The following is a 125476-nucleotide window of genomic DNA, read 5'->3' as shown; positions in this document are numbered from 1 at the left end:
AAAAAATTTACAAACTATGTTATTATTGATTCACATTTGGTTGGTATATTCTACAAATTTTCAATATACCGCATTTCAGTCGGGAGCAAGTGAGGGGGCTAACTTTGACAATGAATGTTGCACAGTACATGAGTTACAACAGTGATGGATTTTAATGTATTCATTGGGACTTGGGGGTTTACAACAAGGAAAAAAGTATTATAGATGATTTTACTATTATTATTGGAATTATACAGTTTATGAAAGTTTTGTAAAGGTGACTGTTCTATTAAGAATGGTGACTGCTTTATTGCAGTACTATTTTATCGATCTTTTCGTGCAAAGAAAGTGGGTTCACCATGACTCCCCCATTCCACTGCCTGTATATGACTTCACTTACAGTATGCCTTATTTAAAAGGAATGGCTACTTTGGTTTCAGCAATCATTATTGTCAGTTGGGCAGTGATGCAATTACATTTATTGTCTGGCACCTTTACCCTTTACTGCAGTGTGCACTAGTCATAAATTATATTATTTAAAAGTAAACAAATAAGTGTAAGGAAATTAATTATATTTGAGTAGTGATATCAATCAAAGAACTAAAATTAAGCACTGATTGTGTATTCCTGCAGCTATACTAATTAGTACTGCAGTCATCGTTAAAATAGGCTGCGTATGACTGATGTAGGAATTTGATGTCCACTAGTAGCTATAGCCGTAGGGGTATAAATATAGATGATCTCTTGATATTCTGGGAAAAGCCTATTTGTTATAAGTTTAAAGCAAATTGCAAATGTTATAATTGAGTAGGGATCACAGAAACAAAAAGCAATGAAGCAGAATTAGAAAGTTGGGATTGGACCTAAGCTGTTAACATGCCTTGAGTCAAACCTATAATTATAATATAGCACTTCAGAAATCCATTAAAGTTTAATTATGACATTGTACTTCATTCTACAGCTACTATACTATTAGCTGCAGCTATTAGCCAGTAGAATACAATATTAATTTATAGCCTTTCTCAGGAATAATCTTTGTCATTCAGAACATGGTGGTGCAAAGTGCTGTACATATTATGTAGAAATCAGACAAAGGGCTTGATTATAAGTCATGAGTATAATATAGCGTTGTTGAGAGGATGGCAAGTGGATATAATAGTTTAAGGAGAATCACAAACTAGTGAATGTCATGGATTACTTACATGTACATACACAACCCATAGTAGCTTCCCTTTCTTGGTCACCATCTCTAAACAATAGTAACAATATGATCTAGTTGATGTTCATGGCTATTATTGCTAGAGAGATACTGTCATAACGTGTTCTATGTTGTGCAATATTGTTCGTTTAAAAATGAATGATATTATGTATAAAATTCTTTGATCTAATGAGGTCTTTAAAATCTCTACTAAAAGACCTACTACTTTATAGCAAGTTCTTAATGAGTAAAAATGTTAACCTGCTAGCAGAAAGACCATATGCATTGCAATCTTACTTTCAATCATTGATTAGCTATGCTCTCCCCAACAGACTAATAACCTGCAGTTGGTTAAATCATCCAAGCCAACATGAGTAATTAAGCATGAGTTTAACCACTTCATTGATATTGTGAGCAATTTGATTATGTACTGTACTGTTTAACACTGCAGCTATAGCATATTTATCTCAGGATGAATGGAGAAATCCAGAAACATGACAAATTATGTTAAATGCTAATTATATCTTTCTTGAAAGCATGTTTCATCTTCATCTAAACTGTAGATTGATTTTACCAAAGACCTAGATGGGTAAGTTTCCTTAGAATGGTTATTTTGAGTTATTTGTAATGTGTGTGTGGTTTATATGTCAAACCATACCTGATCTTTAGCTATAGTGCTGTTGTGCCATAAATTCATCACAAGCCATCACATGTACACTTGTGAGCATTATTTGGAGATTATACCATGTGAAGTAATTATACCATAATAATGTTTATGACTTTGCAGGCCCTGCCCCATTTTCTGTGTTTTACTTATGGACGCTGACCATCCAGTCTAGGTTTGGGGGCTCAGCTGAATTTAAAGACTCCTATATTTATGTGACTGGATTAGCGAAATGGGTCTTCCACACAAATCAAATTCCATGAACTTTGATGACCATAACTTAAAAAACATATACACCTGAAATTTTTCCATCAATTAAGTTGTGTTGGTGCTCGCTACCATATCAAGTCAATGGCTATTCCAATCTGAAGTTATGAGTCATCATAGTTTGTAAATTGTATGTATGTGTAAGACCGCTTTTTGCAAATCCGGTCACACAATATACCTGGAATTTCCTATTGAATGGTTTCCACCCTGTCATTCCTCAGCATCTGATACTCTTCCCACACTTGTCAGTTTATTTACAGCATGGTCAATTCAGTGTGACGAAAAACATTCACTTTGTGAATCAAAGTACATCATGTGTTTTAAGCAGCTGTCCTGCTACTTATTTACACCTTCAAGGTCTCTAAACTTGTTGAGGCTTTTGCTGATGTTACATTTGTTAAGTGTTTGTTGGTTTACCAAATTTCCATGCTGATAATGCCTCTCAGTTGGCAATTACAAAAAGTCTACTAATCTCATTCGCATCACTTTGTTGGAATAGCTGAACTCCATGCAAAATATTCAGTCTTGCTGAACAAGGAAACTGAGCAAACCGATTGGCTGAATTTGGCCACCTTGGTGTTGCTAATTACTATATAAAATCAAAATAGTAGTACTAGGTCACTGCCAAATCCCTTCTGTATCAAGAATTTTTATTCTTTCCACCCAGAGTTAAGGATATCAAAGTCTGTTATTAGATCATGCTGCTTCTGTGTTTCGCTATTATAGATTCTGAAATATGGCAAGAAACTGTAAAGGGTGCTTCACAAACTATGTAGATAGTTGATTAATATTTTTTTTTGTCGTGTGATTCCCTTTTTTGATTATGATGTTGTCCATTTTGTACCTTGTCATGGCTACAGTGGTTCTGTACATGTTCCAATTTATGATGACATGTTTTGTAAGGTTTTACATGCCTTTATCATTATTATCACTCTGTAATGTCTATACAGTATAATATTTCCTAACTAATGTTGGTTTTCCCTCATAGGGATTATTCCTACAAAATTAATTACAACTATAGTATAGAAGTCATTTCAACATACTGCAAGTGATATATAGTCATGCGATGTACAGGTATGGAATTTGGTTGTGGTCACACTAGAGTGAGGTCCCATCTTGAAAATAACATATGTAACATTAACTGCTTTGTGTATCTGGGAATTTTTCTTCCCTTGACATCTTCTGTATCTGCCTTGATAATTAACTGCTTTGTACCACAAATCACAATAGAATGCAGACTGAATCTTCTGCAGCATGATATGTATAGTAAATATTACTGAAGTGTTTAGCACACATGCACTTGTTACTAGAAATATTAATTTTGTTAAAAGAAATGATGCTTATGTATAATATATATAGATACATATCAGAGCTGGTACAATATCAAAGGTGTGAAGTACCCATACTACAATATAATCACACTGCCCTTATTTCTACATCAACAGTGAAACAATAATAGCATGTTTTTGTATGTCATATTATTATATCAAAGAAAATAAAAAAATAGTATATCATTCTGATTCATCCGCTTCATGGTTAATTTCACTTATTTAATGTAATGTACTTACAATTACCTATGTGTGTTTATCAAGTTTTAGCAACATTTTTTTTTTGCATGTAAATATGTGACCGGGCCTGCAAAAATAGGGCATGTGGGCACGTGATTTTTGCCTGCTTTTTTACTCTTTCATCACTCATAACTTTTTGTACCATTATACTATGACATTGAAATTTTCAGCTCTTAGTAAGCATGTAATTGGCATCATGATTCAAGTTACAGAATAGAAATATACTTTTCCAGTAATGAGATATCACCTGTAGAGTGATGGGGTGTAGTTTGTGCCAACATGTCCTGTTTTCGCAGGCCCAGTCACATATTGAGGATCATTGGTTGTTATTCACAGTTATTGAAATGTTAGTTATGTGCTTGAGTAAGAAACTTTACTTAATTACTTCAGTCCATGTAGTTGTCTAAAGGAACAAAAAAAAACAATACAGTGGTGCTACCATAATTCACTTTATTATCATGCAAAATAAAAATTCATGATAAAATTTTTTGTGTAAAAATATTTTTGTATGATTTATGGGAATGGCTGCTCTATTAGAATTTTTGTGTAAGAACTAAGAAGTTTTTGCATACGAAAATTATTTTACATTGAAAAAAGCAAATTACAGTAGTAGCAAAAGCTATAACATTAAAAATTTATATACAATTATATATACATACATGTAGGAAACTTTTCTACTGCACTGTTAAAATTTGTAACGTTAGGAGATCTGTCTGGGAACAGCAAGGTTAAGAAAATGTTCTCTAAGAACTAGCTGCAAACAGTGCAAAGTAGAAATTAACCTCAATGAAATGCACTCGCAATATGCCTAGAAAAAAGCTATGTAGCTATAGAGCCTCTTACTTGGATCCACATTTAGAACAGTATAGCTATTACCACTATATATGTGTAGGAATATGCCATACTATTAGTTACTACTGTAAATTGATAGTACCTAACACATAGCTATTATTATGTGTCGTGATGTGTTTCAATGTCTTGACCATGTTTTGACACACCACTGTGTAGCTAGCTAGATAGCTATACTATGGTCATCTGATAGGTATAGGCCTTAGTCAAATACCTTCAAAATTTTGCCTTGAATGCAAATAAGGGGTTTCTCAATTTTTTACCTATTATACTTTTCAGATTCATTGATTCATTTGTCTTACGGTTTAAGACAAATGTACAAGAAACAAATAAGGGCAGGGGGTATACCAAGAAACTTTAAAGTAGCCCTGGAAAGGCAAACATACATACAAGAGAAACACAAACACACATTCAACAAAAAATCATACAGTAAGATAGTACTGTATATATAGTAGGGATCACAGAGAAGTAGGCGTGCCCCATGGGATAACATCACCCAAAAACCAGCCCTCGATGATGATGAGGCAGCATCGGTTAGGTAAAACTAAGCCCAAACAAGTTTTCAGATCAACCCGAAATGTTTTCAACAAGTTGCTGCAGAATTTAAAAAAAACAACTTATTTAATGGAATTTTCTACTGACTGACTGAGTAACTGACTGATGCCTTCAAACAAACGCAACTCAATAACAGCTAAGGCTATGGGATTGATCTTTTCACTGTTTGACATCACTTCAGACCGACAGGTGCCTTTAGGCATACTGCAGTACATATAATGAATTCTTCATGGACTTACCAGTGTCCTCCTTTGTGTCCCATTTATCTTCGCTGACAGCAAAATGTGTCGATTTGGTAGTAGCACATGATGGCTTCCCTTTGCAACAGAAGTAATCCATATTTTTCATAATATATATAGCTATTTTGATAGCAGAGGTGGTTTTCAAATAGTTCTTGATTTGTACTGCTGTGTAATGGGTTGAACATAGCCGACAAAGAAGCATAATGAGTCTTCACTTTTCAGACAATAATTGATATAACTGGGGTACATAGCACCATTTCTTTCTTTCGGTATGCGTGGATTGCAGAGGTGCTTTTCAAACAGTTCTTGATTCGAAATGCTGCTTAACAAGTTGAACATAGCTGACAACGAAGCATAATGAATCCTTCACTTTTCAGATGATAATTGGAGCATGTGGCACCATTTCAGATGCAGTATCTGCGTGGGTTTACCAGTCACAATAATTATTTATAGTACTTAAAAAGTTAACAAACAAGTACACAGAAAATTTTCAACTAGAATAGAGACCATAGCAGATCGATAACAAGTACTGAAACAAGCTGGAGTAGCTTATACTGTGCAATACTAAATCACAGTAAAACATTAAGAAGTGTTATATCCCTACTGTGCTCAAGATAGCTACCATAATATAAATGCACAGTAGGAATATAACACTTCTTATTATTTTACTTTGGTTTAATATCTTGCACTACTCCAGCTTGTTTCTGGTTATTGATGTGCTATGGTCCCTACTCTATTTGAAAATTCCTAATTTTTCTTTGTACATATTAGTTTAAAAGATCTGTCAGACCCCAGAGCGAACATTAAAATTCTGTTTGAGCAGGATATTGCAATTCTGTCAGCTTGAGCAAACAATGGCTAAATAGCTCTGGATGGTAACTTGCATGCACAAGATATGTTGGTCAGTATCGCAGGTGTAAAGTGGCCTAAGCAACCAATCTCAATTGTAGCAAGCTGAGCATACAGGCCAGTACATTGAAGGTACAATAATAATGGGCTTTAGGCTATAGTGATCTAGTTTTCTGCTGTTAGCAGCTGACAGATGGTGTTTAGTATTGGTAATTACAACTGACAGTTCAAACAAAATATTGACATCATTAGAAACCAATATCAAATCTGGTCTACTGAGAGATGAAGATAATATAGGTTAGGTGGAATAGTACTTCATGGGTAACACTTACATGATAGCCGGGGAGATCAGCATAAAACTTGCAGATCTGTCTTAAACCTGTTAACAAAGACCTAAAGAACAAAGTCGTGGTGCTATGTGTATCTCCATTGAGCATTGGAGCAACCAGTTAGAATGTGATCAGATGTAGGCTGGGACAAATGGCAAAGACCACATTTCAGACTAACAATGATATTCCATCTTGCCAGATTTATTGCATGGAGTTGGCAAAGTGTCACAACTAGCATGCAATAGAAAAAACAATTGTTTCTCAGGAAGTCCATACATCAGCTTCCTCCATATTGGACAATCTTGCTCCAGGGCAAGCATTTGTTTTGAACAGACAGAGATTCAAGTTTAACGTTCCAGTAATTAGTGTGAGAGGAATGCAAATTGCTATGAGTATTATTTTAGATGTGGCAGAGTAGTTTTGCATTAGCTATGTTCTTAGGTTTAATGTCAACATTTCTTGTATTTGATTTTATCCACTATACAAAGTGACTGTTCTATTAAAGAGTATCAATCTGGAGCTACGAATGCATTCAACTGCTCTATAGCAATTTGCAGTTTTCAGGCACTGACTACTCTTTAGAGAATATTGATCTATTACTATGGAATTAAGCCTCATAGTTTGAAATTACCACCCATTACGGATACTATTAGGGCTAGCGTTATCCTGGCATAGCGGGCTACTCCAGTCTATCATGCTGGCATATTTGACACAGACCTAGGTAGGTCCAGCCATAGATAGTACAGAAGGTTCATTATACTTGTTAACAATTGTGATTACAGCTTTTTCTCAAGAACACTTCATAATTGGAATGGCTTTTTCTAGTGACTTGATACTGAGAAAGTAACAATCTACCCCTGTTCAAATCCAAGCTGCAGCAGTAATTAACTCGACTCATTCTTGATCCCGGTCGTGATTGACAACATTTTCTATGGCAAAGAGAGATGAACCATCATTATTGAATAAATCCAGTCCAGTCCAATTGTCCAGTAAATTAAGTATCTGATTGCCACAAATCACGTGATAACTTGACGTCACATGATACCTAATGGGGTGTGTATCGTCATAGAGATCGGTGACTGTGCGTGTCTTCTCGTCTGTCTGTTATCTAGTCTCTTTTGCAGTACTTTTGTGCGTGTAAAAGATCAATTTGAACCAGAAATTGTTTACGTCCATCGCTCGGTATATCGTATATCCGTGGATTACACCGTTAGCGCTTCAGCCTGAGTGACGCCCCTTGAAGTGTATTTTCAGAGCAGGAAACGTTCTTGACTCAAGATCACATCCGGCTTAGCCGGGTAGGTATGTCAGTATAAGTGTGTAATTGTATCTAATAGTTGATAACGTAATCGCACATTGGAAATACTGGGTGGGTTTGCCGGTACTTGGGCCAAGTCTTACTGCTGCAGACATAGAGGCAGACATATTATGCTGAGTGGAAACTGTGACTAGTTTTAGCAGTTTATACCCACAGTAACAAAAATTGAGCAATGAACTGCAACTTAGAATTAACCTTGCATTTGCTTTTTAGACTATTTCTCAGCCATGGTTGTTGAAGGGGTGTTACTTAAATAGAGATATGCAGGCACTGCTATTTACATGACAAATGTCTGGTCTGATGGTGCACTTCACTAATAATGGTGACAACCATATTGAATAACTTTGCAGGTAGCAAATATTGAATTATTTATTTGCCACTAGCTACACCACCACACACATAGTTGTGCTGCTTAGCTATTAGGTAGAGGAATCTGTTAGCTATCACTCTGGAAGACACTCACATAACTGGTCTAATGTGTAACTAGCCAATTCCAAACATAACACTGATATCAAAGTATTGTTTTAATGGCTTGACATCAGCTAGTCTGATTGGTTATCAATAGTTCTAGTAGCCGATGCTTTAACATGTACAGTGTATTTGGTTAAAAGTGGAAGTTTAATGTAGTCATGCCAATACATAGAGATGTCCATGCGTACACAGTTCCAATTTAGTTGTAAGCCTTACCAGTGATAAGTACTTGTACTGTAGCCAGTTACAAGCCTGTAGGAGTTGTGTATAACTGTATATAGCAGTGTACTGGAAGGGATTGTTAATCAACAGTATTATGGTTGTACTCATCCAGCATTTGTTTCTTTGGACGTAATATGCAGTACATTGAATAACAAATTGTTATAGAGCCATTGTGATTGTAAAAAGCAGTAAAACAAGGGAGGTTGTATAAACTACTGTTGACATCAATTTGATAAGTCACAATAACAAGTTTCATTATAAGTTTACGCCTTGTTCTACAAATCAAACTATTGTAATCACCATACAAGACCTTGTATTAAGGTAGTGCCCCCCTGACATTTATTTAGGACTGGTGTCTTATAGTCCAGCATTACTATGGATAAATACAGTACTTATAGGGCTGCAAGTGGCGAATGATCTGATTTTTTAAGTAGCATGATTCTTTGTAATTAGATAAAGTGTGTGCATTTTATAAGCTTATTTATATCTCTGATAGCGTTCTGTGCTACATACGTAACATTCACCTTATAGGATGAATCAAGCATCCTTATCCTAAAAGTTTTTGGATTTTCTAGGTAAGTTTTGTGTACGTAGATATAGTGCACTTTGTAGTCAAGTGTCATGTATCCTCATACTTGATTGTACTGCAATAGAATTAGTTTTAAGAGCTAAATGTACTTATTTGTGACCAGATCTGTGAAAACTGGCATAATGGTGCATTTTTCAAATTGGATATTTATAATCTACTTAGCCGAGTGTATACTCTGGCCAAGTTTCAGCCTTGTATGCCAACAACTTTTGGAGTTGCAGCCCTACAAAGTAGCAACAACTGAAAGATCGACAATTTGTACAGCAAGCATTGGGAAAATAAATTACAGGCACTTACAAAAATGGCTTAACTGATAAATGTAATGAAGTACAGAGTTGCAACTAGAACCTTCATTTTATTCCATTTTTTCCGTCCATAACTGTGTAAGTTTTTCCTCTATCACCTTTCTTTACTACATAGAGAGACGAAATCAGTGAAGAAAGATCAGCTGTGTATGATCACTTCAATGTGACGTAAACAAACACCCATAACTCACGTATCCTTTAGTGTACTGCAACGAACCAAAACGTTTCAAACTTCCCTTGAGTAGGCAAATAATTGATATCCAGGTTTTTATCATTATACCCTTTCTTCACAAACAATAAAGTGTTTATAAAGTTTTACGAATTCTTTTTTCAATGACTCAAATGTTTTGATTATTTAGGCTTGTGCCGTTATGCCAGGTTTTTGCAGGTCCGCTCATATATAAAGCAAACTGCATTGAGCATTGTTCAATTACGGTACGTATTAAAGTCAAGGTAGACTATTCTGTAGATAGTGTATACATTACTCTTTCTGATTTTACAGTGTAATGTGTACATTTATGGTCATCGATATAAATTATAAACTTTCCTTTATAGTTTGTGATATTTATTTTCTTACCATTTGTTTAAAGTATGTACATACATAATGTATACATGTACAGTATCTGTGATTGTACAGGGCAGAGGTCCTACTCACCTAACCACTGGGTGGATTTGTTATCATTCCTCTAATAACCACAAGTGGGTGGATGTGTGCACTTGTAATAACATACCATAGCATTCAGCCTAATGCTCATTGTCTAGATTTTTTACATACCTATGCAAATTTACACTTTGTATGTCTGTACATATTCCAGTGCTAGTAATACAATATGTAGGGGGCAGAAATTTGTTACACAATTTACAAGTTGGAAAGTTTTATACAGAAATTTTCTGTATTACCATTAAAAAGTGAAATGAAATTTTAGTCAGCTAATTGCTGAATGGGTCAGAAAATGACAAATAGTCAACTTTTCTTAGTATACATGTACAGTGTTTGCATAAGAGAATGTCACCAGCTGAGTAAAAACCACCATATTCCTCAATTCCATTTTATTGATCTGTAGGAATGGACTGTCAAAGTTTCAAAGTTTTGTGATAAACATACGGTACTAGCAGTAGCTCTTGACATTTATACTGGCAAGGAATTTGATTTGCGTAGCAACAATATGGCAAATAAATTATAATTTTTTAAATAGTCAAACGTAGCTGACAACTGTAAGCCACAAAGATGGGACCTGGCTCAGTCTTTTTATCTTGAAGTGATAAAACCAGTGCTTGCCTAATGTTCCTTCATGTGAACAAAGAACTATGGCATTTCAACAAAGGTGTGATGATGTTAAACTCTATTGTTACCACATTGTAAAATAAGTTCCTGATACTCATGTGCCTTTTGTCGTATGAACACAATGGAAATATTTTCTTACTGTGAACAGGCAAATCCAATGAAATTATCAAAGCAATTAAAATGTGCATAGATTTTCATGTTGGATGTGCATTATATTTCAAAACTCTTTTTATCACAAAACAGAATTTTGTGAAAATGACAACCAGTTTTCACTAAGCTGGTCAGATATAAATAGTTAATTGTGTCTTTTGTAAAGTACCAAAAGTGCTATATGGAAAATAAAGGAAGGTTATAATAGTCGATAGTAGTACACCTAGATAGATATATGAAATATATATTTGGTGCAGTGAACTGGAATTACACTGAAATTAAATGAGATAAGTAACTGACAGCAGTCTCAGAGTGGTAAAGAGTTTGGGAATAGGCTGCAGAAAGGGGTGGGGCTAGGGGCTTAGCTCCTCCTCAGAATGATATCACACCAAAATTATCTTTCTTGGAGTAGGGCTGAAAAGCGTGAAAAAGATCAAGATACTCTAATAGAGCAGTCACTAAGGATTTTTATATAGTTTATCAGCTATAAATGCATAGCTGGTGAAGTGGGCAGCTATTGTTAGCTGGCTGTTACCTTTTTTTGGTTTCACCTTACCAAACCAGAGACATGCAATATAGTGCCTCAGTTCATTTCTGCTCCTGGTCAGCCCCCCTCATATCAACATCAACTGCTTCCTCCGCCACTGGGTTTGGGTGTATAGGTGTGGAGGTCCCTGGTTCAAACCTGAACAACAACAGTTGACATTTTTCGTACACATTTTACTTCTCAGTGATTGTCTAGGAGAGTATCTTGAATGCAATTGACTTTAATGGAATCATGAGTTGTCAGATATCACGAATTACATTAAAGTATATTACTGGCTACATGTTAAGGGTTTGATCACCAAACTTTTCATTGCTGTGAACAGATTTTTTACTTTTAGCATGCAAGAGCTGTCTAGATTTTCTTGCCATTTTATATTGGTGGTATAGTTGTACAGAAATGTGACTGGATTTGTGAAAAAGGGTCTTGTACACACATCCAATTCCATGAACTTGGGAGACCATAATTAGTATTCAGTTAACATAATTATACGTAAACTTGAAATTTTCTTCATCCGTAACACCGTTAAGTTATGTTGGTACTCACTACTAACCAAATTTCAAGTCAATAGCTCTTTCCAATCTTTAGTTAGTAAATGTCAAAGTTGGTAAATTGAATGTTTGTGGAAGGCCCCTTTTCGCAAATATGGTCACAAATACTCTCAAAGGAGTGGGAATGCAATTAGCAGCACTCATTAAGGAAGCGCAACACTGAGAAAGGTAAGAAGTCCAAAATCAACCTCCCAGGAGCAGCTGATGGTTGAAAACACTTCATGCACATGTTATCTAATATCAAAGATAAGGTGAATTCATCTGCTTGTTTTGGTCTTAAGGCTTGGACGTATTATACTTCAGACTGCCATTAACATGCATGTTTGATAGCTTGATGCAGAAGAAGCTTTTGGAATGCAAACAAAGCTAGAGCAGCAGGGATAATTTAAAAGCTAATACTGATGAATGTACATAGCTTGTTTGCAGTTGCAAGGCTTGTGCTTAGGAATCATAATGATATTGTATGTTGTAATTTTTTTATCAATGAAAAATTGTTGTAAAGATGGGTCATTTTGGGTGCGTGAAACCAACTGATTAAATTGAAGTGATCTTACATAGCTTAGAGCATTATTGCATAATCAAACGGTACGGTCGTACCATTTAAGTAGGAATCCATGTGAAATTTTCATGCGCCACCCAAAAATCACACCTTAAAAAATCATCCTAGAGATACCTTAGGAGACAAAAATCACCTTTATGGAATAGTACTAGTCCATATAATACATAAAACAGCATTAAATACAACAAAACTCTTACAGGTGACCAGATACAGAATTTTAAAAATCGCCAAAACTTTGAATTTTAGACTGACTGCCTGACTGCCTGATCACAGTCGCAAGCCTAGAGGCCAAGTGAAGCAGTGCACAGCCACCATTTTACGCAACAATAGCAAACTCACCAGTGGGATGTGCCTTTTGTGGTTCCGATGAGTGTGTTCCCTCTGCGCCTTGTTTTTTCTTTTATATTCAATCAGGCTGCTTGTCTTCTTCTTCATCCAACGAAACCATATAGAGACATAAATTTTCCGTATCAACACTCTCTTTAAGCAGCATAATAGATGCCACAAGATTATTTAAGGCACATAGACTACGCTACTGTACAGAGGAATAGATTATATACCTTACTGATATAATCTATGATGGAGGGTACTGTACGGAGGTACTGGTACTACGGAGGTACTGGTACTGGTACTAGGTAGCTTCACGATAGGTCACAAGATCACACCCATTCTTCATTGTACGCATTATCAATCTATCGTTTGAAACCACAACGACACACCCCTTTTGCACTAGCTGTATTTCAGTGACCACACACCTTCAATTTGGAAGGCTGATTCGACATACTCTATAATTGATCAAAACCACCCCCCTTTTTGGGCAAGCACACTGCCTCGAGATACTCTAACACAGCAGTCACCCTAATAGAACAGTCACATGTTTATAGCTAGCTGTATGCCTTAACAAATAAAACTAAACAAACTAGTATATTTAAAATTATAAATTTAAAAATAAAGTAGGAATCCAAGCGATAAAAAGTAGTGAAACAAGAGAAGAACGATGAGCATAGCTCGGTGGGAAATTCCTACTTTGGCATTGTACTAGTATTAATACGATTATATGAAAGGTAAAAGCCTATAAGCCCTGATCTTTAAAGCTCATCAATACTACTAACTATACAGTTCAGTATAAATATAAGTTATCTTTGTTGTGCTTGTCAAGGGTTACTTAATTTAAACTCATTAGTTGATGTTGCCCCCCACTACACTGAAAGGAAGTGCATTCCAGTCATTTATATTTCATTGAGAGTGGAAATGTTGTCTAACTATATTGGTGAAAAAAGGTTTAAATAATTTGTAAGGATGTCCTCTTGCGTTTGTCCAATTTCTTGTAAAGAACAAGGATTGATCAAGATATAAATTGCCATGTATGATATTGTATGTTGTAGACATATCACCACTATATTGTCTATACTTTAAGGATGGTAGATTGAGATGCCTGAGCCAATGTGACCGGATTTACGAAAAAAGGTCTTCCACACAAATTTAATTCTATGACCTTGCATGGGAGACCATAATGCAGTATTCAGCCAGCATATAAACCTGAAATTTTCTCCATCAATTAAGCTATGTTGGTACACACTATTGACCAAGTTTCAAGTCAATAGCGTTTTCCAATCTTAAGTTATTAACTGCAAAGTTGTTAAACTGGATGTGTGTGGAAGTCCACTTTCGTAAATCCGGTCACTTATGAAAGATGACTAACAGATGTATCCAGCCTGGTTGCTTTTCTTTGAAATTGTTCAACTAGATTCTAATATTTCCATATGGTCTTACAATAGCCTAAGGAAGTGTTTGAACATTCAAGTTAATGAATGACTTTCTTATGAGCCCAAGGAGTCTCCTAGCTTTGCTTGTTATGGCAGATACATGGCTATGAAACTTCAGCTGATTGTCTATCATAACACCAAAATCCTTTTCTTCACTAGTTTGTTCAATACATTTGCCACTCATAGGATAAATATGATACGATAAATATGCAGTGCAAACTAGGGCTGAGCAATATTATCGTTTTATCAATATAATTTATCGCGATATTTTGAAAGTATTGATATTGCGATATTTTGTTATTAACTATCGTGATGCCATGCCTGTACATTATTGTCATTAAAAATCCATTTGTTATGCAGTACTAGGCTAAGAATCCTTGTAGTCATATCATGCAGAGAGGTGTGAACACCATAACATAACCTCAAAGAATGTGTTACAATTACTGTAAACAAGGATGATAATGGCTAGTTTGATGCTACCTTTAATGACTTCCTGCAGGAATACTGATCAATACATTATGTAGCACCAGCTATGATTGACTTATTTGTAAATATCGTGAACTATTCAGTATCGTGAATAGGGGCTTTAGTATCAATCGTGATACTAAAACGGCAGTATCGCTCAGCCCTAGTGCAAACCATTTCTTGCTACTGTAAAAGTGTAAATAAGTCCTACAATTCCTATGTATACCCACACAACCACTGGGTGGATTTGTTATCATTCCTCTAATAACCACAAATGGGTGGATGTGTACACTTGTGATAACTATAATAATGTATCCTATACTTTTATACCTACTGTATTTAAAAGTATGTACAGGTTGATGTATTGTGTATTATGGATGAGAGAAATAAAATGTGAGAGTATTAGTGATTGTAGAGCCTGTAGATCTTGTTTTGTATATGTAAACACAGCACTTTAGAGCCTTGGTACTACCGTATCAAATTCAAATCAGCATGAAGAAACTAGTACCTACATATCTGAAATCGTAGTTAATACCGCAATCATTTTTTCACATGCAAAGTGACAGTCATCTCTCAGAGTACTTTCAAGCACCTTGTAAACATTATTCATGCAAAAACAGCCAAGCTGTATAAAAAGAGTGTTGCCTTCAAAAATTCTGCGTGAACAAACTTGTGAAAGGCCATGAAAAGAAGCTATGAAATCAAAATTGCATCCATGTGTGGCCGCCACCTTTGATTTCACATCTTTTCACTCAGTCTTTTGAAGGCTGCACCATTTTTATAGAGCTTTTGGTTGTTTTGCATGAATTTCACTTCATTTTTGATTTTAAATACTCCAAAACCAGCCATAAACCAGCTTTAAGGTTTGTTTTTACAAAAATCATTGTTCTTATCATCTACAGATACAATGATGATGATACAGCTAAGAGCTTATTGATTACTTTAATAATGCTCTATTAGAGTGTACATGTTTTATCGAGATTCTAAATAGATTGTCCTTGACTTTTTTTACTACGAGTATAGATTTATTATTTTATAAAGTAGAAATTAAGGGATGTGAATAACTGTGTTAGCAGCGGCTAAGGATTTGGGTGTTCAACATGGGGTTCTCTGGTTCAAATGCTGGTAAGATTTTTTGACATTTGTTATACCATGTTCACTGTTCTAAGAGTATCTTGTCCCCGTGATTTACAGTTGTTTGGTTTTTACTATGTAACTCTGTAGCTATCACTGCGATAAACCACAAAAGGTTTGAGTTATGATGGTTAACCTACATATGCGCATACCAAATTTTCAATTTAATTTAGTAGTTTACATTGTAGTGTGACAACAAGTTGATCTTTTTAATGCAAATAATTGTCTGTAGCTCTATAAATATTTCTCAGATTGCACCAAACATTGTGTGTGATTTTGCCGCAATTCGTTGTTACAGTTCACCAAAGTTCAAGAAAATCGAACTATGCATTTTTGCACATTTTTGTAAGGTGTACAAAAAGAATAATATAAGCCCCTGAAGTCCCTAAAATTAATAAACAAACAAAAAATGAGAAATAAGTTGAACTTTAAGGCCTTGTATTTCACGATTATGTTAGGGTAAATTTGGTATAGGGATGTTGAGGGCATTTGCAGTACAATAACGATTTCAATTTGAGAAGGAGCAATGTATGAATATTGTATTTTCTTTCTTGCTGTAAATATACTCAAGGTGTGGTGTACCAGCTTTCTTGACCACACAACACACTACCATATGTCTTGGGTTTCAAGTGGTATTATTGCACCTGTGGCTTCACATTCTTTCTGCTTTACAGATTAGAAGTTGAGCCAAGCTCTATTCTTGTGTACAGTATACTTGCTGTAGCCTCAATAGTGCTAGTGTTTCACAACTTTTATTGGCCAAGATTCACTGATCATAATTGCTAGATTTCAAGTTCTGTATTATACTGTGTTTATGTAGTATTTAACTCAGTTACATGTTCTTATTGTGTATTAATATTGTGACAGATACTGCCGAGATAAGTGATGACTTCCTCAGAAGTGTTTAAACAATTTTATATGAAACTAGTTACTTCCTTACCTATGAAAGATGTTGTGTTCCTTGCTGCACTATACACAAAAGATCTTTGCTCTGGTGGACTTAAAGATAAGGTGAAGGCTATGCCTACTGCAACAGAGGCAGCTGATTTTTTCTTAGATAACAAAATTGAGAAAGATTTGATAAATGACAACACTGACTCTTTTCTAAAACTATTATCAGTAATGGAGGAGTATAATGAATCATTAAAAGTGTTGGCTATGGAGATTAAGGGAAAATTAAAGGTTGAAATTCTACCTGTTTCAAGTAATCATGAGCAGCCCACAAATGTAACAGGTTAGTATGTAGGCAGTGAGTGATATGTTATTCTATTAAACTTTGTTCTATTTTAATGTGAACCATTGAAATTTGTTTTATGGTTTCTTATTCCTGTCTAAATTTTTCTTATCTTGTTGTAAACGCAAAAAAACTAATTTGTTGTTGTTTTATGAAATACGTATGTAAGAAAATAGTAGCAATAAACCATGTATACTGTCTTGCAATTGAATCATTAAATGTGACTGTCTCTGGGAAAACCGGTCTTATCGCCCATTTTAATTAACCCTTTAAGGACCAAGAATTGTGTGCATAGTCTACCCTGAAAGCCCACACGTTTTATGATTATTGCGCATTTAGTGTTTTAAAAATATATAATAAGTTTATAGCATTGACATAGCCCCTACAAGTGCTCAATTGTATAACAAATTATACTAAAAGACTCGCCTGACAATAATAAACAACATTATCTAACTTACTAAAATGTAGAACCAATGTCTTAAAGCACTGAGGTGAGTTTCAAACACCTACATGCGATCGATTTCTTTGTGACACAATCAATAAAAACAGTCCGCCATTTTAGGTTTTTAAAACCGCATCACATGATCTTATATATCAAATTATTCGCCTCTAAATAGTGAGCACTCTGAGCTTTATTTGAAGTTAATACGATGAACACAGCCAAAGTTATATGTAATTTATTGTTCACAATAAATTTAAGTTAACATGCAGGGATCAGTGTCAAGGGATTTATTGCGCTACAGCTAGTATAAGTCACATGCGCTAAATACCAGATTGCGCACTACAATAAACCGGTTACAAAAACCAGTCAAGCAAGTTTCCAGCCACGTTTTGCTCACCTGTCAATAGTGTGAAGAAACGGCAGCGGGATACTAGCAATACAATTATAGAAACAGCAGCAGAATACTGGGAATACATTTATCAGGATCCGAAACTGTGCGTTATAATTGTCAAGTATTGTGTGTCTTTCATGTATTTGTGTTGATTTAGCCCGGTTACTCGTCATGCCAAAGCGAAGAAAAAGTGGTACTACCCAACCACCCACCAAGCGCCGTTCACCTCGCGCCTCAAACTCCAATACAGAACAAGCCTCACCAGAGCAAATAGCCTCGGGACGAAGTTCACCTGAGACCCAATCCCAGGCGTTAGGCGCAACTCAGCAACAGACTGGGGAGCAAGCGTCAGGCATAACTCAGCAACAGACTGAGGAGCAAGCGGCGAACGGCAGGTGGTCGCAATGCCAGCAGACCGACGAAGAAGCAACGACCATCACTGGGACGCCACAGCAGGCACCCCTCACGCAAATTGCGTCTAAGCTAGATGACATGATAAAACTCTTGACCACCTCACTCAACAGCCATCAGGCCAGCAACCCACCAACCAATGTTTCAACCACCGCTCCTACGCCAATTGACACCACCCAACTTCAAGGTACCTCATCAAGTGACGAGTCAGGGGAAGCACTATCTGTTGTCTCTGAACACCCACCTGTTCATTCCCCACCAGCGGCGAGAATCATGGCAACTGGTAACTCCCATAGGAGCACCTTTGACACATCACTCACTAGAACTCAGACCCCAGCAATGTCATTACCACCAGTGACAGCAAAACTAAGGGAAAAGATAATTAGTGGTGAGTTCGTTGATTTTAATCTATTACTGCCCAAAGCCATGTTCTCGGGTAGCCAACCCCCAGAACCACAAAAATCATTTACCGTGCAGTTAACTTCTGGGAATGACGACTTTGTAGTTAGGCCCACACAAACTTCAAAAAAGATTTCTTCATTCCAATCATGGATGGAAGCATGGAACATCTATTTAGCCATCATAGTTGACCATGCCCCTTCCCGTGCACCATCCCTGATTGCATACCAACATATCATCACATCAGTTAGTAATCATCACCCACCCTTGGCTTGGCTAAATTATGATGTGCGGTCCGCACCCTAGCAGCATCAGACCCCCTCCTGCGGTGGGATGTGCGTGAAAATGAATTGTGGCTGGAATTATTTTCAGGGACCTCTTCCTCAACTAAGTGGCCTTGTGGTTATTGCGGTGCAACAACTCATTACCCAGAAAATTGTCTTTTTCGTCCCCAACCTGTTTCAGCACCAAATAGAGACCAACACCCAACAACCAACCCTGTTATTAGCTTCCACGGAACGGAGCACCCCAGTGAGGGCGGATCAAACAAACAGTCAAGCCGCCAACAGCCAAGGCGAACCTGTCACGCCTTCAATCGTTCAACCTGCCGACGTATCCCGTGTAACTTCCTACACACCTGCGAAATATGTGGTGCCAGCCACAGTGCACGGTTCTGCCCCAACAGGGGTAGCGCCGCTTATTAAACCAAAACCTTGGACTCCTTTACGACCGTTTGTTCTCAAACGGGAATTAAGTAATCACCCCAACAAAGCTTTCGTTGAGCAGCTTATTAATGACCTATACCATGGCTGTTCTATTGGCTACAAAGGACCACAATTTTCTTATCATGCAAATAATTTAGTCTCCGCATATCAACAGCCCACTGTTATTGACACCACCCTCAGAAAGGAGTGCCAGTTAGGACGAATTTTAGGACCTTTTCAAACTCCTCCCCTACCAAATTTTCGGACATCGGGACTGGGCTTAGTCCCTAAGCATGACGGTGGATGGAGAATAATTTATCATTTATCTGCACCACCATATATAAGCATTAACCATTTTATTGATCCTGATGATTACTCCCTATCATACTGTACTATAGATGATGCATACGATTTTATTAACCAGATGGGTCACGGTACATTGCTAAGTAAAATAGACCTAAAGGACGCTTTCAGGCTTATCCCAGTACACCCATCCCAATGGAACCTTCTGGGAATATGCTGGAAAACACGCTTCTACATTGACACCTGTTTACCCTTTGGGTTGAGGTCTGCGCTATATCTATTTAACCGTTTATCTGAGGCAATACATTGGATTCTGATGAATAACTATGGTGTCCATCACTTATTACATTATCTCGATGATTTTTTAACTGCGGGCCCACCCCAATCTCCGATTTGTAATCGTAATCTTAATTCCATGTTGCAACTCTGCGAACAGATTCAGGCCCCTATAAAACCTTCCAAGATTGAAAGTCCATCCATTTCCATTACTTTCCTTGGAATACATCTTGACACTGTAGCTATGGTAGCTAGCATCACACAAGAACGCAAGGATTCTTTACTAGCGGAGCTTAACCAGCTTTACTGGCGCCGTCAGTGCACTAAACGTGAACTTTTATCTTTAACCCTTAAACGCGCAAAGGCCATTATAATGGCCCTATTATTTATTACACCGAAAACGCACGAAAGTTTACGCTTACTTTCGCGAAAATAATCGCGCGTCTTTACAAGGCTGTATCTCTGAACATCCTCGACGTATCAACTTGAAACTTGGTACACAGATGGTGGATACCCTGGGGTTTACCCATCGTGACTATCAATTGTTTATCATTAATGCTTTTCTATTTATCCGAAGTAATATGCGCATAACTTGGAAATAACCGTCATGGTAGGTGGCTCCGTTGGCGATTCGCCTCAATACTTGGTGTCGAGAAAGAGTTGTACCCTTGATACAAGGTGGTGAAATTCCATTGACATAGCTGCAACTCTCAGGTATTTATGAACTTTAGAAAAAACTTGTGGTATTCACACAATTGTGCGAAGTAACTGCACGTCTTTACACGACTGTAACTGTGAAAATCCTTGATGTATCAGCTTGTAACTTGGTACACAGACGGTGGATAACCTGGGGTTTATCCAATATTATTATTATGTTTTTATCAATAATACTTCTCCATTTATCCACAGCAATACGCGCTTCATTTGGAAATAATCATCATGGTAGGCAGCTCCTCTGTCCATTCGCCTCAAAACTTGGTGTTTAGAAAGGGTGGTACCCTTGATACAAGGTGGTGAAATCCAGTGACATAGCTACAACTCTCAGGTAGTTGTGAATTGAAAAAAAAGTCGTATTCTCATAATTATTTTTACCCTGTAGGCATGTAACAAAGAACTCCAACACAATCACTGTGGCATTTCAATGTGCTGCCATGACGTATTCTGGTGACTGGTCAATCAAATACCAACAGCAATCCATTTTATGATGCACTGTTCATCAAACATAAAGTATTATTATTAGCATTAGAATTTGAAAAACTTTTCAAACATAAAATGTACATGAAATATATACACTAAAGAGCTGGGATCTTTACTCAGTAAAGGGTTTACCTCATTTAGAAACCACCGATCCAAGTGATTTCAGAGAAAAAAACCACAATCGTCGAATTTCAAACAGCTCTGTACATAACTAAACAGATAATACTGTCAACACATCTAAACTATATACATCGGCTGAACCTGTAAAAAGTCTAAGACACAGTAAATAGCATACACCCCTTATTTATTTATAGTTTTCCTAGGTGTGGTATATCTTAAAACAATTTTCAAGGCACAAATGAACCATTCCACAATTTATGCAGCCATACTTAGTACGTTTTCTATGTGTCTTCCAGTCAGAACACACTGCACAGTCACCGTCAGTCCCAAGGTTCTCTATGAAATGGCGTTCCTCAAGCCTCGCAGGCGATTGAGGTGGAAGAGCCTGTGATTGACGTCCTCCATGCTGGCGTGAGCTATGTCGACATAAAAGTTTAGTAGCCAGTTGCTCCCTAAAGCTTTTGATGGTCTACGATCATTCACAGGTGTGAAACAGCACTCTAGAGTATAAGCATTATCAATAGCCAAATCCCTACCCCTACCCCTACTGGTACCTCTACCCCTACCAGTACCTTTCCTCCTAGGCACAAGATCCATTGGAGACACAGTTCTCCTACCCCTTCCTCTACCTCTCCCTCTATTTCTACCAGACAAAGGATCAGATGGAGATGGTGAGTAGTCCCTGCCTCTATCACTAGGTGAAAATGGGGCATGTGGAGAAGAACGAGAGCGCAGGGAAGAACTAACAGGAGAGCCATGGTAAGCCACAGGAGAACCACTACAGGGGTATTCAGTTTCCAGGCTACCCATCCCACCGTCACTCACTCCACTATGTAGCCCAGATGGTCCAGGATGGCTTGACTCATCATGACCTTCACAATACCTCACATCAGCTATTAGAAGAAGCAGGACTCAAGTTATAAAACATGTGAAAAGCATTATACCTTCATAATCATCGTTTGTTTCTTCCTCGATGTCTTCTTCGTCCTTGCTGAACTCTTCCTCACGATCATTTTCTTCCTCATCGCCATAATCATCTATAATGGCAGGCGAAGTGATAGGACCGATTCATCTGTCCGCCATTTTACCGTCTTGTTCCCTGGTAAGCCTATCAAGGACAAAAGAGTCTTCTCCATGGACAAAAGAGTCCTCTTCGTCCGAGTTGTTCCAGTCCTCGTCGGTGTCGCTATAGAAAAGTTGATCACAACAGTATTTTCATCCATATCTTGCTTATCTTTAATCACAGCACAAAGTTCTTGAGCTCGAATTAAAGCCCAGAAACGTGGCTTTCCGTTGCACTAAACCGTTTCATGATCACGTAATCCTAGCGCGCGCACCTCTGTGCCAAATATGGAGGGCCACTTAAATGGCCCTTGCGATTTTAGTGCAATATTTTGTAAATTCGCGTGCGCGTTTAAGGGTTAATAGGCAAACTCTCCTTTGCCTGTAAGGTCATTCCATCTGGTAGGATCTTCTTGCGAAGGCTAATTGACAGCACAACTGTTGAAAAACTACACTATCACCTTCCTCTGTCTCAGGAGGCTAAACTAGATTTGAAGTGGTGGCTAGAAGTCTTGCCACAATGGTCAGGCAGGAGTTTAATACTTGAGTCTCACTGGACATCAAGCAGCACAATGGAACTATTTACAGATGCCTCTGGTAATGAGGGATGGGGTGCATACTGGGCAGGGAGATGGATCTCAGCCCATTGGTCCACACCACAAACCACAATGAGTATTGCATGGAAAGAACTTTATGCCATTGTGTTGTCAGCCCATTCATGGGGCTCACTATGGCAGCGCAGAAAAATCCGTGTTCACTGTGATAACCAGACTGTAGTTGACATATGGGAGTCTGGTACCAACAAGTCTCCCGAGATCATGGCTCTGGTACGCATGCTGTTTTTCTGTGCTGCCCACAATAACTTTAATGTGTGTGTCCAACACATACCTGGTGTTAATAATGTAATCACGGATGCTCTTTCTCGTTTCCAGCAAGATCGCTTCAGGAAACTAGCTCCAAAGGCCAACCTGCACCCAGACAACATCCCTGCTTGGCCTCAGCAAGCCTTCATTGCCGCCTCCTGCAGTGCAGACATAATGGTGTCGCTCAGTCAACCCGACGCACCTATCAGTCAGGCTTGAATGTATATTTCTCATTGTGCTCCCGTTTTAATATTACGCCTACACCAGCTTCATCTCTCACCTTACAATATTTTTGTGTAGACAAAAGTCAATCAGTGTCATATAAAATAATAAAAGTGTACTTAGCCGCCATTCGCCTATTCCTCTTTGACAACCACCTGTCCAGTACAAGCTCTAAACAAGTACGCTAATTTGATCACTGCAAAGCAACCACACCACTTAGTATTCTGTGCGGGCACCTACTCACCCCTGTCCCGTCCTCAGCTTACCGCTGAGGTGCGTCAGCTATTATCCTGCACTGGTATGAGCCCATCTGATTACGCATCACACAGCTTCAGGATTGGGACAGCAACTACAGCAGCAGCAGTGGGGCTACCTCCATACTTGATAAAAAACACTTGGAAGATGGAATAGCAATGCCTATATGTGCTACACTCGCTGCCCCCAAAGTGTCATTGCCGCAACTTCACAACAACTATCAGCAGCTTCAGTACCAGTTAACACTACCTGGAACCCTGATTTACATTAGCACTAACTGGGATTAATGATGTACACTTGCACATACATAGTAACTCACATATCATGGTACAATAGATTTTATAGTAGAAACTCATTTAGCATCATGTGTACAGAAACCTATTTCATGTATACACTTTATATTATGTATATTCAAATGCAGCAATGCTTTTCAAAGGTTGTAAAACGGAGTAAGTTTTCTTCTTGACATGTCACTACACTTCTGTTCACATCTGGCACAATGGGCAGCTGGGGAGAGGCACTGAGCCAGTGACTAAAAAACAAATAGATAACAAAATAAAGAAATGTCATTACGAAAATACAGCAAACATATCACAAAAAAAATTAATTTGGCGGTAAATTGGGTGCTGAAGCTTGCAAATCCATTATTAAAATACAAAGTAGATAAACTCCATCTAGTACGTGTGTACTGATGTGTCCTTACCAGCACGTGTGTGTGTGCTGATATGTTCCTTCCTGGCACGTGTATGTGCTTATATGTCCCTTCCCAGCACGTGTGTGTGTGCTGATAAGTCCCTTCCTGGCACGTGTGTGTGCTGAGATGTCCCCTCCCAGCACGTATGTGTGCTGATATTCCCCTTCCTGGCATGTGTGTGTGCTGATATGTCCCTTGCCGGCACGTGTGTGTGCTGACATGTCCTATCCGGCACGTGTGTGTGCTGATATGTCCTATCCGGCACGTGTGTGTGCTGAGGTGTCCTGTTCGGCACGTGTGTGTGCTGATGTGTCCTTTTTTCCCGGCACGTGTGTGTGCTGATGTAATGTTTCCTACCCGGCACGTGTGTGTGCTGATGTGTTCTTTCCGGCACGTGTGTGCTGATGTGTTAGATCCGTCAAAGTGCCCATATTTCCCTCCTCGGTTGGCCCATTGGTAACCCAAAAAAACTTACATGCGGTATCTTCTGAGTCACGGTGTGGTGGTTGGGTGGTTGAGGCCTCACATAGTGAGGACACGATACGCAAGTGTATATAATCTGCAGGGAGAAGACCCAGATTATGTGATGTTGGTGTAGGGTTTGCTGTTTGTCTACAGGGTATAAGTGGAAGTATGCCATGTTAAGGAGCGATTTCTACAAGGTTAGTTTTATTGTTCTGTAAATATTAAATGTTTGTACTTTGTTAGGAATTTTACACAGGCTTAGTTTTGCGTGATAAGTTGGCCTTATATATCAAAAGAATCGCTTATGAATGGCAAATACAATGGCCCCTGTTTCGATCTAATAGCTTCATTTGTTGCGGAGTTATAGCTCTTTGTTTACTGCCAATAATCTTGGACGTAATATTATGGCGCTGGTCTTTCGAGCAATACCTACTTTGGACGTAATATTACGGCAGCGGTCCTTAAAGGGTTAAAAGTATCGAGAAACGTTTGTTTTAAATATTCAGTGTGCTGTAGCTCGCCAATGGTGGTAGCTACGCATACGAAATTTTCACACGTTTTGCAACAATTTCTTACCTTCCTGATCATCCACTGAAGAAGTAGTCAACAGCTAAGTTTCCCGCCATTTTAGATAGTTTTAAACCGAAGTTGTCTGTATCAGGCGAGCTCCAGAAGGGTGGGAGGCGGGGGCCCTGGAAGGCGGGCAAGATGGTGTTAAAAAATTGAAAAGAAACGTGCTGGGATGAATTAGGCCAAGTTATAAGCCATTCAGGGCTCAGAACGGGCTAAAATGAAAGGAAATTTACAGCACAGGTCATTGTCCAACACCACGGAGCTGTACAGCCACACACAGCCATCTCCTGGTTGGCCAGGGCTGCATCAAGAACCCAGACCACTCGTATGGCTCGCCACTGTGCTCTAAAAACGTAGCCAGCAAAAGCAGACCACTTTATTCTGGTCGACTGTGGCAGTGAAACTTGATAGTGCATTCATTACGCTTTGTGTTTTTTGTAAAAAAATCAAACTTCCTGTCCTGGGCGATAAGAACGGTTTTCGTAGATCCAGTCACAAATCTTTTCATAGCTGAAATTTAGGCCCCGAATGATTATACCAGCGTAATTAGGTAATCAAAAGCATCAAGCATTGTGCCAGCATAGTAAAAGTGATTTTCAAAAATTGTGCAATCTGTGCGCCAAACACACAATTAACATGTTGGTTATTATTATTATTTTTTTATTATTAGCACTTTACAGTGACCAGCACTGAAGGTCTGACAGCAACATGTGCTGCAGCCTTAGGATTACCTAACCTAATTTCAGGGACTTAGACCTAATGACTTGACTTACTGACTGACTGAAAAGGTGTAACAGAAAAGGGGCCAAAGTAAGGAAAAAAAATCCCTTCAACCCCAGGATTCGAACTGCAGGTCACCCAATGTCTAGTCGGGGCCACACTTAGTCTTCCTCCAGGAGGTATTGGGGGCCACCCCTGGGAATAGTGGCAGCCGCCATCATTTATAGAGGATTAAATTACACATATGTGCTCATATATATAATACATTTATTAACCTAGCTATCCATCCTTCCACCGCACCAAGCTCTACATTGCCTACTCTTTTTCCTAATGCTAATCACATAACATTTTTCCACAAAGCCAATAGTGTACGTGACAACACACAAGTTCAACAATCATGCAACAAGAATACAATGATACCATAATAGCAAGTAAGATTATATCTACATGAGATCATGCATGACATGACAATATATATCTATATATAGATCATTATAATATGTGATATAGAAAGGATGAATTTGGATGAATAACGGGAAACTGAGGAAATCATAGGTCGGGCAGTAAGTTCTTCCATAAATAGGGTAGATGAATAAACATAGCATTTGCAAGCGATGATAGCAAACTACTAAGACATGTAAAATTGCAGCAATTGATCACTAGCAACCAAAATGACAGACCAAGCTATGTCATGAACATTAACATTGGCATCAATTGATAACGCATTACAGCTACATAACTAGCATCTAATTCACCCAAATTCCTACAAATTTCCCCAATTGCCCGAACTTGCTGTACCCCACATATAAAATTACAATAGTACTTAGACAGTAATATTATTGTAGTTATAATAACCACACATAGCACAAGTATGCATGAAGTATATGACACATTCCGATGATATATAGAAAAATTATAACAATACCAAATGAGAATACAAGTGAGCCTGTATGTGTACCAATAGCGGTAAACATCTTACTAAGCAGAGTTTTGCAAGACCAGCAGGGACTAATGCCTGAGAACCTGTGAGTACCAAGGAGTGTGCAGGTATGGCATAAGTATAAAGGAGTGTGTACATATGATATGAATGCAATGTACACAGTAGGCCTGCCAATTGATTGTAGGCGAGTGTCAACTACCTGTATGCAGCAACATTTGTATGCACATATTAGTGAGCATTAAGTGACTTCGCAAATACTGATACGCATTTTTCCAAGCATGTAAGCAGAACATAAATGTAAATGCCCATAAGCAGCAGCAACAGTTGTATTCCAAGTCTGAATACAGCCAAGTACTATACATACAGACATTGATAAGCACAAGTAAACTTGCAATTAGAGCTAAAGAGGTTACTTATGTAGTATAAAGCCTGCAATGATTTTAGACATGCAGCAGTTTCTATTGAATGTAGATACTTTCAAGTTTAAAGTTCAAGAGTACTCTTGTGCACGCAGACACTATGTACTGACGAAGGAAAGTACAACTAAGAATTGGAGGTATGTACCCCCAAAAACAAGCTGGTAAATGTTGATATATGCACCCAGCCTCCTACCTGCATGCAGCCACCAATGAACATGCGTACGCCCAAGTATGGAGCATGCCTGCGAAAGCAAAAGCTATTGAGCTATATAGGTATGCAACAGTTGGTGTATACTGGAGGTATTACAAGTTACATTGGCAACCGAACGAAATATTTAATTGCATAAGAAGGTAGATAGGTTGCAGAGGTATGGAAAAGCTTGTAAAGGGTCCCTAGACAATGATACCTATCCTACTGTTAAACCAAGGAAAGGAAACCCTATAGTAAAGTGTTATTACATACATGGAGAAGGGACGTGCAACCTTGGTGTAGATATGCACACCTCCTAACTGCCTGTAGCCACCAATGGACCTGCATATGCATGGACATGGAGCACGCCTGCAGAGAGTAACACAGCTGAAGTGCAGTGGTCACATATGCATGTTCAATGACAGAAAGTTACTGCAATGTAACTAACTGGTGGCAATTTCACGTACGCAAAGGTGGAAATGGAATAACCCAAGTACATCTAAGAGCTGCCATGCTTAAGGAGATAATAGTATTACTAAAGAAAAAAACACTTTTGACCGTAGGGATGTATACAAATACCCACTAGGTACATAATTAATAGCATAGAGTGGGGGAGGAGGGGGGTTGGTGTAAAAGGGATTGGAGAGTGGTTACACATTAGTGGTAGGTCAATCGTGGAAATATAATGATGTCAGTGGCATGATTATGCATGAGCTAGTAAGATTAGAGTGGGATTAGGCAACTGAGGTGGTCACTAAATAGTGTAGCAGTCACATAAGCATGGTATTACATGAAAGCAACAGTTAGGACATGCTTGTCTGCAGAAGCAGTGATAACTCGCATGGCTATAGTGAAGAGCATGCATGCTGTGGCAGCAATACTAGCAATGAAACAGTAGAAGTAAATTACTTGCGGCAGAGTTGTAGTTCAATAATAGTGGCAACAGTAATAGCAGACATGCAGGAGCTATAAAATTCGTGCAGTAGTGCTTTGGTATATCATTAGGTTGCATATCGTGCAGCAGCAAGAGCATCACACAGTATTCCGCTAGTCTCCGCACTCCCGGCAGATCATGCAATAGTGGCACCCCTAAGCTCACAGCAGTGATTACATTTACATGGCCGCACTAATGTTTCGTTAAGTGGCGATAATTTATTTATTTTTTTATTTATTATTTTAAAATTTATTTTTAATTAATGAATTAATTTTTTTGTGCTGGGGCCATGATATACATGCAGCGATAGTAACGTTCATGCAGCAGCCACAAATGGAATCGGGCAACTGAGGGGATCAGGTTGGGATCACTACATGACGTAGTAGCCATACTTGGGCAGTATTGCATATCGACCAATTGATGTCTGGAATACGTACGCTTTAACGGAAGCAGTAATAATCAGAGCAATAGCAGTAGCAGCAATAATATTCATGCAGCAGCAGCAGTAATAGCATTCTTGCAGCAACGATAACATTCACGCAGCAGCAATAGCAATATTCATGCAGCAGCACCCTCAGTGAGATAGCAGCAACAATAGCAATACTCATGCAGCACATGCAGCACCCTCAGTGCAATAGCAGCAGCAGCAATACTGCACTTACTTGATTAAACACCGCCCTTTAGTAGCCGCAGCATTTGAGTGGTCCCACAATCGATTGTGAAAATAATGGCTTTAATACCATACCTGTTTCACTGCCCATACAAAAGTCTCAATAGTAGCAGTGAAATTTATCCCGTATTTCACTGACAGCAGTGAAAAAGTTGTAATTGCTATTTCATTGGCTAGAATTTATGTTAACAATGTAGCGCCAATTAGTGTCGACGCGTGTTTAGTACATAGTGATAAATTGCGTACATGGCAACGCTAATGCACAGCATACGTATATGCAGCGAGTATGGTATTAACTGGGAATAGCATGGGTAGCAGTGAAATTTGGGATAAATACCACTCTTGTTGTATTGGAAATGGTAAATTTCACTCGGCTTCGCCTCGTGAAATTTATCCCCATTTCCAATACAACACTCGTGATATTTATCCCAAATTTCACTGCTACCCATGCTATTACTAGTACAAATATCGTTCACGATAAGCGAGTGATAGTCGAGTTTGAATAGTCGCCGCATTGATTTTTGGAACTAAGGTAATAAACGCCGTTGCATTTAATCAAGTAAATACAGTATTGATGCAGGAGCACCCTCAGTGCAGCACCCTCACTGCATTGGCAGCAACAATAGCAATATTCATACAGCAGCACCCTCAGTGCAATCGTAGTAGCAATAATATTTGTGCAGCAGTACTCTCTTAAGTGAATCATGCAACATACTTTGCATAGCGTAAAAGTACAATAGCCTCATATACTTGCAACAGCTCGCGAGCGACCAGCCATCAAACATACAAAGTTGTGAGCCTTGCATATAGCATGCTACCGGAGAAAGCTTGTCCAGTAAATACTTGCCCATTGGTTGTGGTCCCATCCTTATCCCTCAGCTGCCACCAAACTATATAGAGGAGTGTTCAAACGTTATAATTAGAACACGTAAGTTTTTTTTTCCGGCGCTACATTTATACAGCAGTATTCTCAGCCAATTATGCAACAGCAGCACTCTCATTATGCAACAGCTCTCTCAGCCAAACATGTAACAGCAGCATATCATGCAATGCAGCATTCTCAATCATGCAATGGCAGCATATCATGCAGCAGCATTCTCAATGCAACCATTATGAGTTTTTGATTTTGCTTTTGCCAGCGATATAAGCTTGATAACACCATCTGCGACCCTTAGCTGTAACCTAGCCAGTGCCTATATGTATCCAGCATAAGTAGTGCCTAGTGTCAGTGACCTAATAGAAGCTGAACAGTAGGAGCACTTACAGCTGACAAATCATTGATGTAACACATTATTATTAAAGCACAATAACATTCATGCGGCATCATCATGCAGCAGTGACTTATGCGATAGCAGCATGCAGCACTAGCACTTAACTAAGGCATAAGCAACAGTAGTGGCATACATAGCATAGAAAATAAACACAGCAAGACCTCATGCAAATCAAGGCACATGTTAGCTGTGCATATATAAACATGCTAATGGTGAAAGCTTATTACACCCTGATAACAATTAAACAACTCAAACAAACAAGCGTAACAGCTGACAACACTTTAACAGAGGTTTATGACAAACTTGAACAGACAAGCCCGGAAGCTAACGACACAATGTTAAAAAGGACAAGCTTGAAAGCTAAAGACAAGACTAAGCCAGTACAGCAATTCACTGCAGCGTCACTTTAATTATGCTAAACTTCTTATAGAACATGCGTGAGAACTCGGCTAGTATCTCTCGATAGCCATTCGTCTTATTGTAAAGGTGCGATCAGTTTTGTTCAATTTAGTGCGCCGCATGCAAGATGTGTCACACAAGGAACAAGCTCACCGGTTATAATGAATTTCCAGCGATGACAACCTTATTTCTTGTTTACCATCTCGATCGATTCCGTAGGCTGGAAGGACTGCTACGAAGAACCTCTGGCACACAACTCGTGCGAGTGGCACATTTTTTGTTCACCAACCACTGTCCCCGGTACACAATGCGACACTAGCGGTCTTGTTTCACCTACTAGAGCTTTTCTTTAACTATGCCATTCACCTTTCAAGAACGTGGCATGTCACGTGACCGCAAACCTGTTAAACCAGTTTGTTGATTACACAATACTTGAAACCATCTCAACATTACTTCACGTGCTTAGATCATAGCGCACCCTTACGCTATAGCATACGGAAATTATGTGCAAGTTCTTATAGTGCTATATCGCAATATCTGCAGCATGCATGTTAACTTCAATTTATTGTGATACAATAAATTACATTAACCAAACTTTATGCTTAATTCACATGCAGTATTATAATTAAATAGCCTGTTTCTTGGTTGGTTATTAACACTTTGCAGAATTAACATTAATAGGTCAGTCACTTACTCTAACAGCACAGTTAGGACACACTGATGTACTGTATTTAATAAGACAGTCAGCTTTCTAGCATAATGTTGAGTTTGAAAGCATAACTTTGAATAATAAGTTTGATTTTTGAGCACTGTTTAACAGCATATTAGGTAGAATCAAGGGCGTGTGATGGGGAGAGGAGAATGTCGAACTGCATTATACATTATGATGTCTTATGGCATTGTTCAAACGACTTGGTGATTTGTGTTGATTGGTGACTACATAGTTATAAGTGCAGAGTATACTTGTGTGAATATATGTGAATAGACTGAAGCTACTGAATAGACTGAAGCTACTGAGTAAAAGAACAGTGTACTTAATTAAGAAAAGTGTAGCACATTCACACATATAGAGGAAATAGGAAGAAAGAGAAAGGCACAGGCAGCTACTGTAACCTGGAAAACAAACAACAGCAGGAACATTGATGGTACCCTGGACTAATCCAGTTCCCAAGTGCGCTATACTTTGGGTTGTCATGAATATCAACCTCGCATGTGTTGTCTTCAGTTCATTGGAAATTTCATCAAGGTTGCTATCCCTCACCTGGACAGTTTTGCTAATGCAATTAACACATCGTGATGGAGTACAACCATTAATCCATGTAGATGACCCGTGCTGAACTAGTAATGTATTGAATGTGGGAATCAACTGTGGTCAGTAAAATGAAGGTATGCAGGTTGCTCTACAGGCTCTTTTATCACAGCATAATATAGTGCAGTTTGACACCCTCCTATCAAGACACATGGTAGTGTGTCGTGCGGCCCAAGAAGTCGGCGCGCCACACCGTGAGTATAGGCCACACCAAGTCAAACCTTAGTTTCTGGTCACCCGCCCGCATGGTAAACCTGGAACCCTAGTTTATGAGGACTATTATTAATATTACAGGTGCTTAAGTGCATGTGACCCAGCAAGACACTTATTTTTTACTGCAAAACATCGAGATACTCTAATAGAGCAGTCACACTACTCTTAACTCTAATATTAGGTATATATGCGACACTAATAAAATGTTTCTAACTATAGCTAGTTTTGTCCTTGATTATATAGCTGTTCAGATTATAACTGTTACTAATACTTTTGTAACCAAAGTAATTTCAGTAGCATTAACTACTAGCCCATCATGTGCAGATGGGCCATAGCTTTAACTTTATAATTCAAATGTAGTCCTCTAATGATTAGTCTAGTAACTTCAAATTCCTTATCGCTGAACACTGCAGGGGTATGGAAAGCCGGCAACATTCGGTGAGCTTAAACTTAAACTTTTCCATAACTAAAATTAGATTGGCAAGTAGAAACCCTTATAGTTTAAACATTCCCAGATGATCACTAAAAAACACTAGTCTGGAGCACTCAATGACTCAAAACTTTGACAGTTACTTTTCGCAAAGTTACTGAATAGAAGGCTGGAAACACATAGCTAGTGGGCTAAGACTTCACATTTGAATGAAGAATTTCTGATGTGAAAATAGAAGTTAAATTTCATTTTGGATCATGATCATTTGAACAACTTAGCTATAAGTCATAGTAATACTTTCCTGACATAGCTAATGAGACATTTATTTCACTTGGAAAGCATAAGTAGCTGCGTGAGCATAACATTTCCTATAGTATATTCTAAATAAATAAATAAATAAATATACTTAAATGCTATACATCAGTGTATAGCTAGCCATGATCCATCAACAACTTCCCTAGTGCATTTTTTGTTGAAGCACAACTACTTATGTTGTTGGTTAAGTTTGACTAAAAACAAAATCAACATGAATTTGCTAAATTGAGCAAATAATAATATCATACAGTATATTGTCACAGTAGAGTCTATAGTCCTGAAGTCCTGATCATCCGCCCGCCCGCATCCATTTGTAGGCTTGGGAGTGACCAGAAACTAAGGTATGACTTGGAGTGGCCATATTAACAGGAAGAAAGAAAACGTAATTTTCACACCTATGTAGCTCTGTGATCCCTTATCCGATTGGAACCAAATTTATTGGAGACATGCCGCCCAATTAGGGGAGTCTACATACCAAATTTGAAGAAAATCGCTCCAGCCATTTCCGAGATACGAGTGAACAAAATTTCGTTTTAATTTCTTGGTTTTTTCTTCATCTTCATTTCGCACACTTCGCAAAATTCGCCATAAAACACGAATGCATGCTCAGATTGGGATGAAATTTGGCACACTTAAAGGGCTCATTAAGGCGGATCTCCGTACCATCTTTGGTAGGAATCCGATGAACATTCACGGAGTTATGACCGATTATTTGCGTAAAATAAGGTCGAAGGTCTGTCACGCCTACAGGGTAAATCCCTTTGAGGAATCAGTTGAAAATTGATATGTAGATGGAGCAACCATCGTAGGAGTGCCTTTTTGTGGTTTGAAAGGAATCGGGATAGAGACCATGGAGATATGACACAAAACCCAACCTGTGTCAAAATTACGCGATCGATTTTTATGAATAAAAAAACTATTAGTTTTCGTGTCTACCGAGCTGAAAATCAGTATGTAGCTGGAATAGTCATCATAGAAAGTCCTTGCAGTAGTACAGAAGAATCGGATTACAAATCACTGAGATATGATTCGAAAGGCAACTACGTGTAGCAAATGCGAGATCGAGATACTCTAATAGAACAGTCACCCTAATAAAGCATTCAGCTGCACTTCTAATTTATTCGGTTATTATATTACATTGCAAGTTATTGTGTAGGGAATTCAGCTACAAACAAGTCACCCTGTAGTCAGATCAGGTACCTAATAGAGAGTTCAGCTACAAAGAAGCCATCATGTAGAGAGTTCAGCTCAAATAAATCACCCTGTATAGAATTCAGCTACAAACAAATTGCCCTGTAGAAAGATCAGCTAGAAGAAGTTACATTGTAGAGAGTTCAGCTACAAAGAAACTACCATGTAGAGAGTTCAGCTGCAAACAAATCACCCTGTAGAGAATTCAGCAACAAGCAAATCACCCTGTAGAAAGATCAGCTAGAAGAAGTTACCTTGTAGAGAGTTCAGCTACATACAAATCACTCTGTAGAGAGTTCAGCTAGAAACAAGTCACCCTGTAGAGAGATCAGCTAGAAACAAGTCACCCTGTAGAGAGTTCAGCTAGAAGAAGTTACATTGTAGAGAGTTCAGCAGTTTAGTTGCAAACAAATCGCCCTGTACAGAATTCAGCTACTAACAAATCACCCTGTAGAAAGATCAGCTAGAAGAAGTTACCTTGTAGAGATTTCAGCTACCAACAAATCACCCTGTAGAGGGTTCAGCTACAAAGAAACTACCATGTAGAGAGTTCAGCTGCAAACAAATCGCCCTGTAGAGAATTCAGCTACAAACAAATCATTCTGTAGAAAGATCAGCTAGAAGAAGTTACCTTGTAGAGAGTTCAACTACAAACAAATCACCCTGTAGAGTGTTCAGCTACAAACAAGTCACCCTGTAGAGAGTTCAGCTAGAAGAAGTTACATTGTAGAGAGTTCAGCTACAAAGAAACTACCATGTAGAGAGTTCAGCTGCAAACAAATTACCCTGTAGAGAATTCAGCTACAAACAAATCACCCTGTAGAAAGATAAGCTAGAAGAAGTTACCTTATAAAGAATTCAGCTACAAACAAATCACCCTGTAGAGGGTTCAGCTACAAACAAGTCACCCTGTAGAGAGTTCAGCTAGAAGAAGTTACATTGTAGAGAGTTCAGCTACAAAGAAACTACCATGTAGAGAGTTCAGCTGCAAACAAAGCACCCTATAAAGAATTCAGCTACAAACAAATCACCCTGTAGAAAGATCAGCTAGAAGAAGTTACCTTGTAGAGAGTTCAGCTACAAACAAATCACTCTGTAGAGAGTTCAGCTAGAAACAAGTCACCCTGTAGAGAGATCAGCTAGAAACAAGCCACCCGTAGAGAGTTCAGCTAGAAGAAGTTACATTGTAGAGAGTTCAGCAGTTTAGCTGCAAACAAATCGCCCTGTAGAAAATTCAGCTACAAACAAATCACCCTGTAGAGAGTACAGCTACAAACAAGTCATCTGGTAGAGAGATCAGCTAGAAGGATCACCTTGCAGTGAGGTCAGCTACAAAGAAATCACCCTGCTTCATGTTTTCTTCTTCCTGTAGTAAAGAAAAAAATGACAGGTTAAAAAGCCCTAAAGCCGTCCATAGGCCGGCTTTGGGGTATAAAAATACAAAAAGAAGTGAAATCTAATCCAAAACAGCCAAGCTGTAAAAAAAGAGTGCGGCCCTGAGAAAGGCTATGGTGAAAAAAGATGTGAAATCCAAGGTGGTGGCCAAGAATTGGCTGTGATGGTAGGTTAATGGTAAAAATTTTAATAACGACAATTCAGGTGAATTTTGTGCCAAGACCAAGCGGCACCAAATTCACCTGATTTGTTGTTATTAAAATTTTTACCATTAACCTACCATCACAGCCATTTCTTGGCCGCCACCTTGAATTTCACATCTTTTTTCACCATAGCCTTTCTCAGGGCCGCACTTTTTTTACAGCTTGGCTGTTTTGGATTAGATAATATTATATTCTTGGTAAAAATTTGAGCATAATAGGCTGAAGCCTGCTAAACTTTTTGGCTAGCACATCATACAAACCTTATGAACTATTTAGTAACTGCATACATATGTTGTTCATTTTTAACCCATTAATGGCCACTGCCGCCATATGGCAGCATGACATAACTCACTCATAAAATAAAGTTTATCCTTGCTCTAATTTGTAAAACGCATTTCATAGCAAGAAACACTAGTATTGAATCCGACACGCCCATAGAGGTCCCGTTTCTAGGATAACCAGATCCTTCCCGGACTAGTGCACATTTGTTATGTAATAGCGCAAGGTGTAACTTTTTATAATAGACAAATTAAATCGTTCTTTGAATTGAAAACTAGTAGCTGATAGCAAAGAAAGTGTAATATATTGATGAAGACAGATGCAGTCGACAGTCGGCTGCTTTATCCCAGACATGGCATGGTGGTCATGAGTGCAGATACATACACATGTGCAACAGTAGAAATGGGACAAATCACTAAGAAACCAGCTGTGGAATGGATCACACTGTAAGTAAACTGTATAGAATAGTTATTTGGAGTGTAATCCAACTTTGTAAGTAGTTACAGTAACTGGAATTGTTTGGGCTGGTTTAGACTTTGTTGTTTGATAACTTTGTTGCGGTTACTGCTATGTAAAATACCAACACAGTTGACCTCCTTACTTTATAGCAAGTATTTAGATGCATAATATTATAATGGTTACTACATGTAAATAGTTCTGTGTATTGGACAGCTAGTATGATGTGATTTGGCAGTTCAGCCAGTGGTCCCAGAGAATTTGGTCATGAATGTGTTAAGCCTCAGGGAAATTTTCATCATTATTCTATTTCACACATCTCCAAATTCCTTTTATAAAATTTACTGATTTCCTTTGGTGTTTGAGGTTACTAAATCCAATAGAAACCTGTGGCAGTTAGTTAGTATCCTATGGTATCACTGGTGATTGTTTACTACATTCATCATACAAAAATTGACAAAGTCGAAAACTTTCTCATCAAGACAGGAATCATTGGCATTGAGATAGTCTAGGCATTCAGGACATTAATGTCTGGTACAGTGTGCATGGCACTGACACAATCAACTTGAAGGACAAATCTTGATGCTAGCACACACAGGTTGCTTTTAATAGCGTATTGTCTGGACAAAACCAGCATCATTCTAGTCTTACATAGTATTGTCATGTAATGTTGTGAATGTCACTACTGCAGTGATACTGAACACGATCAACTTGATTATGGATAAATCCCAATGCTAGTATGCCACTTTCTTAAGTACCACTACTGTTACTGTAATATGTCCAAACCAAGCATTACTTGAAAGCTCATTGTCGTAATATTACGTCCAAGAGTATTGGCAGTAAACAAAGGGCTACAACTCCACAACAAATGAAGCTATGAGATCAAAACAAGGACTATGTAGGCAATTCTATTAATGTATAAAGCCAACTCATCACGCAAAACTAAGCTAGTGTAAAATTTCCAACAAAGTATAAACATTTTATATTTACACAACAATAAAACTAACCTTGTAGAAGTTGCTCCATAACTTTGATTGTGTTCGTCATGTTTACTTCAATAAAGCTCAGAGTCCTCACCAGTTAGAGATGAACAATGTGATATACAAGATCACATGATGCGGTTCATTAATACAAAATTGCGGACAGTATATATTGAGTGTGTCTCTGAAGAAATCAATTGCATGCAGGTGTTTGAAACTCACCTTACTGCTCGTAAAACATTGGGTCTACACCTTGGTACGTTAGATAATGTATTGTCAGGTACGTTTTTTAGTATAAGGTGTTATAGCATTGAACACTTCTAGGGGTTGCCAACACTTTAAGCTTTTTTTTTCTAAAGGACATAATGCATAGTAATCATAAAGTAGGTTTTCAAGGTAGACTACACACACAATTCTTTGGTACTCAAAGGGTTAATTAACCTACAATACCACCAAGAAGTAACGTTACAATACCTCGCGAGTGCTGAAATCCAGGCCACAACTCAACATGATGCACAACTGTAGTACATCTCATGCAAAGGCACGCGGTTACTGGAGCAGCCACCCGAGAGAGCTCTCATATCGTGGCTACATGTGGTGAGTTATTTATCACACACATGCCAAAGCAATTGCAGATTGAAAATTGTCTACATGAGTGTCAACTGTTCGCGAGTGTAACATTAGCTCTGGGTTGTACTGTAGGAAATTTTAACTTAGAATGAGTAGGTATTGGTTTCTATGCCATTTAAATAGAGCCCATCAGACAATGTGAGCTTGGCTATCTAAGTTTGTGGGCTAGCCTTGCCCACATCATCCTAGGGTCGTGAAATAGCACTGAACCCTAGTCGACCTGTTGTAACTAATGGACCACAGTAACATAGAGTGGAAAATTCGCCTAACATTAACAAACAGCACTGTCTAACTTAAAAGTGTGTAGAAAGTACCATTTCGAGTAACAGGTTGATTTTTCATGAATGGTGACGTTCTTTCTTCTTCATAATGCAGTTGTTTTAAAATTGCTCGTCCATCTCTATATAAAGTGCCCCCCATCATGTGATCTTGTATACCAAAATATTCAACTCTAATTAAGGAACACTATGAAAGTTGAATTATTATTTAAAATCGGTTCACCAGAGAGGAGGATACAAGGCAATTTCTACAAAGTTAGTTTTGCTGTTGTGTAAATACAATTTTGTCTTTATTACAAGGCTGTTTCTAACTAACTTAGTTTCATGTAACATTTTATCTTTGTATATCAACAGAATCGCTCACTAATGTTGAATAAAATGGTTTTTGTTTAAAGCCTGTAACTTCTAATAATGCGAAGATATAGCTCTATGTTTACTGCCTGTTCATTTGGACGTACATTTATGACGGTGGGCTTTCGCATAAGGCTATATTTGGTCATACATGTACGACACTGTCCCTGAAGGGTTAATTAATTATTCCTAAAATGTGCTCATTATTTTAAAAATATTTAATTTGCTATTAAAAAATGAGTAACTTTCATCATGTATAATGTTCGACAAAATTTTAGGAGCTATAATTAGACTAGTATTTTTTTAAATGTTAATTTAAAAGTGAAGTAAGAATCTAGGCAATAAAAGGTGTTGAAACAAGAGATGAATGATGGTATTATAGCATATGCTTGGTGAGAAGTCCCTACTTTGGCATAGAAAAAAATAATTGTTATAGCCAATGTGCCAAAATAGGGACCTATGCCACCGAACTATGCTGCAATACCATCATTCATCTCTTGTTTCACTACTTTCTATTCCATAGATGTCTACTTCAGTTTTGATTATTATAGTTATTAGGTTGTTTTTGTTGTAGCACAGAGCAACAGTGTAACTTGTGACTGACTATTAGAATTTCATACATGACTGTTGTATTAGAGTGACTGTTGTATTAGAACATCTTGAGTCAGCCAAGGGGTGTGCAGCTAGCTAGACCAATAAGTGGTGAGGTCATCTTGTTTACTGTGTTAAGTAAATAGCTAGATTGTTGAGAGGTTTCGTCTTCGTACTCTATCACTATTAGTCCACCTAGATATTATTTGATGGGTGTGGTCGCAAACCTATTGCAAACAGGACCCCAATTGTGAAGTTGCAGATATCCAGCTAGTATACCTCTGATAGTAGCACCAGGACTGAAGTGCTTCTGAAATCCAGCTCCGAAATAATTCTGTGGCATCTAAATATGCTGGTGAAAGAAAATATTGATACAGAAAATTAAGTTTTGGTATGGTTTCGTTCGATGAAGAAGTAGACAAGTAGAAGATATGAGAAAAGACACGGTGCAGAGGGTCTACAGTTGTCAGAACCCCAAAAGGCACACCACACTAGTGAGTTTGTTATTGTGGCAAAAAATGGTGGTCGTGCGCTGCTTTGTTTGGCCTCTATCCTTGCAACTGAGATCAGGGTGTGAGGCGGGGAGACCAAAACTCAAGTTTTAGTGATCATTTTAAGTTCTATATCCGGTCACCTCTAAGCGTATTGTTATATTTAATGCTGTATTATATATTATCTGGACAAGTACTGTTCCGTAAAAGTGATTTTCGTTGTGTAAGATGTCCCTAGGATGATTTTCAACAGCAGAATTTTGGGCAAAGTGCAAAATTTTTGAGGCAATCCTTACTTGAATTTTACTGCTGTACTGTTTGATAAGGAAGCTAGTTGTATTGTAAGAGTTGTCTCTCTGACTGACCTATTAGAGTATGTGATTGCTGTACCTAGACACACGATAGTGTGTAATACAGCCAGTGTAAGCTCGTGACAGACAAGTACGTATTTTACAAGAACCAAGAAAATGTCATTTTCACACATCCATAGCTTGATAATGACTGGACAGAAATTAACCATTTTTGCTGTGGAAACTCCCTCATGGTGGGGCACCTCCCATTTCAATTTGAGCTTAATCCCCCAACTAGTTTATTGTTTTAAAGGAGTTCTTTGTTGTTGTGAAGAAGAAACTAATGGACTTTTAACTTTTATCTCTTTTTGTTAGAGTTATAATGATAGACAGTAAGAAGAACAATACAGTTGATTTTTACAGTGACTATACAGAAATTAATTTACCTCACTCACTTTATATACACAGAAAAATCATTCATTCTTCCTTCTTTAGTACTACACAGGTTGCCCACAACTATTGACCATTTGTGGTTGGTGTACAAGAGCTCCGTCTGCCTGGGAGTATTCTAATAATCAAATTTACTGTTGATCGTTAATCATACCAGCTAGAGATGCACAAATAATTGGCTCGCTGATCGATCAGTAGCCGATATGGCATTTCCACCATATTGGCAATTGCCACAAATGCTCTACGAACCAAGATTACTACCGATAGTTTGTATGGCAAAAATACCATTATTTGCACTTCACTACTAATTAAAAGCCTTCTTGTTCAGTATACAAACAAGTAGAAATCCTATGTATCACTAAGCTACAAGAAGCCACATGAGTATGCATGTAAGCATGGTTTTTATTAGTAATAGTCTTACCCAGATCTTTTGAATACAGTATAGCTGTTACACTAAGAATAAAGAACTGCACCACAGGATGAACAATCTACTGTATAGCCAGCTAGCCATTTTGATAACTAATCAAAATACGGAGTAATCTAGGCAAGTCTTTGTGGAAAGTTTGTGTGGTGCCTAATTGTCTGGGGAGGCCACTCCACCATAGGTACCCAGGTATACTTTTAGTGGTGTGTGATATAGGATACTTTCCTATCATGATTATTGCACACAACATATCACACTATGGTATATACCACTTTAGCGTGGGCGTCCAAAGGCGTCGCTCGGTGTTTAACTCGCATATTGCCCAGGCAATATCAAGATATTGTCCGGGAAATAATATTATCATGGGAAAGCAGTTTGCCAATGACTTTGATACCCAGCCAGTTCAAAGAATCGATGCGCTTTGACTTGCTGGTTATATTGAGCAACATAGAGCTTTGTATTGTGGGACTCATTTTTGTAGTAGTTGCTAAGCTTAGTTCATAGTGTTTGTACTAATCAACACTACATTACTTGCTTACAAGCAGCTGTCGAAACACAACAACAGCAACAATGAGTTTTGTCCAGTCGCTCGAATCCAGTACTTCGACACATAGAACATGCCTGTAACATTGGCAACACATGAGCATTTAAATGGGTAGCAACAGCCACGTTGAGGTCCCACCATGTAGAGGTCTTGTTTCCAGTACTTAGCCATACATTTCTCGTTTACAAGCAGCTGTCAGCTCATAGTACAATAACTAGTTGTAGTCTAAATAAGTTAGACGTCAACAACCACTGGGTTCTACAGGATTTAGAAAACGCTCAGGCCCTTAGTAGCGCCCGAGCACAGCGAGGGTGCTACAGTCCAGGGCCTTCGAGTCTTCTAAATCCCGTAGAACCAGTGGTTCTTGACATCTAACTATTATGTAAGGAGGACCTATTTTGTTGTAAATTATGGACAAATATCTACTATAAGTGAAGACCTTACATTGTCACATTTTGCTTTAAAGCAGGATGGAGATGCTAACTGAATAATCAGTTGACAGCATTGGTAGGCTCCCACCAGTAGAACATACAATTGACACCGTTGTTTTAAAGTGTTTTAAACCAGGATACCTCAAGCATACTATTGAATTACCTGATGCATGGGTGGATCCAGAATGTGAATGTAGGGAGCTATATAAACAGGGGGTCTTGCACGATGATGAAAGTGAATGTTCATTCAGTTGATACAACAAATTTGAAATTAATCTTGAGTTTAATTGCTTTCTAATTGTTGCATCGACAGTTTACAAATTTTTATGCTTGGGTTGCATTTCATTTGAGGATAGAGCCAACTCTTCCTCACATCATGGTGTCCAATGTGGTGTTCACTTAGTCTGTATTGCAGGTTTGAAATGAATCTGAGATTGTTTGCTACATATCTGGCTGGTGGAAATGAAATTTATGCCAATAGTAGCACAATGAATATGTGGGTATAGCTATTTCATTGCCACCAGCCAGATAGCAAACAATCTCGGATTAATCTCAAACTTGCAATACAGACTGAGTGAACATCTAATTGCGTCACCATGCTGTGAGGAAGATCTGGCTTCTCTCTTTTCAGATAGCACAGCAGCCCAAACTTGGAATTTCGTACTTTTAGTGACATGATATATTTTACCGCCACCAGCCAGATAGCATGCAATCTCAGATTATTTTCAAACTTGCAGTACAGACTGAGTAAACTTCCAATTGCATCACCATGTTGTGAGGAAGATCTGGCTTCTCTCTTTGCAGATGGCAGGGCAGCCTAAACATAAATTATTAGGATTTTTACCAAATAAAGCAACCCTGTGCAGTGTATACAGCTAGACCTTTACCCACCACTATGCACATTTGTTGAGCACAGTAACACTAGATAACTTTTAGCTAATGAGAATATTTGATCCTGTGCTGCGGAAAAAGCTGTGTTTAAGTTACCACATTTTAAATGCAAATACCACGACATGCAAAAAATTACGATGGCTATTTCTCAAATTAAAACGATCACACCTCCAGTTTTACAGAGGTTCAAGCATCACTGCAGTAAGATAAACACCCTGCACTGGTAAAGAAAGTTTTTGCTGAAAGTCGATTTTTTCATTAGTAGCCCTAGCATGTACAATACTACTGATGCGTGCAAAGTTATATCATCATGATAATTATCATAATCATGATATGTTGCATCATACAGTTGTGAAAGTTTAAAAAAAATTGTGATCGCTCAGTCCTACTTAACTTGTATTTGCTTCATGGTACAGGAAGACATTCTTTTTTTCCCTGAAGAGGGGATTGAAGTTTTTGTTTTGCTGTTGATTAAATCTTGCATAATATTTTTTAGCATTTGTTTTTATACTCATTGTATTTTTAAGGAGAACATTATCAAACAAGTCAGGTTATAACTCAGTGCATCACAAGTTGTTGTCCATCAAATTGCAGTGTACAGAAGTTTGCTGTTATGGTATAATTTCTCATTTGGTTTTATGGTGGTATGTACATATACGTAGTACATGTAATTAAATGCTTTAATGTTATTACTAGATGCAGTACAGCTTTTGCTAAAAGTTTGTGCAATTTACTGTTTATTTTTTGCCAATCAGTGCTGTATTTTCCTTTCAGTGTTGTATGTAAATAATAGCACTCTTATTTGTTTGATCTTTGCTCATGCAAGAGCAGTTAAATCACCATTGTGCTTGTGTATGAAAAAACACAGCAAGAAGACTTTTTGAGTGGCTACTATACGTAGTACATGGCGAAACTGTGTGCTGTATTTTCGTACACACAAGCATAGGAGGTATTTTAATTTTTGTATTGTATATCCTGGTTGTCTTGCTTGGATGATTTTCTTGAGTACCCAAAATCACTTCAATATTTGTAATTGAATTTTGGAAAATCAACCATATGGGCACATTTGACACCTAAAATATTTAATGATCAAATAACATGATTTGCTGTGTAAATGTACTTGTTAATGATTGTAGGCCATTCTCAGTGCCTTAAATTACAAGAAAACTTATGAAATATATATTTTTAAACTAGGTGCGTGCCCACAGCTGGCTGAAGGCTGGCTGTGGGCACGTGCCTGGTTTACTGAAATAGTCCATTTCCATGCAAGCTAAAGTATTCACGGTATGGTAATGAATACTAATTTATTACATGTTGCACGACATCCGGTGTCCTTTGGGAGGCCTTAAAATGTATTGAAACCTATGGGACTAAGACGTTTACACTTCACGGGAGCCCAAACCATACCGTTTACTCTTATTATAAGAACGTACTTTTATAGCAGCCACTATACTACAACAATGACATGAAAATTGGAACGATACGCTGTGTTGTGATCGAGAAATCAGCGATCTTGTGTCAAATGGTAGTGATATCTTAAGTTTTAAAGACTGCATCTTTCCTAAAGCAAGGTATTTTTACTCTTATAAGTATAGAGATCGTTAGGCAACAAAACATGGCCACTAAACCTACTGTAACGGGTGAAATAATCGCCTAGTATTGATAGAATTACAGCGATGAAAGATCGCCTATTTCAGCAAAAAAAAAAATGTAAAGCGTTGTTCCCAGCCTTGTAGAAACATAGCAACAAAGTTTATCTCACTAAGTATACTTTCTAGATACTGAAAACAAAGTCACTAGAGTATTCTGCCATGCTAAAGTCGCTTCTTTCCACTTTACAACACAGCGAATCTTCACAAACTATATACCATCGTGATGCTAACAACCTGAAGATTACAATTTTGTTCTCATAATAAGAATAAACGGTACAGTTTAGGCTCCCCTGAAGATTTCTTACCTCACTCCCATAGGCTTCAATACATTTTAAAGGACACCGGATGTTGCGCAATCGCAATTATTAACCACTACATTCCTTAGCCCTTGTGTGAAAATGGGCTATTGTTTTTGTAAAAGTGTGTGTGTGTGTGTACCTATCTATCTATCTACCTATCTATCTACCTATGTTTGTCCATACGCATCCGTGTGAGCAAAATCGTTTATGGTAAAAGCAGCTTTTGCGTAAGAAATTAAAAGTGAAATGAAGTCTGTAATAAGTTACACACTGGTAAACTTTGCTTTGAGGTAGTTTCTTTTCGGCAGTCTGAAATATGGGTGTGACTCAGACTTTCTGAATTACCTTCCTTTCGGGTTTTACAGGCGTATAACAATTGAGAAACAACATTGCAAGCCTCGAAGACTACCAGGAATAGCCTATCCCTTCGAGTTGGAAAGGGGGCATATCCCCAATATACGCGAACAAAAATGAAGATCAGTTTTGAGGCTTTGCGGAGAGAATTTGTGGGAAAAAACACTATAGTCAAACTACAAAACAGTTTAGAAGATACTTCTGTGTGTAATATGTTGTTAAAAAGTGGTTTGTTTCCTTAGCAATGCATAGCAACGTATTTGAAGAATTACAAAAATTTCATGAATTACAAAATCCAAGAATTACAATAAATTATGCATTATTGCACAACATAATAAAAATAGTAATATATAGTTTGTTAATTCCAGATGAGTTAGCTAGCTGCATGGCGACTGGTTTTTAGAAGTAGCACAACGCAACTTGTTTAAAACTACCCTCCTCTCAATAGTAACTCACTTAACATGAAAATTCTAATTATTTCATGTGTGTCCATATGGGTGATTTTCCAAAATTCAGTCACATATTTATTTTGGTGATAATGCTATTAGTAAGTTGTCATATAATGTATTTTAGTCGCAGAATGAACACTGTGGTTAGTTCAAGAGTTTGACAGTGTCACACATGTGATCCATCATGCTGTCTGCATGTAGCTGTTGCTTTGAAATTTTTTGATCAGACTATCAGCCTCTATTTCTAGTCATAGAACAAGCTGGTAGGATCAGTGTGGCTAGTTGTATATAGTGAGTTACATTGCCACACACTTGACCAATCATGCTGTACTAGTGAAGTTGTCTTCATAACATTCCTTGCATAAATTTTCTTCATAACTGCACTGTATTTGCACAATTAGCTGCATAACTGACTCACACAGTACAGTAATACATCCAATTGGTACTGTATGTAAACACAGTACAAGGCACAACTTACACCCTTTTAATACAGATTGGCTGTATTTGCATGAATTTAAATACCCTAAAAGCCAACCATAAACTGTCTTTGAGGCAGACATGGGTCCAAGTACATGAGTACTTGTACTTAAGTATACTTAAGTACAGATTTGAAAGTACTTGTACTTAACTTAAATACTTTCTTAATATCTCCAATGTACTTGTACTTATACTCAAGTAATTGTATGTACTTGAGTACTTAAAGTACTTTTAAATACTTGTAAGTACTGCACACATTATACGTAGTTGGACACAATGGGTGTACAATGAGAACAATAAAATTGTATGAAACAACTTCTTGCAATTATTTTAGTGCCTTCCTCAACCTTACTATGTATCATGTAGCCATGATTAATGATGTCATAGCATTCCAGCAAACAAAAGCAATGCTGCTATTTATTTTAACGGTTTAAGAGAGAGAATGGTTGATGAAAACCTGAAAGTACCATGCCCCTAGGCACACTTACATACTACAATACACTGAATACAGTATATATTTTGCTACAGCAAATGTACTTGTACTTTACTTAAGTACTTCCAGCATGTACTCGTACTTTACTTAAGTACTCTCTTGATTGCTGCTGGAGTACTTGTACTTGTACTTGCAAAATTCAAAAGTACTTGTACTTTACTTAAGTACTTTTAAATGTACTTGGCCCCATGCCTGCTTTGAGGCTTGTTTTTACACAAATCATTGTTCTTCTTATCTACAGATACATCAGTGATGATTATATGAGACAAACCATTGTTCTACCAGTACAGAAAATACCTGTATATACTGAACCGATACCAAAGCCAAAGGATCTATGTAGTAACCAATTAGCTAATACTGGGTGATTTTTCTGCATTTTTCACATTTTATTTAGTACGTACATGTTTCAGACTCCCTGTATTCCCAGGCTTTAAGCCTTTTCACAGGTCCCAAGAGGGATAGCACTCACAGATAACTGATAATTGTGGTATAATTTGCTTATTCATGGCTTTGGTTATTACAATACAGTTGTATTTTAGTGCTTGTATTTATTTTGCCATAGTGTTTTCTAACAAAGTAAATTTCTTCCAAGTTATGTAGGTATGCATGATTGTACTATTTGTCTATTAGCACTTTTATTTTGTAGTGACTGTTCTATTAGAGATTTTTCATGCAAAACATGGTAAGTTGCAGTTGCTCAACTTTTACAAAGCAAACCCTGCACCTTTTATGCTACTGTAGAATTTGATTTCCAGCCTGTTGTCACAAGTTTTACTAGCATAGACTTATTATGATTATGACAATTGTTATGAATAGATCTTAGTTGTAGTGTACTACCCTGCTGATAGGTACCAAAAATGGCTATAATATCGACTTTGATTCAATGAAATACTAGAGAAGTTAAAATGGTATTGTAATGCAGAGTTATTTTTGTAATACCACACATTTTTTCAAGGCTTCTAAAAGAACACATGTAAATTTTCTAGATTTTACAGTGGTAGATCTATGAAATTATAAACTTTTACTCTTAACCCCCTCACCACCAAATTTGTAGAGGCCTCCAATATACTGCTTCTAAACTGCTATAACTTATACACCATATAATATAATGCTATAAAACTTTATATCAATTTACTCGCTGTAGAACAAGAAATTCGATTATTGAGTTGCGGTTTACACAAGAGCAACCACAAAGCCATTATATAACTTTAAACTACAAAAATCTTTCAAAGAAAAACCAAACATGAAATTTCATTACTTTACAGAGTAGGACTGTTTATAATAACACAATAAACATTGCCAGGAGCACATCGAATCCTATGGACAAGGGAGCACATAACTCCGTAAACAGCAAAATTCAAACATGGCTACCTTGTACTACTTTTAAAATTTCCTAATTATAATATTTTGTGGAGGCACATGCTTGACTACGTCATGTTTCTGCTGTGACGAAGCTAAGCTATGGAAATAAAGTTCAATGGTACGATGGAGGAATTAATAGTAGCACAGGGTTAGCAGGACAGACTTTCTACAGTCATTAATCACGTAAAATCATGTGATATTACTCCACTTGACTATTCCAAGCTCTACCTTCAACTCAACGATCTTCCTATCAAAACAGCTTTAAATATTAAAGATGATGGAGTAGCAGCCCATTCAGTGTATCCCTGTTACGCGTAAGAATAATGTAGCTAACCAATTAATATATACATAGTAACACTGGACGCCATGTTTGAATTTCGCCTGTAGTATTGGTAGTGTACCAATTTACATGCTCCCTTGTCCACAGGTTTGATGAACTCCTGACATCACTAATCTATTTATAGTTGAAGCGATGATCACCAAGTCTAGTTTTCCTGCATTTGAGCAAGTGCGCATGCACATACAGACACAAGGCCATTGTTTCACGGAGTAAAAAAGTAGCAACATGCCACTCCAACCTATATCATCCTTCTCCTTACAGTTTCTCTTCATTAGTAGTGCCATTATCACTTTGAAGAATCGTCTATAATGCTTGTTATTGACATTCCGAAAGTAGGCGATTGCATCATCTAACTGAGCAATAGTGGGTGAGAGACCGGTTATCCCTGTTCCCGTTCACTTAAGGGTGTGGCCACTACAGGATAAGCACAGGAGCTTCTAAAACACTTGACTGAAGTTACAGAGCACTTAGAATGTGATGCTATGAACATTTATATATCGAAACTGCCATATGGCGGTTGTGATGCATGGTGAGTGGGTTAAGTAGGTTTAAGCTAGAAAAGTAGAAGTGCACAGTCATGGCAACAGCGGTTCAGTGGATAAGGATTTGGGTGTTCAGTATGGAAATCTCTGGTTTGACCACTGCTTGAGTATGCTTGGCAAATATGGAGTCTACATACTGCTTGTGACTTACCTGTTACAGTGTGTACAATAGTTGTGCTGTTAGTTGGGCATGTAGAAGTGCAAGTGAAAGTGCAGGGGTGGAAGTGCAAGTGCAACAAAGCTCAAGAAAATTGAGCTACGCATTAGCATCTTATAATGATTTTTTATGAAGTGTGTGAAAAGAATAATCTAAGTCCCCAAGCTCCTTAAACAAGAAAAAATAAGCAACTTTGGAGGGCTCATAATTAGTTCATCATTGAGTTAGGCAGTTGTATTCCATTTTAGTATGTAGGGTGTTGAAGGTAGAGGGTGTTTGCAGTATTAAAATGATCCGAGCTATGTATGCATGAAACTTGTATTTTCTTTCTTCCTGTAAATATACGTATGTTCACGGCGTGATGTGCCAGCTTTCTTGGTCACATGACACACTGTCGTGTGCACACTGTCGTGTGTCTTGATACAGCCTATTATCAACGTTAATGACAAATATACACCATTACTTTTATGCAATTCCCAAATGAGATACAGTGTACTTTAGAGTATGAATCAGAAACTCCTGACCATCAGTAATTGCCTTTCCTTGGTGATAATAAGAGTAGTTACAACATAGATTTAGTAATTCGGTGGTCTTCAATTAATAATATTTTTAGCGTAATAAGCATAATTATTTTAATTAATTGCCTTACAGCTTCTGGAGGTTACACTTCTTTCTATAGTAGACCCCTTGAACTTCAACTTTGAACTCCAACAAATTTCAGCATTTATGCTGTACCCTTTATACAACTACTATTACCTCTACTTGTAACTGCCACTAAGCGCTGTGTACAAGGAACGATTTTACTCATTAATTACTGTCTTGATGGTTAGTTAATTTATTGTTAGCTAGTTTATTCATTGGTAGCGCATTTGTTATGCACCAGTGCGAGGTGCCATCATCGATTCCAATCACTCCAGCCATTGTACAACTTCTGAATCATTTAGACGGGTGTAACTGAAGTGTCTGATATTCATTGTTGAGTGGTGCAGTGCTATAATAGTCTTGATTAGCTTAATTTATTGGCGAACGAACTTGTGGTAGATTACCGGGCTCAGCCCAGTGGTTGTACGGCTCCCCATTCATTGAGACGAGTGCAGTGTTGTGTGTTCATTTTTTCCAGAGCGATTTACCTCCTTGTCAGTCCTGGACATTATTAGCCTTGCATTGTGACTTCCTGTGTTGGTCTGGTGTTTGGTTTCGTTTAAAGTGTTTGAACTAATTAGTGGCCAGACTCTGTGGCCTAAAGGTGGTCCTTAGCCATGCTACAATCATTTGTAAACCGGTATACAACTGATTTGTAAACCGGTATACAACTGATTTGTAACACTGGCGGCGGCATTTGATTCGCCCACGCACCATACTACAAGAAAACATTAAAACATAGGCAACGCTCTGTACAATACAGTTACATATAAAATACAAGTAAACAATTTTGTCTTGTGCAGCTGGCATGGCGAGCTTCCTTTGTGTTGGTGTCAGGTAATTCAATACGTGCTTAATCTTTTTTGCCTTCACTTGGCATAGCTACTAGTCTCTGGCTGGCTTAATTGGCTGTCTTCCTTTATCTGGTTCATCTGGCTTACATATTCCTACAGTATTGTGTAGCTATCTCCTACAAGTTGTGTATACATAATAATTATAGTGTGTCACCCATCACTGTGCCATTGCTACACCACTGATGAACCCTGTGTAGCTGTAGTTGATGTTGATGTACTGTGCTGTATATTGGCTAATAATTTTTATCTGGTGATGTTGCCTATAATGTATTGCTGTATACAATACTGCAATAATGTATAGTTCTGTTTTGTATACATATACTTTGTACACATCACTGTGCCATTACCACACCAATGATGTACTGGCACTTAGCTACTATTGGCCTTTAGTTACGATGCCACTATTGTGTTATATCTGTCAACATGTGACATATTGAGATGATTTGGGGATCATGCCTTCACCACCTAATAGCCTCACCGGGAGGCTGTCACGTTGGTGTATGTACTTGGTTGTATGTGACGCGGTCCTAGTTATACAACCAAGTACTAAGAATAATATGAAATGCGGTTTAAATTACATCATAAATATTAAATAATTAATTAATAATTAATGTTTGAGAAAACTATGAGGCCTAGAGACATGAACCAATTGGGGATAGATTTTCCTGTGAATGAAGGAACAAATGTATAATTGTCGCTCCTGTTTGTGCTGATGACTTGACCATACGTGTAATTCTATATAACGCCCAGTACCACACCCTTGCTTAATTATTTACAGATTTCGCGAAGGAGAAGATTAGTGATGCCCGTGCAGGAGAGCCAGAAGCCACTTGTGTAAACAAGAAGTTTACAAGTAAGTTTTTATGTTTGTAACATCTCAAGTCTCCATGCCAGTTGCCAGTGGATTGATTCACGTAAATTAGCAATACAAGAAAACATTAAAACATATGCCACACTCTTTACAATACAGTTACATATAAAATACAAGTAAACAATTTTGTCTTGTGCAGCTGGCATGGTGAACTTCCTTTGTGTTGGTGTCAGGCAATTCAATACATGCTTAATCTTTTTTGCCTTCACCTGGCGTAGCTACTAGGCTCTGGCTGGCTTGGCTGTCTTCCTTTATCTGGTTCATCTGGCTTGGATACTCCTACAGTATTGTGTAGCTATCTCCTGAAAGTTGTGTATGCATAACTATAGTGTGTTACCCACCACTGTGCCATTGCTACACCACTGATGAGCCCTATGTAGCTGTAGTTGATGAGCCCTATGTAGCTGTAGTTGATGTTAATATACTGTGCTGTATATTAGCTAATAATTTTTATCTGATGATGTTGCCTATAGTGTATTGCTGTATACAATACTGCAATAATGTATAGTTCTCTCCTGTATGTTTTGTATACATATACTTTGTACACATCACTGTGCCATTACCACACCAATGATGTACTGGCACTTAGCTACTGGTGGCCTTTAGTTACGATCCCACTATTGTGTTATATCTGTCACTACTGTGACATATTGAGATGATTTGGAGATCATGCCTTCACCACCTAATAGCCTCACCGGGGGGCTGTCATGTTGGTGTATGTACTTGGTTGTATGTGACGTGGTCCTAGTAATAATAATAATAATAATTGTACAGCAACAATACAGCAAATTTATCATGGGTGCTTATTAAATCAATCATAACTCACTACTGGGACAAGCTATGAAGACAATGAGTTTGATTCAGTCTGTTCACCATGAGCTGCCATCAAGAAATTATTATAGTGTTTTCCCTGTAAGTATATTTACAGACAAAGAAGGACATCATTTCAACAATGAAATGATGATGGTAAACTTTATTTCTATCACGTTGCAAATAAACACCTATAACTCACGTGCCTTCTGCTGTATGAACACTCAACAAAGCATTTCTTACTCCCCATGAACAGGCTAATCTGATGATGTATAGATTTTATTGCTTTGTTTCAGTGTATACCAAAGTGATTAATATGTGCATAATTATTTTATGTAATGCACGATTTTTACCCAATTTATTTCAATACATTTTATGATTCTGCTGGTTTTGCTTAGCGGGTCACAATTGTGCTAATAATGCTCAGAACTTTTGCTAGTATTATTATCCTAAATGGCCCATTATTATTATTCCCAAAATTATTTGGGCCTGAGGCCTAGCTAGTTTGCACATTTGCTAATAATAGTCAATTTATATTGTTTGTTCAAGTTCTACAATGCTTAAGAAATCATCACACATAGAGACCCACCAATTATGCTAGTATAATGTTGAACATAATAGGTGACTGAAAGCATTGAACATAATGCTAGCAAAATAGGTAGAATACTTGTGTTGTACTATATATGTGACCGGGCCTGCGAAAACAGGGCATGTGGGCACAAACTACACCCTGTCACTCTACAGGTCATATCTCAGTACTGGAACAGAATATTTGCTTTCTGTAACTTGCATCATAAAGCCAATTAAATGCTTACTAAGAGCTAAAAACTACATTGCCATAGCAAAATGGTACAAAACATTATGAGTGATGAAAGTTTGAAAAAGTAGGCAAAAATCATGTGCCCACATGCCCTATTTTTGCAGGCCCAGTCACATATGTAAATCCTTGCTTGTCAACACAGAAAACGATCAATATACTCTAATAGAACAGTCAGTAACTCTAATAAAACAATCACGCATGTGACTTTTCTAGTAGAGTATGTTGATACTTTTTCTGCAATGCATTCTGACAAATCAAACACACAAACAAAGAAATAAAACATACTTATACATCAATTATAAGTGAAATTAATAAGTTTAATAAATCTGACAGATCCCACAGTTCTGAGGAGTGACCATTGAAAATTGCAATTCTGGTAGATTGATCGAACAATGGCTTATTAGCTCTGGATGATAACTTGCATGCATGAGATACATTTGTCAGTGTCACAGGTGTAAAGTTCCCTAAGTAACCAACTTGTAACAAGCTGGGCATACAGGCCAGTACATCATGTAGTGTTCATAGAATGAAAAACCTTAGTGCACAGCAAATCGGTGCATTAAGAAACGAAAGTGATTAAATTGTGCCAATTATAATCAGCATGTCCTTGTTCTACTTTGCTAAGACACTAATTCTCTGTGAGTGCTATCCCACTACGGACCTGTGTGAGTGTTATAACTAGTTTTCCTGATAGGTGTGACAAGTATTACATTTTTATTAGCAAAACTTGATCGTGAACATTTTACATATGGTTGGTGTTTTTGTTATAACTCCATGACTGTTAGTGCAATTTCTTTCAAACTACAACAGGTTTGCACTACAATGGTTACTCCATTGTATAGATCGATTTTCAAGTCATTTCTTCAAAACCATTTACCTTTTACCTTGCAAAAAATCGCTGTTAAATATTTCAAAAATCACGTATAACTCCCTTGATCTTTATCCAAAGTGTATAAAATTTGGGCTGTAAATGTGCTAAATTACATTCTTACAGCTCTCTATATTTGAGGAAAATCGACTAAAGCATGCGTGAGTTATAGCAATTTTTCTAAGCGGTGAAAAAAGAAGAGGAAGAAAAATACGAAGAAACCAAAACAAATTTAAAGGCCCTTATCTCAAAGATGGTCTAGCAGATTCAGCCAAATTTAAAATGGGAGGTTCCCCACCCTGAGGGAGTTTCCACAGCAAAAATGGTTAATTTCTGTACAGTCATTATTGTAACAACTCAAGAACAGCTACAACAAAAAATCACACTTACAAGTCAAGCACATGGACAAGAGAGGGAGGTCACATGTCAATCACCAGATACAAGATTATGCATGCATCAATATCATAATTAATCCTATTACACACCTCCCCCTTCAAACTAAAGTATGATCAGTACTTACAAATTGGGTGTGTGTGCAACTATGTTTAAAAATTTCCTGATACTCCATAATAGTCTGGAGGTCTAACAACTTGTCCACTTCTAGTCACTTTACGATGGGTCTGGAGTGCATTTCCGTTGTCTTGAGAATGTGAAAGTGACTCAGTATTATGAGTGGTCTGATTGTCTTGGGTCGGGACTGGATTCTCATAGTGTGTAAATAAAGGAGGTGACCAGTTCTCACAATGTGAGGAATTGTCAGCTTCACCAGTTAACATTGGTCTTACTCAATTCACATGTACAGTACTATGCGCTTGGTGGATCCCATATGTAATTCTAATGTGAAGAGGTCCTTTGATACTGATGATGTTTCCAGGGGGATCCAGCTTTCCTCATGTTAGATTATCTAGGAACACTCTTTGTCCTACAGCGAATGTCACTTTGTTCTATCCAGTGTAGTTGCTCTGCTGTGTCTCTGCAGATTTGGTTGTATTGGCCTCTACCATTTCCCACATCTCCATGAGCTTCCACTGAAGTTGACAACTATGATCACCTGGATCAGGGAATGCTGAACAAAAATTGGGTTTTTGCATTTTCAAGTCCAGAAATCACTATTTTGAAATTTTCATATATACCTGTACAGTACCACCCAGCTCTTAAACATACATACATACTGCACTGTGAATCTACCCTGTAGACTTGAAGACATTGGAGGCTTTAGTAATAAATAATGAGTATAATACCAGGTGCAGCAAACCACTACATGTAACATATTCTCCTGTATAGAGTGTGACTTTTACATCAAATTCAAGATATTATAATAGAACAGTCACCCCAATACAGCAGTCAGACAAATATTCAGTTAATAGTAGCTACTCCAACAAACTGTTTAAGTCAGTCTAACATACTTTAAAAATTTCATAGGTGGTACATATGCATTTGGCAGATTTAGCCTAAAGTTTATCAACCATGGTATAGTTTTGTCTTGTAGTCATTTGCGCATACAAGTAGAGGAAAATAACAAAAATCTTGTTTATATCTACCCATTATGAACAAAATATACACACTTGTGGCTAAGGAACTGAAGCAAAGATATTCAAATTCTCCATAAGTGTACAAGTAAAATGGTCATTTGAGACTTTTTGCTTCCTTGAATAATGATTGAAACTTGTGTACATATTTTGTTTGTAGCATGTGTAATATGGCCCGCTGAGCAAAAAACTAGCCATTTTTGCATATTCCTCAAATTCCATTCTATTACTACTCTATCATCTATAGTAACAAAGGAGTGGAACAGCCAAAATATTGGCCCTTTGTGATGAATATTTTTAGAGTTGTAGCGCTAGACAGTTGCAACAGGAATATACTTGATTTGTACAGCCACAATATAACTAAATAAAGTACAGGTGCTTATTTAATCAATCATAAGTGATGAGTAAAACAAGCTACAAATGGCTCAGTCTGTTCACCATGAGCTGACACATTGACCAGGTACAGTGCTTTCCTTGTATGTCTCTGTGTGTACAAAGAAGAGGCCATTCCAATAATGAAATTACGACGGCAGGTAGTTTTCTAGAGGGGGGGGGCAAAGGGGGAATTTTGCCCCCCCTCAACCTGCCCAATGATGAAACAATGATAAATTGATTTGAAATCATAAAATTAGTTGATGGTTAGCTAGCTACAATAAAACAAATTTAGCCTAATTTAAGTTTTGCCCCCCCCCCCCTCGATTTCTGAAAAACTCGGATTGCCCCCCCTGAATTTATTTTCTAGAAAAATCCCTGGATGGTATACTTTATTTCTACCGCATCATGAATTAACGTCAATAACATACGCTCTATGCACTGTACGAACACAAAACAAAGATTTTCTTACTCCACATGAACAGGAGAATCTGGTCGTGTATAGGTTTTATTGATTTGACCTACGTACATTGTGTCTAGTTTCTAGCTGATCTTTCTACACGGTGATTTTTTTTGTAGAACTCTCCACAGGGTGATTTGTTTCTAGCTGATCTCTCTACAGGTTGATTTGTTTGTAGCTGAACTCTCTACAGGATGATTTGTTTGTAGCTGAACTTTCTACAGGCTGATTTGTTTGCAGCTGAACTCTCTACAGGGTGATTTGTTTGTAGCTGAACTCTCTACAGGGTGACTTGCTTCCAGCTGAACTGTCTATAAGAATAACTATTTGTAGCTGAACTCCCTACAACATAACTTGCAATGTAAAAGAGCTCTATAATTGAGTAAATCATAAACTAGCTGAATGCTCTATTAGGGTGACTGTTCTATTAGAGTATCCCGATTTTGCATTTGCTATACGGAGTTGGATTTCAAATCATAACTCAGTGGTTTGTACTCCAATTCTTCTGTACTACTGTAAGGACTTTCTAGGATGACTATTCCAGCTACATACCGATTTGCAGCTCACTGTTCCAAGTGGTTTGCCTGGTAGATGTGAAAATTATTGGTATTTTTATTCACGAATCTTGATTGCGCAATTGTTATACACCATCGGTTTCATGTCATATCTCCATGATCTTTAATTCGATTGCTTTCAAACCATCAAAAGGCACTCCTACAGTGATTGATATATCCACAAATTGATTTTCAACTCATTCCATGAAGCGGTTTACCCTGTAGGCGTAGCAATAAATCGATCTTGTTTTACGTGAATAATCGGTAATAAAACCTGAACTATTGATCGGATTTGCACCAAATTTGATACTAGTATTCGCCTTTGGACTCCCTTTATGTGTGCCAAATTTCAAGGTGATCAGAGTACATATTTGTAATTTATAACATTTTGTTCCAAAGTGTGCAAAAAGATGAAGGTGAAGCAGGAAAAAAATGAAGAAAAGAATCAAAGAGATATTAAATAAAGGCCAATAGTACATATGTAGACAATTACAGCTGTACCATATGGTCAAAAGTTTTATGCATGTGTGTAATTTAACAGTAACATTTATGCCCCTTGTTGTACTTAGCTACCCCTTCAATAATTCAATGCAATGCAGGATCTTTGTGTTATTAGATTCTGTGTGTCCCTGTGGTATGAAATCTAACTGTAATATCACATATACATATACTGTTTACGTGTATAATTATGTATGTGTCTTAGTTGATTTACACAAAATTAATGATCTTAATACAGTTGATTGACTGCTATTTAATACTATTAAGGCTATATAAATTATCAGAAAATATTGGCATAACTATAAAGCTATCCTGACAGTTTTTACTATCATTAAAATGGTTCATCTTCTGTATACCAAAACATGTGATATGGTGCAAAAGGTGTCGTTTCATTAATGCAAGGTTGGAACGTTCACTTCTCAACCACCGTCCAAGGATGGTGGTTGTTTAGGTAGGTGTGCAGGTTTCCATTGTTCTCCTATAAAATTATTCAATAAGACCAGTGATATGATCAGCCACAAATCATGGCTCTCAATTCCATAAGGTTTGGGAAGAAAACACCATAGATTACCAAATTTGAAGCCACAGGGATTTCTAAGGCTAAACCCTTCCCACCAAGTTGTACATACCTAGGAACCCCACATGTACCCACCAAATAACTAGAACACTTATCCAACAACACGGAGATTGAACATTACGTATAAGAATAAAGTGATGTAAATGCTGATATAACAGAGGACTCAAGAACCAGAATAACTAAATAATATCCATCCCTATATTAACTAGCAAGCACACGCAATAAAGTATCCAACCATATCAAGGAATATCATGAAAGAAGTGAGTAAGTGTGCCATGAAAAGCAAACAATAGACAAGAGTGTTGTGACAATTCGTGGGGGGGGGGGGACAGATAGGTGTAATAAAGTGGGTATAACTGTTAGACAAGTAAGCCATATAATCCTGTGATATGTTGTGTATAGCACTGTGCAACATAACAAAATAAGAAAAAAATGTAAAACCATGCATGCTACAAAGAAAATATGTGCAAGTTTTTATCGGGCTATTGCTCATTGAGAAGAGAAATCATAGAGTAAGCGCAGTATGTTTGCATCCTAGGGCTGGACATAATTATCAGAAAGATCAGAGTGCTTATATACAAAAATTGGTTGTACCTATTCAATTTTTGCTTAAATCATCCAAATTTGCTACCAATCTGATGTTAGACAGTACATCTATATTATAATCAATGAATACGTATGTGATCGTCTCTGCAAAAACCTGTCTAGTTCACACAAGTATGCATTTTAAAAAACAAATTATATAAAGTTTGTAAAATTACACATACTATAAAAATACACCAGTTTTTATCAAGCAGAAGAAAGACTCAAATCAATAAAAGCTATGCATCATCTTATTTGTCTGCTCATAGAGGGTTGAAATATTTTGTTTCATGTCTGTAGCCTCTATGCTATGCATGTCACATGCACTGTTTGTTACAATGCATGTGCGGTTTTTACAATGCGGTTGACATAAGCAAAATTGTCTTCATTTCTTCATTAAAACCATCTTCAAGCGTATATGCAAAACTGACAATAGGGATATAACTACAAATACCTTGGTTGATTTGCCAATCCATGCGAATAATTATTTTAAGCAAATTCTAATGCCATAGACTAATGCAAATGGAAGTTATGGCTGTGAATGTAGGCACCTGTAGTTTATGTTCAGTGTAGCTACTGTATAAATCAATTTCCTTACTCTTCCTACTGTCCAGCACTAGGCTAAAATTTGGTGATCTATTCCTTTGACACTAGGCCTGATGTATTTTGCGGACTGGATTCGTGGACTGGACTCACGCACTGAGCTGGAAACAGCTTTTAAACAATAATCCAGACATTATCCATCTCTTGAAACACTGGAGACACCACTATCGAGCTGCACCTGCTGATACTGCTCTTCCTTACAAGTCAACAAACTAGAGCATGTACTAATCAATTAGAATACACTTATGATACACGAATACTAGTAGTGATAAAATGTGATAGAGGCTATTGTTGTAGCTTAGATGTTTTCCTTTGTTGCTCCAGTACTTAGCACTAGTGTTAGGGCTGTAGTGATGAGCCAGTTTATTTGCATGGCCCCTGGTATCACCTTGCCGGCCAGGCGGTGTCACCTATAGCTACCCTGCTAGGAATTATTACTGGCTCATCTCTACAACCCTAGCACTAGTGCCAAAGCAATAAAGGAAAACATCTACGCTACAACAGTAGCCTATATCACGCTTTATCATTGCTAGTACTCGTGAATTGTAAGTGTATTCTAATTAATTAGTGCATGCACTAGTTTGTTGACTTGTAAGGAAGAGCAGTATCAGCAGTTGTAGCTCTATAGTGGTGTCTCCAGTGTTGCAAGAGATGGATAATGTCTGGATTATTGTTTAAAAGCTGTTTCCAGCTCAGTGCGTAAGTCCAGTCTGTGAGTCCAGTCTGTGAGTCCAGTCCACGAAATACATTAGGCCCTGACACGACAAAAAATGAGAATTTTTTTGTAAATCAAACGTTGTACGAACTAGGCAGACTTTTGCTGAGATGGTCACATATTGTTTATGCATATATCTGTGCAATTTAGAAAAGCTAAAGAAAAAGCATCTATTCTTCAAGAAATATCAAATTATTAAACAGAGGCTTGGCTCAGAAAAGCTCAGGCTACACAAGATAATCATCTTTGGCCCTTCTCGTGCTGGAAAATCAACACTACTGAAAGTTTTACTTCATAAACTGGAAGGACTGAATGAGTATCAACAAAGCACAATGGTACTTGATCGAGTTGAAATAAAGAGTGATATCAAAAGTTCAAAGTCGTTGTGGAAAGTATTAAATATAAATGATGAAATTGACCGGTTGCGTCAAATCATTGAAACTAAAATTCCAGTTGACTCACCGGATGATATTGTAGACAATCCATTGCCTAGTGTAATCCAGCCTGATTTGAAAGTTGAGACTGCGTTACTTGAATGTGTAGAGAAGCATAAACCTGATACAGTTACTACTCATTTCCCATCAATCAGCAAAGGTGCACCTGCTAGTGATTTAAAAATAAAAAAACAGCTTACAACTTTTATTGCTTGCTATGATAGTGGTGGACAGGCTGAATTTTTTGATATCATGCCTGCATTAATTACTGTTTCTACAGGAAATATCATGGTGTTCAATATGTCAAAAAATCTTGATTCAAAAATTGAGTCAGAATATTATGAAAATGGAGAATGCTGGTCTAAAAATATGACACATTATACCACTGTGGAATTAATGAATATCGCTTTGGCAAATATTCAGCGCTACTCTAAAAATTGTCAATGTTTTACTGAAAAAACATACTCATTTACAAACACTGGTGATCTTTTAGTGGTAGGTACCCACTTAGATAAATGTGGTGAAACTACGGCTGATCAGAATAGAAAGTTAGTTGAGGTAGATCAGAAAATTTGTAGAGATGTGTTAAAAACTCCACCTTTAAATATAATCTACCGCAAAGGAAATAAATTAACATCAGTGGTTCATCCTATTTCAAATATATGCAGTAAAGGGAGAGAAGAAGCAGCACAAGAAATAAGATCAGGAATCGAAAGGATGTCCATAAATGAACATGATGTCCCTCTAAGCTGGTTATTGTTTCAATATGAAGTTAGACTAACTGGTAAACCATATGTTTCACGAGATGACTGTATTGTTACTGCTAAAAGATGTTATGTGAAACTTAATGAAAGTGGCAAGGATGATGGAGATGATGATTGTGTAGATATTGATGACATTCTCATGTACTTCAATGAACTGGGTATATTTCTTTACTATAATGAAATAAATGAATTAAAGAATATTGTCTTCTGTGATCCTGAATGGTTGTTTCGTAAGCTGACAGAAATCATGAAGTTGAAATACAATCCTAAATATCAGCCAGGAAAGCGTGAAAGTATACGTCAAGGCATATTTAAAGTAAAGTTTTTAGCCAATGAAGTTTGTAATGAAGGATTTGATAAAGATGACAACTTGACTTTTGAACACCTCCTTACATTATTTGAGCATCTGAATATAATGACAAAACTATCCGAAGAAGAGTTCTTTATGCCTGCTCTTCTAGATCCAGCACCACAAGAGCCGTCTATAAAAGCACATTACGGTAATAAAATTGGCGACACCATGCTTATCAGATATGAAAATGAATATTTTCCACGTGGTGTGTTTTGCCATATGGTAGCCCTTCTTGCAAGCAGTGTAGCCAAACAACAGGGTTGGCATGTCCAATTCAACAATGCATACAAAGACCTGGTCATCATTAAACTTGGATGTAATAATGAGTACTTCATCTTAACTGATAAACTTAGCCACATTCAAGTAGAAATATATGACAGTGATGCTATTCCACAACAAAGTCATCAAGTACTTTGTTTCAAATTCAATGAAATACTAAATACAATCTGTTGCAAAACTAATCTTCTCAATCGTTTTGAATTAGGATTTACATGTATTAAGTGTATGAAAAATGTTGCTATTGTCCACCTTCAGTATTCATGTGTTCCAAGTCAGTTGTATTGTACTGGAGGATGTGGAACTTCGTTGATGACTTACAACCAATTACTGTGGTTTGTTTCTAAAGAATCACTCAGCATAATACAAGTAAATCACATAAAATTATTATTGAATCATTCACTTCTTTGTGTAATTTGAGTATCTAAACCAAAACAGCCAAGCTGTAAAAAGCAGAGAGCGGCCTCCAAAAAGGCTAGGGTGAAAAAGATGTGAAATCCAAGGTGGCGGCCGTGAAATGGCTGTGATGGTAGGTTAACGGCAAAGAGGAGGCAATGCAAATTCACCTGAATCGTCGTTATTAAATTTTTTGCCATTAACCTACCATCACAACCGTTTCATGGCCGCCACCTTGGATTTCACATCTTTTTTCACCCTGGCCTTTTTTGGGGCTGCAGTCATTTTTTACAGCTTAGCTGTTTTGGTTTAGATATCACTTCTTTTTGTATTGCAAGCCACAAGCCAGCCATAAACTGGCTTTGGTGCTTCCTTTTAAATTGTTTTTTTTCTTTTCTGCAGGAATTATGGAACAATCAAAAGAAGCAATTTATGTATAGCTTTTTGTCTGATTAAAAAATATTTGTATATTTAACAATGAATGATAATCACATACTGTAGGTAATAAGGTGACTTCTTACTGAACTGTAGCTGAAACTCTCATTAATTGTAGCTGAACTCTTTTCATGTTGACTTGTTTCTAGCTCAACTCTACATGGTGATTTTTTTCCTGCACATATTTCTACAGGGTGATTTGTTTGTAGCTGATCTCTTTACACAGTGATTTGTTTCTAGCTTATCTCTCTACAAGGTACTTGTTTCTAGCTAAACTCTCTACTGGGTGACTTATTCCTAACTGATCTCTCTACATGGTGATTTGTTTCCAGCACGTATACTGTGTGAAGCTGATCTGTATAGGGTAACTTGTATCTAGCTGATATCTCTACAGGGTGATTTGTTAACTGATCTCAATACGGGTTGCTTGTTTCTAGTTGATCTCTCTTCAGGTGACTGCTCTATTAGATTATCTCGATCTCGCAATAGCTACACCAAGTTGGATTTCGTGCTGTATCTTTGTGGCTTTAAGTCTGATTCTTCTACACCATTGAGGAACCTTTCTAAGATGATTACTCAATCTGTACAGTGATTGTCAAAGCATTACTCCAAGCGGTTTTTCTGGTAGGCATGGCAAGTAGTTGTTATTTTTTACACTGTACCTAGAGTCATGGCACCGTGACTGGACATCATGCTGCTAAAGTCACTGCACAGTCACCCAGAATTTACACACTAGTTGTATGAAGGTAAGTTTTTATTGAGTGTGAGGCGAGCTAGGGTTGGCACACGTCTAGTATTCCCTGAGTATTCAACTTTAGGGCACGCGCCTAGTAGTATGTCCCGAGCATTCAACGTTAGGGGATGCGCCTAGTAGTATGCCCCGAGCATTCTACTTTAGGGGATGCGTCTCGTACTTTAGAGTTAGGGCAAGGGTTCAGGTTTAGTTTCTTCTTTACTGGTGTTATTTATGTAGGCTTCTTCGTGAATGACATATATAAGGTACAAACTAAGGGAGTAGGGTAGCTGGGACTGCAGTGATATAGTGGTAGGATGCTGGGCTAGAGTACGGAACGTCCCTGGTTTGAGGCTCGCTTTAACCAATTTTTTTTGTTTTCTTTGGTTTTTTGTCTAAATTTCTTTTATTCACATGATTGCCGTGACTCTAGGTACAGCCTATTTTTATTAGCCAATCTTGATTACATAATTGTTACACACTGTTGGTTTTTTCGTTGTATCTTTGTGGTTTTTAGTTCGATTTCTTTCAAACTACAAAAGGTTGGGGTTCAATAGTTAATCTATTTACCAACCGATTTTCAGCTTTCCATAAGCGGTTTACCCTGTAGGCATGACAACATATTGGTGTTATTTTTTGTGAATAATCGCTAATAACTCCTTTACTATTTATCATATTACAGCCAATCTTGGTACCAAGATGTGCCTTTATACTCCCCCTTCTCTGTGCCAAATTTCAAGGCAATCAGGTATGGTGTTCATATTTTATGGCAGATTTTGTAAGTGCGAAAAAAGGAAAAAAATAAGAAGAAAAAAGAAGAAAAAAACAAAGAAACTAAGAAACTAAGCCAATTTTTGAAGTCACATATCTCAGAAACACTTGAAACGATTTCACTCAAAGTTGGTATGTGAAATACTGATGTTGACAGGCGTGTCCACAGCAAAAATTGTCATGTTTTGTAAAGGAAGCACAGAGCTACAGAAGTGCGAAAATCGCATTTTCTTTCTTCCTGTAAATATACTCATGTGTGTTGGCTTCTTGGCCACACGACACACAACTGTGTGTCTTGATCTTTGTGTATGTTCATACACAACATGTACTTAAACAGTAGATGTTTATATGTAGATATTTTGTTAATACAACTTGTTTATTTGACAATATGTAGAATTCAGCACGAAACATCACTTCACAACCTACCAAAGTGAGTCTTAATATTCAGTATACTCAAAATTATGCACTACATATATAGGAATTGTCTTTGAAATGGAAGAGAAAATCACATGGTATGTATACATTTGTATAGATTATAATACTGGTTTTCTGGTTTTCTGGTTTTCTTGCATGTTCACAAACTATGTTGGTGGTTGTTCAAATGCTAAATTCAAGACTCACATATGTGTACACTAGTGGTGTTAAAGAGTGCATAGAAGTGTACACAGTAGCGTTGAATCCGGGTCAGGTCACCAGGTCACATTTTCTCTGGGTAATCCGGGTCCAACCCGGTTTGTAGATTATCCGGGTCTGTCCCAGATTGGATCTTGTGAGAAACGAAATTGTTAGTTTGACAATGTGGAAACTTATTAACACTAGTCCCGCAGCTCTTTTCTCTTTTGTGAGCCACACCTACTTTGCATTACAAACAGTGTTGGGAGTAACGCGCTACTTATGTAACGCGTTACGTAATATTATTACTTTTGTGGTAACAAAGTAATATAACGAAATACGCTATAAAAACAGGTAATATAACTCAAGTTACTTTACTTGCAAATGTAACGCGTTACCCAAGTAATATAGTTACTGTAACGAATTTAATATTACGTAATATTATTACTAAAAGTAACGAAGTTACTAATCTCGTTAGTAACCCACTGAGTAACGCCTAGCCACAACGAAGTAATGAAGCCTACTAAGTGGGGCTTATTCACCAGCTACTTACTTATATCAAGACTTGCACATTGTCCAACAACGCAATCGTGTCACGTGATAAGGTGGTAGTTTCACAAGTGACAGCTTAAGGCTATGGACACAAAGTAATATAATATGTAATATTATTACAGTTACTTTATTTTATGGGTAATATGTAACTGTAACTAAATAGTTCAGCTGCAAGTAATATGTAATATGTAACTAGTTACTTGTAAAAAGTAACTTGCCCAACACTGATTACAAACATATGCTCAGCCACGCCAATTTATTAGTAAATGCAGCCTGTAGTACAAAATCATGTCCGCTGCTGTCTGCAAGCTTACTTGGAGCCATGCCCACTAATTGATAATTGTACGAGTTGTACATAGACTAGTCTTGCAGCAGGATAACTACTTTTGTGAGCCACACCCACTTTAATATATTGGAAAATTGTAATACTAGGTATGCACGAAGCTGCACACTATTGCTGTCTGTAAATTCACAGTAGCTTCATGGAATCAAACCCACTCAAACTTACCGGCTTAGTTATCACATAACTACTTGTTCACTCAACACGAATCGAACACTCAAAACATAGTCTCGCTTGTTTGAGACTATCCAAAACGTAGCTCTTATCGCACACCTCAGCTTTAATTAATTCCCAGTCACATCTGGGTCAAATCCTGGTCAGGTCATCCGGGTCAGCAGTAGTGACCCGGTTTCAACGCTGGTACACAGTCCTATGAATGACTTAGTCGTTTTAACATTGCTTTTATTTTGAAAATCAGGTCTACCACCAGTTTCAACTATATTATTTTCACAAGATTTACAAATATACATAAATATCTGTATTGCTTCCGTAATACGTAATATTGTACCTGTAGGTAGTAAAATGTATGCCGGTATTATCAGATGAATTCTAGGGAATATTTGATGTAGATTTGTACATTTTATATAATCCACATAAGTGTGACATAACAGTAATGCACTTAAATAGAACAGTCATTCAGGCTAAGGTAAGCAGTTACTTCATACGTAGTTCTAGTACTGACCAACAGAAACACCTGATTGGTTATTAAGACTGCAATAATGGGGAATAGACTGCAATATTTCACGTATCCTTTGTTGAAAATTAGCAAGTCTGGTTTCAGCAGCAGCTTCTTTCTTACTGTGAAAGTGATGGTGTCACCATTTAATGGCCATGGCTTTGTTGGAATGGTACTTATTGAACAGAAGAAGCCACAGAGAGCTAGCTAGTATATCATTCTTCCGTTAAGAATAATTTCATTGTATATGAACTTCAAATAAACAGGTCAATTTAAATTTTACGGGGATGGAGGGACATTCATACATATTTACATACTATAGATAGAAGATGCATTTGTACAATTTGTAATGTATGTAGCAATTTTGATGTAAAGCCTTTTAGAATTTAACAGTGTTTTTTTTTGCTATTGTAGTGAGGGAGTCTCGGGAATCACCACATTGTTCAAAGAAACAGAAGTTAGCTAGAAAATGTAAGGAGTGGCTATGTCATATACACAGTACACATAAAGTTTATACTACATCATACAAAGTGTCAGTTAGTATCGGGCCCAAACGAACTAGGATTGTCAGGCTTCGGACATTCATTAACTAAGGCTCACAAATCTTTCGAACTTGTAAATAAAACTAGTTCCTGTATACCAGCAGAATTACACAAATCACAGCATATTACGTAAATGCAAGTATGCAGCACACACAGTTGTACTGACACAAAATTTTTACTGAGAAAATTTGAAATTCAATACCACAAGTAAAAATACTCATGATTACTAGGTTTTAAATGCATTTTATATACAGTACTACTGATTGTGACTGTGATTAAATACGGGTAAAGGAGCACAGCCTGTATATAATTATAATGCTACTGTTATACAGTTGAGACAAGTAGCTAGCACAACGCAGAAACCGTAAAACCTGACAGTTTACTTTATAGGCATGGCACTACTAAACCATTAATACATAACAACAAAATACCATATACATCTAGCTTCCCCCACAAAATCAAGGATTGATAGGTTTACTGTATAGCCGGAACTGTTCTACCCACATTCGAACATACGTTAGTTCGAGCAACCTCAAATCACTTAAGTTCATTTGAGCCCTACTCTGTATGCATTCTATGTGTGCTAATATGGCATGCGCAGTAACATTTGCTTCAAAGGGGAGTTTCAAACTTTTTCTTTAATTTCTGTGTTTAACTAACAATTTTGCCACTTTTTGTGTATGGATAATAATAACTTTTAGCTTGCAAACAATTGTTTAAAGTTAGCCATTGAAAAATAATTCATTTTGATCACACGTACGTTATTCACCATTACGTATATGTTAAAGCATAGCCGTGAGTGATATATGAAAAATAAAGTACGAGGCTTGCGGCCGAGATGCTAATCAAGCACGAGGCGAAGCTGAGTGCTTTATTAGCATCGAGGCCAAGCGACGAGTACTTTATTTTTCATATAGCACGAGTAAGACTATGCTTTAAATGATTTATGAAACTTTCTACTCGTGTAGCTTCACCATACACTAGAACTCGTAATTAACACACATTGCACAAACTATTAGCAGCCTGAACACACACAAACCAGTTTAACAAAGTAACTCACGCGTAGTTCACCATAGTTTGGCATGGTAGACGTTCATTGCGTCTTTTGGCAGGTTTTGCTCGCAACCCACAATTGATTCTATTGTGAGTCACATGGTGAAGTATTTCCGTGATACCTCCAGGACTTGTCCGTTTACGTTACCTTCTCCCACCTATCATCGAAGCATTTAGGTATGTCTATAAAAGCAATCTAGTGGTACAACTCGTATTGGCTGGGGTGATTGATCACTCAGCGCGGCGAGACTATCAGCCTTCACTGGCTTGGGTGATTAGTCGTACTGGCGCGAGCCCCATAGGCTATTAGCCTACACTAAGGCACGTGGGCAACTGTGCTTTATTGCCCACAAAGAGTGCTTTATTGCACCGCAAAGAGTGCTTTATTCGTTCAATAAAGCACTCTTTGCGGTGCAATAAAACACTCTTTGTGGTTGATGAAGCTGTTGGCCAGCTGAGAGTGTACTTTATGAAATTTAAAGTACACTTTTTCCTTTGATCTTGGCCACGCAAAGTTCTATAAACTAATATAAATGGTTGGGTAATATAGGACTTATAGTGTGCCAATTGGTATGTATATGCACCAACATTAAACCTTTGATACGTACGAATCACAGTGACAAGGGGTAACCACAGACTCTGAATAACTAAAATTTGGGGTAAAAATTAGGCACAATGTATTGCTTACTAGCAGTGGTGTAACTAAACCCAGGCCTACCCGGGCCTAGTCCCGGGTGTCAGCAAATTATCAGATTGAAAATGGACATTTTGTATATCACGATGGCAAGAAAGGCTTGGCAAACCGGCACGGACCTTGGGCGATGTATTAAAAATTCAAACAAAACAGCTAAGAAGACTTACTGGTCTTAGGTCTATACTCTAGAGTATCTCTTAGTGAGCAATAGTGGACCATTGATCGATTTGATCGAGACCCAAGTACCATGCTCCTTAAATTAAATTTCATGTGCATACATTAGGCTGTGGCGTTTAGACCATGTAAACAATGTTGGGCACTTGTCCTGGCATGGTAACCATCATGCTAAATGGCCAGCTTCTTCAGTGCTATATTCTCTTCAACACTTCCACTCATTCCATTTAGCAAACGTATAATGCAACAGTTAACAAAAGGATCATCCATGCATGAGATAACAGGTAACAAAAATATTAGTTACTCACACTAATTATTGTTCTGTTTTTAGACTAGCTTACTCACATGATAGTGCATTTAAAAAAAGGCAGTTGACCTTCTGCAATTGAGGCTTGAGATAACAGTGATAAACAGCACTACGAGACAATGAATTGTTGAGCAAGTTGGTCTGCTATATATTAATGTAAAGGGGATTACTCGGAAATAGAGATAAGGACTCGGAGTCAACCTGGAGTCTGGAGTAGTAATTCACTAAATTCAGTGGACGAAATCAGTGTGGCTAGGAGTGTCTAACATAAATAGCTATAATGCATTATATTCTGCCAGTGATGTATAGCTCTACTTGATCATGGGTGAATATGTTGGAGTACAGTTGAGACACGTGAGAATGAGATGAGGCTCAATCTGCGGTTATACTTACATAGATAGTAATTTGTAATAAAGCTTGGATATGATAAATTACCTAATACTACACCGTATGTTGGCTAGCCCATCATTGGGTCATTAGCCTTTTTGTACAATCATGACATTAATAAGTGTTCTGTGGGGGTGTGTCACCCCATCACTTTCCGGTTAACTACGCCACTGATTGCACTAGGCCCTGGTGTCAGTTTGGTTCTAGTTATGCCACTGCTTACTAAGGAGTAAATAAATAAAGTTCAGTACCTACCCTCAAGACGCTGTGGTCTATGTTACCATAGCCTAGATGGCTTAACTAAGAATGCAATATCGCACAAGCATCACAGATGTCAGCATGTCGGCTCTGCCATGAATTTCACTGCATGGCTGCTTCATTGCTTAGCACTGTACGTATGTACATTTCCATCACTGCTACCGCTGGTATTATTGCTTTGCATGACTGATTTACCTATCCCGCATATGCTGTTGTACACTTGTGGGTTTCCATTGCTGCCACTGCTGCTGCTACTGCTACTATTATACAGGGGCGTATCTAGCCCAAACATGATGCCCGAGCAAGCCCACTTACCCGTACACCTAGTCCAGTGAACAGTCTGTGTGGGTTCATACGTGCATTCATCAAATTGTTGTTTTCAAGTGCATGGCATGGCTAGCTACAGTTATTAACTCTTATCTGTATGCATATATAATAGCTCATCAGTCTGCAATCACTCCATACTAGTCTCTAGCTACGATGCATGTAATCGATTGTGGAACTGCAGCATCACGTGCCACACAAAAGGATACTTCCAATTCATAATGACGATAGAGCTTTTCCATCTCCTTGACGACCAAAATTGGTGCCGTAATTTTTTGTATATTACACCGTATTTCGGCCATATTTATGAACATCAGTGTCGAGCGTTCTATGGGGATATTTCCAACCGCTTTACAGGTTAGCGTGTATTTTATATAATTATGTTAATTCTTACCCAATACCAAGCCCATCAATCACAGCTTGGACTGTTAGTTGTTAGTGGTTTACGCAGATTGGCTTATTTCAACTTGTCCATAGGTCCGCTGCGTACAAAATTGTTCAACAATATGGCCGACAAAAACGGTTGTCAAGGAGATGGAAAAGCTCTGTACTACTGAACCGATAGATTTCTTGTACTGACTCGTACTTGTGCGGATCACGAAACCGTCATGACACCGTTTCATCTACATACTCACTAGGGGCATTCATTCCTTACAACCACCAGCCAACTCTACCACACCCTGCCGAGTGGTCCTACAAACTATTGTCAGCAGTTCTCTCACGTTATTCCCTTGACATTCCTTCATCGTAGTTGTATCACAATAAATCCGGGCACTGATTATTCAGAATTAGACCGCTACCTGCTGAAATCAAGTAGCCAAACAGCCAGTCGGTTTCCACTTCACGCGGTCTATATTATACAGGCAAACTCCAAACTATAATCACTTAGATGAGACTACAAATTGGCACTATTCACTAGATTTTGGGCGGGCACATCTCCGTTTTTCAGATTTAAATATAGTAACTTGTAATCTACGGGGCTATTATTAGAAGTCAGACTCTTAATTAAATGCTCATCGCTTATTTTCCATGCAAGAATTCGCTGCAAACGTTCGCTACAGTCAATGGTGGATAGAATCGTAATTACTGAATTGTGAGCAGTGTATTTTCATGCGTGGCTGCCACGCCAGAAGATTTTCTGATGCCCAGGCAAAGTGAGCTGATGCCTGGGCAAAGTGAGCTGATGCCTGGGTAAATACCCGGAAATGCCCAGGTGTAGATACGCCACTGCTATTATAGCTCGCATTACTGCTTTACCTACCCTACACTGCTGTTGTACACATGTGGGTTCCTACCATTGCTCCCATTGTTGCTGCTGTTATTACCTACCCCACAAAGCCATTGTACACACGTGAGTTCCCACTGCTGCTGCTACCGCTACTGTTGCTGTGATTGCTGTGTTTCCCATCACACAAAGCTGTTGTATACATGTGGGCTCCCATGCTGCTACTGCAGTCGCTGTAACTATTGCTTTACATGATTGCTTTAATTGCCCCACATAGCTGTTGTACACTTGTGGTTCCCACCACAGCTGCTATCATTGCTCTGCATGTCTGTTGCACTTATCCCGTATATGCTGTTGTACATATGTGGGTTCCTGCTGCTGTTGCTGTTTGCTAAACAATAAAATTAATCTGTAACACATGTCGTCAACTGTGTAACTAAATAAATTAAGTATTTCTGCCCAATGATTCCTCAGTTGCCCTTTGTGACTTTAAAGTTAGCATGGCAGGCCAGTAAACTCAGACAACACCACCTGAAAATGAGTAAGGATGCTGGTAATTTAGCCATGCAAATACAGAAATTAATGTATGGTATGTATGGTTACGAAGATATAAATATACGTGTGTTTGTGTCAGAGATCCTTTAGAGTCAGGTTTAGGGGTCCAGCATGACTGCATTAAGAGCTCGGGGGCAGTTGAGTGACATACAAGTAAGCAGGCCGGGATCTCACTTGGCCCCCTTATGGTGGTTGGGTAGAGGACCTTGCCTGTTAAACATTATTTTAGCTGTATTACAGAAAATTGCATTTGTAGATGATTTGATGATATTGTTATAGTAATCTAAGCCAAAAACAGCCAAGCTGTAAAAAAAGAGTAAGGCCCCCCAAAAAGGCCAAGGTGAAAAAAGATGTGAAATCCAAGGTGGCGGCCAAGAAATGGCTGTGACGATAGGTTAATGGCAAAAAATTTAATTACGACAATTCAGGTGAGTCTGCGTTGCCTCCTTCACTAGGATTCATCACAAAATTCACCTTAATTGTCATAATTACAATTTTGGCAATTAACCTACCATCACAGCCATTTCTTGGCCGCCACCGTGGATTTCATATCTTTTTTCACCTTGATTTGTTTGCAGCTGAACTCTCTACATGGTGGTTTCTTTGTAGCTGAACTCTCTACAAGGTGACTTGTTCTAGCTGAACTCTCTACAGGGTGATTTGTTTGCAATTGAATTCTCTACAAGATGATTTGTTGCTAGCTGATCTCTCTATAGTGTAACTTGATTGTAGCTGAACTCTCTACTGGTTTCTTTGTAGCTGATCTCTCTACAGGGTGATTTGTTTCTAGCTGATCTCTGGATGACTTGTTTCTAGCTGATCTCTGAACTCTCTATAGAGTTATCTGTTTGTAATTGAACTCATAAAAGGATGGTTTCTTTGTAGCTGATCTCTCTACAGAGTGACTTGTTTCTAGCTGACTTCTCTACAGGGTGACTTGTTTCTAGCTGGTCTCTGGATAACTTGTTTCTAGCTGATCTCTCTACACGGTGACTTGTTTCTAGCTGAACTCTCTATAGGGTTATCTGTTTGTAATTGAACTCTCTACAAAATGGTTTCTTTGTAGCTGATCTCTCTATGGGGTGACTTGTTTCTAGCTGATCTCTCTATAGGGTGAACTTGTTTCTGGCTGAACTCTCCACAGATGATTTGTTTGCAGCTGAACTCTCTACATGGTGGTTTCTTTGTAGCTAAACTCTCTACAAGGTGATTTCTTCTAGTTGATCTCTCTACAGGGTGATCTGTTCGTAGCTGAACTATATCTGCAGGGTGATTTGTTTGTAGTTGAACTCTCTACATGGTAGTTTCTTTGTAACTGACCTGTCTATAAGGTGATGTCTTGTAGCTGATCTCTCTACTGGATTACTTGTTTCTAGCTGATCTCTCTATAGAGTTATAACTTTCTCTATAGAGTTATAACATGTTTGTATAGCTGAACTCTTTACAGAGTGGTTTTTTGATTGGTTGCTGAACTCTCCAGCTACACGGTGACTTGTTTGTACTACAGAATGACTTGTTTGTAGCTGAACTCTCCACTGAGTGACTTACTTGTAGCTAAACATTGTATAAAGTAACTTGTTTGTAGCTGATCTAGATGAACTCTCTACTGGGTTGGTTTGTACTCTAATTCTTCTGTACTACTGCAAGGACTTTCTGTGATAATTGTTCCAGCTACACACCGATTTTCAGTTCATTGATCTAAGCGGTTTGCCTAGTAGGCGTGAAAACTAATAGTTTTTTTATTCATAAAAATCGATTGCGTAATTGTGACACAGTTTGGGTTTTGTGTCATATCTTGATGGCCTTTAACTGGATTCCGTTCAAACCACAAAAAGGCACTCCTACAATAGTTACTCCATCTACATAGCAGTGTTGTTTTAGTTAACTATAACTAAAACTAAAAGTACTTTTAGTAAGGCAAATATGTATTAGTTAACTAAAACTATAACTATTATAACTAAAAGCAAATCCATATTATATCTAAAACTGAATCTATAACTAAAAAAACAACAGAATAATTTACTAAAATAATTAAGAAAGATAACTAAAACTATAACTAAAACCAAAAGATTTTCATGTTTTTAACTAAAACTAAAACAACAAAGACAATATAACCATAACTAAATCTATAACTAAAATGAATTAAGAAGGATTACTGTAACTGAAACTAAAACTAAACTTATTGAATAAACTAGCTATGACTATAACTATAACTATAACTAAATCTCTTTACTAAAGCAACACTATGTTGCTCAGACCGGTGCACGTATAAGTTCACATATGTTCTATAGGTGGAACAAAGCACAGAATGAAACTGTACTGCTATATGTAGCATACAAACATCGATATAATTATGCTACAGTTTGTAACTTGATGGTGGTTTTGTTAGCTAGAACTACAACTAAAACTACTTTTAGTAAGACAAATATGTATTAGTGAACTAAAAATAAAACTACAACTAAAAGCAAATCGTGTTATAACTAAAACTAAATCTATGACTAAAATACAACAGAATATTTTACTAAAACTAAATCTAAAACTAAAAAGAATTGGAAAAGATTACTAAAACTATAACTAAAACTAAAAGATTTTCTTATGTACAACTAAAACTATAACTAAAACATTTTTAAAAATGTTATTAAAACTATAACTAAAAGATTTTCACATTTTAAACTAAAACTAAAACTAAAATAACACAGAGAATATAACCATAACTAAATCAATAACTAAAAGTAATTAAGAAAATTTACTATCTAATCCAAAACAGCCAAGCTGTAAAAAATAAGAGTGCGGCCCTCAAAAGCGGCACAATATTCACCTAAATTGTCATTATTAAAATTTTTACCATTAACCTACCATCACAGCCATTTCTTGGCCGCCACCTCGAATTTCACATCTTTTTTCACCATAGCCTTTTTGAGGGCCATACTCTTTTTTTACAGTTTGGCTGTTTTGGATTAGATATTAATTTACTACAGGAGTTTAGTTCAGAACTAGTGCTGGACAGTATTGAAAAATAGCAAACAGTATACCTTCCATAAAAAGTATCATGGTATTACTAAATATCACAGTATTAATGTTAAAGTAACTGCCATTTACCTCAACAAAAGTACCAAATATCCATGGTAGACACCATTAATGACAGTGGGTTTAGACACATGTTGCGTGTATTTGAGCCTTATTATACTCCTCCGGACTGGAAGACTATTATTGCATTGAACCATATTCCTACCATGTATGATGCTGCCAAAGCAGATATTACAAAACAAATTGCTGATGATGTCTAGTACTTCAGCATCACAACAGACCTGTGGTCTTCACGAGCTAGACACAGCTACATAGCTGTTACACTCCATTATTTGACAGTGTCATTTGAAATGAGGTCACATTTAGTTGAGACAAAGGAGTTTGCAGCAGCTCATACCGGTGAATTGATAACTGAGGCATTGGAAGAAGTGCTGTCTGAATGGAATTTAAGTCATGAAAAGTTAGTGGCTGCAACCACAGATAATGGGTCCAATCTTGTTGGTGCCATGGACTTGTTAGGTTGGACATGTATCAGTTGTTTCAGCCATACAATTCAGCTTGCTATTGAAAAAGTTATGGATATTCCATGAGTAAGTAGAGCTGTTGCTTGTTGTAAACAATTAGTGGGACATTTCAATCATTCTTCAAAGTCATTATACCTATTAAAGCAAAAACAGTATGACTTGAAACATAAACAATATCGTTTGATGCAGTCTGTGGCCACCAGATGGAATTCTTCTTACTATATTATGAAGCGCATCTTAGAGCAGCAGCAGCCTCTCTCAGCCACCCTATCACAGCTACGAAAAAGTGATCTTATGCCTACAGATTCAGAAATTAACACAATGTATGATTTTGTCCAATTCATGAAACCCTTTGTAGAAATGACCGAAGCCATTGGGAGTGAGAAATGGGCCTCCATTTCATCAGTTTGACCACTTATTTATCAGATAACAAACAAATATTTACCCTACTCTGAGGATGACAGTCCTTTGGTGAAACAAATGAAACAACAAATGATAACCAAGGTGAATGAGTATTATGGAAATGGTTGTGACGTGGAAGTTTTAAATAAATGTATGCTACTAGATCCTAGATTCAAAAATGTTTCATTTGCATCTAGTGACATTCTACTTGATGAACTAACAGAAGCAGAGTGAGTGTTGCTGCCACTGCTTCTAGCTCACATGTACCCTCGTCAAGTGCCACCACCTCTAGTACTCCTGTGTCAAGGCATAAAGAAGGAAAGCTAATGAAATTATTAGCTGACATTGTTCACACTCCAGATGATTCTCTTACTAACCCTTCAGAAAAAGCTAAACTAGAATTACAGAGGTACTTGTCCGATATCATCACAGATCAATATGATGAAAAATAACGATTGGATTCTTTGAAGTGGTGGCAATTGAATGGTGTTTGTTACCCCTGTGTTACAGTACTTGCTAGGAAGTATTTGTCAATACCAGCTACGTCTGTACCATCAGAGAGAGCATTCAGCTTGATAGCCACTTAGTCAATGAAAAAAGAGCAAGTCTTTTACCAGATACTGTAACAGTGAACATGCTTTCTTTCTTAGCTGGTAATTTAAACTGACATTGTGATGCTTGTTTGTAACAGTCATCTTGTAACTATTGGGTACTTTTTTGTCAACAACTTGTTCTGTGTTAAAAATTATGTTAAGTGTGATCTGGTAACTATCGCCTATCATGAACATAATGTTTATTATTGCTTGGACATGCAAAATGTTACTATCGCCCAGCACTTACAGATAGCTTGCCATTTTTATGGGCATGAGTATGCCAACATTTTAAACTTGTATTTGTGGGTGCATTAAGATTATTTTCTCTCACATGGGTTCCACTGGGTGTGGAGTTGAAGAATGAAGCTTATTTGGTGGATATGACTCAAATAATGGATAGTTCTAACCATTATGTTCCTTTAGAGGAAGTAAATGTTGATGGAAAAGAGTACACATATGACAGCTCAAGATTGATGCAAATATTACTTTTTGGAGACAAGCTAACTGTAGCTAGAGCCCGAGGAGCTTCAACCTTCCATGGACCTGAGAGAAGGTGACTTGATTGATTAGATGGATTTGTGCCTGCCATAGCAGATTAGCATGCAAGGATGTGTTTGCTTCAAGTATGTGTTTGGGTGTTTAAGTATGTATCTTTGTGAATTTGTGGTCTTGGCACCAAATTCACCTGAAATGTCGTTATTAAAATTTAACCATTAACCTACCATCACAGCCATTTCTTGGCCGCCACCTTGGATTTCACATCTTTTTTCACCATGGCCTTTTTGGGGGCCGCACCTTTTTTTTACAGCTTGGCTGTTTTTGATTAGATATCACTTCTTTTTGTATTTGTATACTGCAAAGCCGGCCTATGGCTGGCTTTGGGGCTTTTTTAACCCATGTGTTTTTTTCTTTACCACAGGAAGAAGAAAGAACTTAAAGAAGATTTGTAATACTTCAATTATTTTTGATTTTATTAGTAATTATACAAATTATATACATATATTTATTACATGCCCATTATTCCCAACAGGATATTTTTTTTGCAGCTGATCTCTCTACTGGGTGACTTGAAATGTAGCTGAACTATATACAGGATGGTTTCTTTGTAGCTGAACTCTCTACAAGGTGACCTCTTCTAACTGGTCTCTCTACAGGGTGATTTGTTTGCAGCTAAACTCTCTACATGGTGGTTTCTTTGTAGCTGAACTCTCTACATGATGGTTTCTTTGTAACTGAACTCTCTATAAGGTGACTTTGTCTAGCTGAACTCTCTACGGGGTGATTTTTTTGTAGCTGAACTCTCTACAGGTGATTTGTTTGCAGCTGAACTCTCTACATGATGGTTTCTTTGTAGCTGAACTCTCTAAAAGGTGACTTCGTCCAGCTGATCTCTCTACGGGGTGATTTGTTTCTAGCTGAACTCTCTACAGGTGATTTGTTTGCAGCTAAACTCTCTACCAGTGTTGGGCAAATTACTTTTTAAAAGTAACTTTCAACTGAACTATTTAGTTACAGTTACATATTACCCATAAAATAAAGTAACTGTAATAATATTACATATTATATTACTTTATTCCCGCAGCCTTAAGCTGTCACGTGAGAAACTACCACCTTATCACGTGACATGATTGCGTTGTTGGACAATGTGCAAATCTTGGTTATAAGTAAGAAGCTGGTGAATAAGCTTCATTCAGTAGGCTTCGTTACTTCGCTGTGGCTAGGCATTACTCAGAGGATAACTAACGTGATTAGTAACTTTGTTACTTGTAGCAAGAGTACATAATAATAGAAGAGGGAGGAGAGTGTCTAACTCTCAATATAATCCATACAAACACACTGCGCTCAAACCCTCCTACTTGAATCCATAAAACTTCTAGTAATAAATCAATACCTTTAAGTTAACAGAAGACTTTTGATGTTTCCTAATTGAAGCAGTAGAAGTGCTACAACATCCTTCATAGAGCAAGCCATTTGTCACCTTTGGTGGCTATAGTTGATTGCGCAAGGTCTGAGCACAGTGAGTTTGGTGAATCCACTGAAGTTAGACACTCTCCTCCTTACTCTATTATTATGTACTCTTGCTTGTAGTAATAATATTATGTAATATTAGGCTCGTTACAGTAACTATATTACTTAGGTAACGCGTTACATTTGTAAGTAAGTAACTTGAGTTATATTACTTGTTTTTATAGCGTATTTCGTTATATTACTTAGGTACCACAAAAGTAATAATATTACGTAACACGTTACATAAGTAACGCGTTACTCCCAACACTGCTCTCTACATGATGGTTTCTTTGTAGCTGAACTCTCTACAAGGTAACTTCTTCTCTACAGGGTGATTTGTTGTAGTTGAATTCTCTACAAGGTGGTTTGTTTGAGGCTGAACTCTCTACATGGCGGTTTCATTGTAGCTGAACTCTCTACAGAGTGATTTGTTTGCAGCTGAACTCTCTACATGATGGTTTCTTTGTAGCTGAACTCTCTACAAGGTGACTTCTTCTAGCTGATCCCTCTACAGGGGGATTTATTTGTAGCTGAACTCTCTACAAGTGATTTATTGCAGCTGAACTCTTTATGTGGTGGTTTCTTTGTAGCTGAACTCTCTACAAGGTGACCTCTTCTAGCTGATCTCTCTACAGGGTGATTTGTTTCTAGCTGAACTCTCCACAGGTGATTTTATGCAGCTAAACACTCTACATGGTGGTTTCTTTGTAGCTGAACTCTTTACAAGGTGACTTCTTCTAGCTGATCTTTCTACTGGTTGATTTGTTTGCAGCTGAACTCTCTACATAGTGGTTTCTTTGTTGCTGAACTCTCTACAAGGTGAATTCTTCTACCTGATCTCTCTACAGGGTAATTTGTTTGTAACTGAACTCTGTACAAGGTGCGTTTTTGTGGGTGATCTCACTGCAGGTTGATTTGTTTGTAGCTGAACTCACTAAAGGGTGATTTGCTTGTAGCTGAACTCCTTGCATTGTGTCTAGTTTCTAGCTGATCTCTCTACAGGGTGATTTGTTTGTAGCTGATCTCTCTACAAGTTGATTTGTGTGTAGCTGATCTTTCTACAGGTTGATTTGTTTGTAGCTGATCTCTCTACAGGGTAATTTGTTTGTAGCTGAACTCTGTACAAGGTGCTTTTTTGTAGGTGATCTCACTGCAGGTTGATTTGTTTGTAGCTGAACTCACTAAAGGGTGATTTGCTTGTAGCTGAACTGCTTACATTGTGTCTAGTTTCTAGCTGATCTCTCTACAGGTTGATTTGTTTGTAGCCGATCTCTCTACAGGGTAATTTGTTTGTAGTTGAAATGTCTATAAGGTGATTTGTTTGTAGCTGATCTCTCTGCAGGCTGATTTACTTGTAGCTGAACTCCTTACATTGTGTCTAGTTTCTAGCTGATCTCTCTACAGGTTGATTTGTTTGTAGCCGATCTCTCTACAGGGTAATTTGTTTGTAGTTGAACTCTCTATAAGGTGATTTGTTTGCAGCTGAACTCTCTACATGGTGGTTTCTTTGTTGCTGAACTCTCTACAGGGTGTTTTGCTTGTAGCTGAACTCTCTGCAGGGTGATTTGTTTCTAGCCTATCTCTCTACAGGTTGATTTGTGTGTAACTGGTCTCTCTACAAGCTGATTTTTTTGTAGCTGATCTCTCTGCAGGTTGATTTGTTTGTAGCTGATCTCTCTACAAGTTGATTTGTTTGTTGCTGATCACTCTAAAAGTTGATTTGTTTGTAGCTGAACTCTCTGCAAAGTGTTTTGTTTGTAGCTGACCTCTCTTCAGGGTGATTTGTTTGTAGATGAACTCTCTACAGGGTGATTTGCTTGTAGCTGAACTCCTTACATTGTGTCTAGTTTGTAGCTGATCTCTCTACAGGGTGATTTGTTTGTAGCTGATCTCTATACAAGTTGATTTGTGTGTAGCTGATCTCTCTGCAGGGTGATTTGTTTGTAGCCGATCTCTCTACAAGGTAATTTGTTTGTAGCTGAACTATCTATAAGGTGATTTGTTTGTAGCTGATCTCTCTGCAGATTGATTTGTTTTAGCTGAACTCTCTACAGGGTGATTTTTTTCTAGCTTATCTCTCTACAGGTAGATTTGTGTTGATTTGTTCATTGCTTATCGCTCTAAAGGTTGATTTGTTGTAGCTGAACACTCTGCAAAGTGTTTTATTTGTAGCTGATCTCTCTACAGGGTAATTTGTTTGTAGCTGAACTCTCTCCACAGTGACTTGTGTGTAGCTGAATTCTGTGTAGCTGAATTCTCTAGAGAGTGACTTAATTGTAGCTGAATTCTCTACAGGGTGCATGACTTGTTTATAGCTGAACTTTCTTCAGTGTGACTTGTAATGTTCTGAATCTCTATAGTGATATATTTGCTTAACTCTCCACATGGTGACTTGCTTCTTGCTGAACTGTCTATAAGATTAACTGTTTGCAGCTGAACTCCCTACAGAATAACTTGTGATGTAATAAAATTCTATAATGGAGTAAATAAATTAGCCGAATGCTCTATTAGTGTGACTGTTCTATTAGAGTATCTCGATCTCGCATTTGCTACACGGAGTTGGCTTTAGAATCATAACTCAGTGGTTTGTAATCCGATTCTTCTGTACTACTGCAAGGACTTTCTATGAAGATTATTCCAGCTATACGCCGATTTTCAGCTCATTGCTCTAAGTGGTTTGCCTAGTAGGCGTGAAAACTAATACTTTTTTTATTCATAAAAATCGATCGCGTAATTGTGACACAGGTTGGGTTTTGTGTCATATCTCCATGGTCTTTATCTCGATTCCTTTCAAACCACCTAAAGCACTCCTACGATGGTTACTCCATCTACATAGCAATTTTCAACTCATTCCATGAAGCGGTTTACCCTATAGGCGTGACAACAAATCGATCTTGTTTTACGCGAATAATCGGTCATAACTCCTGAACCATTCATCGGATTTGTACCAAATTTGATACTAGGATTCGTCTTTGGACTCCCTTTCTGTGTGTCAAATTTCATGGCGATCAGAGTACGCGTTTGCTTGTTATAGCAATTTTTGCAAGTGTGCGAAAAGATGAAGAAAGAAAAACCAAGAAACAAAACGAAACTTTGGCAGCTCGTATCTCGGAAATGGCTGGAGCGATTTCCTTCAAATTTGGAATGTAGACTCCCCTGGCTGGCGGGCAACTGTGTAGCAAATTTGGTTCCAATCGGATAAGTGATCACTGAGATACAAAGGTGTGAAAATGACGTTTTCGTTCTTCCTGTCAATATACTTACGGGTGTTGCGCGCTGGCTTCTTGGGCCGTACAACACACTACCGTGTGTCTTGATAACTAAAACTAAAACTAATTTTTTTGACGAAACTGACTATGACTATAACTAAAACTAAAAGTCCTTACTAAAACAACACTACTACATAGCAATTTTCAGCTCATTCCTTCAAGCGTTGCGTGACAGACTTTCGTCCTTATTTTACGCAAATAATCAGACATAACTCTGTAAATGTTCATCGGATTCCTACCAAACTTGGTACTGAGATTCGCCTTAATGAACCCTTTAAGTATGTCAAATGTCAGTCCGATTGGAGTATGAATTTGTGTTTTATTGCAGATTTTGCAAATGTGCGAAAAGAAAAGGTAGAAAAAGAAAAAAAAACGAAGAAAAAAACCCAAACTTTGGCCGCTCATATCTCGGAAATAACTGGAGCGATTTTCTTCAAATTTGGAATGTGGACTCCTCTACCTAGCCGGCACGTTTGTAGCATCTTTGGTTTCAATCGGATAAGGAATCACGGAGTTACAAAGGTGTGAAAATCGTGTTTACTTTCTTCCTGTTAATATACTCAAGGTGTGGCACGCCAGCTTCTTGGGCCGCACATCACACTACCTTGTGTCTTGATACCAAGAAGTTACCTTTCACTCCCACATGTACATGTACATGAATAATTTAGTGCATTACTGATACATATGTATATCAAAAATGCAAATATATTAGTGTTTTTCTCACAAATGCTTTAGATACTACATCAAGTGATAGCCAATCATCTGATGAAAGTGAAACAAGTAATAAATTTTGTGGCACACATTATAATGTCCATTGTTATAATGTGTATTGTTTGTGTATTGTATGAAACCATTTATGTAACTTAAAATTCAAAGCAAAACTGTGATTTATGTAAATAAAAATGAAGAGCATACTCTAACCCTAATCTTAACCTATATGTGCATGGACAATTTTCTGATAGAAATTGTAAAATAAATCAATAGCTTTACACCCAACTATTCTCTGTGACCCCCTGAGCTTCACTGATCAATCTTTTCATGTCTATAGAGCAAACTGCATATACTATTGAAACACATTGAAAATCTATTATGGCTATGCAACTAGAGAGTTATAATGTTATACACAATTTTTTGTCACAGACACACATTTGAAATACTCTAATAAGGTTTGCATTAATTATACCTAAAATTGCAATGAAACAACACAAAATAAAAGAGCATAGTGAATTTCTAAAACGCATAAAAAACCAGGCTAATAGGAAGAAAATTGGGATAATGCCAATAGCATAATAGGTAAAGTTTTGGAGCATAACAGACTCAAGCCTACCTGACTGACAAATCTCTCAAAGCAAGCTATTCGCCTAAAAGAGGCCTGGCAGCTCTATAACTACCTGGTACAGAATGGTAGGTCCATCAAAGTGAAATATAACACATTTGAGTTATGTATGGCTTTACAGAACTGTTTTTGCTTTGATCATCCCACACAAGGTTCTTTATATGCATGTTCAATTTGCCCATAGCAGTATTACTTGTTTTAGTGGATATTGTAGGGGTTGTGTGCTTGTAGAAACTTGATTCATATGTTAATGAGGATGCTATGTACTTCCTAGCTTTTTATCTCCTTTAAGTCTAAATATACTGTATGTGTATTTGAGATGACACATTCATACTGTGCAAGTCTTTTTGATGTCTCTGCAAGGTAAAAAGCCAAGGTTGGAATTACTCAGTTTATTATGATTGGCAAACCTGTACATACTGTATTAAGATGTTTCAGACATGTTTTAAATTAATTTAACACCTACACATCTGCTAGTCCCAAATATCAATTACTGAAGTGACGTGGCCATATACGTATGCTTCGTTTTCAACCTGTTACACATGTTACAAATGTGATCTAATTTTAGAAAAACTGTTGATCTACGTATAATAGTACTTTTGTAATAAACCGCATTTAAAAACAATGGGTAAAAAATGCAAGGTTCAGAAAAAAAACATGTAACTTTTTATTGCCTTTCTGGTCAGTGAATTGACACTCCAGTAGATAAATCCTGGGCATCCTTGTGTTCCCCTATTCATAAGGAGTTTAAAAATCCTTGGTTCATCTTCATACACAGTTGGGTTTCTGAGTTAAGGACTTTTGTTTACGTTGCAGTGACGAAAGAATTTACAACAATTTTTCTTCAATGAATTCACCTTAATGAGCAAAGATTCAACTCCATATGCCATTGTATCAGTAAATTATGATGGTTTATGTAAGTGCCTGTAGATTATTTTCTCATTGTCTTCTGTACATATTGATTTATTTGGTCGACCAGGTGTCTACAACTGTATTTCCCACACTGCTTATCTTATGAAGCTGAAACTTAGCCAATCCATTTCTCTGTCTCTGTAGACAACAAAGAACCAATAAAGCAAATTTTGATAAATGTGCAATATCCAATTCGATGGTTTTCTAAAATTAGGTCACAAATGGAGAACACTATAAGCATTGAGAAGCAAGCAACTCTGCAATAAAATATGAGTGATACTCTATTATAAACATAACGGGAAGCAAAGGGAAGTCATTATGTACTAGCTACCAACAATCTACACCTTGCACTGTCAGCAAAAAAATTAAGATGAGGACGAAGATAAGTCCAAAATGCACACATTCTATGAACTGTGGTATTCCAAAAAGTCCCTGAAGAGATATCTAACAGCAAAAAAAAATTAGGCCATAGCCTTAGCTTTTTTACATCAATCAACCAATCTGTCAGCGGAAATAATATTATTATATTGAATATATAAATATATTCTTGGTTCATTAAATTTATTTTATCTACCCTGTAGTAGCATAATGGGAATACTGAAGAGCATAAAGGCAGAAATATTCTGAAAGTATTTTAGACAAAATGCTGAGCATACTTCTGTCTGAAAACCAGCCTCACAGCATCTTTGTTAGGCATGCTCAAGCCAAAAATTACTTTTGGTGTGATCTAAAATGCTTCCACTATGAATCATACATATATATATATATATATATGTATGATTCATAGTGGAAGCATTTTAGATCACACCAAAAAGTAAGAGCATGCCTAACAAAGATGCTGTGAGGCTGGTTTTCAGACAGAAGTATGCTCAGCATTTTGTCTAAAATACTTTCAGAATATTTCTGCCTTTATGCTCTTCAGTATTCCCATTATGCTACTACAGGGTAGATAAAATAAATTTAATGACATTTCTTACAATAACCTTTGAATATTTTAATTAGTGATTGTTCTGTAAGAGTATTTCACTACAAAGTGTTATTCTGTTAAAGAATAAGATGCTATATCAAACAGTACAATAGTACTGTATATTAGGGATAATGAAGAGTTGGGTTTTCCTAGCCAAAAAAATTCACCCAAAAACCAGCTTCACAAATCCATCCTGGCACCTTGGCAGTATTGGTTAGGTATAACCAAGCCCAAAAGTGCCTTCAGTGTGATCCTAAAGGCTTGCAACAAATAGCTATGAGATTTAAAAAATATATATTCAATGGAAGTTTCTACTGCCTGCCTGCCTGCCTGCCTGCCTGCCTGCCTGCCTGCCTGCCTGCCTGCCTGCCTGCCTGCCTGCCTGCCTGCCTGCCTGCCTGCCTGCCTGCCTGCCTGCCTGCCTGCCTGCCTGCCTGCCTGCCTGCCTGCCTGCCTGCCTGCCTGCCTGCCTGCCTGCCTGCCTGCCTGCCTGCCTGCCTGCCTGCCTGCCTGCCTGCCTGCCTGCCTGCCTGCCTGCCTGCCTGCCTGCCTGCCTGCCTGCCTGCCTGCCTGCCTGCCTGCCTGCCTGCCTGCCTGCCTGCCTGCCTGCCTGCCTGCCTGCCTGCCTGCCTGCCTGCCTGCCTGCCTGCCTGCCTGCCTGCCTGCCTGCCTGCCTGCCTGCCTGCCTGCCTGCCTGCCTGCCTGCCTGCCTGCCTGCCTGCCTGCCTGCCTGCCTGCCTGATGCCTTCAGGCAAGCGTAACTCGATAATAGCTAAGGCTATGGGCTTAATTTTTTCACTGTTCGACGTTGCTTTGTCCCAAGATGTGCCTTTTGGCATACTGCAGTACGTACAATGCATGCATCATGGACTTACCTTTGTCCTCCTTTGTGTCCCATTTCTTTTTGCTGACAGCCTAAAGTGTCGATTTGCGGTAGCATGATGCATGGCTCCCCTACAGTACGCTTGTAAATGGGAATTGTCCTTATTTTCCGTGGTGAACAGACTGGTTGCAGAGACGATTCTAACACTGTTCTTTACTTGTAACGCTGTGTAACGGGCTGAACATAGCTGAAAGCGAAGAGTAATGGCCGCTGCACTTTCGAGGCAGTAATTGATAGTTGGGGGCACACGAATCGTCATATTTTTGAGGTGACTGGATTGTTGCAGAGGCACTTCTTCTACTGTTTTTCATCTGTAGCGCTGTGGATTGGGCCGAACACAGCTGAAAGCGAAGTGTAATGGCCACTGCACTTTTGAAGCAGTTTTGATAGCTGGGGCGCACGCTCAGACAAAAACATTAATTAAGTTGCCATCCTTTCTTTTGATGCAGTATGCATGGGTTTACCAGTCATAATAATGTTACAAAAAAGAAGCAAACAAGTTAAAGGAAAATTTTGAAATTTTAAGTTCGATTAGGGATCATAGAAAAAAAAGGAATGAAACAAGGCAGATCGCCTACACCTGCAGATACACTAGTGAACATTTGACCCCTAATTCAGTCTTGGTCTTGGGGTATAGACTGGATTAGGGATTAAATGTTCACTAGTGTATCTGCAGGTCTAGGCAATCTCTCTTGTTTCCTTACTTTTTTTTTCTATAATCCCTAATCGAACTTAAAATTTCAAACATTTCCTTTAAGTTGTACAATATTATTTTGTAAGCATTGTAAATGTATAATTCACAGCCACTAACTAACATACTCTGTAATTAGCTAACTATCGTAAATCATTGTCAATCTAGGCAGACCTCAGAAAACCATTCTCACTGTTATTTAAGGCTTGGACACAACTATACCATGAAAATACTACAGTAGTTTACCTTTTAAAATGATTAAAAAAAGTAATTCTACATCAGGATTAAACAGAATTTGCTGGATTGGTAAGAACACAATATGCCATGTGGCGGGTGTTAAATAGAAACTTCGAAAGCGTGATTTCTAGCATGCCTATAAGTAGAAGAAAACTAACTCTAGTGCAATTCTAGTCACTGTGTGGCAGTTGAAAACAATGCAAAAGAAATTTTCTACTAGGTGTGCGCCCCAATTGGTTCCGTTCCATTCCATTTCGTTCCTGCTTTTAGCACTACCCACTATTTGTAAACTAAAAGAGCCTGAACAACTCTTAACAATAAAAATTTTGTAAGCTCTCTGTGCTGTAGAGGACTAGAAACAGATCTATGTTGAAATCATTCTTTTAACTAGCTACCCTACCAGTATTACTGACACTCTATGGCTGCATATTAGTTGCTAGCACCTGTTAACATAACCAAGCACAGCCTAGGAAATTACTGCTATCTTTATAAGGACATGTTTCATTTCTTGAGTGTTACGCTCCTTTGCAACTTGTGGTGCATATGAGCTCCTGAGAATATACGTAAGTAGCTAATATTACTGTATACAGTATTCAATGTTAATTACACATATTGGTGTTGTGATGTTACTTATTGTGCAGGCTCTAGTCATTTGCCACCTGACAATAATTTTTGGATTGGTGACATTGAAACTCACATATTTGATAGTACCGGAGGGATCTTCTATTCTTTTAATCATGGAGTAACTGTTACTGTTCCAGCTGGTGCTATCCCTGAAGGAAGACAAGCAGAGCTAAAATTTGCTGCTACTTTGTTTGCACCAGTAAAATTCACACCTGACATAATTCCAGTGTCAGCAATAATTTGGCTGTGTATGAATGTGGAACTGAAAAAATCAATTACACTATGTTTGCCACATTCTATGTGTGTTAAAACCAAGCATCATGTTAATAATTTACACTTTGCTAAAATAGCTCATACATCACCATCTGAAGGACTGATGAAGGTTATAGAAGGTGGAGAGTTTAAAATTGGTGAAAAATTTGGACTTATAGAAATTAATCATTTCTGCTATTACTGTACGGTTTTTAGTACAACTTGTGCTGATAATATTCCAGAAAATCTATATAAAATTATCGCTATGAAGCACAAGAAACCAATGGTGGATCATTGGAAATGTGATGTGTGCATAATACCATCTCTTCCAACCTGTAGAATGGTAAGAGAAAACATGAAATTGTATGTTTTTTATACTGAAGCAGACAAGATATACGTATTTCCAAATCTGACATTAGCATCATTTCAGCCATTTCTTAGTTACTGCCTTTGATTTTACGAATATTCACCCTAGCATTTTTGAAGCATTCACAGCTTGTTGGTTTTAGTGATTTGTTGTCATGGCTGTAGAGTAAAATTATTATGCATATTAGTGGATAATCAGTATGGTGTGTAGCTGTTGTAGCTCTCAACTTTAATGATAGCAACAGCTATGGTGTTACGTACAATACAATTCTAAAGTTGTGTAAAACAAGCATGAATGATATTCTAAAATTCCAGTAGAAACATCATGAAGAAATCTTTATAAAATAAACACATTAAAGTAAATCTGAAAATTAATTGACTTTTTCGGTCACTACCTCTTGGCTTTCCTGCATCACTTATCTAACAGCAAACCCCCTTAATGTTTAGTTACGCTTCAACTCACCTAATTATGTGGTCTGTTCCTCGGATCTTCATTCTTCACCTCCAGCAATCATTGATTGAGGAGGGGTTTGGTAAGTGCTAGGGGGCCTCATCTGCCATGGTATATGGCTTAGACAAGGTTATGTAATTCCACTGGGTAGGAAGTACTTTTGGTTTATTGATGCTTGGGTAATGAAAGAGTTAGAGCAGAGAAGCATCTCTGTACTAAACTCTTTACAATAGAGGCAAATGGAGAACCTAGTGGATAAGGCAGATATCCTAAGTGAAGCCCCCTGACGAACTTCTTATAGCAGCAGTAGGTGATGTATTGACCTGCAGGTCACCACTAATTTGTGTCACGTGGCTTTTAGCTTTAGCCAGATTGTGACAGCATCAACACCTGTGCACAGGTAACACAATGGTCAGGGTGTGACCATTGTTCTCAGAGTTGTCAATATCCACTGTTGAGAGTGGCACTGTGTAAAATAGCATCAACACTTGAGCTATGTGATGGTAGCACTATGGTGGTTAGCTGGTTGGTACTCTGTAGCTGGGTCATGTTTGATAGTGCTCATGACAGAGAGTGTCTTCTGGTAGATGGGAGAGTGTCTCCTAATAGTGATCTGAGTGTCTCCTAATAGTGATCTGAGTGTCTCCAGCTATCAATCTGGTCGGCAGAGCATCTCCAGCTAGCAACCTGGTTGGGAGAGCATCTCTAGTTAGCAATTTGAATGGGAGAGCATCTCCTAATACCAATCTGGATGGGAGAGTGTCTTCAGTTAGTGATCTGGTTGGGAGAGTGTCTCTAGTTAACAATTTGGATGTGGGAACGTCTCCTGATACTGATCTGGATGGGAGAGGCGAGCATCTGATAGCAACCCGATTTCCTGATGACAATCTGAACTGGAGGGCCTGTCTGTGACAGCAGGCAGGATGAAGGAGCATCTCTCCTGACAAAAATCTAAACTGCAAGCATCCCTCAATATCAATCTCTACTTGTGGTAGTGGCTGGCACAGTGAAGGAATCCAGTCAGACCTACAGCTGAAGAACTCATAACAAAATGCATATAATGGCAAATAGTATTTCATATAAATGTTTCTGAGTAATTGAATGCAGGTGCAGTAAAGCACAAAGTACAACAACAACATTACGTGTCTGCCTGCTCCACTGCTTACACTACAGATGTACATAAGTACCACTATTGACAGTGGAATACTAACTAGAATTGTTATTGGCATACTATGCCAATTAACGCAGAGCACCTGCATATAGTGAAGTTTGTAAACTGTTCAGTGGGTAGGGAAAGGGTGGGAAGATTTCTTACAACAGGTATGAATTACTGCCGATGTGTTCTGCTCACAATGTTACGCATGCGTTGTTCTTATTAGAGCCCACTGTTGTGTGCTAATATTTTGGGTACTTGCACAGCCTACGCTTCACAACATTAACTGTGTTTAATAACTTAAACTTTATTTAATGTTTAAATACGCTACCACTCACCTACTTATGTGGTCTGTTCCTCGGATCGTCATTCTTCACCTCCAGCAATCCATTGATTGAGGAAGGGGTTTGGTAAGTGCTAGGGGGCCTCATCTGCCATAGTATATGGCCTAGGCAAGGTTATGTAATTCCAGTCGGGCCAAAGTAGGAAGTACTTTAAATTGATGCTTGGGTAATGAAAGAGTTTAGAGCAGAGAAGCGTCTCTGTCCTAAACTCTTTACAATAGATGCCATAGGTAGGTCATGATATATATATATAATAATAATATGTTGTGATCTACCCCCCCCCCCCCCCCCCTCCCAAGCATCAAAGTTATTTTATTTTATTTTTTTATTGCCCATGCAATGTGCAGAAATGTTGATGGTGGAAACATCTAGTAATATGCAAGATAAGCTATGCTTGCAACATACAGAAGATGATGACAACATACAGAAGATGATGACGACGACGTGCAAACTGAGCAACAGTAACTACGAAACAAGCAGTGGTAGTGACATACGTTGGTATACAAACAAGCACTGGCGATGACATACATACCAAGCAAATGTGACAACATAAACGTTAGGAAGACATAACATACAAGCAAACCAACATGCAACTAACAATACAATGGTGTGACCCATGCCAGTTGTCTGGAAAAAATGTGGAGCACATCCCAACGATAGAACTACAGATATATAATGAAAACACTGTATCATGTACACATTAGAGCAAGCACTTGTTTCGAAACAATTTCTGTTGAAGTTGTATAGGTTGAAGTTTCCTTTAATGATAATAAAATGGACTTCTCTTTGGGACTATTATAAGACTCAAGGATATTGTGTGCAAGAAGCTGACACAATACTGTGAAACTGGCTGCCTTTCAGCATACAATTTATGATTACCATATGTTTGTGTTCTTTTTAGGTACTAAGTTACCTTCATGCCACCATTAATGCAGTCACCTTTTAAGGCCGGTGACTAGCTATATATGCATGTATGTAGCTAGTTTGGTGATACTTCATTGTATTCTGCATTCTCTAGTTAACTGTCCAAGCCCTGCTGATGCTGATTACAAGCCAGTAAGCAGCAATGAAGAAACCAATATAGTATGCTGTAAAATACAGAAGTCTATTAATGCATTTAATACACACCTCTGGTTGCATTAAAAAATTAATTGCACGCAATAGAATTTTGACTTCAATGTGCCATTAATGTCACTGAATTCAGATACTTAGTCAATTCCTTTTTTTTTTGAAACTGGCATCAGTGACTGGTGGCTAGGCTGTATCTATGTATGAACTCTCTACTAAGCTAACCAGTACAGAGCAACTCTTATTATTTCACTCATCACTAGAGGTGTACTAATAGGGAAATTTTGAACCAATCCGATACTATAATACCAATATACTGAGTCAGAACATCGATACCGACCCAATATATCAATATAATAAAGTGTAGCTATATGTTTAGATTGGAGGAAACTGGGAAACTTTATGTTTTATTTTCTTGCTATAAGATACACTTAGTAAGTAGTTCAACATGCTAACAATCACTGACAATGCTTGATTGCCTGTGGTGGTTTGGCCTCAATTAACAATCCAGACAGTGAGGCATCCACAAACTTTTTTTATGCATGCCCCCACCAAGATGAGTCCATATTGTACTGGCTTGTAAAGATGGCTGGTTGTTTCAAGCTGTGTTTCTAGTTTATTCATCCCATGGTTGCTTTTTATAGCTCTCCACTATGATAATTTGTTGTATGGTTGGTAAGCACTGTAACAATGAATGTTTACTTTGCACGTATTCTATGGCTTCTCATAGCGTAGTGCTTCTTTTCAAGGATATAGAAACTGACCGTCTCCTTGTTTGCCATATAACAGAGGGTATAATGTGGCTCTACCATGGCAAAAACTATTTCGGTATATCATATCAGTTTTTGGTGGCTATATTGAGACCAACCGACACTGGAAAAAGTTTCCATATTGGCCACCAGTACAATATGTATCGGTATATCGGTACACCCCTACTCATTACATGCATATACAGGGTGTGTGGGAACAATATGTAAGCTTATACTAGTACACCAATTGGTGTTACACCATTGCTTACCGGATGCAGCATCTTGTCTGAGGTTGTTTTGCAATAGTCTGGGAGTTCCCAAAGATTCTAATTGATGCCCACCATGCGATTTCCCTGCATTTTTGTTGGATTAGGTGGCGTCCGAAGAACTGGCAATGGTACGAGATGGAGCTTTAGTTGCTGATGTTGGTGTTGAGCCTAGTGTCATCGGAGCTGTCCCAGCTTACAGTGATACCGTGTGTTGGCCAAGGTAAACAACTTCTAGAAACGTCCTTGATGGCGGCTACAGTATTGTAATATCACATCTTGTTGCGTCGTCATCCTGTCTGGAACGCTTGTTCCTTGAGGTAGCCCTTCCCCATGACAAAGCTCCTCGCTTGCTCAATCGAACTTCTTAAGGACGACGACCCTCCCCTTCCTTGGCCAGCAAGAACTATAAGTATCCATCTAGAAGATTTAAAGCCACTGTTAACTGGTAAGATTTCTTACAAGTATGAATTACTGCCAACGTGTTCTGCTCACATTGTTATGCATGCATTGTTGTTATTAGAGCCTGCTGTTGCATGCTAATATTTAGGGACTTGCACAGCCTACTCTTCACAACATTAACTATGTTTAATAACTTAAACTTTATTAACTAATACAATACGAAGTAAATCTGGTCTTTTTATGTTAATGATTCCATGACTTTTATCATATTCAAACTAATCTTTCTGCCAACATTTGCCTTTAAGACATGCTAAATTTTAAAGCAATTGGATGATGTGTTTGTATTTATAGCAGTTTTTGTCATTATAAAATGTGACTGTATTTTGGAAAATCACCCTTATGGGCATATTGTTGATTCAGAGAAAAACGTATTTTAATATTTTAAAGCTTTGTAACTCACCAGCCTTGGCAGCTACACATTTGGATTTTTCAGCGAAGATGGAGCAATTCACAACCTTTAAGAGCAGCTAGTGGCCAAGGTAATCCCTGTAGAGTTTCCCACTATTTTAGATAGGTTTTTTCACCAGTGTTGATGTATCACGAGTCCTCAAAAAGGGGTGGAGGGTGGGGGCGGCAGGGCAGGCAAGAGATAGACTACAAAATGGATGAGAATGGTAAATGAAGGCACCAGACCACAAAACAGCCTGTCAGAGGCAGGGAATAGTCTGAAATTTCACAAAACAGTCATACATCACACATTCAACTCCCTGCTCGTCTGTCCAGAGTGCATAAACCCCCCAAAGCACTTCCCTGTTGTTCACAGACCTGTACATACGTCTGGGCTGGTTATACAGACCGCCAGAGAATGGTCCACCAAAAGCAGACCCGACAAGTTGAAGGCGAGTTTGATATGGAACTTTTTAGCCTTATAGTGCAGCAACTTCATGCTAGTGTTATCTCACTTTTGCCTTTTGCGCCCATATGGTTTATTTTGCTAAATCTGGTCACAAATGAAGAAAATAGCCAATATTTGAGGGCTTGTACTTAAAATATTATGGGCGTGGGGGGTTGTGTTCAAATTTGGTACATGAAGGTAGAGGTAATTTTCTCAACAAATGTCATCTCAGTTGGTATCAGTATCATAGAGTATATTCATGAAAATCAGATTAATTTTGTGGTCTGACAAAATCAGTCTTATACCCCATCAAATTTTAACTAATATTTTAAAGTTAATAACTTTCTCTTTGAATGATATAATGACTACATAACATATTAACCACTTATGTAAGAATCCCCCTGAATTTTACAGCTTATACAGCAAAGGAGATGTAAGCCGACATATGTATTTTCAGGCTATAAGAATGATTTTGTCACATTTATGTTCTTGTTAATATCACACTGGTGTAATGCACTCGCTTTTAGAATTTTACAATTGAATATCACTGGATTTTGAAGAATCATTCTTACTGTCATGTACGAAACAATTAGAAATTTACTATTCAGTGTGTTACCATTAAGGAATTTATGCAGAATTTATTGCAATTATAAATGACTCAATAACTGTAAAGCAGTTTGATTCATTGAAATGACTTTTTGGTCATATACGACTGACTTTCCAAAATCCGGGCACGTGTACATACTGTACATCTATTACTACATATTACAGTTTTAATTTCTTGAACTTGGCTTGTAGCTACTTGTAAATATAACCACACAAAAACAGCCAAGCTGTGAAAAAATGGTGCGGCCTTAAAAAGTCTGGGTGAAAAAAGTTGTGAAATCAAAGGTGGCGGCCAAGAAATGGCTGCAATGATGTTAATGCTAATAAATTTTAACAATGCACACAGCCATTATTAAAATTTTTAGCATTAACATCATTGCAGCCATTTCTTGGCCGCCACCTTTGATTTCACAACTTTTTTCACCCAGGCTTTTTAAGGCCGCACCATTTTTTCACAACTTGGCTGTTTTTGTGTGGATTTCACTCCTTTTTGTACTTTACAAGGCCCCAAAACCAGCCTATGGATGACTTTGAGGTTTGTCTTTACTCACATTTCTTCTTTTCTATGTAGATACAATGATGATTATTGAAGACAGACTTATAAATGTATTTCATTGCATGATTTAATTCAATATTTGATAATATTATTGTAATACTCTAATAGAGTGCACATTTTTTTTGAGGACTTCTAATAGAACATACATAGAATGTTCTAGAACAGTCTAGAACTTCTATTGGTAGATCTATGAAATTACAAACGTTTGACTATAAGCAGATTTCAACTAGAAATTTCATTTATAAAGCAGAAATTAAATGAGGTGATCAGTCAAGGTAGCAGTGGTTCAGTGGTTAAGGATGCAGGTGTTAGGTATGGAAGTCCCTGGTTCGAACTCTGGTAAGTTTTTTTTTCGACATTTTTTGCACACCTTTTTAACCCCGTGGTGACTGCTCTATTAGAGTATCTCGATCCCGCGATTTTACACTTGCTTAGTTTCTGCTTTATAACTTTGTCGCTGTAACTCTATTGCTATTCAAACTATCAAAAGGCACTGCTACGATGATCAGCCTATCTACACACCAATTTTCAAGTTATTTCTATGCTTGGTTTACCCTGTAGCCGTGACAGAAGTTTGATCTGTTTTTACGTGAATAAACGTCCATAACTCCTTGAATACTACCCAGACTTACAACAAACTTGGTACGTGAATCCACCGTTACATGTTCTTACTTTGTGCCAAAGATCGAGGCAATCGAGTTACACGTTTGCATTTTATAGCAATTTTTGCAAAGTGTGCGAAAAGAAATCGAAGCCCCCGTAGCCCCCCGTACGGCATAAGAAGAAAAAAACGAAGAAATTAAAACGAAATTTTGGACGCCCATATCTCGCAAATGGCTGTTGCGAATTTAATCTAATTTGCTGTGTGGCGTACCCTACCTGGGGGACAGCTATAATGCAAAAATAGTGTGCTTTGGAGAAGAGGCCATGGAGCTATGCATGCGTGAAAAAGCTGTTTTCTTTCTTCCTGTAAATATACTCATGGTGTGGTCGCCGGCTTTCTTGGTCGCACGACACACTACCGTGTGTCTTGATTTAAACTAACTATCAATTACAAGTACACAAAAAAAATTGGAATTTTCAACTACCATAGCACATTGATAAAAAGTACTGAAACAAGCTGGAGTAGTGCACGATATTAAATCACAGTAAAGCAATAAGAAGTGTTATATCCCTACTGTGCATTTCCAGTATGATATCTTGAGCACAGTAGGGATATAACACTTCTTATTGTTTTACTGTGATTTAATACTCCAGCTTGTTTCAGTACTTTTTATTGATGTGTTATGGTCCCTACTCTAGTTGAAAATTCCAAATTTTTCTGTCTACTTGTTTGTTAACTTTTTTTGAAAATATTATTATTATGACTGGTGAACCCATGCATACTGCATCTGAAATTTCGCTGCGTGCCCCAGCTATATCAATTATTATCTGAAAAGTGAAGTATCCATTATGCTTTATTGTCAGCTACGTATGTTCAACTTGTTACACAGCATTTCGAATCAAGAACTGTTCGAAAAGCACCTCTACAATCCATGCATACCAAAAGAAAGAAATGATGCCGCACACACTGTAGTTATATCAATTATCATCAGAAAAGTGAAGCATCCATTACGCTTCATTGTCAGCTGTGTTCAACTCGTTACACAGCAGTACAAATCAAGAACTGTTTGAAAAGCCCCTCTGCAATCAAAACAGCCACTATTAAATATAATGATGGCTTCCATTATTAAGGGAAGCCATCATGTGCTATCGCCAAACCGACACTTTTGCTGTCAGCAAAGATGAATGGGACACAAAGGAGGACACTGGTAAGTCCATAAATAATGCATTGTACGTACTGTGGTATGCCAAAAGGTACCTGTCGGACATCAAATAGTAAAAAAATAAAGCCCATAACCTTAGCCGTTATTGAGTTACACTTGTCTGAAGGCATCAGTGAGTTACTCAGTCAGTTACCCAGTCAGTCAGTCAGTAGAAAATTCTGTTAAGTAAATTATTTTTAAAATTCTGTAGCAACTTGTTGAAGGTGTTTCAGGGTGATCTGAAAGCTTGTTTGGGCTTAGTGTTACCTAACCAATGCTGCCTCATCATCATCTGGGAAAATTGAGGCTGTTATTTTGGGTGATGTTATTTCGTGGGCCACGCCTACTCCTTTGTAGTCCATACTATACGATAGTAGTGTATGATATACAGTGTTGGAAGTAACGCGTTACTTATGTAACGCGTTACATAATATTATTACTTTTGTGGTAACTAAGTAATATAACGAAATACGCTATAAAAACAGGTAATATAACTCAAGTTACTTTACTTGCAAATGTAACCCGTTACCTAAGTAATATAGTTACTGTAACGAATCTAATATTATGTAATATTATTACTAAAAGTAACGAAGTTACTAATTTCGTTATTAATCCACTGAGTAACGCCTAGCCACAACAAAGTAATGAAGCCTACTAAATGACGCTTATTCACCAGCTTCTTACTTATATCAAGATTTGCACATTGTCCAACAACACAATCGTGTCACGTGATAAGGTGGTAGTTTCACACGTGACAGCTTAAGGCTGTGGACACAAAGTAATATAATATGTAATATTATTATAGTTACTTTATTTTATGGGTAATATGTAACTGAAACTAAATAGTTTAGCTGCAAGTAATATGTAACTAGTTACTTTTACAAAGTAACTTGCCCAACACTTATGATATATTATATTTATTCCTCAGTTAAACTTTAAGATTAATGCATTAATGTTGATGTGATATTGTAAGCTTTCATCACTATAGCTATTGTGGTTTGAATTCAGCAATTTAATAAGAAATAAAATTAATTAATTATTTCTTAGGGTTTGGAAATGCAGTATGATAGCAACTTCATATGTGATGAAGAATGGTCAGATTTTTCATTTGCACTATCATCAGATAAAGTGAACATAGAAATAAATGAATCTCAATTTAGCAGGAGTGCTGAAGTTAAAATTATATCGAACTATGAAATAAATAAGGTATGGTCACTATTTTGTGTCTTCGCATTATTTATGCACCATAGTAAGGAAATTTGCTTGTATAATTAAGTTGCACTTCAAGTGTGCAAAATTACGGGAAAATTTATTGTTAGTATTTTGCACCTACGTAGCTGCACTGTTCAAGGGGCCAAGGCTCCAAGAGTGCTGTATTTGTGTAACAAATATTAATCTAATAGCCATTCTTGTATAGCTGGTGAAGACCATTTAACTGGCACTAATTTACTGCAAGGTGGCTCCTGTACATTGTACTAAATCCAGGTGGTAAGTTTAATTTGCTTCCAGTTGTATTTTGTGACATAATCAGCAGCATCATGTCGTACAAAAATAGCTTCTAATGTACTTACTCCTACTAAACTCAATAGCCATTTTATAACATAGTTACAAACTCGATCTTACTATAGGCTATCAAAATTGAGGCATGGGGACTTAGCCACCTACTTTTGCTCTGAAAATAGTTAATGCTTGCCTTTTCCAGTTTGCATAAAGTATTCTAGAGTATTTAGACTTAGCATCACTCTTGCTCTTCTCAGCTCAATAAACGAGTTTAATAATCTTTATAGAACATGGCTATTGTCCATGCTTCTACTGTACATTAATTTCTCAGCAATGCTTGCATGCTGTCTTTTCCATATTGCAATTGCTGCTGATTTTAACTAGTTGAGTGGCAAACAATATATTAAGTAATAACCAGTTTTATTCACCACAGGTAATCACTTTTCATTTTACAGTAATACTTTCCCAATATTGTTGTCAGGTAAATGAGTTACCACCAATCAGCATGCTGCAAAAATGTTGGCTAATAAAAATGCTACTTATAGATTGAGCATACTGCAAAAATTTTTATGTATATACATGTATGTGCACCTGAATTTCCCATACATGCTCTAAGTAATCAAGACACATGGTAGTGTGTCGTGTGGCCCAAAAAGCTGGTGCACCACACCATGAGTATATTGACAGGAAGAAAACATGATTTTCACACATTTGCAGCTCTGTGATCTCTCATCTGATTGAAACCAGTTTCACAGCAGAGGTGCCCACCAGTTAGGTGCACAATTTCTATAAGCGATTTGCTTACATTCATAGCAACTGAATATTTTCTTCATCCTTCTATGCCTCTGAGCAGATCCGGGATAAAAGTACTATAGTCAATCTAGGGGAGTTTAGTATGTAGCTATGATTTATTTTATTTATTTTGTCTTGCCAGAGCTCTAGTTATTATTACTTTTTTAGTAACTTGGCAACCCTGAGACTAGCCCACCTTGTAATTATATTGTACATGTAATTGTCAAGTTATTATGATATTTATCTCTTTTTCTTCAAGGGATAGTATTTACTGGACACCTGGTTTTTAGAAGTAACACAGCATCAATGTAAATTTCTCTGAACCACTGATAGTTTAATCTATGATGCTTAACCTTTCTATTTTCAGTTCATTCCCCATGCACACTAAGGTGTGGCACTTTATTACATCATCTAAGTGGTGTATCCACCATTTTTTGAGGGCAAAAACTGTATTTTTTCATGCCAGGAATTTTTTTAAATGTAATGTGAAGTAATCATAGTGAAAAACACAAGAGTGCTGTTAAAAAGTAAGCTACTAGGTAAAAATACATGAATAAATACAATACAACAGAACGCCTGATACAATAGAATGCCTGATACTTTTGCCTCATTTCCCTTAAAAATCTCTTGTAAATCATCTTGAAATCTGAAGTCGTAGAAACTTTTTCTGGGCTATGCCTGTGCACAAGTTCTATAAGCAGTTTGCTTACATTCATAGCAACTGAATATTTTCTTCATTAGCAAAACATAATTGCTTGATTGTTACACACTGTTTGCTTTGTATTACTGTAAGAGCAGAAATTTTTGTGGTGCATAAATTTTCATGGATTTCGTGGTTTGCAGCTGATCCACGAAAATTAATCAATTTAGAAACTCACATCTCAGCTCGAGCAGACCTATTAACCGTTGCCACCAATGCACTTTCCATACTATTAACATGCATAATAGCTATATTAATTCTATGTAATTTGCTACGTACGACCTGACAACGACACATGCACCTGTTCACCACATGAATAGATACTGATGGCCTTGTTCAAGTATGTAAGACTCGTTTCCGATTCCAGCAGGCAAGATTCTTGTGTGGTGAGTCAACCCCACTAAATGGTTTGCCACATAAGTACGCCAGCGTAAATGGAGTAGCCATATGCAAACAATATATAGTAAGCTGTTATTAAACTGTAAACCTTAAACGTGACCTTAAAGCATGACTTTTGCTCCTGTAGCTCCTCAAGAAAATAAACTAGCTTGTCAAGATTAAACCACAAAAATTATACCTACAAAATTTAATACACTTGCAAACCTGTCTTTTTGGCAAACCACAAAAATTTTACCCACAAAATTTAATACAATTACAGTATATCTTTGTGGTTGTAATCTTAATTGTTTTCAAACCACTAAAGGGCAGTCATATGTTGGTTAATGTAACAACAAACCAGTTAATTTTCAAAGCGGTTTACCCTGTGGGCATGACTGAAGATTGATCTCATTTTGTGTAAATTGCATATTGGTCATAACTCAATGAATTTTGATTGGATGTCCACCAATATTGGTACACAGATTTACTTTAATAATCACTTCAAGTGTGCCAGATTTCTTTAGGAATGGAGCATGTGTTTCTGTATTATAACAGATTCTGCAGACTGTGCAAAAAAGATGTAGAAGAGGAAAAATCGTGAATTTTGGCAGCTTGCTTCTTAGAAATGGCTGAGGCAAAATTGGTTGCAATCAGTTATGGGATCACTGAGCTACATATGCATGAAAATCACATTTTGTCCTGTCAATATACTCATTGTGTTGCCAGCTTCTTTGGTCACGCAACACACTTATATTGTGTGTCTTGACACTACCATGTGTCATGATCTTGGCTGATTAATTGTTCTGTACACTTTACAGAAGCAAGATCAAGATGCAGTCAAACCTGTTATGTACATAGATACTTGTATAATCTGAACAAATGTTCCAAAATATTCCTTGGCATTTGTGACCGGATCTATGAAAAGGGTTCTTGTAATATCCTTTCCAAATTTTCAGTTTGACTAATTAACTCATTTTAAAAGTATAATTTTTAGCACATTCCATATCCTTTATGTTTGAGCATTGCTGAAATACATGTAAAAGTTGTCTGATATATGTCATATAGCCAATGACCATGTAGCCATACATATACAGCCATTGACCAGAGGGCTGAGAACATGCATCTTAGGTCAAAGCTTGAATACCCCGTGTTACAGCTAGTCTAGTATGTAACATTGCCATCTGTAAAGGGTAATTGATCACCCAATCCAGTATGAGTGTAACCACTGAATGTATTATACAGTTATACAACAAGCACGAGTGCTCTGCCTGATATAAACGCACAAGCCTGAGAGCCATCAGGCCAGAAGGCAAGTGTGTTTATACAGGCAGAGCACGAGTGCATGTTGTATAATAGTTATACGGGCACAATGTGGAGTCTATGAAATTTATAAACCCAAAGGCCCGGGCTGTAGCGCACGAGCGAAGCGAGGGCGCTACTAAGGGCCTGAGGGTTTATAAATTTCATAGACTCCACATTGTGCCCGTATAACTGCTTTAGACTCTATTTCACATTACACTCAGATTACTTACCTCATCCACGGCTGTTTCTGCTGTAGGCTTGGCAAAAGCGGCTGGTTTTCTTACGATAATACTAGTGCCATGGCAACTATACATCCCCACGTGACAAAATAATTGCGCTCGTTAAATCACTACACGTGAACAACACATAGCGATTGGACAAACCAGATTTTGAGCATATGTTATATTGTGCGTGAAGGCGTGGAGTATATTAGAAAACAAGGTGGACTAGCTATATGAGATTATTAACCACCCAAAACAGCGTAAATAGAGTCTAAATAACTGTTATGTGCCACTCACCTAATAGCTGGGGAGAGTCTCACAAGACAGCTGTAAAACTTATAAAGACCAGGTTTCTAACATTGATTTGTGGGTAACCAAACCGAACATTGCGATGACGTTCCTTCTACCACCTGAGATATTGAAAGTTAGTACGCTATGGGTTATATCACTAACTTGCATTCGCTGTTCAACTCTTATCATGTAGTGCTCAGCATGCCAGCGTGATTACTCATTCGCCATATAGACTAAATGCAAGACTAATTGCCATAGTGATTCTCTTGAGTGAAAAAAAGCAGCTAATAGACGGTTTAAGTAAACAAAACCTAACTACTAAACGATACTAGTCTAATTATTACTATTCGCAATGGCTAAACTCGAATCTGGTGTCATGACAAAAACTGGTTACCACAATCGAACATTAAGGTGAGTATTATTTAAAATATAATAGTTTTATTGAGTCATTGTTGAAGTGAACTACAGTTTAATCTGGGCTAAGGTAGCACCAGACTAGTAAGGTGTATAAGTACGTTTATATATTATATGTAGACTGGAGTTGTGGCCACCGCGTTGGCTTTTTCGATCGCCATTGGCTGCTTGGTAAACATTGTACATATTGGTGACGTTATGGCCCACAATCGACCTTTGCTTGTCAGGCTATAAAAGAATTTGAGTGATCTGTGAGGTGTCTTTCCACCTATTAGGTGAGGTGTCATAGCGGTCTCGGCTCCTGGCACTTGTACATTGTTGCACAAAACTGCAGCCAGTGCAATATCTGTATATTGCACTGCGGTCGGTGCATTATAACTTATATATATGTTGCACTCGTTGCAGTCTTCAAAACCGCAACCAGTGCGTTATAAGTTATAATGCACTAGCTGCGGTCTGCAAGAGTGCCAACTATGGCACTGGCGAGGCCTTTGAACTTCCCACGCAGATTGGATACATTATAATACATGCCTAGAAGATTCAATTATTTCTGGGAGCACATAGTAGTATTCTTGGTACGTAGCAATGCTATGAGATAAACAACCAATATTATTGCATATTTTCAGTAGTATTTTGAGAAACAACTATTGTAGTAGAAGAAAGCGAACAAATATAATAAACAATCAAGATTCTTTTAAGCAAGTTGGGTTTACTGTATTACTATCTGTATGTACTTCTGTATAAGTAATGTTAGTCTTACTTAATGTGCTTAGTTTAAAAATATGTACAGTTGGTCGTACTCATACTTTTACATCTACATGTTTTGTTCATCTTAAATTCTTAAATGACAGGGTAGGCCTGGTTTGTCTAGTGAATTCTGAATTGTTGTGTTCATTTACTACACAGTACAATGTGACATTTCGTCTGTTTATTGACTTAGAAACAAGTGGACTTTCAGCACTGGTATAAAAATGCAGCTTTGAAGGAACAATTAGAGGATGATGTGCATCACAAAAAGTATCCTCGCCGGTTTAAGCTTGAAGTAGCCAACAGAGAAACCCTATTTTTCCATGTACGGAGATATTTAAGATTTAGTCTCTCAGGGGGAGAAAATAGACTTCGTAGAGATATTGCAATTGCTGCTGTTGGTAAGTAAATATAGCTACTTAGCTGTGTAATTTGATTACTTCCATGCTTTTAGAAGAAACTGATACTAACAGGCAAATTAGCACATCACAATTCTTACCGTCACATTCTGGAAGAACTGACAGCAGTTCAAGTACGTGATTCATTGAGTTATATGCATACTGTGAATTGCTACTGTAAAGATCTTCCATTGCTATACTTACGTCAATAAACAAACTAGAAACCTTTTTGCTGTATATTGAATAGAGTTGTACCAATTATCAGATCAGTAATCAGCAGAGCCCTATTATTGGCTGTCGTTGCCGTAATCTCAAAGGGCTGGTATCAAATAATTTGTACAACCGTAGGGACCCATGGAGGCTTAATTTTTATATGCTTCACAGTGCTTATACATTTGTGACCGGGCCTGCGAAAACAGGGCATGTGGGCACAAACTACACCCTGTCATGTTACAGTGCATATCTCAGTAATGGAACAGAATATTAGCAATCTGTAACTTGCATCATAAAGCCAATTAAATGCTTATTAATATCTGAAAATTGCATTGCCTTAGCATGATGCTTCAAAAAGTTATGGGTGATGAAACATTGAAAATATAGGCAAAAATCATGTGCCCACATGCCCTATTTTCGCAGGCCCAGTCACATTTTATACTCATGCTAGATACCTTTATTTCACAGTACTTAGTCTTGCATGGCAAGACCATTTTTCTCCTTGATGGTGCTTCACACAACACTTCGATCACATGATCCTCAAATTTAAGTTTAGCCTCTGAAAAAAGGGCTGATATGCTGTAAACTGACTCATTAGCATAGGCTATAAACAGCTGACAGGGAATAACTAGTTCAGCCCAGCTGTTTGCAAAAATTTATGAACTTAGCTGTGAATATTTTCTCCTTTCTGCAATTTTCAAACATTCTTAGTTGATAATTATAACATCTTCAAACAGGTTGTAGGACCAGGTGTCTTGCAGACCTTCAGTGCCTCAATAAATAAAAGGTAAAATGTAACAAACCCACCTAGTCCAGTATTGATGTTAGAAAGGTGGTGTGGGTGGGAGGAAAAAGCCATGCAAATCAGAAGATTGATGTTTAGTCCCAAGTCATTTTAACCTGCATTAAGCTAATGACCTTTTTAGTTATTTTTTCAATGGTAATGTTATGAACTGTACGCGTATTTTGCACTGTACGTATATGGGGCATTCCATACACTTTTGGACTACCCCATACGCATATAGGTCAGATCATTGTCCCATACGCATATGGGATACCCATACATGTATGAGGCCCCATACGTATATGGGACAGCTTTCCCCTCTATTTTACCTGGGCTTGGTGGGCTGCCATCCCCAACCGCATATGATTTACAGTTGGCACATGCATACAGTATTAGCTAAAGCTACTGACCCTGCTCAGTGTCAGTGTTACAGTGATACATACTTCCCCGAGTATTGTGTTCCCAGTGCACATATCACTAGGGATCTGTGTTTCTCTGCACACATGTTGATCTACAAGTCATGGTGATATATATTTCCCTGAGTATTATGTTCCTCAGGTAGGGCATTCCATTCACACATATCCCTAGGGATGTATGCTTCTGAGGTTTCCAGAAAGTGGTCAAGTATTGATTATGTTTTGCATGTAATATTATCAAGATTTTCTAATAGAGCAGTCAACCGCCCTAATAGAACAGTCACATTGTAAATCTTTTACAATTTAAACTACCTATTAATTTATCTGCACCAATGCAGTGAGAATACTCTAAAATCTTACCTCAGAGTATTCAAAGCCTGAAAATTTTCCTAAGAGGCCTTCCATGTAGACCCCTCATGTCTGTTTTATGTCTGAAACTTCACATTGCTCCACTCCTTATACTTGGCATGCTCCTACTGTGCCAGCAGAAGCAAACAAATTCATATGCAACATTTGGGCCATGAAAAATAGGATGGACCTTAGGGTGTCAATTGGAAATTTACTTAAAGAAAAGCGAAATCTAACTTTAAGAAAATTGGAAATTTAACATAAACTCATGTGTGTAGCTATCATATATGTTACTGTCTCTGGGAAAACCGGTCTTATCGCCCATTTAAAAGTATCGAGAAACGTCGGTTTTAAATATTCTGTGTGTTGTAGCTGGCCAATGGTGGTAGCTACGCGTACCAAATTTTCACACGTTTCACAACAATTTCTTACCTTCTTGATCATCCACTGAAGAAGTAGTCAACAGCTAAGTTTCCCGCCATTTTAGATAGTTTTTAAACCGAGGTTGTCTGTATCAGGCGAGCTCCAGAAGGGGTGGGAGGCGGGGGCCCTGGAAGGAGGGCAAGATGGTGTTCAAAAATTGAAAAGAGACGTGCTAGGATGAATTGGGCCAAGTTATAGGCCATTCAGGGCTCAGAACTGGCTAAAATGAAAGGAAATTTACAGCACAGGTCATTGTCCAACACCACAGAGCTGTACAGCCACACACAGCCATCTCCTGGTCGGCCAGGGCTCCATCAAGACCCCAGACCACTCGTACGGCTCGCCACTGTGCTCTAGAAAAGCAGCCAGCAAAAGCAGACCACTTTACTCTGGTCGACTGTGGCAGTGAAACTTGATAGTGCATTCATTAAGCTTTGTGTTTGTGTGAAAAAATCAAACTTCCTGTCTTGGGCGATAAGAACGGTTTTCGTAGATCCAGTCACATATTTTGTTGAGTATTTATTGTTTGTTTTGTTTTGTAGTAGCTGGCCAACTATACACAGGCTGACACCTTGTACAAACTTTGCCTTTTGTGTATGCCTCCTTGTTTGGTACAATTAAAACTACTGTACTTAGGCCACTATCACTGGTTACTAGAGTGGACCCTCAACATGGACTGCTTTTTTTTTCTTTTCTATGGTTGCAGATACACTGTTTTATTGTATTGTACTCATGTTGTAAAGCCTAATAAATAAATAAAATATAAATAAATCCAGTTTGCTGAACTAAGTGATTGAAAAGAAGAATGATGTTTTCAATTTTATTTTCTTACTTTAGCTAGCTACAACACCAGAAAATTATATTGTATTAGTTACGTAGTGGTGTTGAGTGATGGCCTTAAGTTGGCCTAAGGAGGTCTTAAGTCAACTCCACATTTTAGCTGCATGCACGACTATATTAATATTGCAAACAACAAAATTGATATGCCTCATACATGATGCAAACTCAGTGGCGGATATAGGATTTTTGAAAGGGGTTCCTGAAAATAATAATCCACACAAAAACAGCCAAAAAAAAGTGGTGTGGCTTTTAAAAAAAGCCTGGGTGAAAGGGGGTGGCCAAAAAATGGCTGCAATGATTTTAATGCTGATAAGTTTTAACAATGCACAAAGCCATAATTAAATTTTTTTAGTATTAGCATCTTTGCAGCCATTTCTTGGCCACTATCTTTGATTTCACAACTTTTTTCACCCAGGTTTTTTAAGGCCGCACCAGTTTTTCACAGCTTGACTGTTTTTGTGTGGATTTCACTCCTTTTTTTAGTTTACAAGGCCCCAAAACCAGTCTATGGCTGACTAAATAAAACAAAGTGTTCTGAGAAAACCTGAGACTCTAGAAGATTTAAGCTACCTTTGGCTACTGAGAATTTAATATTTTACACTGTGAAATAAACAAACTATAGGGTGAGAGTTGCAGTAAGCTGTAGCCTGACTGCTCTATTAGAGTGGCTGTTCTATTAGAGTATCTCAATCATTGCCAAGTGTTGTTGGGGTTTTAATACAATTATAGCTATAATGGAAAGAAACCCATGCAGCTATATCCACCACTTCCAACTGTCAGGACTTGACAATGAGTATATCATATGGCTCTGTATAGCTAGCGGGTTAACTACTAGGTTTAGAATGCATTTTTGTCATCTACTCGGATGAAGGATTTAGCTAATAGAGTAATTTAAGCTTGGTTTTAAGCTAGTGACCCTAATGCGTATGAGCACTCTGTACACGTATGGGTATCCCATACGCTTACGGGATACCCATATGCGCATAGGCAGCCCCGTATAGGTGTACGTATATGGGATATCCCATATGCGTATGGGACAAATATGCGTATGGATTACAACAGTCATTTACTTTTCAACCTGTTCCTGCATTATTGAAATTATGTCCACCAAATCAGGGCGGATCCATTATGGAAAAGGAAGGTCAAAATGAACTGAGGCAATACATTGTCTTGTTTGGTAAGATGAGACCAAAAAAAATAGGTCACAGCCACCTGACAATAGCTGCCCACCTCACCAACTACACATTTATCGCTCATAAAGTACATATTAATAATCCTTACATAGCTTACTACACACTGCTCTAATACTCTGACTGCTTTATTAGAGTGACAGCTCTATTACTCGTGGTATACTAAAATTTTTGGGAGGGGGTCAAGAGCCCCCCCTTGAACCCCCACCCCCTAAATCAATGTGGTTAGCATTATACTTATGGGTGCACTTGCCGTAATGCATTAAGACAGATAGTAGTAACAGTATGCTACATAGCATAAGGAAAGTATATGAAACTGGGAGAACGTTCAAATGCACTGCACTGTTAGCAGTGTGTTTTGATTTAAAGATGACATTTACACTAATTTTATATAGCTCAAAATTGATACCAAGTTCCTTTTTCTGGAAGCTGATTTTTAAAATTACTAGAAGGGAACATCCTCCTTGATAACCGATGCTTTGTATTTTACAGAGTGGGCTTCACACATTAATACAGTAACTTCTACCATAATAATGATTGTGCCCCCTCCCCTTCTCAGTAAGATCTTATCTTTTTCAAATTGCAATTGTGACACTTAGTTATACATTAGCTTGGATAATGTATAGAGTACTAGTGTAAAAATAATTTAAAACACAGTTGATATTCATTCGGCAGCCAGATGCTGTATCTGCATATCCGTCCGGCAGTGTCACCCATAACTCGAGTATCAAACACACTAGTTGTATGAAGGTAAGTTTAGGTGAGTTTGAGACGAGCTAGGGTTGGAGCAAGTGAAGCAAGTGTCCCGGCAAAGCCGGTCCAGCCCTAGTATGAAGGTAAGTTTGAGTGAGTTTGAGGTGAGCTAGGGTTGGAGCAAGCGAAGGGGGTGTCTCGGCAAAGCTGGGCCAAACCTAGCTCACCTCAAACTCATCCAAAAACTTACCTTCATACAGACAGTGAAAGTCATTATTATGCTTAACAGGCAAGCGTCAGGTTAGCATTAGGGTTAGGGTCGGGTTCAGCTTTGGTTTCTTCTTCACTGGGTATTCTTCTTATATAGGTTTCTTCTTGAATGACGTATATAAGGTAGAAACTAAGGGAGGTGAGTAGCTGGGAGTCACATAGCACAGTAGTTATGACCTTGGACTCACACGGTGGAGGTACCGGGTTCAATTCCCAGTTAGAATTTAGGTTTTTTATTGTTTTTTTTCATTTGGGACCCTTTTTGCCTAAGTTTTTATTTATGTGACTGCCAAATGGATATCCACTGCAAATTTAAAAATTGAAACATGGGAATAGAGATTGCTGAAAAAGTAAAGAAACAAGAGTCAAACAAACCAGCATGTTAAACACTCGGAGATCTCTATTTGGACTTAAAGGATATGGTAGAAACTAAGGAAACGAAATTATGTTATGCTACCTCTAAAAATAGGTGCTAGATATATAGCTGGAAATATAATTATGCAATTTTTATGCATAGTTTTGTAATATCAGATTTCATAATTGGTGAATTATTTTGTAATTCTCTAAGGGCCACTTCACTTGACAAGCCTAGATGTACCAGCAATGCATGCATACTCCCATCATATGACTTCTTATCTGGAATAGTAGGTGCATTTTTGAAGCATATAGTAGGCACTGTCAGTACTAAAATACTTTGTGAATCTCAGTTTTCATCAGTGTTAATTTAATTTTTAATAGTTGATATTTTAAAATGTTTGTAGTTTCACAGGAGAGCTAACATTAATGACTTAGCTAGTGTATAATAAGCTAATCTATGACAGCTATATAGTCCATCAATTCCATATGCTATCAATGTGGGTACCTGGTGGGATAGTTAACAAGACATTCTTGACTGCTCTATTAGAGTATTTTTAATGCAAGTGACTGCTATATTAGAGTGTTTCAATCATTTTAGCAAAAGGATCCAAAGAATGCTGCAAAGAAACATTGTGCTGTAATAACCTATATCATTGCATGATGACCTTTATCAGTCATTTTCTGTGGGTTGTTTCCATTCCTGCTTTCTGTTTCCGACCTATTCCCATTTTCCTCGAATTCCACTTACCCGTCAAGTAAAGCTTGTTAAGTCAGAAATTTTATTGCTTCCCAAACTAGCTTGTCATCTTTCCGCAAGGTTTCCATCTGACTGTGGTTGAAAATTTACTATTGTCTCAACAAGCAAATTCATTTATGATAGGTTCCAGATTTAGGTATGTAGATAATCTTTTTATCTAAATTATCTCCCAGCTCTAGTGATTGATTGCCCTGTAAAGGCTCTGATACAGATGAGAAGATGTTACATATTAGCTGTAACATGAGGCATTCAGGCTTTTCCTTATATATATATATATATATATATATGTCCTCTGCCCTTCCTTGACAGTCGGGCATGCAAATCAGGCAAAGCTCTCGTTCCCCCTTATTACTTAAAACTCCAATCTTCCCTACTTGCCTTAATTTAAATTGTGTACTTTGTGCTATTCTAAATTTTAGATGACTTTGAGTATGAAATTGCTGAAAAGAAACTTTTACAGCAGTATAATTTCCTCTCTCGTCTGCCAGTCAACACTTTATTACCCTCACTTATCTCTAAGCTAGTTATCACAGTGGATCAGAAGAAAGATATAGCGAAGAAAGAAGAAAGGCAAACTGGAAAGGGGATGGAGGAGCTGCTAGATGAGGTGATACTATCCAGTCTAAAGGCAAAAATCTGTGACAAATATAAAGGTTTCCTTGAAGCTATGGCTGAAAGTGATGATGCTTTACTGAAGGATGCTGCTGACAAACTAACTAAATAAATAATGTAAATGTACGTATGGCCAGAGTTTGTAACAGTACTTTTTTCTTAATCACAGTGGTATCAGTGCATATATTCCATTGCATAAACTATTATAGGTAATATGGCAAATATGACTGCAGAATTATACAACATAATTACTGTATTTACTAAATCTGTGCCTCACCGTCAAATAGTACCGCAGTGCGGTACTATTTATCCTTGTTTCTGGTAATAATAATAGTACCACAATATACATTTTTAATTACTCTTTACTAGTGCTCTTTCATCTCCATCTTGATTTAAGGAAGGCATTGTCATGGTAAAACTTGAATGGCTGTCCTATGGTAAACTGACCAGGTAGCATGAGGCATGACGTGGTTGTGCTACAAGGACTTGAGTGAAAGAAAGGTCTTGTATAGAAGAAGTAAGTAGCTACGTGCTTTGTGTTGTTTTTTTTAACTATTAAAATAGCAGTAGTAGTGGCATGCAGGTGAATAATACCACAATGCGGCAAATAATTTTGGAGGATTTTAATTTATCCTTATGTTTATGCAAAAAATAATAGTACCCCTGGGGCACAATCAAGCAATACATATGTTGTGGGAACAGCTGTCAAATATCTTGACATTAAAAAGTGCATAATGAGGTGCATATAAGCTTTTGCATTTATTGTCTTTCAAGAAACTGCCAGTAGCTACTTATAACTAATCTGTAACAATGAGTGCTATATCATAGCTTTGATCAAACATCTGAACAGGAGGTTGTCACAACACCACTGTTAGTCTTTTTATTTATGACAAATCCACACTGTAATTAGCTTGTTTGATTGTTTCTGACACTGGGGTGGTAGACTGCAGTTTGCAAAAATTAACAGTTCAGGACCTTGAGTATCATATAATATGTAGATAGCCATTATAACGTTTGGAAAAACAGTAATATTAAAATTGTAATTGGCTTGTGCTGCAGTATTAATAAGGGAGCTGCTTCATTTTCAATTGGTAATGAAAAAGTACCAGTGTTGAAGATGACAGATGGTTATACTATCTGCAGTTGATAACAAAGTGTGAATGGTTCAAACAATGTTACTTCTATACCCTAAACATAGTAAGTTCTATATTAAGTGCTTGTACAACTTTTGCAAGTCAGAATCAATACAATAAGAAAACGACACTGACTATAACTTCATACATGAAATTTTCATCTATGTCAACAACTTAATGATAATGTATCTAGAAACGTAGCAAAGATATTGTAAGTGTAGTTGGTGTACTGCCTGAAAAAAAAGTAAATGAAAAATGCTTCATGTTGTTTATTTACAATGCTGAACAACATTATTAATTGTTAAAATCATTTATCATACATTAAAACAAAATATTTGAGTTTCATTGACTACTTTCAGGTATCTAAATCCTGCAGATCCCTTGTTCTTATCTCAATTATAGATTGATATCCCGGGGTGACACAAAGCACATCAATTACACACCTGTGACATTAAAAACACATGGGCATTTAACCGGATCTATATAACTTAATTGAGTGAGGTATATATTGAGCTTGTTTCTACGTGTATGTACTAAAGAATGCTTCAATTATCATATCACAAGCAGCTGTGAAGGTACAACAAGGAGCAGTGAAGGTGCAACAATGAGCTGTGGTCTAAACAAGTTTAACGTCAAACACAGGGTACCACACACTGCTTGAAGGTTCCTAGTTTACTAATTTGTTAAGCTGCTTTACTGTAGTCGTACCCAGTTATACTGATAGTAAAATGTCAGTAACTTTAAGTATATGGAACATAATTATTTTACTAAGTTTTAAACTCTCAGTAAAACATCAGTGAATGCGGGTTTACTGAAAAACTACTAAAATAACAAACAATTAACTGTTCCATATGCTGGGGATATATCACTGTAGTAAACTAAGAAACTTCAAGCAGTGACAGAATTTAGTAACCCAAAAGTCCTGTGTTGTGGTACCTGAGTTAGATATCACAAATCTCCCAATGTTTTGGTCGTATTCTGTTACTTTCTACTAGAAAGAGATGTTGCAGTGATTATGAATACAAAACACAACAATGCTAGAGCGATTAGACAACAGAGCGATTATGCCGCGCGATTAGACAACAGAGCGATTATGCCGCGCGATTAGACAACAGAGCGATTATGCCTCACAACAGAGTATTGCATACATGTGTAGCTGTAGCATTAGATGTAGTAATTAAAAACTGAAGAAACAGTACTGTAACTGACTTGTACAGGAGCTGTTTTACAGTCATAATCATTGAATTGGTAGTGTGGAAAACAACAGATGATCATTCTGTAGGTCGTGTTTCATACCAAGGCATATATTTTTAATCATGATAACATTAGCATTGTAAATGAATAATCACTTCAGCTATCTTTCTTGACATCAGTGGTTGCAGATACAGTACTGAAACCTGTAGCTGTGTTAAGGATCACTTTATTACAATTAAGCAGTCATCTAACTCATCTTATAACATCCAAGATCAGAAAGTCTCAAGTATATATATATCTAATCAAAAACAGCCAAGCTGTAAAAAAAGGTGCGGCCCCCATAAAGGCCATGGTGAAAAAAGATGTGAAATCCAAGGTGGCGGCCAAGAAATGGCTGTGATGGTAGGTTAATGGTTACATTTTAATAACAACAATTCAGGTGAATTTGGTGCCAAGACCAAGCGGCACAAAATTCACCTGAATTGCCGTTATTAAAATGTAACCATTAACCTACCATCACAGCCATTTCTTGGCCACCACCTTGGATTTCACATCTTTTTTCACCATGGCCTTTATGGGGGCCGCACCTTTTTTTTACAGCTTGGCTGTTTTTGATTAGATATCACTTCTTTTTGTATTTGTATACTGCAAAGCCGGCCTATGGCTGGCTTTGGGGCTTTTTTAACCCATGTGTTTTTTTCTTTACCACAGGAAGAAGAAAAGAACTTAAAGAAGAATTTTAGTACTTCAATTATTTTTGATTTTATTAGTAATTATACAAATTATATACATATATTTATTACATGCTCATTATTCCCCACAGGATTTTTTTTGAAGCTGATCTCTCTACTGGGTGACTTGAAATGTAGCTGAACTATATACAGGATGGTTTTTTTGTAGCTGAACTCTCTGTAACAGGTGATTTGTTTGCAGCTAAACTCTCTACATGATGGTGTCTTTATAGCCGAACTCTCTACATGATGGTTTCTTTGTAGCTGAACTCTCTATAAGTGACCGGGCCTGCGAAAACAGGACATGTGGGCACAAACTACACTCCGTGACTCTACAGGTCATATCTCAGTGCTGGAATAGAATATTTGTATTCTGTAACTTTCATCATAAAGCCAATTAAATGCTTACTAAGAGCTGAAAATTGCATTGCCATAGCACAATAGTACAAAATGTTATGAGTGATAAAAGTTTGAAAAAGTAGGCAAAAATCATGTGCCCACATGCCCTATTTTCGCAGGCCCAGTCACATAAGGTGACTTCGTCTAGCTGAACTCTCTACAGGGTGATTTTTTTTTAGCTGAACTCTCTGCAGGGTGATTTGTTTGCAGCTGAACTCTCTACATGATGGTTTCTTTGTAGCTGAACTCTCTACAAGGTGACTTCGTCCAGTTGATCTCTCTACGGGGTGATTTGTTTCTAGCTGAACTCTCTACAGGTGAATTGTTTGCAGCTAAACTCTCTACATGGTGGTTTCTTTGTAGCTGAACTCTCTACAAGGTAACTTCTTCTCTACAGGGTGATTTGTTGTAGTTGAATTCTCTACAAGGTGGTTTGTATGAGGCTGAACTCTCTACATGGCGGTTTCTTTGTAGCTGAATTGCCTACAGAGTGATTTGTTTGCAGCTGAACTCTCTACATGATGGTTTCTTTGTAACTGAACACTCTACAAGGTGACTTCTTCTAGCTGATCTTTCTACAGGGTGAATTGTTGTAGCTGAACTATCTACAAGGTAACTTCTTCTAGCTGATCTCTATACAGGGTGATTTGTTTGTAGTTGAATTCTGTACAGGTGGTTTCTTTGTAGCTGAACTCTGTACATGATGGTTTCTTTGTAGCTAAACTCTTTACAAGGTGACTTCTTGTAGCTGAACTCTCTACGGGGTAATTTCTTTGTAGCTGAACTCTATTATGATGGTTTCTTTGTAAATCAACTCTCTACAAGGTGAATTCTTCTACCTGATCTCTCTACAGGGTGATTTGTTTGTAACTGAACTCTGTACAAGTGCGTTTTTGTGGGTGATCTCACTGCAGGTTGATTTGTTTGTAGCTGAATTCACTAAAGGGTGATTTTGCTTGTAGCTGAACTCCTTGCATTGTGTCTAGTTTCTAGCTGATCTCTCTACAGGGTGATTTGTTTGTAGCTGATCTCTCTACAAGTTGATTTGTGTGTAGCTGATCTCTCTGCAGGTTGATTAATTTGCAGCCGATCTCTCTACAGGGTAATTTGTTTGTAGCTGATCTCTCTACAAGTTGATTTGTGTGTAGCTGATCTTTCTACTGGTTGATTTGTTTGTAGCCAATCTCTCTACAGGGTAATTTGTTTGTAGCTGAACTCTGTACAAGGTGCTTTTTTGTAGGTGATCTCACTGCAGGTTGATTTGTTTGTAGCTGAACTCACTAAAGGGTGATTTGCTTGTAGCTGAACTCCTTACATTGTGTACAGTTTCTAGCTGATCTCTCTACAGAGTGATTTGTTTGTAGCTGAACTCTCTATAAGGTGATTTATTTGTAGCTGAACTCCTTACATTGTGTGTAGTTTCTAGCTGATCTCTCTACAGGGTGATTTGATTGTAATTAATCTCTCTACAAGTTGATTTGTGTGTAGCTGATCTCTCTGCAGGTTGATTTGTTTGTAGCCGATCTCTCTATAGGGTAATTTGTTTGTAGCTGAACTCTCTATAAGGTGATTTGTTTGTAGTTGATCTCTCTGCAGGTTGATTTGTTTTAGCTGAACTCTCTACAGGCTGATTTGTTTGTAGCTGATCTCTCTACAGGGTAATTTGTTTGTAGCTGAACTCTCCACAAGTTGATTTGTGTGTAGCTGATCTCTCTGCAGGTTGATTTGTTTGTAGCCGATCTCTCTACAGGGTGATTTTTTTGTAGCTGACCTCTCTTCAGGGTGATTTGTTTCTAGCTGATCTCTCTACAGGGTGATTTTTTGTAGCTGACCTCTCTTCAGGGTGATTTGTTTCTAGCTGATTGCTCTACAGGTTGATTTGTTTGTAGATGTACTCTCTACAGGGTAATTTGCTTGTAGCTGAACTCCTTACTTTGTGTCTAGTTTGTAGCTGATCTCTCTACAGGGTGATTTGTTTGTAGCTGAACTCCTTACATTGTGTGTAGTTTCTAGCTGATCTCTCTACAGGGTGATTTGTTTGTAATTGATCTCTCTACAAGTTGATTTGTGTGTAGCTGATCTCTCTGCAGGTTGATTTGTTTGTAGCCGATCTCTCTACAGATAATCTGTTTGTAGCTGAACTCTCTATAAGGTGATTTGTTTGTAGCTGATCTCTCTGCAGGTTGATTTGTTTTAGCTGAACTCTCTACAGGGTGATTGCTTGTAGCTGAACTCCTTACATTGTGTCTAGTTTCTAGCTGATGTCTCTACAGGGTGATTTTTTGTAGCTGAACTTTCTTCAGGGTGATTTGTTTCTAGCTGATCTCTCTACAGGTAGATTTGTGTTGATTTGTTCATTGCTGATCGCTCTAAAGGTAATTGATTTGTTGCAGTTGAACACCCTGCAAAGTGTTTTGTTTGTAGCTGATCACTCTAAAGGGTAATTTGTTTGTAGCTGAACTCTCTCCACAGTGACTTGTGTGCAGCTGAATTCTGTGTAACTGAATTCTCTAGAGAGTGACTTAATTGTAGCTGAATTCTCTACACAGTGCATGACTTGTTTATAGCTGAACTTTCTTCAGTGTGACTTGTAATGTTCTGAATCTCTATAGTGGTATATTTGCTTAACTCTCCACATGGTGACTGTCTTCTTGCTGAACTGTCTATAAGATTAACTGTTTGCAGCTGAACTCCCTACAGAATAACTTGTGATGGAATAAAATTCTATAATGGAGTAAATAAATTAGCCGAATGCTCTATTAGGGTGACTGTTCTATTAGAGTATCTCGATCTTGCATTTGCTACACGGAGTTGGCTTTCGAATCATACTTCAGTAGTTTGTAATCCGATTCTTCTGTACTACTGCAAGGACTTTCTATGAAGATTATTCCAGCTATACACTGATTTTCAGCTCATTGCTCTAAGCGGTTTGCCTAGTAGGCGTGAAAACTAATACTTTTTTATTCATAAAAATCGATCGCGTAATTGTGACACAGGTTGGGTTTTGTGTCATATCTCCGTGGTCTTTATCTCGATTCCTTTCAAACAACCAAAAGGCACTCCTACGATGGTTACTCCATCTACATAGCAATTTTCAACTCATTCCATGAAGCGGTTTACCCTGTAGGCGTGACAACAAATCGATCTTGTTTTACGCGAATAATCGGTCATAACTCCTGAACCATTCATCGGATTTGTACCAAATTTGATGCTAGGATTCGCCTTTGGACTCCCTTTCTGTGTGCCAAGTTTCAAGGCGATCGGAGTACGCGTTTGCTTGTTATAGCAATTTTTGTAAGTGTGCGAAAAGACGAAGAAGAAAAAGAAGAAAAAAAACCAAGAAAAAAACCAAACTTTGGCAGCTCGTATCTCGGAAATGGCTGGAGCGATTTCCTTCAAATTTGGAATCTAGACTGCCTTGGCTGGCGGGCAACTGTGTAGCAAGTTTGGTTCCAATCAGATAAGTGATCACCGAGATACAAAGGTGTGAAAATGACGTTTTCGTTCTTCCTGTCAATATACTCACGGTGTGGCGCGCCGGCTTCTTGGGCCGCACGACACACTACCGTGTGTCTTGATCTCCCCCCCCCCCAAACACCTTTGCTGTAAAAAAATGGCGCGTCCAAGAAACACTGTGAAAAAAGAGGAATATAAGATGGTATACCGTATAGCGGGTTATTTTCGAAACAGAAATTTTCGCACAAGAAGCAAAATCTGAATTTCGCAAGAATTTAATTTCGAAGAGTGCATATTTTGAAGTCGGATGGATTTCAAATAAACGGAAATCCGTGTCACAAAATATGAAGATTCGTGAATGTTTGCCGAAAACTGATTTACTGATGGAATAATCCCCATTCCTGTGCACTGGAGAGAAGACTGAGGGAGTCTCGGGTGGAGTGAATTCACTGGCACGAACACGCTCGATCATATACTATAGATTCTAGAGCAGACGGCATCAATTCCCATTCTGGAACCTGTTTTCTGGTTATTGGTACAGTAATGATACAGTTTACCCATTATCATCAGCAATACTGAGCTAAAACTCGAAGAATACATGAACGAATCGGCGAAAATTGGACAGTTACTTTCACTTGAGGGAATTTATTTTCAAAAAACAACTGGACGTGGGAATTTATTTTCGAAGAGAAAGGCCTCTTCGAAATATCCGAAAATAAAAACCTTTCGAAAATTACCAGCTATACGGTATCTAATGGCTTAAACTATACAAATAATCTCAGTATAATCTTGCATTATACTAACTATCTTATACTTTAGTAAAAGCCCCATCTTATATTATGGGAAACAGATTATACTTTAGTTTAATACACATTCTTTGTATGGCTTTGTTTACTTAACTAAATGTGATAACTTCAGCTTCACCATCAGATCAGCCATTATTGTCTCATTTTTAGCTTCACCATCTCATGTGACTTAAGATTTTTTTTGTACCAAACAAAGTCATGATGATTTTACAATAAGTAGCTACACTTCTGTTAATCACTATAGCTAGCTAACTAGCTTCAGTTTGTTGTGATAATTTCATACACACATTTTCATAGTCAGTAAAGCATATAATACCAGAAAAAATATTTATTCAATCTAAGAGTCATACGAATCTAGATTTTTTTGCTCAGTTAGCACACCTGCAAAAGTTCGTAGTAATGCTTGTTTAAAATTGAGGGGTCAGTGGTGTGCGCATGCGTATTAGATGCAATTAAGTCGCCATCTTTGTCGCTATTGTTGTATCAGAGGTTGTAAATGTGAGTGATATGACGGTGTATCTCGCGGAAAGAGTGTGCGCGATCGGTGCCATCGTCCAATGATAGTTATGGACCACAACTGTACATCCCCTCGTACATCCCTGTTGGCTGTAGTGGTGAAGTGGCGCGGCCAAGTGGACAATTCCTTCGATGGCAGCAATCAAAAACAGCTATAGATGAGTAAGTATTAGACTAAAATGATAGCTTGTACGATAGGTTTAGCCGTATTAAATTGTTTATTGTGTATTGTATGACAATAACCTGCAAATGATTCAACTTTGGTGTTCAGTGCTGTGTACGTATTACATGTTTTATATCCTGTTATCTCAGCTTATGGCGGATGACGAGTGGACACAGTTCATCAGCCATCAACAGTAAGAGTATGCATGATCTGCTGTTATGATTTTGTATATTATCTCTTCAGAGGTACAATTTCTTGTCAAACCTCTTAGTTCTACAGGCTGTCAGTGTACAACATCTGCAGTGTTAGTTTCCTTCAATGGCAGCTGCTTACTTTAAAGAATCTGGTAGCGACCATATGTGGACAGTTTTGTTCTTTTTTCATGGAGTTGTCCAACGTCATCTTCTAATTACAGCTGTAAGTGCATTAAGCCTGATTGGGTTTTTATTCATTTTCTTTTCAATAGGGTAGGAATTACAGACTTGGTCTCAGTTCTAGGAGATTCTTCTTATTGCTAACATCTGTAAGTAAGTACACTGAGAGTGTCCAGTATACAATTTATATTTACCTTCGTTTAGGTTTGTGGAAACTGGTCTCATTTCTTCTGGGAACCGGCCTCATATCTTCATGTTTTCACTACTTTTTATCAACAGCTGATGGCTGCTACCTTGTCTGGCACTGTAAATGAGTTGAGTGCTTTCAAGAACCTGTTCCGCCTTGTTTGTCCTTATTTCACTGACCATGCTCGTATTGCTAACAAAAGTAAGTTCACTGAGAGTATGCAAATTGTATTATATTTAGTCTTGTTTCAGTTGTACTTTAGTGATTACAAGATTCTTGGACTTGGTTATCAGTGTACCAGATGCTTCTAGTGAGCTTACGTAACACGTTAGCCCAACAAAGTCACATACTAAGTGGCTGTTTTATGTCTGGTTAGACTCACTGATAACACCTGTAAGTACACCAAATAATCCAGAATATGAATTATGTTTGCCTCCACTTAGGGTTGTGAGACCTGGTCTTATCAGACTTGTCTTAGTTGTACATGGATTGTCGGTCTCAGACTCGGTTTCAGTTTTAAAAGATTGTTACAAACTGTAAGTACAATGATTGTTCAGTATACGCATTATATTTACCATCTTTAATAGAGTTGTGGGACCTAGCCGCCGTTCTACATGGTAATACTAGGTTTCCAAACAAGGTCTCAGTTTTATGAGATTCTTATTGTTGCAGACTGTAAGTCCAACAATTGTCCAGAATACACATTATATTTACCGTCTTTGTATTAGAGCTGTGGGACAGTTCTACCAGACAACTAACAGATTGTCACAGAGTTCTACATAGTGATGATAATACAGGTAATTTGTAATGGAACTTGTGAATTGTATTTACTGTCTTACCTGCTGCAGTTGGATAAAGACTGATAAATGACGAAATTGATTTGATACTGTCATGGCCAAGGAGACATTGATTTACTAGCTGTACCTATTGTGGTTTTAACATATTTACAGAATTAAATTCATTACAAATATAATTATAGAAATTATTTAATTAAGGTTATGGAAAGTAAAAATGTACAGTAGTATAGTAGCCAATATATGGTTGAAATAGGCTTAGTATAGTCTGATAATATACTGCACTATACTAGTGATTTAATCTCTAATATATGACTGTCTTAAATGTATTCAATAAGCTTGTTATAGTAAAGTCCTAATCTATTAATATACGCTGTACTATTTCATTCCAATACTAACATAATAAGACTGTTATAGACCTTATTATTCTGAGCTTTTTCACAGTGAAACTACAAGTAACTGAAAAAACAGCTCAACTATAGAAAAAGACTAACCAGCAACTGAAAGAGCTGATATCTGGAGCGGCCAAGTATCAATGTTACTACAACTACCAAAGTACCAAATTCATGCAAGAATACCTTAGCTGAAAAACAGGTAAATGAAAGTAACCGGCAACCAAAACAGCTGATATCTGAAGTGACCAAGAATAAAATTTATGTTGATACAACTAACTACAGTTATTAATGAAGTTGTAACATTGAATCTTAATCATTCAACTGTGTTCTATGCATTCATCCCTGCTACATTGTAAATTAATTCTTTGTAACTCTAATTGGTTGGTAATTTGGCCGCCTTTTCAATAGTCAGTATAAAGAAAACAAGGTGGCCAAATTACCAGCCAATTAGAGTTACAAAGAATTAATTTACGATGTGGCAGGGATGAATGCATAGAACACAGTTGAATGATTAAGATTCAATGTTACAACTTCATTAATAACTGTAGTTAGTTGTATCAACATAAATTTTATTCTTGGCCTCTTCAGATATCAGCTGTTTTGGTTGCCGGTTACTTTCATTTACTTGTTTTTCAGCCAAAGTATTCTTGCATGAATTTGGTACTTTGGTAGTTGTAGTAACATTGATACTTGGCCGCTCCAGATATCAGCTCTTTTAGTTGCCAGTTAGTCTTTTTCTACAGCTGAGCTGTTTTTTCAGTTACTTGTAGTTTCTTGGACGCGTTTTTTTTTACAGCAAAAGTGTTTGGGGGGGGGGGGGGGGGAGATATCACTAATTTTTATCAGTTATCAAGACACACGGTAGTGTGTCGTACGGCCAAGAAAGCCGGCGACCACACCGTGAGTATATTATCAGTTATCAAGACACACGGTAGAGTGTCGTGCAGCCAAGAAAGCCGGCGACCACACCGTGTCAAGACACACGGTAGTGTGTCGTGCGGCCTAGAAAGCCGGCGACCACACCGTGAGTATATTTACAGGAAGAAAGAAAACAGCTTTTTCACGCATGCATAGCTCCATGGCCTCTTCTCCAAAGCACACATTTTTTGCATTATAGCTGTCCCCCTGGTAGGGTACGCCACACAGCAAACTAGATTAAATTCGCAACAGCCATTTGCGAGATATGGGCGTCCAAAATTTCGTTTTAATTTCTTCGTTTTTTTTCTTATGCCGTACGGGGGGCTACGGTGGCTTCGATTTCTTTTCGCACACTTTGCAAAAATTGCTATAAAATGCAAACGTGTAACTCGATTGCCTCGATCTTTGGCACAAATTAAGAACGTGCAACGGTGGATTGACGTACCAAATTTGTTGTAAGTCTGAGTAGTATTCAAGGAGTTATGGACGTTTATTCACGTAAATACAGATCAAACTTCTGTCGCGGCTACAGGGTAAACCAAGCATAGAAATAACTTGAAAATTGGTGTGTAGATAGGCTGATCATCGTAGCAGTGCCTTTTGATAGTTTGAATAGCAATAGAGTTACAGCGACAAAGTTGTAAAGCAGAAACTAAGCAAGTGTAAAATCGCGGGATCGAGATACTCTAATAAAGCAGTCACCACGGGGTAAAAAGGGTGTGCAAAAATGTCGAAAAAAAAACAACTTATCAGAGTTCGAACCAGGGACCTCCACACCTAACACCTGCATCCTTAACCACTGAACCACTGCTACCTAGACTGATCACCTCACTTAATTTCTGCTTTATAAATGAAATTTCTAGTTGAAATCTGCTTATAGTCAAACGTTTGTAATTTCATAGATCTACCAATAGAAGTTCTAGACTGTTCTAGAACATTCTATGTATGTTCTATTAGAAGTCCTCAAAAAAAATGTGCACTCTATTAGAGTATTACAATAATATTATCAAATATTGAATTAAATCATGCAATGAAATACATTTATAAGTCTGTCTTCAATAATCATCATTGTATCTACATAGAAAAGAAGAAATGTGAGTAAAGACAAACCTCAAAGTCATCCATAGGCTGGTTTTGGGGCCTTGTAAAGTACAAAAAGGAGTGAAATCCACACAAAAACAGCCAAGCTGCGAAAAAATGGTACGGCCTTAAAAAGCCTGGGTGAAAAAAGTTGTGAAATCAAAGGTGGCGGCCAAGAAATGGCTGCAATGATGTTAATGCTAAAAATTTTAATAATGGCTGTGTGCATTGTTAAAATTCATTAGCATTAACATCATTGCAGCCATTTCTTGGCCGCCACCTTTGATTTCACAACTTTTTTCACCCAGGCTGTTTAAGGCCACACCATTTTTTCACAGCTTGGCTGTTTTTGTGTGGATATAATTTACAGACTCAACTTGAGTAGCTGTGAATTGTTATTAGAACCAGGACTGGTAGAAACTGCAATGTACTGGTCAGGCCAAGTAATGGCAACAGTCAGGGTTACCACTAAAGATATATGTAATACACTTATTTGCAAAGCATGCTTTACTAGGTTGTCTGGGAGGATACCAAATCTGAAAAAAATTGACATAGCAACTCTGAGATTACATCGGGCAGTGTTTTCAGACAGAAATTTAGTACTTTCTGCTATTTTATTTGATGACTGTTCTATTAGAGTATTTTATTGCCTGACTGTTCTATTAGAATAATTTATATTGATACTTTTCCATGAATAAAACCTGCTATGGCCACTGCCATAGTGGCCATAGTGTCCTTGGGACAATTCAGCAACTTGGTTTGCCACTCACAGCACAAGATACTTTGCTGAGGGTCTATTACAGAGATCACAAATGTGGTACACCACATTATACTATTTTCATTTCAGTACATAGACACACGCATACATCATCATAATATTATATAAGCACAAGGTACACACACATGCACAAAATGTGCAAACACTATACATACTACACATGTCCACACATATACACGACATATTGATGTAAACAAATTAATATCACAATGCTCTCGTAGGTGAGCTGGGAGTTTCCTTACTAGATGTTAAAAGGTTCTTGTAGTGCTTGAAACAGAGGTACTGGAGAGTGAAGGATTATCACTGACATCATATCCAATCACAATAATTGTTGCAATGTGAAATCAATATTAATTGCTTATGTACTGTATTACCGTTGTTATGTTAATGTGCAAGATTTATCTCACAATATGATTACCTTTTGGTATGTTGGTAGACTGTACTGGTGTGTTTGAGTACCATTACAGATGCAGAGGAAACAACCTTTAGAAGGGAGGATGGGTGCATATCTGCTAAAGTATGCATATGCCTCGCAGAATAATTTAAAAAAAATTTTCCCTTTGAAATTGAATAAGATTAATTGAATAAGCGCCTTTAAAGCCAGGATTTGGTTAATTGCATGGACAATTTTTTTAGCTCAAATAATTTGGCATAATTGTTCTTCCATATAAAAGCTTCTAAGAACAATTCACATTATTACTTATTAAATTATTTACCTAAGATGGAAAACTGGAGGAGAAGACAACATCATCAGACAGACCACCACGGTACAGTGGATTCAAGGGTAGCTATTAATTGTGTACTCTCACCGACGTATTAGGTCAAAGGACACACGGTCACGAAACTCACGATCCATAAGAGTACCGACCTACATTTACTGGTGTTCATGTGCGCTACTTGAGGTGCGAAAGGGACTTTCCATGGGACTTCCGCTGCTATAACACAAGTTGTAATTGATGATGGTCGGGCAAGGAATGGTAAATGCCCATATCAGGGGCGGATCTAGGATTTATAAAAGGGGGGGGAGGGGGCTAACTCAAGGTACTAATCTGTTGGGTAGAGGTGTGCAAAGCACACTTCCCAGCATGCAAAACATGCTGGAACTAGGGGGGTCTGGGGGCATGCCCCCCCCCAGGAAATGTTTGAAAAATAGATGCTAAAATACTGCAATTTGGAAACATTTCCACATAAAATTCATAATATTTTCTGCCAGTAGATATTTCGTATACTGCCTTTAGATTATAGGTATGGCTTTCTAAAGCATTTTGCTAATCAAAATGTTTGGGTAGGTACAGACAACCAAGTACACGATGCACCCCTCTCACAATTGCACAACACCGAATACGTGCATGTTAGAATAATATAATGTTGAATGTGGAAAATTTTGAAATTTGAACAATACAAGATTGAATCTGAGAGCATTTTCAATGAAAATTGTGTACCTGAATTAAGTATTGCCATATATATTAACTACACAAGTGGATGAATGAAGCCCTTTAAACATACCAATGCACTTCATTGTATATATGTATAGGTGCAGGCAGATTTGGAAAAATTCCATAACAGAACCAACTACATGTTTCCAGTGAATGTTCTATTAGAGTAGTTAGCTGACTGCTCTATTAGAGTATCTCGATCTTGTACACCTCCAATGCTGATCCGGGTCCTTGTTACATAAACTTTAGCATAAATCCACTGATAATACCTTGGAAAGCAGGGGCGGATCCAGGGGGGGGGGGGGGGGGGCTTTGGGGGCTTCATATTTAGGTTTTACTTGATCAATATGCTGAGTATTATAATGAAATTTTGTCTTAGCATAATTGTATGATCACTAATAATACAAATACTCATAAAACCACCTTATAAGCATCTTTCCAAGGTATTATCAGTGGATTTATGCTAAAGTTTATGCAACAAGGACTCGAATCAGCATTGGAAGTGTACAAGATCGAGATACTCTAATAGAGCAGTCAGCTAACTACTCTAATAGAACATTCACTGGAAACATGTTATGGAATTTTTCCAAATCTACCTGCACCTATGCATACAATGAAGTGCATTAGTCTGTTTAAAGGGCTTCATTCATCTACTTGTGTAGTTAATATGTATGGTAATACTTAATTCAGGTACACAATTTCCATTGAAAATGCTCTCAGATTCAATCTTGTATTGTTCAAATTTAAAAATTTTCCACTTTCAACATTATTATTCTAACATGCAGTGCTGTGCAATTGTGAGAGGGGTGCATCATATAATATTATTTAGTTGTTTGTAACCTACCCAAACTTTTCCATTAGCAAAATACTTCAGAGAGCCATACCTACAATCTAAAGGCAGTAGATCTTTATAAAATATCTACAGGCAGAAAATATTATGAATTTTATGTGGAAATGTCTCCAAATTGAAATATTTTAGCATCTATTTTTCAAAATTTTTCCTGGGGGAGCATGTCCCCAGACCCCCCTAGTTCCAGCATGCTTCACACATCTCTACCCAAGAGATTAGTACCTTGAGTTAGCCCCCCCTTTTATAAATCCTAGATCCGCCCCTGGAAAGATGTTTATAAGGTAGTTTTATGAGTATTTGTATTATTAGTGATCATATAATTATGTTAAGACAAAATTTC

At 37.7% G+C, this 125476-nt stretch overlaps 2 protein-coding genes and 1 long non-coding RNA gene across 7 annotated transcripts; all 3 read left to right on the top strand.

Moving 5' to 3' along the window:
• The first annotated feature begins 7568 nt into the window (after positions 1-7568).
• Positions 7569-110138, top strand: LOC136244289 (uncharacterized). Its single transcript, XM_066035841.1, has 13 exons — positions 7569-7802; positions 9043-9086; positions 16727-17093; positions 60186-62230; positions 64591-64626; positions 64675-64708; positions 66791-66847; positions 82453-82497; positions 87385-87962; positions 97328-97486; positions 102819-103026; positions 103080-103157; positions 109734-110138. The coding sequence occupies exons 3-13, from the start codon at positions 16745-16747 to the stop codon at positions 110036-110038; spliced, it is 3894 nt and encodes a 1297-aa protein (XP_065891913.1). The 5' UTR covers positions 7569-7802; positions 9043-9086; positions 16727-16744; the 3' UTR covers positions 110039-110138.
• Positions 110139-117773: 7635 nt separating this feature from the next.
• On the top strand, positions 117774-119560 carry LOC136247050 (uncharacterized). 5 transcript variants are annotated; one of them, XM_066038648.1, is made up of 8 exons: positions 117774-118323; positions 118474-118517; positions 118626-118741; positions 118791-118847; positions 118903-119086; positions 119137-119278; positions 119329-119421; positions 119473-119560. In XM_066038648.1, exons 3-6 carry the CDS (start codon positions 118643-118645, stop codon positions 119145-119147), a joined length of 351 nt encoding a protein of 116 aa, XP_065894720.1. In that variant the 5' UTR covers positions 117774-118323; positions 118474-118517; positions 118626-118642; the 3' UTR covers positions 119148-119278; positions 119329-119421; positions 119473-119560. The 5 variants fall into 5 exon arrangements, 4 of the variants coding, with proteins under 4 accessions (XP_065894720.1, XP_065894719.1, XP_065894721.1 ...); XM_066038647.1 differs by having other exon boundaries at positions 118568-118741; XM_066038649.1 differs by lacking the exon at positions 117774-118323 and having other exon boundaries at positions 118342-118517.
• Positions 119561-119565: 5 nt separating this feature from the next.
• On the top strand, positions 119566-119868 carry LOC136247051 (uncharacterized). The gene is made up of 2 exons (XR_010697056.1): positions 119566-119682; positions 119734-119868. It is a non-coding gene; the product is annotated as an uncharacterized lncRNA (long non-coding RNA).
• The last annotated feature ends 5608 nt before the right edge of the window (positions 119869-125476 follow it).

The sequence above is a fragment of the Dysidea avara genome, chromosome 2 (genome assembly GCF_963678975.1).
Source record: "Dysidea avara chromosome 2, odDysAvar1.4, whole genome shotgun sequence".
In the NCBI taxonomy this organism is placed as follows: domain Eukaryota; kingdom Metazoa; phylum Porifera; class Demospongiae; order Dictyoceratida; family Dysideidae; genus Dysidea; species Dysidea avara.
This window is presented reverse-complemented; position numbering and strand designations above follow the sequence as displayed.

Excerpts from the sequence above, each read along its gene's own strand:
- LOC136244289 (XM_066035841.1), top strand. The coding sequence starts at position 16,745 with ATGACTTCCTCAGAAGTGTTTAAACAATTTTATATGAAACTAGTTACT. Across the intron at positions 82,498-87,384 it reads ATCTGATGAAAGTGAAACAA|GCTCTAGTCATTTGCCACCT; the intron begins GTAATAAATTTT and ends CTTATTGTGCAG. Across the intron at positions 87,963-97,327 it reads CTCTTCCAACCTGTAGAATG|GGTTTGGAAATGCAGTATGA; the intron begins GTAAGAGAAAAC and ends ATTATTTCTTAG.
- LOC136247050 (XM_066038648.1), top strand. The coding sequence starts at position 118,643 with ATGGCAGCTGCTTACTTTAAAGAATCTGGTAGCGACCATATGTGGACA. Across the intron at positions 118,742-118,790 it reads GTCATCTTCTAATTACAGCT|GGTAGGAATTACAGACTTGG; the intron begins GTAAGTGCATTA and ends TCTTTTCAATAG. Across the intron at positions 118,848-118,902 it reads TCTTCTTATTGCTAACATCT|GTTTGTGGAAACTGGTCTCA; the intron begins GTAAGTAAGTAC and ends ACCTTCGTTTAG.